Source organism: Homalodisca vitripennis, chromosome 3 (assembly GCF_021130785.1).
Source record: "Homalodisca vitripennis isolate AUS2020 chromosome 3, UT_GWSS_2.1, whole genome shotgun sequence".
Classification (NCBI taxonomy): Eukaryota; Metazoa; Arthropoda; class Insecta; order Hemiptera; family Cicadellidae; genus Homalodisca; species Homalodisca vitripennis.
In genome coordinates, this window is record NC_060209.1 from 142394222 (window position 1) to 142538400 (window position 144179).

The window sequence follows — 144179 nt, forward strand, 5'->3', positions numbered from 1 at the left end:
GAAACTAGTAGTTTGAAGAAAGTATTATTATCATAATTAATTGTCCAAGGTCGCACGGTCTAAGACGTCAGTATTTGCATCTATCAGAGACAGCGTAAGTTCGAATCCTGTCTGTGACCGTTAAATTTTTTATTAGTACCATCGAACTTGTACTGTATAAAATCTCCTTATTCTTGATCAGATTTGCGCACATTACAGTGGCCCACGAGGACAGAGAGTTTGGAGCTTAAAATATGATCGGCTTCTCCTTTTTTCCTTTTTTTAGGCAGACAATTAGTTAGAAATTTTTTTACACTTGCCTTCACGATCACGAGGGTCAGATAATGTAATTTATTGTTCCTGACTAAAACGCAATCTCAACTAGAGAATAGTTTCGAGGAGATTAAGCCAGCAAAACAAACTATATGTGGAAAGAATTTCAAAATTATTCAGTTAGTTATATGTTTATAAATGTTTCAATACTTTTATGGCAATTGTAACGAGCCCTGATAGACCAAAGTCGATCAATAGAGAAGTTGTCGATATGGGAAAATAGGCGCAGGCTAATGGATTCATCATCGTAACCTAATTTTGAGCGTTAGGTCTTGGATAGGCGAGAAACCACAGCTATGACTATGCGGTGTATGAACTGAAAGCCAGAGGAAATTGTCTCTGTGACCCTAAAAAGACGTACCAATTTAAAATGTTTCTTTTATAAACGTATCTGGGAGCTTCCTTGTCAATCCTTTTGAAGTCTCTTCCATGTAAAATATTATGTTCGCTACTCAGTGAGGGATATTTCAAACTAATAGCTCTTTTGGAATATTGATCACTCTTAACAAAGTATTCGTTTGTATGTTTAACAATAAAAATAATGTTTGTTTTGATTACTTCATAAATATTTGAAATTATTTTGTTTCATTGGCTATTGCTGTTGCAAATACATTTAACATTGAATGTTTTAAGTAATATTCTAAACCTTTCACGTGTACGGAAGATGAATAGTCTTAATTTGAAAATATGTAACTACTTGGTTTTGCAAACTAAACACGTATATTTTACCAAGCAACAAATCGTTCTGCCTCGCAACAAGAAATGAAATAGAAATTTTTGTTTGTACATAAGTACATATGCTCTATATAGATGTTTTGGATAAGATTTTATACACGTAAAATGCAATGAAAGACGTATCGTGCACATTTTCTAGCGGTTTAGTTCTAATTATTGGATTAGCCCTTAGGTTTTATTTGGTACAATAAATAATAAATATTTGCTGACTATTTTAATAAGCAATAATATTCTTGATCTGTTAACTTTGTTGAATATACCTTTAGCAAACATTCCGTAAACGAATGTAGTTTATTGTTCTGTTTTAGTTTGAGAATAAGGTTAAAAATATCTAAATACGACATGAAAGAAGAATATTCCTCCATATTCTGAAATAAATCGCTTGTGTACGAATCGTGTAGTGATTTGATGAAACCTCAAATCCGCTTTGCGTCCTTTGTATACACAAAGCAGCTTCATATTTCCTACCCTTCAACACATCTTTACGTGTCTCTATAGTAACGTAGTGTCCACTAACAAGAGGGAACATAAAGCTCTAAGACGATTTCAATGTTAGTGGGGGAAAAAACCGAAATCCGCAAAGACACACGTGGTCGTTCCCCAGTGTAGTTATTTTACACAAGTGAAGATTAACTGAACTGATGTATATAAATGGTGTACTTATTCACTTAAAGACTATCAGTAAAGAATGTCATTCTACCTTGTAAGTGCCAATAAACAGAATAGTTTAACAAAACATGGTCGATATTATGCGTTCCACTTTCGGTGCGCTTGTAGGTATCTGGGAGACTTCAACTGTGCCATTTGAAGTAAATGAAGAAATTTGTGCGTTTATTTTATACTACTAAGGATAAATACTATGTACATAAATTCAAACATTGTTTTATTAAAAGTTTAACTACTGTAGTAAATAGTATTCTTTAATGTGTGCCTAAATTATTAAGAAATGATGTGAAATATGTACATTTTTACTCCAATTTTGTATATGAATAACACATGAACATTTTATTATTTGAGACTGTAAGCAGGGCGGATGAGTCTATTTTCTTAAATATGCCAGTGCAAATATTTCCATTATTACAGTAGGCTTCTTTTCAATACAAAATACAATTTTTCATCCGTTTCTCACTATATTCGTTGACTTTAAACACCTCATGTAAAATCTTTTGTAAATGCTTTTTGTCATTGAAAATTAATTATGTCTGTTGGAAAGTTGTGCACCCAAAAACTTATTATCTTAAAGTATTTAAAAGCAGTTTGTTGTGTGGTAATAAAACGAAATAGTTTCCTTAATTTGATGCTGTTGGACTTTTATACTCAGTCATGAATACACGTTTACATATTTATCACTAATTTACCATTTCAGAATATAAACATACTATACTATTATATAAAACTCTAATGGTGTTCTTGTGTGTGTTCCTCGATAACATAAATATTACTGGACCGATTGTATTTACGTTTTACAGTGGCATTCTTAGTGTCTCTGATTAACATATAGACCTATTCGTATTTCGAAATTCCCTCCGGCCTACCCCACACTGGTCTCTAAAATTCATTACAGCAAACAAATATTAGCTGAATGACCCTATTGAATATAATAAATTGTTCATTGTTTTATGACAGCACAGCCATATGTTTAATTAATTTAACAACAACTTTAATTTTTTTACATATATAGTCTTGAATGTGAGCTTGATAGAAACAACACTTCTTATTCCAACCTTTTCTGTAACCGCTGATGAGCACAGAGTAAGAAAATAACCGGATAAGGAAATTCAAATTTATATTAAAATATACTTATAACTGTACATTTGAGCAAACATTAAATATGCAGTGCTTGGTCAGTGCATTAATGCAGATATCAAAGAAAAATTCGCTATCCTACTTTTACTATAAATTTTAAGACTTATATAAAACCCATATTAGTTACCTTTTGACATAAGTAGGCTTCTCTGATCTGTGCATGTACATATTCTTTTGATTAATGACACAAGGCAAAAATATCAATATTTCACAAAAAATACTAAGACTAAAATAAATTTCAAATGCATCATAGGCGTCGAAAATATACTGGTTTATTAAAAGTTAGAAACAAAAATAAATTACAACAAAATATTCGTATATTTTTATTTGGAAGCTATTATATATTTTCTAGTTAAAACGCTGGAAGTTTATGTGCAGTTTGCTATCAGGTGTTTGATAGTGGCAGTAAAAACAAACGCGTGTTCCGGTAAAATTTATATAAACGTTCCTTTGATAGCTTTGAACAATACATTCGTTTTAGCACATTGGTATTGTAATTTACGAGACAATGCTGTGATGCCAACAGATATCTCGTGCACGTTGATTATTCAATGTTAGTTGTATAACGGAGCTTGATAAATAGGAACATATTTACTATCTATCAAAAAGGGTTGATTAATAGCATATGGTTAGACTTTACCTTAGCATCTCAAGTTCAGCGAGAATTTTAAGTTTTCCATAACCCAATTGGTCGTAATATGAGGTGTATTATTGGGCAAATGGAAAACGTTTGACGAATAGAATTCAAAAATGTTTTGCGACATAACTCGAAGGAGAAGATTCAAAAATAATGTTTTTAAATTAAAGAATGTATTCCCATTAAAAAAGTGTATCATAACGCGCGCGCGCGCGCGCGCGCACACACACACGCACATACACACACACACACACACACACACACACACACACACACACACACACACACACACACACACATACACGCAGACATTCTTCTAACTAATCTAATTTAAAATTACCACCTTCAGTTTACAATAGATAGTTATGTTTCTTTTTATTAATAACGTAATTTTATCAGAAGTAATAATAACAATACATATATAATGGTTGAACATACTTTTAAAATTATTGTTTTACTATTTAGTAAACGTAGTGAGGAGAGACTAATTATGAACTCAAGTGAAGAATAACGCATGGTAAAAATATTTAAAAAAAAACATACGCACAATTATGTATACAATTTTTTTAAATAGAATGGTTTCGTTCCATTTGTTTAGTTAATGTCACTAGAGTTTTCACGAAACAAGCAACGTTTCATTTTTCATAATAGTGGTTAAAATAAGCAATACATCCTTCCTCCTTTCCCTTAAGTTTAAGGCCACTGCATGTAGAACCAAGGAGTGTGATGTATCACACAAGGTGGGACAGGTCGTAGAACCCAGAAAAGGTTCAGACTCACCTGGGGCTCCTATGCATCGCTAAAAATAGCTCTTTGACGTGACGTAACCCATCTGGTTATACTTTGTAAATATCGCTTATGATTTCCGACGTCACGATATTCCGGGAATAGCCAGTCAAAGCTGAGCGTACTTCGGCGTGGATCTGCAACTCACAATCAACAATTACTCAATGAACGTGGCAAACGAGAAAATAATGAACGAAAACTAAAGTGGAAAAGGCCTTATAACCGTTAGGGATTACTCCATTTCACGGAAAAATACTAAAGACACAAGTAGACACCACTATATCTCAAAATGGACATGATGGTAGTTTTAATTTCTTCAGAGCTGTCAGAAGAGAAAAAAATAATGTATTATTTTAAGCGATGCCAGGATTTTTCCTCAAGCTCACAAAAAATGTAACAAAAAAGTATTATTAAAACTTATGAAGTAGAGATAAGGGTTTAATATTTTGACCATACCTCATTTTTATTGTTGTAACTTTTTTAGAACTGAAGATCTGACTTGAGATTTACATATCTTCCTTTCTTTCTTCATCTTTTTGTGATTATTCCCTTACAATTTTACACATTGATTGGACTTAATGTGTTCAGAATTCCTTCAGAAGGAATTTCGCAACTATTAAGTATGGAACCAAAGAGTGACACTATAGTTAATTTTTGGAATGTAATAAGGACACACTTAAACATGTTGTCGGTTTGTATTAAGTTGGATGCAGTATTGCGTGTGGCAGTACAATGTATCATAGTTCCACGACCGCTTAGCCAGACAGCCTGTCGTGTCACTCACCGTGGTAGTGTGTACATGGCCACTGCATGCTGAGGACGACACAAGTCGGGATAAAAAGTAAACTAGACCTGGAGATGTAAAAACTGAACAGGTTCTTCATATTAGTTGTTCTTCGACAACTCTAGACGTGTGCAAAAATGCACCCTCCTTGTGTGTTCCACATCTGTAACAAACAAGCGTGTAAAAACACATGTTCCACATTTAAAACAGTTTTAACCTGGATAACTGAGGGCGTTGAACTTGTATTCATCTTTCTAGTCATACAACATGTTGTGGATTATATGTTTTGTAATTTACACGATGTGGAGGGGAACGTAATGTAAACAAGTAGCCGACAACTTTAGTGCAAAACAGCATAACACTAAATTTAAGTCAATGAATTAGAAACATGAATGTTCGTAGTAAAGCTGAGAGAGTATGTATTTGGTCTGAAGCATTTGGAAAGCATCCAGTTTTCGTAAAAAATAGTCTCATGAAAAACTTTATTTGGTGTTTATCTAAAAGAATGACATCGTTGTTGACATAACTAAAGCCGCAGAATCGTGTGAGTAAACAAAAAACAACGATATCTTGTTTCGTGTATTTTCTTGAATATTTGTGACCTGGATATTTGACAGTATAACAAATAACGACTAGTCCTCTCTAACATTTCAGTAAGCTGTATGTGTTGTTTTATTTAAGAATATCTCTTACAGTTCATTCAACTGTTTTTTTTTTATATCAGGGATATTTCATTTCAAGACACGACAATATGTAATTAACATCAAAGGTAATTAATATCAACTGTAACCTGTTTTGACAATCAGCTGATGATAATTAACTTCATGTCACATAGAATGTGGCTTGAAACTTGTTGGCTATATATTGGTTTCAACAATGGTGGAAATTGTATGAAAATTCATGAAAAATAAAAAAGCCGTGTTAAAATTTTGTTAATGTTAGTGATTTAAAAAATTAGTTCACCTACGGTGATATCTTTCCGCCTTTAAGCCTTTATTTAACCAGAGTATTTCAACTTTACAATTGCTTTTCAAATCAACTGCCGCACAATCAAACTTAATCTAAAAGATAAAGCCATTTTTACTGTATTATAATGGGGAAAACTAATTAAAAATTACATAATCATTACCTAAGACGTGCAATTTCTTGTGAGTACATATGTCAATTTACGTTTAAGGTTTTTAGACGAAACTACACTTTTGACTTGAAAGTGGAGGTATTGAATAATTTTGGGTCGAAGTACGAAAAACCCTTAATTCAGATCTGAAGTTTCACTTTGGGTAAATAGACCTTACTGTTCTGTTGGGTAAAGTGTTCGGAGGCCTTCTAAAGATTCCTCCTAAGTACATTTAAATGGTATCTGAATGTTGTAGATTTTATTTCCACGCAAGTTGGTTAACCAGTATCATAATATATGTATCAATGTACAGCCAAATTCCTTTTTAGCAGCTTTCTACTTATGTCTATTTGTAGGAGTGATTAAAAATTAAAAATAGATTTTTGAAAAACAAAATTTCAGAAATACTTTTTACTGAGTCAGGTCATTGGAGATAATGGAATAATTATTCCACAGAATGTACATACCAATGTTCGTACAGTCTATAAACATTAAAAAATTAATTCAAGTGTTCAAAACGTATTCTAAGTTGTCATTATTTCTGCTTTTGTAGTAGGAACTTATTTGATTTAGGACAAATACAACATTATTCTGTAGTAAAGTTCCAAAGTATTTGAGAAAATAGTAGATATTATCCATGCTTAATTCTTCCTGAAGTTGTTATTGAGACTTTACGAAGTCCGGAACCGACCTTTATAAAATTTACTTATTACAACAAGCAAGTCTTAAATGTAGTAGAGTTGTGTTGAAGAATGGTTTACAGAACATGCTTTTATTTCACGGTATCTGTATAGTTTGTTTTATATTGCGAAGGTCTGAAAATATTTTCTGTCTGAGCTTGAAAAAATGTGAATATTTAATTTAATTTTAATTTCACGAAGAATGGACTCCAGTCACTTTAAAATCTCTCGGATACGTTTGTGGAAATGTTTAAGAAATTCCGGAAGACTGGAACGACTTGAACAATCTGTTTCACTTCTTTAATTTAATTATACGAAAAAAGAAAATAAACAGAATAATTACATCAAGTAAATATTGGAGACTCTGAGTATCTCAATTCCACATAAACATAGTGTGATCCTTTAACAATAGACTTGTTTGATATCAAATTAGGTTAGTGATAAGTTATCACGAGTTATTTCAGTTACACCATGCGATGCGCAACGCGTCATCGATAATGATATCATTGTTTACGACAAAAAACTTGTCTTCATAAATCATGTACCGAGAGATGATACAACATATTGGATCAAATGAATTTGGTTCATAATAAAGAATACAGTATTTTGAATCATTTAAACTAGAGATTGTATAGCCATCACTACACTACTTACTCTACTACTCTACTTTACCTCTCTTTACTCTCTGCGATACTTTATCTAATAATAGGTTACACAATTAAACACTAAATGACTTGTTAAAACGAACTGAAAAGTACGAAAAAATTGACAGTAAAATAATGGCTTTAAATATTTTTTTACCCCTGATTAAGTTTCAGAAAAGAAATAATTTCCTACTTGAGAATGTTTACTATCGTTCTTAGCCTGTGGTAAGTCGGGTCACATTACAGAATGCAGTATCTTTAAATTAATAACCTGCTAGAACTCAATTGGTCATTTTATGTTTATGGTTATCATTTTAAATTCTCCAATTATTAAAATTGTATATTCGCCAAGATTTTTTTTTTTTTAAAAGGATACTTTTGCACATAATCATTTTGAGTTTTGAACTCGCAACCTTAAGTTCTAAGTATTATTTTTCATTTAAAAAAGACCAAAATTATGTTTAACCAATCACTAACGAATATTTGATGGATTAAAAGATATTTTCAAGTTTTTCTGTCAACTAATTTCCGCCTGTAATGAAGTTTAGTCAGCTTACGTGATACATTCTACACATGAATTATCACGCACAGGCCACATGTCTAATGGAACGAACACAATATGAATATGCGCTCGGCGACACGCGACACTGAGTGTGACATAACAGTGACCTCCAACCACAGCTAATTGTTTCACTATCGGAGTAGTCATAAATCAGTCTCAGTTCTCGTATACTACGGTTTTAAGTAGTCACAGTCTGATAACACGGCGTGATAATTGTTGATAATATAATCAGTTATGGAGCTGGGGGTATCACTTCCGCAGTCGACCTGTTATCGACTGGGGAATTGGAAGTATGCGGGTATGTAGAATTACAATAACCGGTGAATGCTAGAATTTTATTTGTTATTGCTATCCTTACGCATTCAATCATTAAAATCTTATGGAATTCTGGCTATTTTTTCCATCATGCCGGTATTTAGCCTTCTTTTGAAACCTGTTCTCTTTTGAATAGTCAGACAAATTGTAAGAACTGTAAATTATGAAGTAATTGTCAATTTCTTACGTTTACTATCAGTGTTTATTTTCTTTGAGTTGTGGAAATGACGAGACGAGACGGACAGTTTAGATAGTGTTTTAGATGATAATGCTTTACTTTTCAAATCTTTATAATTAGGAAAATGTTTAGAAAGAATAATAGGATTTTGGACATTTGCCATCGTTATTGGTTGGTAAAGGTATAACAACGTTTCGAGGATTAGAATCTATCCTCTTCCGCCAGGTGGGGGAGGTATTAATACATACAAAAGAACAGAAATAAGTAAAAAAGGGAAAGAAAAGATTCAAACATACCCAAAAGCTGATAGGAGTTCAGTCCAGGTGTTGTCACTGCACAGGATGCAAGTTCCAAGCACAAATCACAAGTACGAGGATCTCAATCACACTCATGCTGGTAAAAATGTTTTTTAGATTATGTAAATTGTTTGGTAAATGAGACCGTTCAGTGGAGGTATCATCATTCCTCTTCCCAAAACAATACCAACTCTTTTCTTATTTAAATTATATTCTTTTTTTGCATATGGGTTGGTGAATATTTATAAAGGACTGGTTTGTAAAATATAATATTGAATCTCGTTTACCCAAAAAACTGAAGTTGTTGTCAACTTCTTTCCACAAAGATAATTTAAGCTACAAACATTAGCAATAATTGTAAAGTACAATTAAACTCCTTTTAACTGACAAACTCACGCTACTTACAATTACGATTAAACAAATATTATATTTTAATCTGTGTTTTTTACGCTCTCGCGTAAAAAACTCTTTCTCTGAATAGCGAGTTTAAATTCAAACCAGAATATCATCCCAATGTCTAAAAAAACTATTGGCTTATTGACAACGAGTACAGAGATAACCAATAAATATTTAAACGTACATATTTACTTAGTGAATGCTCTCTTCAACTGTACAGAAAAGGGACAAGAAGATTGCCCTTTTGTTGTTGACGATTGATTCGATCTTACAAGCTTTTTAAGTTCTGGCTCTGTTCCAAAACTTTCTTATTTCTTTTTTTTATAGTGTTCTCTTGCTCATATTTACATTCATCACTGGAGATTTGAGAAAATATCCTTGCAAAACGAAAAATGGTAATTTTAATTTTAAGACTTCTATTTAACAACGTTTAAGCCAGAACCTTCAAATAGACTCCAGCTAGAAGTCGTACATCAATAGAAATTTTACATTTTCAATTGGCCAATACTGATAAAGCCGGTAAATTAATTAAATTCATATTATAGTTGTTTATCATTAAATTACATATTGTATTGTGTTTATACTGGACAATAATTTATTTAAAACCTCAAAAATTATATTTAAATATTATTATATATAATAATGTAGAGTAACCTACCTGCAGGTTTTAGTGTACATTTTAAAGGAAAGTTTTTGATAATATTTAATGTCATTTATTCTAAAACTATTTAATTTAATCTTCAAAATGAGCCAGGACAAATTATTCAATTTGCAAACGTTAAAGTGTATTATATTAGTTTGTATTTATCGAAATAAACATTATATAGCCAATAAAGTTTTATTAATACAAAGTATACAATATACAAGTAAAAGTAATGAGCAACGCAGCAAAGTGTCATTCAAAGGTGATAGCTGCACACGTGTCTCCATTGTTACTTTTCAATCGCTGTATAGCCTGATTCCAACAATCTGCAGCAGTTAAAGGAAATGACTCTGTCTCAAACCCAATTAGAATTTTTACTGACAACGCTTACTTTTAATATTCTCTCTGAATTACTCAAATATCAACGTCATCTAATTGTAGCACCAATTTTAGAATATACTTTTAATGATTGAACCTTTTTATGTGATATCTTAAAAGTTGGATTCTCTGCTTTTACTGTGACAGGAATAATTGCTATCCTTATAAGGAATAGGTTATGTCACTAAAAGTCATGTTAGGGTCAGTAAAAAGTATTGTCACTATTGTCATTGGAAGATAAAGAATTTTAACCAATGTTTTATGACCAGTAATTATTTTGAGTTTTAAATGGTTTGCATTCATCTCAAAACCAATATTCGATTTAAAAATACCATTCTAATGCTATTTCTTCTATAAGCATTACCACTACTTCAGTTTCTTATTATTGTAGTTGATATGGCGGCATTCTTGATGACTCACAAAATCAAATATTTCACCATAATGTCCATCTTTTTACTAGGATCTTGTGATATTTTCAATAATTTAATCCCAACTCTCGTACAAAAAGCTCAATATTACTGTATTAGGATCAGTCACACTGTTCGGATACTTCACTCATTTAAGGAATATCCAAGACATGCCTTCAGAAATAATGCAGATTCCGTGAGTATCAATGTACATTAATTATTTTTTTCTTCACAATGTCCCATTGCCCGTTTGAAGAAACTAATCTTTAAATTATCCAGTCTCATTTACATGCATATTACGCCTAAGCGAAGGAGTGCTGGGTGTTTCGAAAGCCTGTATTATCGAATATAAGTTTAAGTTAATTGTACTTTGTCAGACCAAGGCATAACCAGCAAAACCTGTCTGAAGTCTTCTTCAAAGAGGACCGCTTTCCCTGCCATGAGTATTTCTATGCAAATTTGACACACTTCACTAAATCTTTTTGCAGGCGAATCACACAGTGAACAGTTACAGCTGGCACAATTAAATAAATAGTCTTCAATTAAGATAACTGGTACTTTCAAAGCCTTGACGACTCGATACTGACGACGGTCCTGGGTTCTAGAAGCCCTAATTTAGTTCCTCCGTCTAGAAGAACTGCCATTAGTCAAGTCCACGAAGGTTCCTACTTAAGCAATCTAGTCAAGTCCTCTAATGATGTGTGGAATAGATGAATGTATGGACGTCTCACCAATACTAATGTCCTTCCGGGGCCTCCCGTACGAAGAGTGTTCTGCCACCTATAACTACTTGTAAGTGCATCACAAAAAATACATTTGTATTAGGAAACATGTTTTTATTGCAGTTTAGATACAGTTTAAAGCCTAATGAATCTGGGGTTTTCACTGTATTCGGTAGTCCAGCTTTTGGTGACACTTTTGGACTGCAAGTACCATAATTTACTATGTTTGTTATGAAATAATCTGGATACGATGCAATAATGCCATTTTACCCCATGAGGCTTCACCTCTGGCTGTTTCATAACTTCACTATAACTTACACTGGTTACAGCACAAACCAAGGTATGACTTACATCTGGTTAACCATCTGAATGTTCAGGAGTGGGACATAATCGCAAATGTGGAGATATCGAAAAAGGTGGATCAATAGGTCTAGTTTACTGCGAAGGACGATTGTTGGAGAGGGTAGAACTTTGTTAGTGATAAAAGCTACTTCAAATGTGACAATACAGTTTACTATTCGCTTTGGCTGGAAGAAGATGGAACAGAGCTAGCCCTTCATTCTTATAAGGTGACATGACTGATATATAGTACCTACTATCCCTTCTCGCAGAATCTTGACACCCCCACCGATCTTACCCATCCTAAATATCCTGTCACTCAGGACAGTCCGTTTTACAACTAAGTGCAACATTAACAAAAACAGTCATTTCTGTTTCGTGTTCATCCATTTCGTAAGTTTCGCCTGGCTAGTTTATCTTCAAAATAAATTTATAGAGTTAGGATTGATGTTGGTTTAGCGTAGCTTTCACGAATATATAATGAAAAGAAATTTAAACATGTTATTAGAGTGAATTCTCTTCTAAGCAACAAGTAATTCACGTGGTACAGCAGCGAAGTTCTCAACCAGTTAATTCACTTCAAAAATATTTTATTTTACAATATTAAAAAATTTCATAAGATATATAATAATTTTTCAATGATAAAGCACCTAAACATGAAGTAATAATCTGAAGTAAATATAGGTTCATTTGTACTTCAATATTTCACCTTATACTCTAAACATGAGAATACAGTCCTCTACCCGCTTTGGCTGGAAGAAGATGGAAAAGAGCTAGCCTTCCATTCCTCTAAGGTGATATGACTTCATTCCTTTAAAGTAATATATAGTACCTATTATCCCTTCTTATAGAATCTTGACACCCCTCAACCAATCTTACCGATCCTAAATATCCTGTCACTCAGGACGCAAGCGCAACGATTCTTTTGGGACTGCAAAGTTTTAAAAAATCTATTTCTGTTTCATATTCATCCATTTTGAAAGTTTCACCTGGCTAGTTTATATTCAAACTGCATTTATAAAGTATAAACGAATACAACAATTTCCAATATAATTTTTATTTTGTGCAAGGCCTTTCTGAATCAAAGATTCCATCATCAGGCACTTCACAAATTATCAAATTAATTTGTGAAGTGCCTGATGATGGAATCTTTGATTCAGAAAGGCTTTGTACAAAATAAAAATTATATTGGAAAATGTTGTATTCGTTAATACTAGTGATAGTACAATAAACCTTTTTTCCAATGCTCCAAGATTCTACATGCATTTATAAAGCTAGGAGTGATGTTGCTTTAGCGTAGCGGTCACGAACTTCTAATGAAAAGAAAATTAAACATGTTATTAGAAGGAAATATAGCTTCATTTGTACTTCAATATTTCACCTTACAATTCCTAGAAATAATGCCGGGGTAAAACAGCAGTGTTTCTTTCTTTTTAAGAGATAAAATTATCTGTAATCAATTTGGGATACATGTCATGTCAATCAAACGTCTTACTCAAATTCTTCCTCCGTACATAACATTATGATACAGTTAAATCATGTTCCGTGTACTAGCTTCATTTTTACATAAACACATACACGTTTACTTTTACCTGCAGTGTAAATTTAGTTAGGTCAGTACATCCACTGACTTATTGTCTTACAAAGTTTAATATTTATCTTTCAATTGCATTATATACAGTGTGAATAAATTGATGAAAGGAGATTTGAGAACTATTACGGAATCCCTAATCGATGACAAGATACAATATTGTTAGTTTATCGCGCATGTTTTGTCTTGTGCATGATTTTGTGTCCCATCCAAATTTGCCATGTGGAAATGAAGGAGGATCAATCACAGAATCAAGATAGATTGAAACTGGTAAACGTTGGTTTCACCTAGTCTGTGATCAATCATGAAGTTTCGGTTTTATAGCGGACCTTCTTTATCTGAATTACAGCTATTTCACCTGCGCTTATAGCGGTTTTTGTAGATACAGGTAAATATAGTCAAATCTATTGCAAATAGTCCAATATAACGGACTCCTAAACTTTAAATTAATTTTGTCATCCTACTACTAATGACAATCAATTCTAAGATTAAGAAAAGGTTCGTAATAGTAAACTGATCAACATATCGTGTTTGAACTGTTTGCTTTCATTTTCTGCTTTGTACCCTTTATTTTTAATGCAAAAGACATTTCTAATACTTCCACATATATATTGTATATTAAAAATATTAATTAAAAAAAATTACAAATCATATTGCAGAAGTATTAGAAATGTCTTTTACCTTAAAACTACTTGTCTTTTCCCGCTATAGTCTTAGTAGATTTGCAACTGGCACGTCGATACAGTATAACTGGCCAAATGAGGATACTTAATCCATTTAATCATAGTAAATTAAATGCGAAACTATACACTCGCTCATGTATCTTTTTGATGATAAGCCGAAAGTTTATTCTGCCCATTCTAATGTGACACTGGTCTCAGCGATATTATACACACACACACACACACACACACACACACACACACACGTTATTTTCTTAAAATTTCTCTTTAATAGCTTCGGTTAGAGGGGTTAAAAATAAACTGCATGCTAAAAATGTTTATTTCAGAATAAAGTTTTATTTGAATTTAATTTAAACAGAGTAAAGGGTCGATGGTACTGATACAAAAAGTACGGTCACAGACAGGACCTGATCCTGCTCTATCTCTAACTCAGATTCAAAGTCTGACTTCTCACACCGCTCGGCTCTCAGCAGTAAAGTCTATTTTATGGAAATCTGTATGCACGGCAAAAATGTTATTGTACTGTTATATTATGTTTTAATAGTCTTAACATTTTAATCACGCAATAAATAATTAATTCTTATGGTGTCTTATTGAATTTTAGCCAAGGCATAGTCATTAGTTTATTGCCAAAGTTAAAATGACTCTTTGGGCCCTCCTCTGCAATTATAACGCGCCTTAGATCCTATAATATGGGTCGCTAAATGAAGAGGCTTGCAGAGAGTAAACGCGGTGTACCGAGCAGGCGGGCTAAATGTCGGTATCGCGTGTCGTTCAGGACTATGTTCCAACATTTTGCAGTAATTACAGCTACTGCTGTAACTATTAGGTACAGATTGTGGGTTAAGGTTTATATTATTTTTGTTACGGGTTCAAGGTGTTGATTGTAACATATAAATCCGGGTGCTAATATATAATAGTCTAGCAGCCGATAGACGGAACGCACTCTATAAAGCACGAAATCCATTTTTTTCAAATTTGGTAGAAGAATATTTCTTTCGTCCTTCGTCAAACGCGCTAGATAAAGAAACTGAGTCGCCATTTTAAGGGTGTGTAATGTGTATATGGGTAGCTGAAGTCGATTTAGACTTTAATTATGTGTCTGCCGGTAGTTTTAAGTGTTGCCAAGTAAAAAACATGAATTGTGAAAATTATCATTTTATGTTTCTAGCTGGCCTCCACAAAAACTAGCGCGGCTGACGATCGAGCTCATTCTTATTGTAAATTTCTCTTTCGATTGAAAACCCAGGATGTGCGCTTATATAACGCAAATTGGCTCTCGAATACTTATACTCTAAAATAGAATATGAAATCATAGTTCAGATAGATATATTTGCCATACAAAATTTAAGACATTACTTGCGAATGTTGAGTTTAGCTCAAGTTACCTCTGTTTCTTAGTGCAGCGTCTGAACTCCTGGAATCAGGAGTCATTTTCGTCTGAAGAGATAAAAAACATCAAGTCTGTACAGGATCAGACTTCAGAAGCTGCACTAAGAGGAAGGTGAACTGAAGCTAAACAACATTCACAATGATTCAACCCTTTCCCACTATAGCTACGTTATGTGAAGGAAATTGCCTATTTTATGATATACAAGATTTAATCGAACCAAAGAAGAGATTAGATGTTACAGATCTGGAAAGGAATTCCCCAAATAGTAATTGCAGATGGAGATAACTTTTATTGAAACTTTCTAACTAGAAACAGAAAACTATGTGAGGAAATCTTAACAAAAAGTGTAATGACAGTGATGTCTGCGAAGGCGACAAAACATGAGTGATGGATTAGTAGCTGATTACTTTGTAAGTGAACTTAAAAGTTCAGCGATCAATCAACCAAATTTTGAAAAATATTTGATTTCAACCAATTAACCTGCAGTAGTGAAGGGTTATGTAACTTGTTAGTTTATTAGGTTTTATGGTGAAAATTAAATAAGTATTTTGTGTTAGGCATCTAAAATTATACATATTTATATCAAATGAGAGCTCTTACACTCTGGATGTGATTTTTTTGAGCACCCGACTACACAGCTCAGCCTCACGGGCTTCCAAAGTTCCAAAGTTAATCTAATGAGAGTATTTTTGTTTATTTTAAAACTGCTGATAACAAATACACATTGTTGCTTAATCAATTATTCAGCCAACTGAACAACTTAACACCATCTGATTGGTTATAACATCCACTAATCAACTTTATAACAGCTTATTGCTTTGTTATGGTTTACATACATATTGCAAACATAGTTATACAAACTTATTTTCAAATTGCCTTATTTTCACATTTTTCTGTATAACTAATAAAATGGTGTCAAAAAAATGAAAATAAACGGAAAGTTCTGGTGTAATGTTTTGCTTGTAGTATAACCACATAACTCACCGCTACTTTAGTCAATGTTCGATTGCGTTCGTCCTCGTCGCCGTATTACTTTCACAGTGCGATGTAATTGTTTGTCTAGTAATGCAATTTTACATACAAACATATGCCCAGTTCTTACCTCCAACGGAAGCTGCAGCATAGCAAAATATCCTAAAAGTGTACTTTCAGGGGTTCAAAATGGTTTTGTGCCCATACCAACTCTTGTGCTACCAGCACCAGACGCATTTATGAGACTTATTGCCTGCGAATGGAAGAATATGTGACAGATGAACTTAAGCTGTAAAAAATAAAAACAGCTGTACCAGCATCCAACCAACCAACTGCGAGTACCTGTAACAACCAACGAACTATACTACTGGAACGCGCACTGCCCATAAGCCACATGTTGTGTTTTCCGGTCGCACACAGCTGTGCGTTACTGGTGTATCCATGGATTTGCAGGCGCTTAAAGTGGGCAAGAACTCACCGAGTTCTGTACTCCATGCCAATGATGCTGATCTTAGAACACATTAACTGTTTATTGATTTTAAATCTAAGGGTAAATTAAGTAGATCAAGTGATGATGTACGGCATTGAAAATTGTAAAATATTGTTATTTGCTCTAGTTATCTCAAACAAATGCGACCACTTCTAAATTGACGAATTTACTGGAAGCCACGAGTTATTTTTAATTAAAACTGGGACTAAACTATTTTTTTAAATAATATCTCGTTACATCGAAAAAACAGAAAACTTTTGACATTATAAAAAAATCCAACTTAGAAATAAGGCAAAAATTGGTCAAAATAATTTTATTTTCTAACACATAGATTAAGTATGTCATGCTTGTAAATTTTATGTAGTTTAATTTGAAATAAAATACTGTCAATAAAAAGTTGTTTTTTTCACCTGGGAAATATTTTAATGCCTGTAATCTTTGTTTCCGACTTTGAAAGAAAAATAAAAGTCAAAATCTCAGTTATTTTGATATTGTACAAAAATCAGTTTTTTTAACTAAAAATAAAAATCCACGGTAAAAAGCAGCTACTAACATTTGTAATAATAAATAAATTTTAGTATTTAACAATTGTATTAAGTCTAGAAGGCGTTTTAAAATGATGTAAGATCATTACTATAATGCCTGCCATATGGACGGAGTTAGTTCTTGCCCATTTCCAGCGCCTGCAGGCTCGGAACGCAGCCCAGGATTTCGGCTCAGTTTCTCCGGCCCAGAGCGCGTTCCATTATTATAATTCGTTGGTAACAACACGCCATCTAAAGACATGGAAGATATTGTGTTGTCTTGGAATTTCCTAAAGTAAATACAATTCAAGGTACCTTCTTTCCTGAAGATAACATTAAATAAATTTACGACTCTACATAAAAAATACAAGGATCTTTTATCCTGACATTAAATTAATTATAACAAACAGGTTTAACAAAATGTATTACGAACAATATATTGACATATGAGTTATTTGTTTAGAAACTTTTCAAAAAGTCTACTCTATAAAAACCAATTCGTGTGTATACATTTTTAGATTAGATCTTTATAAAATGAGGCGTGCTTTACAAAATTATGGCGTTTTTTAGGTGTCATGTTATACGAACCTGAAGGCACCCCTGATACAATCATAGGATCGTTGGCTAAGAATACACGGAGAAATTGAAAAGTGGAACTGTAAATGTAAGTCAATTTTATGTATTCCACACGTATTTTTACTGTGGGTTTTAAGGTTTTTTATATTTATCAATTGAGAAAAATTTTTGTAACTTATACAACAGTTCACATCATAACTTTAAGGAAAAGTCACAATAGAGAACAATAATTTTACTTTATCTCGAGATGAATTTTGACGATTGAAAACCTCTTTGTTGCAAAAATTCACAAAAACATAAATTTTATGTTTTCATTTAGGTATATACTCATATTTGGAATTAACTGCTTATTATCAAACTTGTGAATCTAAAACTAAAAATCACATTTTTTGGCGTATTAAAAACCCAATTTCGTACGTAGTGTATCAAAAATATTTGTTTAAGCCAATACTTAAACATAATCTTTGTTGGAAAATATCAGTTTTGTTTTCAGTAACCTCGAAAAAAACTATTACATCAGAATTTTCCACTGAAACACACCATATGATACCTTTTAAAAAGCAACAACAAATAAAAACAAAAAAATTATGTCTTACAAGTATTCTTTACTAGTAAATTTGCAAAGTATCGAAAAGTCACCTTCTATCAGAATAATTATAATAAATTCAATACATTAAATGCTGTTTACAATAATGCCTTAAACACATAACATTAATCCAACAACAAACTAATATACATTCACACACCAAAGAAGAAAGTTTATTTAATTATGGTTTTAGTAAGTATAAAATTCGAAAAAACCCAATGTTCGTAGTGTATATGAATACATTAACTTTATACCCCATTTGAGTATATTAGATTTATTAACGATGACAAGTTTTAAATTTCCCAATTTTCTGTCTAGCACCTTTGATGTGTCATATATTTGAGTGAGGAAGTTTATACTTATAAAATTTGCTTCTGTACGTCTAGAGATAAGTTGAAATCCCCTTTTGCTGCGCACGTTTATCCTATATAAATAGTAGTTCTATTGATAACAGTGCTTTCAAACAAAACGTACTTGTGTAATATTACATTGTTGGTGTGTTTTGTTCTCAAGCTGAATGTAAAGTTCTATGACCCTCCACAGAGGTTGGCAAGCAGATGCAGTGACCGTGTGACTCATGAAGGTTAACAGTATTTAAGATGTGCTTAGTATTCTGTGCTGATGCGCTTTAGCGAGTTGTTTCACGAGTTTCGTGTAGTCACCATATGACTGGATTTTTAATTCTATAGAACAGTATGTTAAAACCCCCTTTTTGAAATTCCACAATTTTTAATATTCTAAATACCCCTGAATTGAAAGAGTATTTAGTGATTAATCTTAATTTCTATTGTTTTATATTTATGTTCGTGATCTATTACTTTATTTTAATATTTTAAGTTGGCAGCATGAAATTAGTTATTTAAGGGAAATGTTCGTGAGCCATAATTAAAAATACAATTATAATATATATTTTGACATTATTTGCTTGAGTAGTAACGCAGTAAGTTACAATTCAAAGAGAGTGTAATCATGCCCAGCGTAGTCAGCGAATACTAATTTAAAACAGACCTTATATGACATTTTACTTTTATCTATATACAAGCTGTTACCCGCGGCTTCGCACGCAATCTTTAGAACCGAAGTGCTTATATTACTTAGTTAAAAGCAATTATGGTGTAATATGATGGGAGTCCTATACAAATTTTAAAACGTAAATAGGCATACATCAGGTAGATATTATTTAAGTTCATGGTAAATAGTATCAGAGTTTTACTTAATTATTATATCATGTTTGGCACGTGTAGGGGCAGTTCCGGTTCTAATTAATTATATACATAACGTCATAGCTGAATCTGCCTTGTCATCCCGATCAAGAAAACACAAATCTGGGATCACACAGGTCTTAGAAACTTACTTCTGTCAAAAAGCGTATATTTCCAATCCTTGTCATATATTTCAGGTCTAAGATATTTCCAGCACCATAGTAGAGTTTGCCTTGTTGTTCTGACGAAGAAAAAATATATACTTACGTAGGACCGAGATGCCTACTTCGGTTAAAAAGTGCCTACTTAAGACCGTTTTAAATTCACTTACCTACTATGTCACAGTTTAGCTTGCCATATTGCCTCGATCAAAATACTATATACGTTCGATTATCTAGTTCTCGGAAATCTATTTTGGTCAAAATCGTGTTGACATAGTTGAGTTTGCCTTGTTCTGATGAAGAAAATACACACATAAGTAGGACTGAAAAGCCTATTACGACCTAGGGGGAAGTCCTACCTACTTCTTATGTACTTTCGGTATAAGAGGAATATTCTTAATAAAGTTATGCAACATTCCGAAATAATCGTTATTAAAGTTTTCCGTTACACTTGTTTTTTTGGACTGTAGCTAGGGAAAGAATGAATCGTTCAGGCATGCATGTTAGTACTCATTTCTCTGTTTTCCCATAAGCCACTGTTAAAATGCCATATCACAATGTAAAGGAAGCCCACCTGTTTAAAGTAAATTATGTGAAAACATTCATAACTTTGTTCATTAAGGTTTGTAACATAACATTGTTTAAATAGTATTTAAAATGCATTAGATTATTTAAATCCGTCACTGGCGCAATCTGGAGTAAAAATTTATATATTATTTTTTATTTACTATCTGCATTACACTATATTGATCAAGCACTGTTTACTTAATAATTAATCAATTTTAAATGTAAACAGATGTTCCAGCCAATTTGTCGAACTGTAGCTGAAGGTCAACAGCTGTTTAGTGCCAGTTTAATTTGAATTACAAAACGTAAAAACTACAATTTTTCTGAATTCCAAAATATTCCAGGAAACTTTTCTTTATCTTTTTTTCATAACAACCTTCCTTGGATTTCAATGGACATTTTACAAAAAGAATTAACCAAATTGGTCCAGCCGTTATCGAGATTAGCGCTTACCAACACATTTCGACATTCATTTTTATTTATAAGATTTGAATAGTTTATACTTAGTGTCACCGATTAACATTAAATACTTAGATCTTAAGGACAACTCTGCGTATGAATTAATATACGTATATTAATTATATATATATATATATATATATATATATATATATATATATATATATATATAGGAAGGTTTTGGACACCGCTTGTTAATTCTTTAATCTTTATACTTAGAAATGAATATTTGCATAAACAGAAGCTGCAAAATAAACCGTGGTATTTTACTCTGAGTTTTCTTAAGGAGGGAACTAGTGTATAAGAGGTAGTGGAAATGTTGAATGTAATCATAACGCAAGTTGCAATGACAAGAATAATAATAATAAAACATTAAATACGGACTACCCAGCATAAAATATTTCGCATATAAATGTTCTTTAACACCGCAAAATAAATAATCATTACATGAGGTATATCAAAAAGCTAACTCAAAATTGATGTTGGGATAGAAAAAGTTTATAAAAGTGTGAGTCAAAAATCGAGTTTCCTTAACTAAAGAAAGCATGTTATTATATTATTGAGACGGGAAATTCCATGTATACCTTGTTATACCCACTACTCAAAAATGAATTTTGACTTCGCTTTTTGATAAATCTTCTGTAGCAAAATGAATAAGCTGTATAATTTGGAATGTTTTTATTTTTTTATAACTTTTTATAATTGACAATAGTTTTGTTCTTTGTTTAAAATTTACATTGTTATTTTTATCATTTATCTTAAAGGCATTGACATGTCTTATTGAAGCTTATTTTATTCATAGAGTTCAAGATTTTCATCGACTTCTTATGGTTGTTCCCATAAATATGTCTTTACTTATAGTCTATGTGGATAATAAAAGGTTCTAGAGAACAGTTTTAAATTTACTTGGAAGTTCACATATGTTTTATGTTAATGGTATAACGAGTTTGAAAGTGAACCGTTAAAGGTAATCAGTGAGTAACAGCAGAGTTCGAGAGACAACTACCGCCACAGTAGGACGATGAGAATGAATGGTTTACGCTCACGGTATCAATAATGTGTATAGTACCTCCCCCCACTCCACCTCCGACATCGATGACGTAATATTGTGGCGTCGCGACAAGACTGTAGTTGACTGTCTGCTCACCGCGGTAGTGCAGCGCTGCCAGTTTCCGATGAACGCCGGATACGGATGGTTAGTCCCTCCTGAGTTTGGCACGAGTTTTTATTACCGGGAGTAAGCTTATAATGTAGTAATTTGGCTGCGACTTGTTCCGGAACTGTGTCTAGTGGTTTGTGTCAGCATATCAGTGTTGTGTTTGGATAATCATAAAAATTCAGGAATAACGAATAGTTTAATATATATTTTAGGAATGTATCTGATAAGAATGATATTTTGTGTCTATAAATAGTACACATTTATTAGATGTACGTAAATAACAGTTACGAATTTTTTTAACCGAGTAATATTAAATTATTACATTATTAACTAAATTACTGAATTGGTAGGTATTTTTATTTTAAACCTGAAAAAACAGGTGTTGCTTCCCTCTCAATATATAGTTTCAATACTATTATTGGAGAAAGCATGTATTTAATTTAATTTTTATAACTAATTTTTTATAAACTTAACTGCCGGACGTATTTGTTTTGTAGTATTTAACACAGCACAAATAAACTAAATTTGAAAACGTACCGACAATTATTATATTAGTATTATTAAAAATGTATTATTCTCTGTGTACACCATTCGGCTCTAATCTCCAGGGTAGACTGCTGAGTTAAGCCATGTGATCGTTTTCATTGAGGGCATCAACGATTCATGAATCCTCTTATCGTATATTTACATAGCGAGTCTGCAACTCGCTCGCGTCGAGTTAGTATATAGTGTGAAGATTTATAGGCAGATAATAGAGACAATAGACACCTTAGACCGCCGAAGTGGGCGTGTAAACTTAAATCACCATCTTAAATTTATTATGTGAAACAACAATCTGGTAGCGTACTCACATTTAAGGTGAATATTCAATGAATAACAAGTTTGTGGTGAGTGAATAAATAGTTCAGATTTGATACTACATAGCGAGGACTATTTATATATCACAAGTGTTTATTGCATATCATAAGTCCGAAACTAAAGACATTCCGTTAAATGCTTACAATATTGAAACCCGTTTTAATTCCAAAATTCTACCGTTTCACTAGGCATAAACCTCCCTTAGGAAGGAAGGATATAATGACAAAGGTCGCGTCATCAAAGTGGTAAAGGGAACACTCTTATCAAAAGCGTAAATGAGTTTTTGTTTCAATGTTATCCACGGATGAGCCGACGTTTTAATTTCGCGTCTGCAAATATGAGGATTACCGGTAATTATTTTCTGAGGTCCCGAACATTATTTAAAAATTACTATGTAAAATATACGGTAACAACTACTTCAGCGTTTCTTTGCCAACAAAAAAATGCACTATTGTACAAATAACATTTCCTTATAATTATTTATTTTATCCTTTTAAGTATATATATATAACCCAGAAACCCAGAATGAAATGCGGGTAGTACAACAATATGTGAAAAACTAGTTTAGGCGAATTCTATCAGCAGAGATCATACGACAGGGTGTTTTCGACATCAGTGGCTAGGTCAGGCGAATGTCAGGCGAAACAGGCAAAACAATTCCGGCTCGCTCTGATTTCAAACCATCTTCAAAATCCGAGACCGCGCCATCTGTCACCGCGATATCAGTAACGGACAGCAGCTGTCAAGGACACCCGGACTTGGTCTGTTCCCGCTAGTATTGACCCGGACGTGTCAAAACCACTAAGCAAGATAACAGCACATAGTAAACAAACAAAGTATGAAATCATTTCCAAACAATTGGACGACTTACTATTTTTTTTACTTAAAATAAATCGTATAAGGTGATGAAGCAGGATTAAGTTGTCGCTGGCAACTTATTGAGGGGTTAATGGGGGCAGACCTTGGACATATATTGTCTCTGTGACGTCACGGTCTCGCCGATCGTCTCCCGCTCCACCCTCCAACGAGTACCATTTTACCAGTTAGGCGCCTCCAGCTCCACCACCCCCAAGACCCCACTTCTCCAAGCCTTATCTGTAGTTCTGCCTCCCTAGCGCTCCATTGTTACACTCGTCATTCGGACACGGAGACATCTCAGTGTTAGTTGACAGTCCAGTCTGAAACTAGCGTTCACGCATGACAGGGCCCCTCCACTGGCTATCCGGTATTCGAATGACTGTTAACAAGTTTAATTACGGTAATTGTTGTTAGTGGTTGATACAGATTTTGCATTGATGTGTGGTATTTTATAATATGACTTTTAGTTATGATTATTTTAACATTATGATAGTTTATCATTATGATTTTACTACAACTCGCGTGGGCTACTTATATAGATGATAAACAATTTTTCGGTTGTTGTTTTTAGACATTGGTATTAATTAACGAAAAATTAATAATATATTTTCATTTATATAATATTCTAGTGGATTATTTTAGTAATTGCAAACAGTTTGGCCATTGTTAGTGATTTTAAACTCATGTAATATTTGTATAGATTATTTAATAATACAACATTTTAATTCTGTATTTGTAGTTACTGGTTAAAACGGATTAATACATTGTTGTGAATTCGTTTGATTAGTATTGTTGAGGTAATTGTTCTTTGTAATTTATATAGATTTTACACTGATGATCATTCACGTGATCTATCATTTAAAATTGTAAATTATAACTTAATCTTGAAAAAGTCATTTGACACTCTGTGATCGAGTATGGATATGAAAATAATTTTAGGCTATACAACAATAATTCTACAGTGTAAACATATGTAAATTTATCTGCGAACGTTTCATTAGCTATAATCCTATTTAGAACAAATTTCATTGACTAATTGACTAAGCAAGTCGGCTAGAACGGAAGATATGAACTAAACTGTCAATTTATTATGTTTTATTGAAAATTGTCTAACCAAATATTAAAATAAAACTCACGAAGAAAATACAAATATATTTAAAAAATATGAAGATGACATGAATTACTAAGATAGATTTAGAAGTTACAATAGATAACTAATTTGGCGGGAAATAAAATGTACAGTGCGGAACTATTTGGCTTACCTGTATGTTAATAACGTAATGGTTCAGAATTTCATTTCGTTTAGCGTGTCTATGTGATTACACGCTAATTCCGTTAAGGTTACGACGAAAGTTGTATTGATAATTGTGAATAAACTTATCATTATATGATTTATATTTTTAGTGCCACTATATAAAAAATACAATATAATATAACATTTTACAAACTATTTAAATATATAATTAAAAATGTAAAAAGACCATCTTTTTGATATCACATAAAATATGATTTATTGCTTTTAGCTGTGGAAAGACAGCTATACATAGTGTAACATAGTAATACGTAGACGAAATTACTATGTTTAGATTCAGAATGAATGATTATGTTTAGCCAGTTTATAAATTAATTATTCTCTAGTTTGAGCAAATCACACAATAGGACCTACGAAATAAATGAAAAAATTGGAATGAAAAATGCCTTTATATATGGAAAGGGTTTAGAAATAGTGGTGATTTTTTAGTTTAAATAGTGTGTTGAACCAAAAAAGATGTCAATCCGACGATCCAAAACAACTCCATAACTAATATATTATGGTTTACTAATTCTCTTTGTATAGTGAAATTCAGCAATAATCAGAAATAAACACGGTAAAGCAATAATTTGTGCACTGTAATTAAAGTTAAACTCTTTTTATTATGTTGTAAACCATCCTATTTACAATGTGAGTGAAAATATTTTTATACTTAGCTTTGTGTAATGCAATTTATTCTGACAAAAAATTTATTAAAAACAAATATTAGTAACAGCGTTAATTACAGTAAACTTGTTTTTTCAAATATATGGAACTTATTTATATAATGGAGATATACAAATAAATCTATTTGTTTGGAATATTTTACTATATGCCATAAAATTGCATATTAAAATATCATTGTTGGTGACAACATACCTGAAGATATATTTTCCATTTTAATACGTTGTTTTTCAATGTATTAAAATGTATTGTTCGTAGCCCAAAATATAGTTAAAAATTCCATGTCACTGTTTTTTTTTTTCATTAAAACGTAATTGTGTTTAAAAACGAGCAACTTATACAACTAGCAACGGAATATTCTTTTACATTATTAAGTAATTGAGATATAGAAGTAGACATCTATCCGGTAACTTTATTGTGTGCGCCCGGAGTGCAAAGTTAGCGCAAAGTTGTGTAGTTATACTCGTCAGAAATGGAATGAAAGTAGGTCATACTCATATAGACTTGTCTTTTCACAACAAGAGTATAATGTTGCTTTAACCCTTTATTTCAACTATTTTAATTTTTGTTTGAAATTAAGATTTTAAATACTTTGTTTCTTACGGGAAATAAACATTAATATAGTTATATGTACATGTTTGAACAAAACGCTCTCCCGAAATAAAAAATCAACCTTGAAGATTTTGTGTGGTGTGTTGGCTGAAGGGGGCTTGGAAAGTTTCAATTCTATCTATTGTTTTGTATTTTCGCACGATATATTGAAAACGAATAGACCTATACACTTGAAATTTTGCATAAAGCTTTATTTCTATATAACCAACACTCAATTCGATGATGATGCATGTCATTCACGGAATTTTGCTAAGCAAAATATTTGCAAATATCTTTACAGTGGCTCATAGGTAACCATGATAGCAACCAGAAAATGAGCAAATAAATAAATTTGCAAAGAATCTGAGTATAATCATATGAGATTTTAACATGCAAAGTATTAGCATATGTAGCTTAATTATAAAATTAAATGATAATAGGTGAAAATTGAGTTAAAAAATTTGGTGTCAAGATTTGATTTCAGAGCACTCTATTCTATTACTTTAATTACCTGACCGGAACTTTTATTATTTAAACACTGCTATGAAACCTAACTCAACGAACACAAGTGAATATATCATGTGACACGATATCTCGTGAAAGATCATCTGTAGATTTCAATTTTTTTTATTAAATTCAATTTCTAACGATGACATTTGACAGAGTTATTACAATCTGCTACGTGGTAGGCTGATACAATTTCGCCTTGAGTGATGTAAAATGTTATTTTCTGTACGATGTATGCCTTTTTATCTGTCCGTAGGACATTTGAAAATGCCATGAGCAACAGAGCTAAAAGTTTGCATGCATCCTGTGGAGTGGAGTGGCGTACTCCCAGTTTGTAAATATCGGGAGATTATTCTTGTATTTTATGTTCCTCTCGCTAGCATCGTAGTACACAATGACCTTTGTTAACCTTCATTCAGACCGTATCAATGTGCTTTTTGCAGCAGTTTAAATGTTGTTGTTCTGGTCGTCAGAGGGTCATGAAAAATTGCATGTAAATTGACCCGTAAGAAATGCAGAATAAGCATTTATTGGTTATAACTTGCAAGATACCTTTTCAGTGTTAAGCATGCACTTGTCAAATCATTATTCATAGTAATCGTTCCGGTGTGTATATTCTCTCTTAATAATTATTTACGTTCCGGCTTTAATGGTGCCCATCTTGATTTTAGTTGTACTGTAACTCCCAAAATTTTGCGCTTTTATGCTTGGGCTTTATTAAGACACACATTTTGTGGGTAAAATTCTGTGGGAAAAAACCCTAATTGCTCTGAGATAAATGTAGATTACAACTTTAAACAAAAGATTCACTATAGTAGCACGATCTACGCTTTACGGATAAGAATTAGCTGTATAAAAATTAGCTTCACCGAACAAACTTTCTGCCACCCAACTCCCTATGGATTCAAGGTCTATTCTCTAGAGAGTCAACGGTGTGGTGGACGCGAAACTAATTAAATCAATTTTAAAAAAGCTAAATAAGTTTATAATCGATTGTTTATCCTTCATTAGGTGTTGTATAACGATTAAATGCAATAACAAATTAAATGTTCTGCAAGTGAACAACTGCCTACCTAATAATTTACTATGCAAATATTTTAAATGGTGTTTGATAAAGCGCGTTTTTTGTGTAAATAGGTGTAAAAGGGTGAAAGAAAATTACCTTTCATTTTTAATTCGAGTTGCGGGAAAGATGAAAAATCATGTATATTTCATTCAAGTTCTAAGAAAATACCGAACACGGAATAAGTTATTTTATCTTGGACAAAAACGAGTTTTAGACTTACAGCGGATTACTGTTTTAAACAATCATGAAATTCTAAAACCGATTTAAAGATGAGGTGTCTTTGAGGGATGGGGAAGAGAAGTGTGAATGAATAAATATTGAATTGGAATAGGGCCAGCTGCAAAGTTTTGCACAAGGCACGTTCAATTAGTTATGACCGGGCGTGCAGGATGAATCAGCCTTTTTGGCGTCTGTCATCTGCTTTTAGAACACAAGACCAGTAGAGCGGACAAGACACCTCATTCTGGAATAGCCTGCATAACACGCTGCACATTGTAATCCACTGAGCTGTGTTAATGTATAGAGAACGTGCCTGTTTAGCTAAATATAAAAGATCCTTAGTCAACGTGCTGATTTAATGATGCATTTATTTGCATCGCATACAGAGACTTTAAGAGTCAGCGGTAGTAGAACAACCGTGAGTGTTTCCCCATAAGAACAATGTTAAACCTAATGCAATGTTACGTCTTTATTTTTGATCGTAGGGTTGTTGGAGATGTCTTATTTTAAAGATACACATTCAAACAATACTTTTATTTATGTTTTGTAAGTGCATAATTTTTTATTTAAATTATGAAGTGTTGCAATGTTTGAGAATTTTCTCTGAATAACCTTTAATTATGAGGAAAAAACTTAAAAACGTTCGGATGTGTATTCATTTCATCTTTAAAATGAGACACCTCCATGATTCTACGACCAAAGAGAGTAAAACTGGATGAGATTTAACATTGTTCCGTAGGGGGAAAATCTCAAGATTATTACACTGCAGCCGACTTGCGGCTTAACTGTCCTCGTCGTGTACATTATTTCCACGGAGTTTCTTCCCAGTTTAATTTTATTTTTGATCATATAGGAGCAAATATCTTTCGAGGTCAGGAATTTTCTTCCTTCAACAAGTAGGAGTTAATTCTAGTTGAAAAATTAGGTTAAACTAGTAAATCAATACAAAATCAGTTTTATAAGATACAGTTAAGGACCCAAAAAACCAAGTGAGACCACAACAAAATCCATGGAAACTTAACCTAGTTAGCTTTAGCCGGTGAATGTTTCCATGGTGTTTGTTTATATTGGCACTCAGCTTGTTTATATTTCCTGACTGGGCGTGTCACAGTGCTTTGTTAGAATTTAATTACTTACCAAGTTAGTGTTTTTGTGTGATACTTTTTTGGTTATTCACTCACCAGAGGTTGAGACATATTTCAAATTTGAAAACTTAATAGTTGTTATGTAGCTCTTACCAAAAGCAAATATTCCTAAAACCCTTTATCGCAAACTTCCTTTATTTCTCCTTGTGTCCCAAATAAATTTAAACTGTTGATGAAAATATGATTATATTGTAATGAAGAATGTGCACTTAGCAGAAATATATTTCTTATATTAAAAAATACAAAAAGTTAACAGTTTTTATTGATGTTTATAAATATTTATAAATGTTGATGTTTGGACATTTATAAATTTATAAATGTCCAAAAGATATACTCTCCATTTGAACTTTTAAATAGTATATGACTTTTAAATCTCCTCCTTTGAAAATTTATAAAATATCATTTGATTGCTACCAAATTTCCATACACGGAGCAATTTGAAAATTTGAATTGGGATGATCAATTAAGTAATACTTCATATTAAAGGTCTTGATAAGGCGAAACAAACAATAAAAAAACACACACACATTTTCTGACAGCTCTGTCCAAAATTGGTACCGTTTGAACAAATATAGTCTATAATTTTGACTAAATACGGTTTGGGAAGAGGAATGTGATTATTTATGTATTTAAAATGCATTCAGATTATGTAATTGCACATCCAAAAAGGAGTTTTGAAATTCTCAAGCTTTTATTTGAGATGGTAGAGATCTTATGGTCACCCGGTATGCAATTGTAACGAAACTAAATTTGTCATGTGTACAATATTTCGTTGTTTTAGAAGGTTTCAAAATACACAAAGAAAAGAAACACTGCATATAAATAAATTATGTACAAAGCACCGTTAAGTGACGTGTCATTTAAAACTCTGTGGTGTATTCGAGTATCATTAGGAGAGGTGAGTTGAATTTATCGACTGCAAACCTTAAGTTCTTGCCAAATGCCACTGTTTCGTTCTGTTCACTGATTGCCAACGACAAGTCTATAAACTCCTATTACACGCATTCTTGTGCAACCCACCTAACTTACGGCGCGATAATTTCCCGTTCTCCTTTGTTCCGTAGCGAATGTAAGCTTAAGCTCCTGTAAAGTCACCGCTGCTTAGTTCTGTTCGCTGATTACCAACGACAAACCCATATCAATCCTATATTTACAGGTATTCTTGTGCAACCCACCTTACTTGCAGCGCGAGAATGTCCCGTTCTCCGTTGTTTTGCAGTGAAGGGAAGCTCTTTTCTCTCTTACTCAAGTACCGTAACGATACCAGTACAGTGGCGAATTTACATATTATTTTGTGTCTCCCTGTTTTACCTAGATTACATTTTCAAAAAAAAAAAAAAAAAAAAAAAAAAAAAAAAAAAAAAAAAAAAAAACTGTTTTATATAGCCTTCTCTCTCTGATGGTTATTTTTGATAATGCAAAGTTTGTTATGTTATAATATTTCTTATTGACTGTTTATGTTTCATTAATTTAACAACAACTGTTATTTAAGATGTATATTGCCTTGATGTTCAAGTGCTACTGGATAAATCGACTAATTAAAGTCTGTAAAAATATAATGCCGAGTTTTTATTAACGGACTAATTATATTTTAAATTAACATATAAACAAGGAACACTAGAAATGTAAAGTTTAAAAACATAGTATTCATTCATTAATTAATTAATTAAATTCATACTCAAAACAGTACGGATATATTTTAAAAACAAATTCTGTGATTAATTACATCGACGATCATTACAAGCTTTTACAAGAAAAATAATAAATAAATAAACAAATATAGTAGGTAATAGTTAAACAGTTTAGTTGAAAGTTCTCAGACGTTCTTCTTATCTAGGTGTTAATTTAAAATATTCATGGTATATAAATGATGGTATATACATTTTAAATATACATTATGTACAAAATTAATCAAATATCAACGAACCAAAACTTTTTAACATTTCACATGTACAATAGCTTCATTATTGACTTTGAGCCTGCCAATAATGCAATGACGTTATTAAATGTATGACATTTGTACATTGCAGAAGTCAATTTGGGTGGTCAAAACTGCCACATTCATCACGTAGGGGACTCAATCATTGTAGGTCGTGAGTATTTTTTATGTTTTCAAGATAGAAAAGTGCCTTTCCCGTGAATGGATTGAAGCAGGGACAATTCAATTAAAACATTTTAAAAATAATTTTGATACATCTTTCATTATCTTCAAACTCGTATGTTTCAGGATGTATTTTGCCCGCACTTAAAAAACCATTAGTTTGCTTTAAATATAATATAAATAATTCAAATATCACTTTATTGTACATAATGATATGATAATAATATACCACTAATATATTCACAATCAGCAAAATTAGCGTACTAATGAATGGATCATTAATTCATTGAACTCGTTAAAACGGAAATAGGTGAATGCGGAAACACATTTGTTATGTAGGCAAGCACGTGTTCGCGGATTCCCGCCAACCGGGCAAAAGTGGGTCACTGGCTCTTGCTGTCAGCTGCTGCTAAGTATTCCACGGGAGCATGGCGGCTCAAGGTGAACCTCTAGTCTTTGTCCACTGTGTACTACCGAACAAAGAACCGCCGAACTCTTCCTCCTCTCAAATATAAAACTGCCATCACTACAATACCGGGTCTGACCTTGTTTTTGCGTAATACACAGGGCCGTATCTAGCATTTAACTCAGGGGGGGGGAGGGTTTCAGGTTTTTTAACTTACGTTTTACCATTCTATAATGCTATAACAGTTACGATTTTTGTATTGGACACAAACATGAAAATGTAAAAATTTCTATATTTTGGTGTTGTATTGTCGGTTTCGTGTATAATTGGCTTACAAAAGAATTTGGAAAATAAACAAAAAACTTGCAATTTTTAACGACTGTTCACTTAACCATTGATTGTTTTCTATGTGTGTTTGTTTGTGTTGACAATCTTTCCCCAAGGGTACTGTCTAAGACTTTTCTACTTATGTAACCTCAATGCCAAGCTCTCAGAGTCCGTTAATGCCAGTGTTTATGTTCGGTTATTATACTTTAGATCATAAATCTTCCCAGTTTACGATTTCCTTGACTGCAATTCTCTCTATAGGAAGTTCTCAGCTCTGTCGATTCCTTTTGCAGAAAACCCTTATGTTGATATATAATTATAGGTCAAAGGCTTCTTGATCCTCGTCTGTCCGCAGTCGAAATATGCATCCTTGGCAATAAACTTCCCTTAACTCTTGTCCTGAGTTCACAGAAGCTATGCCATATCTGATTAGGTGTCTAAAGCCTTCCGTTTTAATCTTCTTTACACTACAATGATGCTGTTATCGTCCTTTAATCAGAACAATTACATTATCTAAAAAGAGTTACCATTGGGTGTGTTACAGGGTTTATTCGGTTTGAACTTTATCAAAAGCTACTTTAGCTACTAGGGTCGTGTTCCTGCTTGTCTTCAATCTTTGCATCATTGTATAGTTTCTGCGTCGATGATTTATGGCAAAGAGTTTCCTGATTTATTTTTAGCGCTTTATACTCCACGTATAAAGTTTAAAAGAGTATAGTAAGTAAAAAAATGTTAAGTAAAATATACTTGATTTGAAATATGAACATTTTCCCCCTATTTAGCCCTCTCTACCACTCCACCTCACACCCCAACCTCACCTGATTTGCTGAGTGCTAACAATTTACTTAGGGCCTGAAATATTTAATCTGTCTGTCTATATGTCTGCCCACGTGATTGTCTCGAGAACGAAATCTAACGAAGGACTCAAGAACGAACTGAAAAAAAAAACGACTTGAAATTTTTCTGTATTAAAGTCAACCGAATTTGAGTTTGTCCCTGGCTGAGCGCTAGCGAACATTTTTACATTGGTCTCATGGTTAACCATAATTACAACAAGAAAATCTCTCATTAAATTAAATACAATCCATATAACAGATTATTTTTAATAGATGTATCCTAATGAAATGAGCAATATAACGAAGCCTACCTTGTATGGTAGTAGTAGGAGACACGTGGTGTGCTGTACCACTACCATTTTTATATGAACGTCAATCGCTGTAAGTTCTTTTGTTTTGATTTATTTATAAAACGAAAGTATTGTTTTATAATTTTATTTATAAAACATACATAGTTTGATGTGTTATAATTAGAAAACTCGTTTCAATTGATATTTACTATTAAATGAACAATTTTGCTGGATACATTTTTAAGGGTGTTATAATCCAGTTACCTTATGTGATGTATTTTTTACGGTTTGAAGTTTTGAGGTTAATATATAAATATGATAAATTAATAAATACATTCTGAGACAATCGGCGAACCTCCATTAACAATAAGTTAATTTTATTAAATAAAAAAAAAATAGTACCTCATATTTTTCTGTTAGGAATATCCAAAGTAACATTATGTAACAAATTCAGATTAGAACCAATGAGATTACATTGGCCAGCGGTCTCTAGCAGCATCGAACCGGAGTTAGAGAACCGTACTGGGGCTGGTAGTGGCATAACCTGCTGGCCGTGCTATCGTGATCGTGGTTCGGCATCTAACGGGATGTACTCACCTGGTTAGAGCCAAGGCAAAGAGTAAATCCTTCGCTTTATAATACTTACTGCACCTTCCGTAAACATATAATTTTGATGTAGACTCTCGTAATTTTGGTTTCTATACAGTTGTATACGTTTTTGGAATAATCGACTTTTCGATTACTGTAATGTTATGAGTAATAAATAAAATGTAGAAAAAAAACAACCATACCTCAAGTTCTAATACGTAATTCATTCCAATTCAAACTATACAAAAATTATATGAAGTAAAATATATAAAATACCCATCGTCTTTGCAGTGTATTGCATAACATTGTCATTTTACTTTCTGAAATAAAACCTATTTTTCGAGTATCATTTAGTAATGTAATTATAAAATAACTTGTAACGCGAATCAAACTTAGGAGGAAATCAGTGTAATATTTTAACATTACTCAGTTTACAATGGGATATTGTAAACAAGATTCTCGGACAATAACCGCCAGCTAGTATTTCGAAACAACTGTTCATACAAATAGAGTTGATCTTTTTTTTAAGAAATCACAGTATTTTAACTATTAAAAAATTTTAATTTGAACAAAAACTAGGAAAGATTTTTAACCATTTGAAGATTTTGCTCTCGCAAACTGAATACGGTATTTCTTATAATTTATACAATAAATCTATCGAAAAAAGAAACAAAAAGTTAATTTAGGGTAAAGGAAGGTAAAAACGGATAGTTTTTTTAAACATGGAGTTTTTTAAAACATAAATTACTTTTGACTTTCAAAACCTCCCTCGTTATAAAGCGTGTAAACTTTTTATTTTGGGGGCTTCCCATTTGTGATTCCTTATTTTTAAGTCACAAACAGTAAAATAAAGTAAGTTTTTATTCTTTTTAGATCAAATTTGACAAATTACTAGTTGTAACTCGCGGCTTCGCACGCAATTTGTAGAGATTTGCCTTCCTAGTGAAAACATCTATGATGTAGTACGATGAAGCCCTATAATAGTTTTCAAACACAAGTAGGCATATATCTGGTACTTGTTATCGGAGTTATTATATACTAAAACATGTGGATATATTAAAAAAAGGATTAGCCGGATTAGTCCAACCGTTCTCGAGATTAGCGCTTATTAACACATTTAGCGAATTATTATTTATGACTATTTCGCAATATTTAACTACTTAGAAAGAGCTAATTTTTTAGCTTATCAAACATAATCGTATTACATTTTTATGATTTGTTTTGTACGTATTATTAAGATATTTGAAGTGATGTGAACATTGGTGTGCACTAACATTATGCCTCAAAGAGTAATTCGTTAGGCCATATATTGATGTTACATTGTCAATACGGTTCGGGACATCTGAACAACTCTGTATAATAAACCCGTAACTAATAACCCGAGCTGAGGAATACAGTCTGTCCCAAATATTGATTACCAGAACTGGACATACCCTTCAGGAGGTCAAAGAGGTAACAAACCAGTCACTTTCAACGTATTGACAATGTTATATACTATCTTTAATGTAGGCAATTGACTTATTTTACCTCAAATTTAAAGAGTGCTAAAAACGCACAACTTGAATCTGTCATAGACTGCTTAGCTAAGCTAATAACTTTCCTCCAAAATAAAAATGATTTAATATATAACCGTTCCTGGCATACTTCGGTTACATTTAGGTCAAATATACAAATCAACTCACTTAACTAACTCAAATATTAATTTTATTCCATATGTTGGTAGTAAAATAATATTTTTAGAATTATAATACTTAATCTCAAGGCCTTATATGAGAGGGTTTTGTATCTAAAAGTGCCATTCTGAATAAATGCCCCGATGTGTACTTTTTTCATTCTTTATATAATTGACAATACAATATATTTGTTTGTATACTCGGAATCAAAAGTGTTTGTGCATATAGTTTATACAAATACAGTACACAGAAGGAAAGATAATTTTGAAAAAGGCGTTGCATAGATTATAATGTAATCTTGAGCACTGTTAAAAATGTCCAGAACTCGATATATCGGAATATAACTCATGATGAATAAACATGCGAGGCTCGATTCCATCTGGAATGTTATAATCCAGCAAACATGGCATAACAAATCTTGGGGGTTAATATTCTAACAGTATTCAGAGGCTCAAAAATCCATAAAAAAGAGAAAACCAATTATTTTATTACGTAAATTCTAAGAGGTAGTTAGAGGAAAATTCATAGTTTTTATGGCGTGGACTATGGAAGAACCCAGAGAAAGAATCTAATGGTATGTATGGACTTAGGAGAATCGGTAGCTGAGTAATCAAATACGCATAGGAGGTCATAGTGCAGGAGAAGGGACAGGTTTAAAGGGGGGGGGGAGGTTACAGAATGAAGGGTAGAAGGACGGTGGGTTCATTATCCATTCTGGCAGTAAAACAGAATATACGATATATATATATATATATATATATATATATATATATATATGTATTCTTCAAATTAAAACTGGTAGGAATATTACTATAAAACACTACAAATATATTTCCGTATTTAGAATGAAACATTGTCAACGATGCACTAAAATAAAATTTAACTGGTGGATTTCAAGGTTATTATAGACCGATTAGTAATGTTCCAAGACCGCCAGCCACAGTCTAGCTCAAGTTACAACAGTCAATACAGGCAGCAAGCGTTCATGCTTGAGCGACGAACGATGGAATAGCATCACAACCGTGACGAAGTAGATTAATACAGTTCTGACTCCGCATTCTGAGAGCAATGCCTGCAGCTAAATATAGACTTACATTCCTCCACTGGGGAAAACACTGTAGTGAATTCAAATATTACGCCACTTTGTATGATATTTTATTAAATCTTTAACTTTGATCCCCGCATAAATATATAGACTTACATTCCTCCACTGGGGATAACACTGTAGTGAATTCAAATATTACATACACCACTTTGTATGATATTTTATGAAATCTTTTACTTTAATCCCCACATCAATGGAATCATGTGTCTTTCAGGAAATTATTTCTCATCTTATATGATCGTAGACTGTACAATGTAATGCTAAATTATGAAACTGTAATTTTTACAATCTAGTTACAACAAAAACCTCTTAAACTGTATACAACTAATGAAATTACATGATAAGAAAAACAATATTTTATAATAGTTTGTTAAAACTATTAATCTACTTGGTTTATCATACTTTTTATCTTTGGTAACAGCAATTTTATGTAAAGTTAATTGCTTGAAATGTATTAAAATCAGGGAGGATATAATTCTAAATTCTGGCTAAATTCTGTTATAGAATGCCTCCAGACGGATCCAATATTTATGAAGATTGAAGTGATTTGTTTTTAACCTGTTTCGGATACATATAAAAAGCATTACATTACACAATTAGACATATAGTTAAACAATATATTATTATCCTACAAACAAAAATTAACATTAATACAGCCAATTCCCAAAACGAGACAAATTACGAACTGTCATAATCTAATTTTTCAATTACTCTAAAGTTTCTTTTTGAGAATTGAACATACTGTGTAATGTATATGCACAACAATTTCGTAATATACCTCCTTAATAATTATTCTGTTATGGAATCTTCTCTTCCCTCACAAAGAGTAATGTTGCGTTATAATTGTTTATAGCTTTAGATTTAGAAAGTTTGTTGCATATAAGTTATGGGAGGATATATTCCATACAATTTTATATTTGAAACATGATTAATAAAAAATATAAATTCTTAAGTGAGGCAATCCTTTGGAATAATTTAAACTATGTGGTCTTCATAATATTGATTGTTCCATGATATACTATTGCTTATGTTTACAAGAAAACATTTTACATAGTTATCTTCGTTGATAAGATTGGTATGTAGTGTTATAGAGGAGTGTGCAATAGATCGGGATTTGACGCAACTACGTTGTAAATTCAACTGTTTACATATTTCATGTACTATTTGGTTATTATGTGAGCCATTAATTTCTAATGAGATTAAATTTAAAAATCAAATAAAAGGGAATAGGTATAGAATGAAACTGTTTTGGCTGTTACCACATCGCGGACTGAGAAGTGCGTTACAACTAGAAGCTGTATTTCATTCCGACAGTGGTCTTAAAATACGCAGCAGACTGGTTATTTCTATTTGCGGTTTAGACTAAAGAGACGTTTATTTTAGCGATTGAGTAAATTACAATACCCAGTTCAATGTGTAGGAATATTCAAATAACCACTCCAAGCGCGTGTTTACTGAATATCCGAAACATCCTCAAGACGTATACAAGATTACGAGCACACGTAAATACACACGTATTTGTACGCAGATACAAACAAGCATACCTACACGCACGCGTATTTCAGTACCCACCCAGTAGAACAAGCTTGTAAATCAACGCTGACAATACTCACAAGACACCCACTCCATATTAAGAGTCAACTGTAGGGAAACGGCCTTGAGCATACCGCATAGAACACTGTTAATAATAAAGAGTAAACACTTTACTGTCTTATTTTTACCCGTATTTTTGTTGTAAATGTTTTATTTTACAGTTATGATCAATACGTATAGTTGTAGATTAGTGTTTTTATTTTAGTTTTTTTATAGGTTTTTCAGAAAAATAACGAAGATTTTCATATTTAATAATTTTAATATTAAAAAAGTATATATTTTTACTAAAGACTTCTATAAAGAATTTGCACTATATCTTTGGAATGAGGCAAAAATAAGGGCGTAAAAGTGCAAGAGGTTTCACATTCTTCTTATAGGGACATCTTTTAAGATAATTTTACTACTTTCGCCTCTTAATATTTAATAATAATAAATTAATGTTAGATTTGATTATTTATAAATAGGACAAGCTTATATTCTCTGAGAATATTAATTTTTAGTTACAAAAAGAGTTATTATTATCTTCAATATTTAATTTATTGTAGGACTTAAAATGTTTGGATGATTTATTTAAATGACTTTACAACTACAACTTTAAAATCCTTCTTTGGATGACGCCAGTGCTTCTTTACCTGTAATGCAAGCAATTTCAAGGACACTACCTGTTTTAAGGAACTTATTCGAAGCTGGTTTATAACTGATTTATAGTTTAAGTCTAGTCAAATTTCATGTCTGGATACTCATGATAAAACTAAATCTTTGTCTACAGTTTCCATATGGCAACTAAAATATTCTTTGAAGCGAGGCGCCCATGAGCCTTGAGCAACATCTGTATGGTTACAAAGGCACTATCATCCACATGCGTTGGTCGTAGCATTTCTACGAATCATTTGTATAATTTTTTTCGGTTTGTCATTCATTTCAATAATACATTTGACGCTCTGGTTCAATATAGTTTGTTCACACAGTGAATGTGATAGTATTTCTAAAAGTATATGATTGAAATTTGGGTTCATTCTGGATAAAAAATCTTCATAACATTCGATTGATATTTTTCCATATTCTTAGTCAGTGTTACAGGTCTGGCACGCTTCAGACACTATTTTTGTCTTCTGTCATTTCTGTGCCCTGATTAATAAAGCATTTGCTAATCAATGATAGATTTTCGTCAATCTCCTCGTACATGGATATTTCTGTTTTAAGATGACCAGGTACGTTTGGGCTAATAAATGCATTTTCCTGATAGAAACTGATACTTTCGTGCTACTGAACAAATCACACACTGAATAGTCGTACATCATACACGCTACCAGAATGTCACACACATCTTCATTTCCTTTTTCGACATATCCCCGACTCTGTGAATTACGACATTTCCCCCAAACATCAATTCAATTCCATTTCATTCTCCGGGCAAAAATAAAAGAAACATATTATAATTCAAAACAAATGTATTTTTACTTTTTCATTACTAGCCATTTTATACTTGATATTTGAACTTTTGTACAAATGAGTACTCATTATTGCAAAACCCTATTACATTATCACTAACAATGCTCCTTTATGATTAAAGAGTAAGGCACAAATATAATTAATTTTATGTCACACTATTTGTGCCGTTTTAGTTATCATATGACTTATAACATGATGAATAATTATAGTACTAGATGAGAGTTAATTCTGTATTTAATCAAATTTAGTTTAGAAATAATCGTCAACAATCATATATCAGGGCACATGAATTATTTTAACGCCAACTAAAACTAACAGATCTATCCAGAATCCTGAAGTGCCTGATGAAGAAAAGTTTATTGTAAATTCAGTTAAATAATACTGAACTAAATGTCATTGCTGATCTTATAAAATCGTCTATTGAAGTTCAATGTCAAGTCATGAACAGTCCTAATTAATGAATTCATGAAACATCATTTCTAGGTTATTTCTCAAATGTAAACTGTTATCCAAAAAATCTAAAATAGTGACCTTTTACCTAATCGTTTTATCTATATTAAGACCTTCTGTAATAGAACAACTATATAGTGTTAAAAACTGAATTTTTTAACCGCTTGTGTATTTAAAACAATTTAAATCATACGGTTTCATGGCGGCAGAGCTTCTTGAGTTTTCAATGTGATATATTGACATGCCACCTATTAAGGAGCCACCATCCTCCGTAATAGGTGATATAATAATAACCCCTTATACCGCACAGTTTGAGTATATATTGTTTGTTTGTTTGTGAAGCTTTGTAAAAGTAAACCTTCAAAATAACGGTCGTACATACAAATCAACCTTCTTCTTACTGAAACGGATAGGAATACAAAACTAATTCCATACATATATGGTGATTGAATTAAATGACGTGTTTTCATAAAATATTTCATAAAATGTGATGGAAGGCTGATCAAGGGTGATTTTGTAGAGGAGTACGAGATGGAAATCGTAAATACGAGATGGAGTTGTACGGGATGGAATTGCCCTGTTGACGGTGTACAATACTTCGACGGTTACCTCTTAGATAATTAAAACACTAATAGTTAAACCTTATCGTTTGCACAAGGTTTGTTTTAAAATCTTAAATTTATTATTTTAAGTTGACTTACAGGGCTTACATTTGTTTTAAACTACCTAATTAAAACATCCGTCGTTAGGAGTCACTCTCCGAGTCACGAAGATGTCATCGAAGCCCTCGCCGCTGATCCAAAATCCGAGGTGTGTTTGACTTTGTTGACTATCAAATACACTAAGCAATGCTCGGAATGACAATGGAAAATGCATCTTGATAGACCATTGTCTTACCTAAATAGACTATGCGTCAGATTGGGTCTATCAACGGAATGTACAAAACTGTAAATCACGATTTAGAGCCATTCCCAAAATTCTGTGACAAAGATATCCTCCTAATATTCCATTTCAAGTCACCAATGTCAATTATCTTGTGACACCCAAAGCATGTAGCACGTTTATCGTCCCTCTTTCGGCCGCCCCTCACTTGTCTCTCATGCCAATTACATTTTTTTGTTACAGCCTTCCATCAACGCCAGTACAAACAATTTATTAGATGTTCAGTTTTTCTGTATCTTGATCCGCCATCTTAAATTTCTCAGTAATGAATCACTAAGTATGCCCACCAGCAGAGGCGTGGTGGCCCACGTGTACTATATTGGATTTTATACGCTCATTCTTACGCTTTCTCTGTTGAACACGGGGTCTAAAAATCACCCCAAATTTATTAATTCTCCTGGTTAATAATACCCAGTCAAAAAATTGGCGCGCCCGTTGCTGTCTAGCTTGGCTTAATTATCGCAGGTTAAAGTAAAATATTTTGTAAAGTAATTGTTACTGTATAATTTCATATCGTATCGGTAACATATTGAAAATTGCCATATGGTAGTACTATGTATACTCTATTTATTTATTTGTTTATTCCACGTTTTTCTTGTTAATAGTGGTTGTATATCAATATTGTCAGACCACAGACTCATTTAACCGATCTTGTGAGAGGTGTCCATTATTAAAAGAGGAAGGTACAAAAACATGTTGACTACCATCAAGACCTTGGAAGAGGAAATCAAAACATTAAAAAATGAAAAGTTGTTGTCTTTTGAAAAATCAATAGTATTCAAACCCCAAAATAATATTATAATTAGCAACAGCTACGAGATCCTATCTAAAATACAGGAAGAGGACGACACATACACGGCAGTTGCTACAAAAAAGAGGAAACGAAAAATCAAACAAAAAAGAAACAAACAAATCATTCTATTGAAAAGTGCAAAACGAAAAAAGAGTACATGTTTGCTGAAAACAAGAAAGAAAAAACTGCCATTTAAGACTGTCTCTATTGTAGGCGACAGCCATGCCCGACATCTTGCCAGTATGATGAGGGCGGGAGTGGACGGTGTTACTAATGTATGTGGAACCTGTAAACCCGGAGCCGGCCTCCTCAACACAATCCCAGACGCCGCCCCTCCTCCAGACAACTGTTTCGTCTTGATCTCCGGGAACAACGATGTAGCTGCAGGGAGACAGAACATAATCTTCAACAACCTTGAAGAAATAATTAAAAACTGCAGGACGTCTAAAGTCCTGATAACGCCTTTATTTCCAAGGCACGATCTGCCCCCCGATAGCCCGATACAGGAGACCATCAGAGTAGCAAATGCCTACATCAGCGAGCTCTGTGTTCGGAGTGAGGGAGTGGAGATGCTCGACATTAGCCGCATCGGGCGACAGTTATTCACCTCTCACGGCCAGCATCTTCGCGAGAGTGGGAAGCGACTACTGACGTGCCTCATGATTGCGCACCTGGCCACCATGGCACCAGAACCTTCGCCGCCACAAACCTCCGCTTGTCGCTGCACCTAGCCACTCACTGCCCACTGCTATGTCGAGAACCGAAGGAGGACCGGAACCCGATCTTCAGGAGACGCCAAAGCAGCCAAGAGTGTTGCTTTTTGAATCATTCGCTGACGCCGTTAAGAGCACAGGACACCAGCAGCATGGCAATATATTAGAAAAACAAAATTTTTTAGGGAACCCACTACTAGTCCACCAAAACAAATTGACTGACCTCAAATCGAAATTTAAAAAAACAAATTCGAAAAACAAATTTTCAGATAGCTTGACATTTTTGCATCAAAATGCACAAATGGCTACAAACAAGAGAATGGAACTTTCCCTCTTGTGCGAAGAGCTTCTTCCCGACGTGCTAGTCATATCCGAACACGGATTTTAACAGCAGCAACATTGAACACTTCAACATTCAAAAATTACCAATTGGCTAACAAATGCTGTCGCTCCCTCAGCCAAAGGTGGGGGTGTTGCGGTTTTTGCTCGGAACAATCTTTCGTTTACCCCTGTTTCTGTCGAAAGCACAACTGACAAAGACTTAGAAGTCACAGGGGTAAACATTCACAGAAACAACAGCACAATCCAAGTAATTGGAGTATACAGGTCCCCAAACGGAGATGAAAAACAATTCTTTTCCAAATTTGAAAAACTTCTGACTGACATGACAAGGAGGGATCGAAAATTTATCGTCATGGGAGATTTTAACATTGATGTCCTAGATATCGATAGTCCCTTGACGAAACATTTCGCTGACTTGTTGGGGTCCTTCGGTCTTGTCTGTTCAATAGACACACCAACAAGGATTACCGGCACTTCAGCGACTGCGATAGATAACATCATATCAAACTTGACTGACCTCCGGGTGTCTGTGATCAACACAGCCATCTCAGACCACTATGGCCAACAGGCCATTGTCAGTGGTCTCAAACCAGCACGGGACCCAATCATACAAAACAACAATCAGAAACACAAAGCCCTCAAACATTGCTCTTCTAAACTCTTTTCTTTCGAGAGAGAGTTGGAACTGCCTAAATTTTAGAGATCCCGTTGAATTACAATTCAAAAAACTTTGAAGACACTTTTATTTTCCATCTGAACGTGAGCTGTCCCCTAAAAACAATCCATCAAAAGGCTACAATACAAAATGTGAATGGATTACAAGAGGCATTTTGGTTTCAAGGGAGAAATTACGATTTTACTCTGAAATCAACAAGCACTCGAGTGACGAGGCTTTCAAATTTTTTTTTACAAATTACAAGCGGATTTATAAAAAGGTGATCAGAGCTGCAAAAGCATATGACGTCACCAAAAAATTGCTCAACGTCAAACAATTTTTCAAAAACGGCATGGGCTATCATTAAAAATAAAAAGTCCACCAACTGAAAGACAAATTGAGCTTCAGATTGGAAAACGATCAAGTCAGCGATGCAGCCAAAGTCGCGGACGCTTTCAATAATTTTTTTGCCTCGGTTGGTGCTGACCAAGGATTCAGTCCAAAGCAGCATCAGCCACATTCCACTTTGGTACGGAGCCCAGCAGCTTCTATGGCTCTGGCTCCTACTACAGAAGAGGAAATTGCCAGAGTGATGAGAGATCTTCCTTCAAAAAAATCAAACGATTTTAAATCATGTTTCAATGTGGCTTCTTAAGCAATGTGCACAGCACCTGTTCAGGCCGCTTGAAACATTTGATAAATCTCTCTCTCCGCTCAGGAATATTTCCATCCTCTCTGAAAAAAGCCAAAATCACCCCGATATTCAAAAAAGGTGACCCCAAATTAGTTCAAAATTATCGTCCCATCTCAATTTTACCAGTTTTCAGTAAAGTTTTTGAAAAGATCTTCCTCAGTCGACTCTTGAATTTTTTGGAAAAACACAACTTACTATCATCAAACCAGTTCGGTTTCCGAAGTGGGGAAGTCGACAATAGACGCAGTCGTTGGGCTGGTCGAGATGATAGTAGAAGGAATTGAAAGTCATAGAGACACACTTAGTGTGTTTCTTGACTTATCTAAAGCATTTGACTGCGTTGATCACATACACCCTAATTCACAGACTGGAGTATTACGGGATACGAGGAGTGCCACTCTTGTGGCTTGAATCGTATCTCAGTAATAGAACACAATTCGTAAAAATTTCTGACGTACGGTCGGAGGGGGGTGAGCTGGGTTGTGGTGTTCCTCAGGGCTCCATTCTCAGTCCGCTACTCTTCCTATTGTATGTCAACGATGCTGGCTCATCTTTGCACCAAGGACGAATAGTCCAGTATGCCGATGACACGACTCTCTGTTTCAAAGAAAAATCAAACACACAAACTTGAAATGACAACATTCACTGAGCTCAACAACTTAATTCAACATTTCAATGAGCTCAATCTTAAAACAAACCCGTCAAAATCGGTGTGTTTGTTCAATTTCGTTTGCGGCCGACCGTCTCTGATCAAAGTCCTATAGTGATGTTGGAGGAGACTGAGATCGAAGAAGTCTACTCGACTAAATTCCTTGGAATACACCTTGATCGAGGGTTGACATGGGATAGTCATGTAGACAACGTTTGTTCAAAATTGTCCTCAGGCATTTATGTTTTGAGGCAGCTATCCAAATACTGCCCAACTCAGGTACTGATGACGGCGTACTATGGATTGATATACCCCCACCTGTCATACGGAGTGGTCTTGTGGGGAGGCTGTGCAAATACACATTTCTCTAGAGTGTTTACACTCCAAAAAAAAAAGCCGTTCGAAACAATTGCAAAACTACAATGGAGGAGAGTCGTGCAGACCAGCATTCAGAAAACTGAAAACTGTTGACATTACCCTGCCTCTACATTCTAGAGACGTCTATGTTTTTCAAGTCAAAATGCAATCTCATCAGAGGTAGTGATATACACTCATATGAGACTAGAGGCAGGGACAACTACCGAACTGGGAGACACAGGACGGTAGTACATGAGCGCTTGCCTTCTCAGGCAGGAGCTCAGTTTGTCAACAAACTGCCAAATTTCATAAAAAGTGCCGCAATGCCTAAGGCATTTAAAACTCGTCTGAAAAAGTGCATTGCTCTCAGAAGCTTTTTACAATACAGACGAGTTCATGGCACATGTTTGGGTGACCACATAATTGGCTGACTGACGCTGGTGCTAGAGTGGGAAATTCGAATAAATGAGCAGTAGGATGGATGGAATAAATTGTATGTACGAAAGTAACACCTAGATGTAATGTATGAATCCAAAATTTTAGCTTATTTTCTTCTTTGACAATTGCTATAACATGTACATGTTTCTAAAGCAATAAAATTATTATTATTATTATTATTATTATTATTATTATATAAACCAAAAGTCAAAGCTATACAATTTATCTTTATCAAAATATTAAAATAAGCGTTTCCATAGATTTATATTACTCTCATCTATATCTGAGATCCAAGAATATTTATTCTAAACGTTTGGGCAAAATACTTACGGTAGAAATCGAGGTAGTCTTCGCAAAAATAGCTTAATTACTCATGTTTCAATATCTGTTATAGGAATTTCACTATATTTACATCGACTCGTTCTACTCGTGTTGGTAACTATGCTTGATATATTTTTACTATTACGACGTTCAAGTGTCGCTACTTAGTTATTTTATAATCGGATAAATATATCTACTTGCTTGGAAAAAATATAACAGAACCTTACGAAGATTTTGATAGGACTTTGGCAAGGTTGTATGGCTTGTTGCACCTAACATTTCCACTACGTCATAATAATGTTCATATTTTGCCTTAGAGTTGTTTTCTGTTTATAATTTTATAAAATTTTTAATTTATTTTATAAAAGTAGAAATTTTATAAGATAAAGTATATTTATTTTATACTGGATAAAATAAATATACTGGACCCGCCACTAATGCAAGCAATGTGTGGCAAACCCTAATCTCTAGCTAAAATTACTATAAACATAATAAACTAATATATTTTGAAATTTCAAACTGGTTTCAAAATAAGGCAGCGGCGGTTCATTAAGATCGTTGCTATCTTTAAACTGTCTCCTCAATATTCAAACAGACAGAGTCCATTCAACTGATGTGCTGATGATCTAATACACTATTTATTTAATAGTTTACAAGTGATGTCTTAGTTACGTCATCAAAACAGCACAGTAAAAGTTTCAAGCCTAAAATAGAGTTTAAAAGTATATAATTTTGTATTTCTTTTCAATTTACAAAACTGTTTAGTGTGATCCAAGTGAACAAATCTTTAATATAGTTCACCTATACTTCCGCAAATTCGAAAATGATAAACGCTAGGCGTTATACTTCTTTCTAAAACTTGTTATTTGTTTCATAACTTAATTCACTATTAATGCCTATAATTAATTGAAATACTTAGTTTTAAACCTAACTCTTTATCCGATGAGACCGCCTTAACCTATTAGGTTTCGTTAAATTAATTGAGTGATAGCCTTTTAATGGGCTTTCAACCAGCGCACTGTTGGAACAAGTCTGAAACAGGTATGAGGTTCCTTACTTGAAATATATAGTTTTCGTTGTTGTGTTCTGTTTCAATTTCTAAAATATATTTTTCCGGCTTAGATATTCATCAAACAATAATTTGCCTCATTGAATTAGTTTATATATCGGAAAATTTGGTACAATAAATAAAACAAGTTTGTTAAAAAGCTTCATGGAAGCTACTGTATGTTTTTAAAATAGTCGTGAGAATAACTGCTGCTTGAGTGATAAGTCGTGTGTGCTCTGCGCAAGACTAGGGGAACAAGTGGTGTGGATTACTGAATAGACCCATCAATTAGGACACGAGGCTTGACATGATACACAAGTCATTCATAACAAGCCATTTCTGTGTTTGAGCTCTGCTTTTGAAATTGTTTGCTTTGACAACGCCAATTTCATTTTCAAGATGATTGATGTTCATTACCGATGATAAAATACTGTAGCAGGAGGTAAAAAATGGTTAAACAATAATTTTTTTTTGTATTCATATGGATTCCTCACTGAACTGGCAGCTTCACATTGATAGTCTTTGTTCTAAAGTGGAAACTTGCAATTTTTCTTTGAGATATCTTTCATCCTTTTTGGAATCACACGTTCTAAAATCCGCGCACCAGGGTTACTTTGTACCTTTGATGTCGTACGGTATGTTGTTCTGGGGAACGGCGTCGGTTGGAAACAAACTGAGAGTTTTTAAACTACAGAAAAAACTGTGAGATCGATATTTGGATTGAGATACAGAGACAGTTGTCGGGAGGTGTTTCACAGAGAACACCTTTTAACTTCTCCATCACTGTTTATCTACTTTGTATGCGTGTATACCTTCAAAAACTTCCATAATTATCCAGTTCATCAACATCAGTATCCAACCAGACATAAGGATCTTCTCATCATACAAAGTCATAACACTAAAATGATTAATGTAGCCTGCAACTAAAGAAAATAATATAATGGAAAGTCAATGTAAAGAATGCATGAAAAGATTTGATTTTAGCGCGCTCTTGCATTGAAGTACCCTCCCTCACAGGAACTTTTATTTTAAAACACTGCCATGAAACCTAGCTTAATGAACAAACAATGTGAATGTATCATATGGTAAGATGCACCGAGAAAAGTTTCTTCTTTAGACTTACCATTTTGCATACAACCTTACCGAATACTATTATGCGACACGTGGTGTAGTGTACTCATGCTTTGTTGTGAATAACAATGGAGTATGAAAATTAATATCCATTCAGAAGTTAGGTTTTAGAAATGAAAGTGGTGGATAATTTGAGAAAGCAGGCATTACATTATAGCACTAGTAGATTATATTACTATGTAATGTTAAAGTTTGAAAACTGACATAACAATGTATACGGTTCCGCGAAGTCTGTTTAGTTTCTAAATCAACAGTTACTCTCCTATCAGCAAATGTTTCTCTACAGTTTTCGTCTAATCTAGTGATATCCTACAAGGAACACAAATAACTTAGGTTTTTTAGCAAGTGTTTTAGTTTCATCAAGATTTCTGAGTCTCATTGACATGTTAGTGGCTTGAAAAATAAGTTCCACTATTAGTTTTTGAGCAAGATTATTTTGACTCATGATATATATTAAGCTCAGCTGAGATATAGTTCTTTCTCGCAAGAACTCACAATTCTCTGTTTAATATAAACTCCCCATGAAAATGTTTGACTTGGAAGTCCTGCTCCGTGATCTATAAGGATATTTCTATTTCCTCAGCCAGCGACGGGAGAGGTTCTACAGCGATGATAACTCTGTTCATCGCCCTTTTGTCAGCGTGGAGAGTCAGCAGTCGCATCTGCCCCAGCGTGGACATCCGGAACTCAGTAGAGAAGCTGGAGTTGTTGAGAGGATGTCGGGTGGTGGAGGGGCATGTCCACATCGTGCTGATGGAGCGGCCCGAGGAGGCGGACTTCCGGAACGTCTCTCTTCCGGAACTCCGGGAGATCACCGATTATCTCATGTTCTACCGGGTGATGGGTATACAGAGCGTCGGCCAGCTCTTCCCTAACCTGACTCTCATACGCGGCCACACGCTGTTCGCGGACTACGCTCTAGTGCTGTACGAAGTGTTTGATCTCAGTGAAGTGGCGTTGACGTCTCTCGCCCGAGTCACCAGGGGAGCTGTACGCATCGAGAAGAACCCCAGTAAGTATACAACAGGGTGTGGTCTATGTATACCTGCTGGCGACACACATGTTTGGTGTTTTGTTTTGGTGTTTATAATAAGTGTTCCTTCCTGAAAAAATCGAAAGTGATAAATTGACGGATTTATAAAACAATTTCATTGTACGAAGAAATACATATTACGATATGCAGCAACGTGATTATTACGGCATGCCATGAATTGAAACATCTCATTTATGTGAACAGTGTTGATATTGATTTAATTAATGCAGTCTCAAGGACTTCACTCTGCTAGTTACAATGTGTACCTATGTTTATTGTTGTACGATGTTTGCGTTTAAAGTGCATTTACAATTTAAGTTTTGGTTTTATTGTTAACAGCGGTTTTAGGTAATCACATAATTACTTGAAGGTTGAGGAATTAAAGATAAATGATTGTGTGTTTACAATTTTGACAATTTAGCGACATATTATAATATTACTAGGGACCTGTAAGTGTCCAATAGAGGTCTTCAGAGAATTCGTCCACCCTTATAAAATGATGGATAATTGTACAAGCTCATCATAGCAAGGTATGAGAAATTTCAAATTACAGGATGTTCCTATCTAACTGTGTTTATATAGTTAGGATATAACTATCTACTGTTACTGAAGGGTTTTCAACACCATCGCAGTGTCTTTAGCACTCGCAATGTTAAAACTGAGGATACGAGGTTTCTTGAACGCTAGTTTAGAAATTGAATGTATACATGTATAAATATTAATCCACATAAAACTGTTATTTTGAAGAATATTTTTATAATTAACGGAAAATAGAATACCAATATCTTCCAAACCTGCAATCTTGGATACATAACAAACTGGTTAAATTAGACCTGAAAGTTTTGTGAAATAGCTTAAGTGAATATATAAACAATTTGTTAAAACAAATACTGAGTACAAAACACCACTTGAATCGTAAAACGCTTCCTTAAGGAAACCAGTATCATGCTAAATTACAAGCCTCTTGCTAATGTTACTAGGGTAAAGTGTTTATTACACACTCACATGATTATTAACTATTCAGTATTGATTTGTCTCAGTTTACAAATTTATTTATTCTACGATTTTCTCGTCATTATGCTTCCCCTAAGACAAATGTAAAAATGTTCGCTATCGCTCAACTACACGTCATGGAGTGATAATGCATAATCATCGAACGCGATGTTGCTTATATAAAAATGAAGATTCATGCGCAGTTTCAGTTCAGTTCGTTTTTGAGATTATCGTGCGGATACATAGACAGACAGAAAAGAAGTTTTTTTCAACCAATCGAGTGTTAGGTTAGACTAAGATAGATATTGGTCAAAACTATTTTTCTGTAAGTGTTTGGGTTTGTATAAGCAGTGAACCTTTTTATATTCACGTTTTTATCGATTTCTCTTTTTATTTTAAAACTACTGCACTGCTCATTCTCTCTCATCCAATTTCGGGTTACTGTAAGTCTGAATGAAATATGAAATTTAGCATCTTTCTGTTGTAGGAGCTTAAAATAATGAAATGAAACGGTAGGACTAGCAAGTTCTTTCTGCCACTTAACGTCTCATAATAATATTAGACCTTGAATCAATGGATGACACAGTACAGTATTAGTGTATGGTGTTTAAGTGTTCCACAAAAAAAAAGAAAAAAAAAGATTAAGAGTGAACCCGCGGCATATTATATTATACAAGTATTTTGTCATTCATTTCTTCATGAATGTATTTTATCATTTACAAAAAGGTTTATGTCGCTCAACATCTCTTCTGTTCCAAATTGTTCCTTTATTTACTCCTGTAATCTGGAAACTATTTACGCACATAAAACAACACATTATTCGTTATTAAATTAATACGAATTAACTTATTAAATACGAATTTTCTGTACTTAGGAAATTGTTTTTCGTGTATGGTTAGTTAAGAAAGAACTTTAAAAGTGCCTAGACTCGGAGGACAACTTAAATTTGTCGTTTAATCAATTGCTACTTTCAACTTTTCAAAGATTTCGGCCTTGTGTAATAAGTTCCCTAAATTTAAAATTAATTTTCTAAAATATCTATACTCCTATATAACCGATATAATGTTTTTTGAGATAATGCAGTAGCACTATAACAATAACTACATTGTCTTTGAAAGTTTAAGTTAATTCTGAACATTTCATTATTTACTGTACAATTAGCAGAAGTTTTTTTGTCGATTTCTCAAAATTAACTTAATACGTGTCATAACAGAATATTAAAAGAATTATTTATGTGACTTACAGATTTGGTTTGGAATATTGTTATGGTTAAGTTACAGAACTTAATAAAACAGACAAGACTTCAATAATTAACGTAAACACAGCACTGATAGGTCTCTTTGACGCCTTCTTTAATTTAAAGTTCAGTCACGCGCCTCCAGAGATGTTATCTCCGCGGCATTTAAATTAATGTAGTCTCAAAGACATCAAACATTAATTTTAATAAGGCTTATCAAAACATCATTGCAGTATTTATAATCCTATTTTCATACGCAAGAGGAATACACTTAATTTGGCTGAAACAACTTTAATCAAAACAAATTTATGTTAATCAGGTGTGGTTTTTACAACTCCCTGAGATAACATCACATATTTTAAATAATTTAGATTTTATCTTTTTTATGCTAAAAGGTGTTAATTACATGAAAGTGTATCAGAACTAATATGAAATGAGGTACTCAACCGTACATACTCTGCTCGTTGAAACAGAAGAATGTTGTGAATTATTCAGAAGACACTAGTTAATGGTAATAAATCTAGACATAACAGTGAATGACCGAAGACACGATGTGGATGCCGACTCAGTTCGCTGCGCTCGTACTTCTGCTGCTCACACAGATGGGCTCAGCAAAGATATGTTCGAGTGTAAATGTGCGCAATACCGAGGCCAATCTCTCCCAGCTGCTGGGCTGCACGGTGGTCGAGGGCTATGTTCAAATTCTGCTCATGGAGAAGACCAACGAGTCCAGTTTCGAGCCCTGGTCGTTCCCCGAGCTGCGAGAGATCACCCAGTATCTACTCTTCTTCAGGGTGAAGGGGCTCCGCAGGATCGGTCAGCTGTTCCCCAACCTCGTGCGCATCGGCGGGGCGAAACTCTTCATCGATTACAGCCTCGTCGTCCACGAGATGTACAACCTGCAGGAGATCGGCCTCTCCAATCTTACTGAGATCTCCAGGGGCTCCGTCATCATCACCAAAAATCCAAGTAAGTAATTACAACCTTTCTCGTTTATATACTGGTAGTATGATACTGCATAATAGGATGTGGTCAACAAAAAACTTAATACTTTTGAAAATGATTACAATCGTAAAAAAAACAAAAACAAAAAAAACAAAAAAAACAACCACTAAGGTATGTTTATACTGAAGACGTATTATAGGCATTTAGTGAAAACATCCCAGATTGAAGAAGCGTGCTATACATATTCCTAGGTGAACTTGTTGGGTATATTTTGCCACCATTAAGGCGCCATATCAATATGGTGACCGAAAGGATTTTATCACATTTTCAGGATATCGGTGTTGATTATTTTTAAGTTTTTCGAGTCATAGGTACATTCATACATACATTATTATATGTTTCTAAACTGGTGTCCGAAAATCAACAACAAAAACTACTTTTATGCTGTAATAAAACCTACTTTTTACTAACATGTGTATAGAATATCTGTATAATTATCTTTATATGTTTACTTAAAGCATTGTTTGGTTGAAACATTTGGAATCTAAAAAATATCTCCTAAAGTTTTGGAAAAGTGAAGAACTTTTTACAATTATAAAATGTTAAAGGAAATACGAGTTTTATACTAATACAACAAAGATATAACTCTCATAACCACTTAAGAAAATGCTATATTTCTTTAGTTTACTACATTGAGGGTATGATAGTTATTTTATGAGCAACGTTATATAACCGTTATCTGACCTTTAAAGTTTAAAGATTACCAGGATATTACCCTAGTCACTTTTTATCGGTGTCGCAATATTTTCCACATTGTGTAACGTAATACTTTAATCATTGTTGAGGACGTATATGTACATACCTTTATATATTCCTAAACGAGGTTTAAATAGCACAGAATATTTTCATTACTTCTAATAAATAATATGATAAAACAAATATAATTATTATGCCTGACAATATGACAACGTATCATACCGAGAGTATTACGTTTAAAGTACGTTCAAGCTATTCATCTGTACATCATCCCAAATATATTAAAAATATAAAAGATTTAATAAATGGCACGATTCTCATTATTTTGTTTTAAATTAAAATGTTTACTGAGATATAAAGGTAGTGAGACATTAAGGTGGTTTTATTGATTGTATGATTTTGTATTTATTTACGAGCACAAGCTCGTCATACTTACCTAAAAAAATTTTTCACGCAGGCTATTATTTGACTGATACCCAATGCAGGTAGTAATAAAAATATTTAAATTGTAAAATCTTCTAAAACTGAAACATTAAGGTATATTAATAACAATTACATAGATGCACATGATTTCTCGTAGTTTGGAAGCAAAGTTTTGTTATATCTTAACGCGTTGTGATTTTTTAGGTTTCTGGATATTTAGAGAAAGTTTTAAACCTCAGATCACTGGTTATTATAATAATTACTGTGTAATGCAAACCACATTTCATAACTCAACGGCCCTACCAAGGAATATTGTACGATAAACTTCAGTTTATCTAATCTTATCAACACAGTAATGAATTTGGGGTCTAATTAGACAAACCTATATGTCAGGAAAGAGCTATAACACCCACAAACACAGCTTGAAGTAGAATTTTACAGATATATGTTTAATCACCTTTTCTAGGAGAACATTGTTTTGTTGTACGTTAAAGGCGGGAAGTGTTGAATCTGACACCTCAGAGTACCATAAAATTGCCGCTGTACATGGAATCTATATTGCTTTCGGGGACAGGAATCGGAAGCATGTGGCAAATCTAGAGGAAATTAAATAGATATATTTAAAATAATATACTAAAATCATATTCTCGGCTGAGAATAAGGCACTGAGAGAAGAGTTGGAGAGACTGCGAGACTTCACTGGACTACTCGACAGAGTCGGACCAATGGCTTCTCCAGTACTCCGACAACGTTTTTTGTCACCTCCATCCTTGACCGTACCGCGACCTGATTGAACTGCTTGCATTTCTCCGGTCGAGAGCACCATCCAATGTAATTCATATACCGTTTGTAGGCATCAGCGCTGCGTCGTGGATAGGAAACTCAACAGCCTTACAATAAGTATTGAGCTCCTTGGAAGCGAAGGTCCAAAGTCTAAAGGGAGAAATAAAAGCCGGGAGCATAAGGGAGCGGGGCGAAGGAGCTTGATAGTGTATACAAATAAAAAAATTGGTCTTTTTAAATAAAGAACAGATTTGAAGCGTTGGCCTCAAGACAAAATGAGTCAGGGACAAGAGATTGTGCTTCAATAGCCGAAAAAATTAAAACTCCTACAATCGGTCTGAAAAGGCATCTCACAGAGGGGAACAGTCACTCTCCTGACTTGGACGAGCTAGTGGGGGATGGACCGATGTGTGCGGTGTCTGTCTTGTAGGCCTGCGGCGGGCTTGTTGAACGCCACGGCCGACTTCCCACCAGTAATGGGAAGGGTCTTCTGTCATTGTCGTCGGCATCAATGATTGCCCATTTCCGCCAGCTAGCAGTGCAATCTATACTAACACCTGAAGGGGTTCATCACTTGTAAGCTAAGCACCGCCAAGGTTGTAGTCTCGACCCTGCCCCACCAACATATATCCCATGAATCTGTAGACAACACTGGAAAATGCTTACATGCGGTGTTCTGCGCAAGGTATCGTTGAGGCAACTTAACCACATTGGAGAGGAGCTTTTTTATTGCGCATATGATGCACCTCATGTCGAAGGGAAGAGGCTGCTGGTCGAATCGTTCCTGGAGTGCTTGCAGCGCCTGGATAACCCAGTAACGCCTACTATTCCATCCGCTGCCACATGCGAGTTACCTCTAGAGGAAAAAGTCACCCCACGCACTTTATTACCATATGTCACGAAACCTATTTAGACGCTGTGGGCAACGGCCTTGTGTCTAGTGCAAAACACGAACTGACTATCTCTGCAAAACAGTTTTTTAGGGACTCCACATGTCAAAGCCAGACTAAATGTCAAACAGACGCCTTACAACAACAACGAACTAAGCTACATAATTTATCAATCGAAGATCGTTTAGACTGCTCCACCAAAATGCCTAATCCGCTAATACAAAATACGTATTACTACTAATTTCGGAAGAACACAAGACATAATCGTTGTTACCGAAAATGGATTCAACGACAAAAACATTTATTTCTGCAAAATAAAACTTTTAAATCAGGTTAATTCTTATTGTAGACAACTGCCCAAAAGATGCGGGATCTTCATTTTTGTAAAAAAACTATATCAAATTCGCCTGCTCTCCAATCAAGGATACAAGTGCAAAAGGTTTCAAAGCTGTTAGGATCAAAGTCCATATCAACAAGTCACAAACAGTAATCTTTGGTATATCAAAGTCTCCCAACGGAAATGTAAATTTTTCACAATTATTGGTGTCTTTACTTAGTGGCTTTACCAACCGTCAGTGGAAATTCGTACCGGTGCGGTGGGAGAATTTAACATGATACATTGAACAACTCTGATCTATCAACCAAACGTTTTGTCGACGTGCTGCAATCGTTTGGCCTTAGTCTGTTATCAATCTCCGACGAGAGTGAACATTAACTACACAGCCAGTTATCGACAAATTCATCTCCCAATGTCGCAGTGTCCGTGGTTAATACAGCAATATCGGACCACTATGTCCAAGAGGCTATAATTCCTGGAAGACAAATTGAGAGAGAGATCCCAAAATTACAAAACCATAAGGGATTTGAGGGCTGAAAACATAGACCTCCTCAATATTTCTCTTGCTAAGGAACAATGATATTTTCAATATAGTCCAACCAATAGAACGGCAATTTTTAGATTTTAATAATGATTTAATTTTAATTTGAAAGGAAGAGTTAACCAAATTATTCACCAGCTCCCAGGTAAAATTCAATATATCTTATTCTATTTGTCCATGTGGCTCATAAAAAAGACGTACACGGGTATGAGACAGAGACAGCTACCAAACTGGGAAACACAGGATCGTGTATAAGTATACTTGCCTTCGCTGGCAGGTATCCACTTTATCAACCAGTTGCCAGATTTCATTAAAAATACATCAATGCGTAAGGCGTTAACGACTCGTTTCAAGCGATTTTTTCAGCGTCTATGGCATCCTAACACGTCGGTGAGTATTTACATATAATTGAGAGACCACCCAAGTGGAATTTGACACTAGCGTTCACAGTGGAGAAAATTGGCGGATATATAAATGGAAAATGCATGTGTGCAAAATCATTGTCTAATAAATGTCGAAATTCTAATATCAATAATTACTTTAGCCGTATGATTTATATTGTTCATGGCAATAAAAGATTTGAATGAGGTATTGGGAGTTGTATTATATTTAGTTTACTATTAACTTAGTACTATACAAGTCATACTAAAATTTAAGTTTACCCGGAATAAGATGCAGCTCATAAAAAACTCTGTCAGTTTAGGACAGCTAGCTAATTCACATACCTGGGTGGGTCGTGATCGGGTTCTGCGCCGAGAGCCATAAAACATTATTTAAAATGATGGATCGCAGCAAATTGTTAATGTCTCATTTACACTGGCGAACATTGCTTTTCTAACGAAAGCTGTAACTATTACCTTTATTGAATGGCTCTTGAAAATAATAATAAAGCCAGTTTGCAAGAACGAAACGAAATAAAGATTGGATTACAAAAAGATTACTTTGAATAAATGAACAAAAAGTTGGATAAATTCAAAGAAATTGTCTCGTATGGAAATATGAAGTTAAAAAATTGTTCATAAAACAGGAATTTGCATTTTAAAGCGGCAATAGCAACTAAAACTTTTCCGATACAGTAATTATATCAGATAAGTGCACAGACGCATGCAAATTAATTATAAGCAATACGTTTAATACAAAATCGTCATATAAAATCTCTTGAAACTGAAGTAAAAGTAGTAATTACAATTTCTTACGTATTTACTACTTTCAGACAATGCACTTTCAACAATAGGACATAAACGTTATCATTCACAGTTTAATAGGGCACCTACGCACACTTTAGCCAATGGGAGCTGTTGCTGTTTTATCTTTGACAATATGATAAGGTCGGCTGGGGCTATAAACATTGAACAATCAAGGAATGAAATATTTAGTAGTTTGTAGAGTATTTTTATTTAAGACGTAAAACCTGTCACGAATTACAGTGGTACGTTGAAAGATTTGTAGAGATAGCCTATTTATTCAAAGGTTAGTTTTCAATTTTTAAAAATCGAAATAACGCCAGTACTTAATAAGGTGATAGAATTTCTGTTGGTGTACTAAAAAAGATTCTGGTTTTAATAAGTTAATCAGTATAGTAATTTTATAAAGTTTATTAATGATTGAATACAATTTGTTAAATGATTGACATTTAGTAAGGGCAAGGCAAGCTGGTTGCGTGATTTTTAGAAACTATAATAAATTTTTTGTAAAATGTACAATTATGAGTATTTGAACGGTGAAGTACACAAAATACTTATTTTATGAACATTATTTAAAAGTATTGAAAGAATTAGAAATATCAAAGCATGCGTTTGGATGCTTACTACTTGTGTGTTTAAAATGTACGTCTCCTATAATTGTACGGTTGTGCATGAGGTTGTATTGTTACATTGTTGTAAAGGGCCTAAAATTAAGATAAAATTTCGAGGTTTCAATAAATATTCCACACAACTAACTTGGTCTTCTCCGAGATGTTTTTTTTCTCAAGAAGGCTTAGCGGATTAACAGGATCTAAGACTTGGGGAGGAGTGGAATCCTGAGCAACATATTTCAAAGTATAGTATTGATAGCTAATCTAATCCGATAGTAGTAGAATATACGGCGGAAAACTGAATATATTTTATGGGCCATTACTTTTTAATTTAAATAAAAATATCGTAAAATATTATATACGGTGGATTTGGGGATTATCTACTTTTACAGTAGATAACTCTGCACAGCGTACCGGCTAACTACCTCGCAATAACGACTGGTATTATTTTTGTAGTTACCACACTAAATTAAAAGTACACAGTATCGTCCATTAGTTATAAATATACCGTAGAGATTACATATGTTATTCCGTCGGGATCTTTAAAAATAAGTATAATAAACATTAAAAAATGAGCGTGCCCTTTCTTTAGTTTAATGTGTGTATTATTTTAAAATAAATTATTACTCTTTGTAATTTATTAATTTTAAACTATTATAGTTTACACTGAACAACGTTGCTATTGTACAAAGAGAAATGTGTTCAATGTATTTTACGTCAATATTGAATAAAAGTATTCAACTGAATGTTGAAAATAACGATACGAATGGTCTACAAATAAATTATAAATTGAGGTTTGTTCTAGACTCAAATCTAACCCAAGGAAACGAAACACACGGAACAAAACTGCTTTTTTACAATAATCTTGGACATTCATGAGTTCATGGATATAACCTAAAATGACATTTAATGAAATAAATATTATTGTACGGTTGATTTTGGCGGCTTTGAAGTTTAGACTGAAGGTCTCAAGTCCAATATATTTGTCCTCCTCGGATATATCGCAAAGTAATGGTTTAAAAAATTATATTTTGCAGAAATAACACATTAACTTATTTTATTTTTAGATCCTAAAATAAAATCCTGAGTGTCAAATACATTCGCCACCCAAGTAATCTCCGGGTCCATGGTGTTCAACTGAAAACGGCATGGGTATTCATGGAATAAGGCACAACATATAACGTATTGTATGCTTTTAAAGCCAAGAAGATTGAGCGCCATGTCAAAAATCTTTTTATACAACGACCCTGCAAGTTTTAGAATATAGTTTAATGGATGTAAAAACATTAATAGTGATGTTCTGTGGGAAAATGCTAATCGATTAGACAGGTGTAAACAATGGAGGTAAGTAAACAAAGGTTCAGGAAATCCATTTTCTTACAATTTACTTGCTTTTACGCCTTTTGAGTCAAGGCGATCAAGGTTCAAAACTATTTTACACTAAAATATTATGAAAATATGTGTGGAATTCAAGAATTTTAACTCATTTCCTACCAAGAACGAATTTATTTTGAGCCATGATGGTTGTAATTACAAGAACATAAGCTTGTGTGACCTACACGTCTTAGGAATTCGTGGATTTAGATTTTCATCTAAATCTGCGCATCCATTGGCATGAAAAATTTTAACTTAGGAAATGTCATAACACTTTATTAGCCCTGAATTCTCAGTAGTTGGAAAGACAAGCAAACAAGTCGGTTAACCATGTCGCAGACGTAACAACAACATGATGTTACGATCAAATCGAATTTATATGGATAGAAACACTTGGCTCTTGATAGTCGAGGTTTCGATATTGCCTAACAGAATCAGCAAGTTGGCATATTTTTGGATTCGGTTACTTAACGTTTCTCAGATCTCAAGCCCTTGAATAACGAACCTTTGGTATTGTGATTATGGTAGAATACATGAGTAAAACGAGTTCAAAATATTAATTGCATAAATAGCTGTAGCCTTAAAATTATACAACCTTAGCATTAAACTATGTCTTTATTCCAAATTATATCTTGTATTTTTACCGCCGTCCACAGCACTCAAGCTTTGATGAATCTTGTAAAGGCATCATATTTTATTCACAGCTCGGAAACTTTCCTGGGAACCGATCCGCTTACGGAACTAATATACATAAATTAACTTTTACCCCGACACCGTGAAAGGGCTATCTATTATTATAGCGACAAATGATTTAATAATGGAGACCCAAATAATAGTAACAAAGATAATGTTAATGTAGATCTTTATTCCTCTCATCTGTATTTTTATAGGTCCTTATTTCTCTTTTATTTATTTATTTATATACGGCATACACCATTTTACAACAAATGTTAAATCCGATTCAACAAGAAATAAATTATCTTATAATATAGTATAACAAGCAATAATACATTTAAAGATAACAAGCAATAAATAAATAACACCAAATATATGAACAATTAGAAAATATGGCAATAATCATAGCAACGATTTATGTATGTGTGTGGAGAGGGTGCGTGCGAAGGGGGCCTGAGGTGTGTGTGCGTATATATGTATGTGTGTATAATTAAATCTAACTTGCAATAGAATATGAAGTTTCAACAAGCAATAAAGTATCTTATAATATATTATAACAAGCAATAAATACATTTATAATATGTAACAAGCAATAAACAATAGATAACAAGCAATTATAAAACTTCTGATTACAGTACAATCACGATGCCAGAATGTGTAGAGAAGAATCCCTCATGTACTAAATTTTGTCATCACACTGACATGTGACCCTCTAAAGGCGTCACCAATCACTCATCACCAACCCCATCATTTGCAGTAAGAAGGCGCACGGCTTGGCTACGAAATCGAGCCACACCAGGAGAGAAAAAGTCCACAGATCCACCCATCTCATTGCCGAGTTGCAAAAGGCGTGGGAGCGTACTGCGTTGCTGGTATAACGTAGAGTACTGAAGCCTCTCAAACAAGTCCTGGGATCTTGTATGACCAGGAATGTGAAAAGGAAGATCCAGTAACAGCTCAGGGCAGCCCACAACACCATTGATCAACTTCATGAGGAGAACTGAATCTTGAATCCTTCTGCGAATGTCTAAGTCATGAAGACGGAAGTGAGACTTCAGCAGTGGTACAGGACTTCAAGGTAGTTGTATCCCATTCGGCAGCCAACAACTCTAATGAACCGAACCTGGACTCAATATCCGATATGAGCGTAGATTGATACGGAGCCCACACAGAAGAGTTGTACTCCAGGAGCGGACGCACTAGTGTCTTATACAATTTCACTAGAGAGTCAACATACAGCCCCCCAGAGAAACGAAAGACGAAGCCAAGCGTGGAGTTGGCTCTCCTGCAAATGAACCGCACATGCTCATCGGAATGGAGAGTTGAAGTAGTTACGACACCAAGGTCCTTCATCTTCCAGACTCTGTGGAGAAGTTCGCTGCCAAGGTAATAGTCATGAAAAAGTGGATTCCGAGATCTGGAAAAGGTCATAACTGAACATCTTGATATGTTCAGGTCCATAGAGTTTTTAAAGCACCAGTGCTCCACTGCCCTTAATGACGACCTGAGACGGTCCACATCATGGCCCGAGGAAGATTCCAGAAAAAGCTTAACATCATCAGCAAATAGAAGATGTTTGGCGGTCAGGGCATCACCAATGTCGTTGATGAACAGGTTGAAAAGGAAAGGTCCCAGATGTGACCCTTGAGGAACTCCTGACTCAGCACTAACGGGGTGAGAAATAGCAGTACCACACCTGACCCTCAGCGTTCGACCCTGAAGATAGGATTGGAAAAATTGCAGGAGAGAAATGGAGAATCCTAGAGAGTCCAAATAGGCCATTAGGTGCTTGTGACTAACCCGGTCGAAGGCTTTGGCGAAATCCAGATAAATGCAGTCCACCTGCCGACCTCTTGCAAATGCTGAGGTAATGTAGTGTTGAAAAATGATGAGGTTAGTGGTTGTGGATCTCCCGGAGCGAAAGCCATGCTGCTGCGGCATTACTAGGTGTTTAAGCTCAAATTCAAGTCCATCTAACACCAGACTCTCAAAAACTTTGGACAATGTGTTTAAAATAACAATCGGTCTGTAATTCGATGCAAGGGTACTATTGCCAGATTTGAATATTGGAACTATTTATCCTGTCTTTAAGCAGTCTGGAAAAATACCTCTGGAGAAGAATATGTTGAAATAAATATATAAATGAGGAGAAATCACCACACTGCAATATTTAAGCACCGATGGAGGAATGGAATCGGGACCTGCCCCTTTGTTTGGATCTGGCTGGCTAAGCTTACGCTCGATGGCCTCAACTGAAAGGCACAAGGTTGTTAAGACTTAAAAATATAAAAGTAATAGCCTTTTCTTATCTTTCATAAACAATATGAAAGATATGTTTACCTCCTAAATTAAACAAATTATCACGAGAACTGTGATGTCTATCTGTTTAGTAAGAGTTAAAAGTATATTACACTAATAATATTTATTTTATAAGTACATTATGAGTTTTTATCCATGAAGTAGAGTATTATCTGATTATTATATTTTATCTTATTATTAGTGTACTTTGTATCCTATTTATACACAACCTAAATGCATTGCGGTTTAAATATTAATATTGTTTGTCAGAATAAATCATTCCAGATAAACATCGAGAAGGCCATACGTGGTATGAAGTAGGCTATTACTTTTATATTCTTGACATAATGCATGGTTGCAAATTTGAAATTACGAGGACCACTCCATGGTCTTGATCTTATCACGTTTATAAGACGGTTATTTTGTTTGAATAGCATTACCATGCAAAACCAGGTAAAGTGAGCCTTCACAAACTTCTACAGTGCCCTATAAGACTTCAGTTACATTGTTTCAATGTTGACTAAGGTTTGCAGACGCGGTCGAAGCATACACATTGTGTTTTATCTTTACATGGCACTGATAAGTTGCCAGACACAGACGTTACCTCTTGTTTTATGCAACGCTGTGTTTGCCTATGAATGAGAGAAATTTTCTCTTGAATTTCTGTGATTTTGAACACCTGATAGGCTAATTTAAATCTCGTTGTGGTTTCGATATTGATTTTTACCAGCCATTTTTTCCAAGTGTTAGAATTTGACGAGGTACTTCGGACCTAAGAACTAACGCTTTAAAGGATTAAAACCTTCTAACAGTAAAGATAAGGATATTGTTTCTTCCCAGGATGTTATAAATAACACAAGGGCGGTCGCAATAACACTATGTTATAAGTATACATTATTGAAACAATAAAAATACAAATACATGTTTTATATATTATTCACAACTTAAACATCCAGTTGTAAAAGGAGATCCTTCTTTGCAAATATCATGATATAATATACTAAAAATTCCAAGATAAAACACTTCTTAATTTAATATAGTTTGAAAAAATATATAGTTTTTAAGAGTTATTTCATGAATAAACGGCATATTAAAAAAATGTAAACTATACAATATACTTAGTATTCGATACTCAATCGAAACACATACATGTTCCAAATTTACCTAACACATTCTCTAAATAGTTCAGCATTTTATAAAATGTACTACAATTTAAATCCAATGATGCTTTACAAATAGTATAAACTGAGTTCATGGCTACCAACATGAAAGCACCATTTAAATATGTCCCTACGAGTCTTCAGCCAAAATGTTCCTAATAGTAAGTTTATAAATTAAGAACTCAATATAAATAAACATATAAATTTAATAATTTATGGAAACAAAATATACGTCCAGAATTATGGATTTGTTTTAAATTTTATATTTTATGCTTTGTTAAGCTATACATGTTTATCCAGGCAGACACAGTGCGTAAAACTGATAACTATATGGTTGAAGTATTTTGCTGGTGGATATATTTTAATTTGTATCATTAGGAATGTAGGAATGTGTATTAAATGGATTCATAATAATTAAGCCTGTCCTAACTTTGCTATTTAAGTGTTGTTGGTCTGGAACTACTGTAAATTTTTAAAAATTGGACTTTATTATTGTGATGCAGCATAAAATTTTGGTGTACTTGGTTGCCTTTACAGCAAATGTATATTAGTATTTCATTAAGAAATCTAATTATTTATTTGAATAATTGAAATTAGGAATGTGTAAGTGGAAAGGCGCGAGCACGTACAGTAAAGGATTAATACCACCGACTCTGAGCACTGCAACGTGGGTGGTCTTATCTTTAGTTGCCTTCATTACTTGATCGAAGTTTAAAGCTGCACGTACCTTTATACGTGTTTAGTCTTCCGGGGGTTCATCTAAGACAATCCTGGTTTTACTCTCTATATCATAAACATAAAACTGTTTTCATTATTAACAAATTATTTATAAGAATAATATAAGAAGTATACTCTTTCTTAAAGTTTTTAGTAATGAAATAAAATAAAACTCTTCAAAAGTGTTCACTAGACATTCTGAATTTTGTATTTAAGTATCTATGCCCCCTTTCCTAAAATAGTGGGGAGAAGGTGTAACTCTAAATTTTCAAACTCCCATCTTCCTAACCTATCAAATAAAAGACATAATCCACCTACAGTTCAAGAACACCTTTCATTTCATCTCTGTAGAAAATTGAAAGAGGTTACATGGGTAAATGTTTTAATTTAGTACTATCGATTTGAAAATGATGCCCCTTAAGTACGATTACATTTTCCATATATACCTTTCTACAAATGGAAAATGTAATCGTACTTAAGGGGGGTAATATATATATATATATATATATATATATATATATATATATATATATATATATATATATATATATATATATATACCTCCATGGGCCGTCAGGTCTCGGTTTAAAATACATATACGATTGTACAGGTTTATGTGTGTGTGTATATATATATATATACACACACACATACATATACTAAAAAACTATATAAACCTGTACAATATTTGTATTTACTGTTTGACATGACACTAAAAAGATAGACGTGATGAATTTGGATTTTAGGTCTGAAATGGTGATACTCATAGATCGTATCTGTATTTTAAACCAAGACCTGACGGTCCATGCAATATTATTCTGCGTCTTGGCAAACATTGACATAAGGAACCAAATTGTTCTACTCTGAATCGAATTTCGCTACAAAACGCATAACAATTCATATATAAGCTAATGTATATATAACATATATTTTTCCATAAGCGGGTTTTGGACAAATTTTTACGCGAAGATTAAATTCTAAATACATTTCAAATTTTTTTTAATGAATATAATCACACATACTGTCTAATATATTCTAATTATTTAATAAAGTTCAAGCATAAAAAAATTAGGTTAATGATTTCCTGTCCAATTAAGAAATTAATGAATAGATTATGTTATCGTTGATACGATAATCGTCATACAATACATACAACTCAAGGTCAAATTCAGAAAATGCAATAACGGAAACACAACAAATTGAGTATAGAAAATAAATTTAAACATAAGGTTTTGAGAGATTCATCAGACTGGGCGTGTTAAAATTGTTGTCATGTCTGGTATTTTACCACCGCCCTTGGCACGTAAGCTTTAAACTCAACCTCATAAAGCTGTCTCATTATCTTCGTCGACAAGACATTTATTGCCGACTGATACGCATACAAAATAAAGTATACAGAAGATTGTCACCGGTCGGTGCCATGTTGGCCGCGAAATGGGTAAGAAATATTGTATACAAATAATACTAAAATAAATTATTGTCTTAACTGTAATGGATTATTTCTCCTTATACTAATAACTCACTATGTATCTGGGGAAATAAAGTGATATATTCCAAAATATAACTATCAATTTAGTTATTCAACAAAGTTACTGTAAATGGATAAACGCAATTGCGCAGTAGGCAAGATTTTTCTGATTTGGCTGAAATCATCTAATACTGAATTAGTCCTTCCGGTGCAATCAAGTATAATTAATTAATTCTCTTGGGATTTATATGTACTCAGTATCTCAAAAACATTTCGAGATACAAAATACTATTATAAAAAAGTTGAGGCAATATTATAAGCATTCTAGAATAGTTTTAGTTTTTCCCTATGTTCATAAATAACATAGTAGTGAATTTTTTAAAGTTTAAACGGCTGCGAAATTGGAAATGAATGACGCACCAAGGTTGCCAACTGACTAGGCCGAGACATTTAAAAAGTAAATGTATTACCAAGTTTCAAAATTTGAAGGGGGTTGATGGTTTTGGGCTCTGGGTAGTCGTGTTCGGGGAAGGTGAAGTCAATAGGCTGATTCGGTAAATAAAGTCTTAAAAAAAATGCTTTTTAATAATTTTTAACGCGTCTACATTTTCTTGCGGTAACTTTGTTTAGTCAATAGGAGATAAGAGATATTGTAAAATTTGAAAGTATGTCTTAACATGTTAAATGTTTTATTGTATATTTGCCAACTAATTAATAGAGGCAAAAGAGGTTAAAACTTATGAAATTGAGTAATGTATCAATTTTTATCCGTGACAAGATGCAAATGATTAGGAAAATATTTTAGTTAAACATCAAAATATGATCCGGTAAAAAGTTACTCTACGAATGGTTTTAAAAAGAATGTCTGTTTACGTCTTTGCTTATATCAATATTATGGATACATTAACTGACACATGAAACTCATCGACGGTTATGAGGATAGTTCTTGTAATAACTCTATGACCAAATTTATAAACATCAAAATGCAAATGGATAAAAAAGTCCAAATTTATGTGGATGCTAAGTTCACATTGTCAACTGGAATCTGATTGCGAAGTGTTTTACGTGCACTTGAAGAATTATGTGATCAAGATCAAGTATGGTCTGGACTGTTCGGGCAGGTAATGCATCTGTTCTGAAAGAGATTAGAATAGTCCTTACATTAATTCAATGACCTAATGTTTCAGGCTACATCTTTAAAGTAGATTGGAATCGGATTGTCAGTTGAGCTCATGTGAAGAACTTTGTGTCGGTGAACAAAGTCGCTGCTGACTGCCAGGGCTACTAGAGCAACTTCCTGAAAGTTATGAGATAGTCCTTGGAGTAACTCAGTTATGGAATGTTTTAGGTCTGTGCTACGTCAATACTGTGAATTGGGATCTGATTGCCAAGTGGGATACCTTGAAGAATTATGTGGCCAAGAACAAGGATGCCACAGACTGCCCGGGTTGTCAAAGCAACTGTCCTGAAGGCCTCTGTTGGAGCGGATCGGAATGCCAGGTATGTTTGGTTTCCGGTTGATTTTGAGCCAGACTTAAGCTAGTAAATACAAATCCTTATTGTAATCGTGAAGTTGATAATAATCAGAAATTGCAGAAATACAAATACCTGCAAATGAATTACATTTATTTTGGAGTTTGCAAATATAGCTTTATTACTTCTATTCAATATTTATACAAGTAAAATAATAGAATGTCTTAGTAATCAACTATACAATAGCTTTACAACATGCATTACCTTTAAGGTAAAATATTTCTAACAATGGTTTTAAAATATTATGTACATGTGTGAAAACGATTATAAAATTACGATTAATCGGATTGAATAATAGTATTTTGAAATATTAATTACACTGGCTAAGAACGTCGACCCTTGACCGTCTGGCACACCTTGAAGTAATGCCAGATGCATCGTGTATGAAGCCAAAAGTATTTTTGGGCCCACATTGGCACATAAGACACCAATTGAAAACGTAATTACCACTCTAGGTTTTCAGAATTATCTCATCCCCCATTCACATATACGATAACTCAATCAATACATTCAGGTTGTTCAAAAAAGTTAGGGAATAATTTGGATACGATTAAATAGATACAAATAAACAAAAAATCTATTTAGGTCTATTTAGTTTTGTTCAGCGTATGTTTGTCTATCTGTATTTTTTATAATAGTTTAAACTCAGAAGTGGTTTCACTTACGGTGTTGTACTTTTGTATGTCTTATAGGATGTAAATTTCTGCTGAAAGAAAAATATATCTTTAATAGCTTTGAAATGATGGTATTTTATAAAGCTTAAAGCAAAATTTGACGAAAACCGTCCAGAAGAGAAAAGATCGTCAATGCTCGTATAAAGACAAACAATGTTATACCTAATTTGTTATAAACTGATTGATTGAATTAGAACAAGGTTGAGTGCCATATTGGAGATTGGTGACAGTGTTAGAAAGTTTAGAATATTTTTAATAGTTATAATAGACATGTACTTATATTTTCTGACATGTACTTTTTGATATGTGTTTTAATAAACACAATCCAAATTATGTACAAGAGCCACAGGTTGCAACTTATGTGTTTCACTGGGGAGGATGGATGTTAGAGTGGGCGAAACTCCACATTCTAAAATTATTAATGTTAGGCTTTATGTTATGAGAGTTTGGCTTTCGAATGCCTAGCCCTGTGGGAGGCACACAACCCTTGCCCACTTCGATTGCAAAATTCTGTAATAATGCTAGTTTCCCCTTTTTTTCCGAGATGTAAATGGGCCTAGGCATGTAAAATACCCAGGTATCGAAAGTCCAGGGTGAATAACCAGGGTGAATACTTATGTAAATATAATATCCTGGTATTTTGAATTATAATTCAAACTCGCGTCTTGAAGAAAGTTCAATCTTGTAAAATTAAGTTAGAGTTTTACAGCACCAGAAAGTTATTAAAATTAACAGAAATTAGAATTAGGACTTAGAACGTTAAAATATTAGGAGATAGAATGAAATAGGTCTACAGCTCCCTCTAACCTGAAAAGTTCAGGATACACTCTATAAAAATTATGAATGCAGTTTTAATATTTCAAATCTTGATTAACATAATTTAAAAATCTTCGACACGTATTTAAATTGTTGTTATTAGACCTATTCTTACTATAGAAATAGATAGCATCCTTTTTGTTGTTATTTTCTAGTATTGAAGTTAAAGCTTTTGTTAAAGTATTTGAAAGATTTTGTTATAAATAAATACTGTCTCATTAAAAATAAGCTGAATTAATTTATTTGTCTGAGCGTTAGCTAAACCACCCGAGTGTTTGAAACCGTTTCATTTCTGTGTCCACATGAATCTTGATAACGAATTTCATCATTTGTCTTGAAATTGTGCAAGAAGCTTCATCTATTTATATACAACATCGAGTTTGATAATAGAGCATGTCACTCCAAAGAATTTCGCTGAGTGAAAAAAGAAATGTTTATTGATATTTTAGGTATCCATGATGGGAACTAAAACATTTATAAACAAACCGATTACAGTCAATTGACCTTTTAACGTGTGACATAGTAATACATGTAATGAGGTTACTTTGTTGGATTGTTTCTTAAGTCTTTTGTTATCGCTCTATTGGGTCCTTTGATTCTCAGTTTTGTCAGTTTATTCTTCATCATTTCGCGTCAAAAGTGCCTTTATATCACTTTAGTACACATACAAGTACAATTAAAAGACAAATATTTGTATACAAGTATAAAAACACAACATTTAGAATAAAAAATATAAATCAGATGGTAAGATATAAACCAGAGACATTGTTCCAGTGTAAAAAATGTAAACCATTAAAACATTTAAAGAAATAATAAATAAAATATCAGTAAAATAATTATAAATAACCAAAAATGCCCAAAAGAACATTTTAGTTTTCTTGTAGATTCTAAGTATAGGCTAATTAATATTACTAATTTAAAATGTCTGTGTAAGAATTCTTGTTTATTTAAATCTTCATCAAAACAACAAAATGTGATGTATAAAGATAGAAAAACTGAAAAATAACCTTTTACGTTACTTAAAAGACCATTGCGTAAATATAATTTTTATTCACTTTCATACTAGGTATTTACCCGGCCCACATTACTGGCAATGGTTGATGACGGAATTTTCCCTAAACCCCTTCTTTTTCATCAGGGTTATTGGCAGAAGGGACCAATAACACTTCTCCGGGTAGACATATCCGACTAGATATCTTGTTACTAGGGAACACAAAAGACCTTTTAGTTTATATCACGGATATTTTCATTCTTGAACAACATCTTGGTATTACTGATGTAATATACTGTGAATCAAGCAGTAACATTTGTCACTGTTAGTTAGTTAGCGGGTGGGACATTTTAGTAGGTAATGTTTCAAAACGAAACCTTGTCTATGTTTTTTTAAATGATGTGATTTAACTTTAAAATATTATTAAGAATATATAGATATTTTCCCACGATTATACGTTTTAATAGGTTAAGTTTGTAAATCGATCACAAACACTCATGGTTTACTAAAAATTAAATATTGAATGGAAGTTTTTTAAATTTAGAAATGCAAAATTAATAGGATCACAATTATACAGAAATATGAAAATATTTCACGATGATATTCGTTATATACTATTTACGTTTATAGCAAAAAAAGAAATAAATTTTCAGTAGAAAGTGGTGGCTCTGCTGAACATACGCCTGAACACCTTATTCCTTCATTAATTTCTTTAGCCACATCATGTCAATAGTTCAAAGTTCATGTAAATGTTCAGTTTAGAATCTCACATACATAAATATATAATTGTAAGAGACCCATAAAGTAAAAGTCGCATATGTTTTAGATCCAGCCGGAATCACACTGCCACCCACTTTGTCTGGGAGGATGCTCTGGCCCAGGACCACGAGACTGCAATTCTTGCCAAAGACTCGTCACTGTAGACAACGAGTGCGTCGAACACTGTCCTCTAGGAACGTAAGTCGTATGTCGGTAGTACAACATTACACCTTGCAAGGTCTTAAAAACTGATTAGAAGTTGTAAAGAGGAAAAAAAATTCAGTACTTATGTTAAATTGAAAATATTTATTCTACAGATATCAGCACCTGAACCGGAGGTGTATCACACGTGAAGAATGCACATCTATCGACCTGCCGAGTGGAGCATCCAGAGGATTGAGGTATCATTCGTCTTCAGGCCGTGCCGCCAAGAAATATATAATATTCAACGGAACCTGCATTGACAGTTGTCCACCCGGTTACGAGATCGACGCTGCTGGCACGGGTTGCACGCTGTGCGCTGGCGGCAAGTGCCAGAAGTGGTGTGCCGGTCAGAACATCGAGAACATCGCCGCTGCGCAGATACTCAGAGGGTGCACACACATAGAAGGCTCTCTAGAAATCAGTATTAAAACAGGGAAACCAAAAATTATTTTTGAAGAGCTGGAAGAAAATCTCGGTTCTATAGAGGAAATAGAATTTTACTTGAAGATAGTCCGATCAATCCCTATCGTAAGTTTAAAGTTTTTGAGAAATTTAACGACGATTCGTGGAATCCATCCACTACCAGTAGGCTACACGGGAGGAGGAGATAATTACACTTTGATCGTGATAGAAAACCAAAACATTCAAGAACTTTGGGATTTGGATTCGAAACCCAATTTTAAAATCCTCAATGGTAAAGTATTTTTTCATCATAATCCTAAATTGTGTCTACAGCATATACATAAGTTTCTATCAGTAATTCACTACGATAAGAACGTCACCAATTTAGAAGTCGGAACAGATTCCAATGGTGATAAGTTCCCTTGTAATGCTACTGAAATAGATGTCACTGTTACTTACAAGTCACCTCATATAATTCAAATTAATATTCCTTTCCTTAAGATAAGCTACGATACGTCAGATCTCCGCTATGTGATTTACTATACTCCTGATCCCAACGGCAACATGACCATGTTCGATGACTTCGATCAGTGTTCGGAGCATCATTGGACTACCAAAGACGTTTCAGTTGATCCAAGTGACAACGACTTCATCAAGAGAGGTCTGCAGGTAAACCTGACTCATCTTGAGCCCAACACGCAGTACGCACTCTACGTGACTACCTATACTATAGATCGCTTTGGTGCAAAAAGTGCAATGCTCTATGAAACAACACTGCCGTCTGTTCCATCTGAATTGACTCAATTGGTAGGGTTTTCCAATGAGAACTCAGATATAGTTTTGAAATGGGAAGGCCCAAAGAAGGTGAATGGAAAAATGAAGGAATATATAGTTACGTGGTCTTTATTAAGATATGACGAATCTCGGATAAGGCTTCGAAACTATTGCGATCATCCAATATCTTACATCAGCAAAAATGAGGCAACTGAACCAATTATTCCACAGGTAGCAGGAATAGAGAATGAATGTTGTGCTGAGTCCAATAAGCGTCCCCAAATCACTAAAGATGGATTCGAAGGACTCTGCTCCGATTATAACCATTATCAGTTTCCGACAGGATGTTATAATTCACCGTTAGCTTGCGAGTCTTGTTTCTATTCGTACGTTTATAGCCAACCTTTTGAACCCATTTACCACGGAATGGAAAGAGAACGTCTAAACAAAACGAAGATCATGTTGGCTACGAATAAACATAGTGATATTGGTGATGAAAGACCAAGAGCTATGAGGGTTCATGTACCAGGGAATTCGTCTGGTTATACAATAACAAACGTATTACACTATCAGGACTATCTGGTTACAGTGAGAGCATGCAGGGAGGCCCACCCAGACGAGTTAAATCGGTCAGAGGACAGTCGCTGCAGCAGGACCGATATAGTGACTGTGAGAACTCGTAAAAGAGAACTAGCTGACACAATAAGTTCAGTAAGCTACAAGGTCGTTAACAACACTGTATTGTTGGCATGGGAGGTGCCTTCCAAACCTAATGGTATGATAGTTGGATTTGAAACTGAATATCACCATGCGGATACGGATAATATAAATTCGATTACAAACTGTTTTACATTTTCAGAATACCAGTCGGACAACGGAATTTTGCTCGTGGGTTTAGTACCTGGAGGCTATGAGTTTAGAGTCAGAGCAATCTCCTTGGCCGGTAGAGGCCCGTATACAAATTATATATATTTTGAGATTGCCAATAGGTCATTTTCTGTATTCACTATTTTATTGGTTTTCGCTACTTTAAGCATAGCCATAATTATTGTAACTGTATCGTGTACAATTTATCAGAAGAAGAAACACAGGCCAATTGAAAAACTGTTTACATCCGCCAATCCCGATTACCAATATGTACAGGATCACTGGGAAATACCACGAGAGGATGTGGAAATCATCCGGGAGCTGGGGACAGGATCGTTTGGGAAGGTTTACGAGGGAATTTTGAAATCAAAAAATATCCCTTGTGCTATTAAGACTGTACATGAAGATGCCTCAGCTTATGACACAAATATATTCCTAAGCGAAGCATCGGTAATGAAATCAGTATCAGCAGCATATCATATAGTCCACCTACTAGGCGTAGTGTCCACGGCTAGGCCTCCTTTAGTGTTGATGGAACTGATGAGTTTGGGTGACCTGAAGACCTATCTAAGGTCAACAAGAGAAACAAGATCTCCTTCAACTGCGTCAATGATAAGAATGTCACTTCAGATCGGAGACGGAATGACATTTATGGAAACGATGAAATTTGTACACCGCGATTTAGCAGCAAGGAATTGCATGGTGAATCAAGATGGCATTGTGAAGGTCGGTGATTTCGGGATGACGCGTGATGTCTACGAAACAGACTATTACAGGAAGAACAACACCGGTCTTTTGCCTATCAGGTGGATGGCCCCGGAAAGTTTGAAGGACGGTGTATTCACCAGTCAGTCGGACGTGTGGAGTTTTGGAGTTGTTTTATGGGAAATCGTCACTCTTGCCGAACAACCTTATCAAGGCTCCAGCAACGACCAAGTGTTGCACGATGTGATCGCCGGTAGAAAACTTAATATTCCTAAACACAGCCCTGAGGTACTGAAAAATATCATGATATCCTGTTGGAGAAGAAAACCTTCACAACGAATGACTTTTATGCAGATCCTTCATTCCCTGGAGTACTATCACGACGAAGACTTCAAAAAGATATCATACTATTACTCTCAAGAAGCTATGGGTCTCAGAAAGGCGTCCAATGATTACGTTGAGATGAGATCAGTAGAAGATCCGTTGCTCGGACTCGCTCAACGTTCTGCAGACTACCAGAAGCCGGGTGGTGTGTCTTTACTGCTGTCTAAAGTCAGATCACTGGGAAAGACAGAGCGATTGAGCAAAATTGACGAATCAGGGCCATCCTTCGATTGCTAGGATCATTGAAAATATAATCCAAATTCATCCCATAGACGGTTAGTAAGGTATATGTTTAGAACAACTCCAGATTATATATTTTTGGGATTACAACAGTTCTGACAAATGGATGTGCTCTTATCTGCTCATTAAATACGGAAGACTGAATTCACTTCCAATGTTGATTGTTCCTCTTTATAATAATGTTTAATACACTAGTCTTAATTGTGTGTTAATTTAGTTAGAATAGTCATATTTTTAAGAAATGGTTGTAAATTGTATCTATAAATTCAAAACCGCTATGAGCTATATTCTTTGAAATTTTCCATTTATTAATTCCGTAATGTAGTTTAACTGGAAAGATCGTATAGGTTAAAATATGTTTTACTATCCTTAATGTTAAATTTGACCTGCACTTGTATAACAATATTCTTTTAAACTAGTGTAAATATTGCACCTGACTGATGAAATATTCATTATCAATTTGTATAGGTCTAATCCTTGTTGGATTTATGTAGAAGCATCTTAGTGTGTACTTTGTAATTTAAAGTTCGTACAAAGTACGAACACACTACTATTACTATGCTTTCCCCTTAAAAGATAAAACTTATATGAAATGTTGATAAGCTCAATCTGTGATGTAGAATATTATTATTTCTAACTTACCAAATAGTGGTAAATAATTATCCCATGCCCTTTTTCATAGCATTAGAATATTTACATGTCAGTCATAATTGATAAGGTCTTTTGTAAACGTGATTTATATGTGAGCTTTTTGGTATTACATGTGCCTTAAATGTGCTGTTCATTTGATGGTTATGAATGGTTATCATATATACTTACAGATAATTAAATGTCGCATATAACTAATTTGGATGCCGTGTTGTTTACTATGTGTTCAGGTTAAAACATCTTTTTAATACATCTTTATCTTCAATTATGCAGCAAAATAATATACCTCAGGGATTTCAGAAACACATTTTGAAGCCATGAAATAAGTATTCGGTGTTCATTTTATGTTAGTATAAGGCTACTAGTCATTATTTCAGTATATTGTATTTTCTAAGATGTGACTTTGTATATCACTTTTAACGATCAATAGGCCTATTAGGAAATCTAACTGGAAGCATGTATTTTGAAAATGTACGAACAAAGCATACAAAAGAAAGTAGGGAATTACAACAAGAACATTGTTCAGCAACTCTCATATATGCTTCGATACAATAACACAGCTTTTGGTGCAATAGTTATAGTGTGATTAGTTTTAAACAGTTCAACAATAAGTTTATATAAATATATGTTTACATTTTTTGTATTGATTTCTAATCTAGCAGACCGTTAATGTAATCAGAAATGTAAGCTATAGTTGATTTATGGTGGATACTACAGTGATATATTGGATTATATATTTTGAAAATAACTCAATTTACAGATGTAATTGCGAAATTTAATATTGAAAACTGATAACTACCAGATAATTGTATTCTTTTTAGTACTTATGAGTATGAAATAGTAATCCCATACTTATAAATAATATCACAATGACTTGTTTTTAAAGAAAACTATTGTATTTGTGAGTTTGATTCTTATATACTTATTGTTGAAATAAATATGTATAAATTTAATATCAGAAGTAATTATTAAGGTTAATTTACTTTATGTAATTAAACAATAGCATTATTCTTAAATAGATAAATAGTTTCAGCTCCAGTACGAAGTTTAATGTTTGGTACTTCATATTTTAAATTTGTACATATTTTAAGCTTTGCACGAGGAATGTAACTATATTGTGTACGTACTTTTCAAACATTTTAAGTGAGTGGTGTTTTCACAATTTACTCCTATAGATGATTTTTATAACTCGATGAAATTGACATTGAGAGCCAAATTTAAAAAAGTACGAAAAATTACACTCAATATAAAACAATAGTATTGCAAAGTGTGAAAATGAACAAAAATACTTTTTAGACTAATTAAAAGTTTAACTTAATTATTATATATCACATATATTAATTTGATGCTTTTAAACGAACAAAATATTTTTCATAAAAGAAATGTTTTATAAGGAATTTTGGATTTTTAGTACATCTGCATTTAAACGCTGTAAAAATAAAAAGGAAGTTTTGTATATATGTTACCAGTATTTTTTATATTATCGTTCCTCTGTTATAGTTAGGTGCGTCCGACCTGTATAACGTGTTACATGTTGTATTTTTGTATGTTTGAATATTAAAAAGTTGTACAGTATATGAATTGATTTCTTACCTACTTAGACAAAAATATTTTTCTCAAACCTTTATATTGGTATTATGAAAGTATGCTTTTATTTTGAGCGAAAACTTTGGTTTTGATGAACAAAACATTCTATCTGTTACTGAGTGTTCCTCCATGTACACATTTAAAGTATACAATGATTTATATTTAACGACAGACAGGCATAATTAAACACGTCCATCCTTTATTAGAAAATATTGTATCCGTTCTACACATCAAATTTTCAGCCTTAGAACAGATATAACTGATTTCAGTTAGATTTCATAACTTCTGTGAGTTATAAGTTGCATATTTGTATAGATTTATATTAATAGGTTAACAATGTGTAAGGTAGAATATTGTTCTGAACTGTAAAATATCCGAATAATCGGACTATGATTTTATCCGACAAAGAATACAGCACTTTTGTCAAGTATCTGGGAAACTTTGCGGGGCGCTGCAAGCAACGTTTATGTTCAAGATGTGTACTTGTTATCAGGCCGATGTTATTTTTCCATCGGGACAAGAGATCTCTTTTATTACAACTAACACTTTTTGCTCCGTTCGTATTCTTTTTAGTACTTCAATAATGAAAAGATGAATTTACTACCTATATCATCATATTAAAGAGAAATTAAAGAACGATAATTTATGAAGAACCGAGAATTGGTACTATTGATCCTGACAGCTTTTATTTATTTCGTCTGTACACAGGTATATCCTGCAACAAAGGGTCCATATTCTTTCTCCATATCACATTATGTTCTTGGTGTGATTCTTATAGTTTGTTTTCACATTTTAACATTCCTAATAAGAATAACAATCAACCTGGCGACTGTAGACAAGGGACAAGGGACGCAGAGTAATGTACTTCCGGCTATAGTAATCTACTTCCGGTATTAGATATCTATAGTGACATAAGTTGGGTTTGCCATTTTGTATTGATAAAAAAAATACATATATAGTTACCCGCGGTTTAGCACCCAATTTTATAGACTTTGCACATGTATGAGTACTTGTGGTTCGATTTTGTGGTTGATTTTGTTTTTAATTAAGAAAATAGATAGACATCCATAGGTCTGAAAAGCCTACTTTTGTCAAAAGGCAACTAAGATGGGTCTTTAAATTTATAGTAAGGAAGTTTGTTTTTGGCGATGGAAGGATTGTAAATTTAAAAAGATTTTTTCCTCGACATTTGCCTTCGTTCAGTAATGCAATACAATCAGTCACACTACGTTTTGAGATCTGCAATCTGATCCCTCCTTCAGGTAAATGACTAAACTAATGCTTGAATAAAATTTAGGTCTATAGTGCAGATCTCGAAACGTAATTTTATTGATTGTATTGTGTCACTGAACGATGGCAAATGTTCAATAAACCTTGTTTCTTAATTCTTTTCATTTACAAGAAATTATTATTCCTATATTTAAAATTATTCATTGTCAGTACCATTTCAATTAAAGTAATAATACAATTGGTATAAAAAGACCGATTGTAACATAAAGTGCCTCTGGTGGCAACGGTTGTGTAATTTATTTAAGTTTAAGATAAAATTATTTGTATCTTCGAGTAATGCTGGTAACTGCTTTGTTGTTACTCCTATAGGTCGCCTGGGGTGGGTAGCCAGATAGGTTTATGTATTTTAGGGAGTGTATAGAAGTCTAGTGTTTTTGTTGATTTTTTAGTGAGGATAGCAACCTAGCATCTAAAGATAAACCTTGTCCATTTTTTATAGTATGTCTTGCATTTCATTGTTAAAGTTTTGTGTAGGATCTTTGAGGAGCTGATATTTACAAGTATCACTCAGATGTTTTTCACATTCTGCTATGTAATCTACACGATTTAATAAATTAGTATTATTTGATCTATCAGATGGCAACATTACTAAATTTCGAATGTCCTTAAGTGAAAGATGCAATTATTTTAAATTTAGATACATTTTTGGTTTTAGGTAAGTTGTCAGAACATTTAGTACTTGTAGTTGAAGTTCAGTTGATCTTGTAAATACGTAAGTTCGTTGCCCAGCTTGGTACACCACTTCGTTTCAATATGGCAGCCATTCAACTTAAAAATGTCACAACTACTTTAATTATAAACCTATAGAAATTTTTAAAAGTTTATAGGATGCTTATACAATTTTTAAAATAGTTTGAATTAATAGTGTTTTGTATCTGAAGCGATTTTTAGTGAAGCATGAAGCTAGAACTTTTGTTCGCCAAAAGTTGGTGATAGAAAAGTAACAACATCAAACTTGTTACAAAAATTTACTTTATAAACATCTCAAATAAGTTTATTTGTCATCTAAGTTTTTCTTTTTGTTCCATTATGGCAGCCATTCAAACTAAAAAAATCACCTCTGTCATTTTTTGAAACTAAAGGATAAATAAGTGTTCTGGAATAATTATACCATTTCCTACACATTTTTGACATTTTGTCTTATTTTTTTACATCGAATGGTTTTCAAGATATTGAGTAAATATAATTCCACAATATTTCAGTTGTCATAACTTCTACTTGCTTATTTCCGACTAATCTCGAAGGAAATTTAAAGGGGTTTGACAAAATGTTGATCACCACAAATACTGCGGTTATCTGCTACAGCTAATCATAATCCTGCAGGTTCATACAGAGATCAGCTAAATTTACTTTTCTTATAAAATCCAGATGATCAACCTCAAAATTGCAAAGTATACGGGTGTTCACAATATTCTGTAACAATACTATTCCTCCATGTATAGCTGGTCAAAAATCACAACTCGCTGAAAGGTAATAAGAGGTGAATTAAAACTGGGATGTAAATTAGATGTAATGTTTTATATTTGTACGCGTTCTTTTAGTCATGTACACTTCCATATTCACAAAATTCATTGTGAAGAAAAGTAGAAATGTTGTTCGCCTTGTTTCCACCGCCAAGGATTTTTACTGTTACGTCTTCTAATATTTTGGCACGAGCTAATGCCAACCTTGTCCGTAGTTAAAAAAAGGTTCTGAAAAGCACGTAAAAGTTTTGCTAGTTTTGACTTCAGGATTTGGTAGTCATTTGAGTAATTTCAAAGGCCAATTTTATCTTTGCCCTAATACAAAAGGAAGATGAGTATTACTTGCTTCTACAGATAAAGAGATTTGCAATTCCAGTTGAATTTATTGGAAGTGTAGTGCCTCTATTGTCTTTCAAATGGTGTAGAAGAGTCTCGTAAAGTCTTTTCTTGCCACGTGGCCATACAAACAGTCCCAGTTCTCATGAAATCTATTACTATATATAAGTATGATTTATCTTATCGCCTTGTGTTTGCCATTCATTTAAAGATGCAATCATACTGTTGTGTTGATTTCTTATGGAGCATCAAACAACATGACTGAACTTTGTGATATCGCGTGATATGTATTTGCTAAGCCTAGGTAAGTACTTATTTAGACATTGGCCCTGAGAATTTTCCCAACACCTCTAAACGTAAAGTTGGTGCAGTGTGGACATGCATTCCTATGACCTTTATAACGAGAAGCCTGGTGTTGCTTGTACTTATCAAAACCTCTGGAATAATTTGTGAAACTGCACGTAGAGCACGAGCTCAGGTATTCAGATACTGCATACAGTTCCGTGACTTGTCTCAGGATGTTTCATTGATCGCTTTGTACAAACTCTAAACCATTTGATCAAAGTCTAGTAGCATTTGATCAAATGCCACATCAATATATCCTATACAATTATTGATACTAATGAAACTTCCTATTTTATCGCTATATACCATTGTCATATGTGTTTATCGTTGTGAAATAGTAACGTAATATTATCGTATTTTTTATTTGATTTTAGAATTAAGCCATCTGGAGTACTTAAAAAATAAAACGCTTAGCTCGACCAGCAGCAACTAAAATTAATTGTGCTGTTTTTAACTTCAATAAGTATAGGCGTAACACACGCCCAGTCTCTCGCACAGCTGAGATAAAAACCTTTAACGACTTCTGATGCCTTGCCATTGACAGGCGATGTGTTTGATTACAAAACTGGATAAAATTTTCTATGTTTAGTCCATCATAAACTGTCACTAACCGTATGTGTTAAAGCTTGTGGTCAATAACCATATTGGATGCTAGGAAACTATACTACTACAGAGAAAGCAGGAGCTTGTAAGCGGTCCTATCCTTTTTTTACAGGAGCCGGATTCCTTGATGTTGCATCGCTACACGAAAACGACAAAAACCCCACCGTTCATAGAGCAAGCATCAGATCTCTATCAGCTACGACATCGCTAAAGCCTCTAGGACTTGAACAGTCGAGTCAATCTTCTTGTGAAGAATGGGTTCTGCAGGAGAGCGACTTGGGTTGACTTATATGTAAGGGATCAGAGACAAATGTTGCGTATTATTTCACAGTCATCAAATTTAGTTTGCTAACAGGTCACTTCAGTCCCGGCACACCAATCTCTATTCTAAACAATAGAAGAATTTCTACACAAAAGTCAATGAAATCGCGTAATTAAACCCATAACCCCTCCGCATCTATAGATTGGCCAAGGGATCCATGCGCGCGGGCCGAACGGCCGCCTAATGAGAAGAAGGTCGTCTTTTCCAAGAACATAGGGTTTTCCACTGTGACCCATAGGTTCAAGCCCATTCATCGAAATTCTTGTGACCCAAGAGGCAATAACTTGAATATTTACTGACGTTTTCAGCTCTCCCTTGGTTATATTCAAATAACATATGTTCCGATAGTCCAGTTCTATAAAATCAATCACAGAATAATACCGCGTAGGTGAAATAAATGTGGATATCCTTTGGTCCTTCTTTGCTGAAGGAAACAGGATTTTCCGGACGTTTTCCATCGTTCAGTGATGCAAAACAATCAGTAACACTACGTCCCTACTACGTTTCTAAATCTGCAATCTCATCTCTTCTTCAGGTAAATAACTAATCTAACACATAATTAAAAACTATGGTGAAAGAAACAAATCATAACAGAGCGTTGTGACACGTTTCACAACCACCATGTTGTGTGCCAACTAACTCTAAACATGCATCAAATTGCATATCTGAAAACGTAGTGTTACTGATTATTGTTTTACTAAATGATGGTAAATGTCCGGAAAAATCCTGTTTCCTTCAACAATCCTTCCACCGTCAAAAAATTCTTTCCATGGATGAACTTCTCCGTATAGAAGAGCAATAAATATTTGAATAATTAATTCTAATTAAATATCCAATAATTAAAAGTTACTATTTAATTTCACAAAGTGATTTACCATCAATAATTGTACCTGGCATATACTTTAACTTTTACATGATAACACGTTACAACAGTTGAAAGTGCGTAAATATCTACATATAAGAGTATAATAAATTATAGTCCCACGGATTAAAACAATATTTCTATTTCGTTACAACCTGAACTTGTTCAAAGTGTCTACCGAATTCTTATACTATACACGGATCATCGGAAGAGGTCACCACGATCTGCAACTTCCCACGAGAAAGGTCTCGTTCATCTCAGAGATACGGAAGCAGTTGCAAGAAAGCACAGGTATGAGGAAGATAGGCACTTAGTACAAGTGTACCGAGCTCAAGTAAAATAAAATTGACAAAAGAAAAGAACTATATTTATATAAATGGACTCGAGTAAATATAAGTAGCTTAAAAATTACTGTAAAAAGACTAGAATAATAAATCGATGATTTGTTAATCCAAATCTCACAATATTATAAATTGGAAAGTGACTTTGTTCGTGCGTAGACTATTCAATCGATTGTACTGAAATTTTATATGGAAATTCTTAGGGCTCCTGGTATGAATATAGGCCTATTTTTGTTTTGGAAATCCCTCCGGTTCACGCCCCACTGGTCTCTAATGTATGGAAAACTCCCATATTACTCTCTAAATTTGCTGAATATTAGTTGAAAAGGCCCTTTTTGTAATCAATCGTATTCCGTGTAAACACTGTTCTGTGATAGCATAAACACACGTTTAATTAATTAATCCACTATTATAAATTTTTTCCATTTACAGTACGAAAACATACAGTAAGCTTGTTAGTAACATTACTACTTATTTAAACCTTATCTGTAACCGTTATTGAGCACATAGTAAGAAAATACCCATGTAAGAAAAAAAAATTTTTGAGTCAAATTGTACTTTTAACTGTACAATTGATACTTGATCAGTAATGAGCTGCAGATCAAGTTACTTTCTAACCCTTACTATAAATTTAAAAACTGTTATTAAACGCATCTTAGTTGTCTTTTGACATAAGCAGGCATACATATTGAGCAAGAACAAGGCAAAATCAACTTTGGCGTCATAAATATAATTCACTCTAACCAGAAGTGCTCTTACACGTACAAAGCAATATATTTTCTTTATCGGTACTACAAGGCAAACTCAGAGTATGTCATTGTAGATAAGTGAGACCGGATGTAGATTACTAGAGCCGCAAGTATAAACCTTTTGGCCGAAGTAGGATTAGAAAGCCCAATATAAAATATAAGTGTATATATAAAGAGTGTTCACAAAAGGGTGTCACAGACCCTTGTGGCTGATAGTACTCAACATTTTAAATAATAAATTTCCTACAAACATAGGTCGAGAAATGTCTCGACCGTCTTTAGCTTTTTGCCGCCATTTTGTATGTTTCATAAAAAATATTATCACTAAAACTAGCTAAGCTAAATATACCAAATTTGGAACATAGGTTTAAATACATAGGAGAAAAAAATATTATATTATTTTCTTTAATATTGACAAAAGGCCGTCAGTTGAAATAATGTAAAGTCAAATAACTAAACTGTTTTGTTAACCAGTATAGTTATAAAATGTATTAGACACCAACTATTTGAAAACAAATGTACTAAAAATCCAAGGGTACTTGTTTGAACGAAATTCGTCAATTTATAAGCAAGCACGATCACTTTAAAGATACGCTTGCATAAGCCGGAAGTAGCAAGCATTGTCTTTTCATATGCATCAGCATCTGTTTTACATAGACTATAAAAACTTTACAAGTTATCAAATATTTTGCATTTTTTATAAAAAATCCAACGGTAATTTTGCCAAAAAATCCATCAACGCATAAGTGAGCAAAACTACTTTAAAGATACGCTTGCACAAGCCAAGAGCCACAAACAGTTAATACCTCTCCACTGTGACGTCTGGCGCTTTTTTATTGATTCGAAGCAGAAATATTTAGTGAGCAAAAAAAAAAATGAAAATAGCATTATAAAATTAGCAGTAGTTACAGTTGTTATTATTAATTAGGAAAAATAAATACTTAAGGTAAAAAATGATAACCAACATAGATTGTTGGTAAATACGAAGACTTATAATGGGATATTACTAATGACCATGATTATGAATCCCTCTGAGAAAGCCTAATGAAGAGTGGGGGGGAGGGGCCTTATTACCTGGCTGAAACCGACAAGATTCTCACTATAAGAAGCTAAGATATATTTAAATATGTTGAGGAACTTATCAAGGTAATAATAGTGTCATTACAAACTGCTATGATTGGTTCGTAATAAAATCTAACTTCTGAGGTTTCGTCTCCCTTAAATACTCAATATCATCTAGTAATTGAAGACAGATAATAGTTCTCTTGTCAAGGTCAGTGTACTCACCTTTTAGAGGTCACCGCCGCGCCGCATTGCGCTGGCTGCTCAAGGCCGAGGATATATCTCGTAAATTCTCTGAAAAGCGCAACACCGCTACAGGCCTCCTCCATCTGTACTACAAAGCCTTTCCGTATTGGGATTTACTTCAATATGTTTATATATGAAGAACATCTGTTTAGTATAAATATTAGTACGAAGTCAAAGTGGAGCAAATCTAAACATCAAATTTGAAAAATATTCAATATTATAACCATATGATGGCATGATTATATTATTAAATATTAATTTAATTTGTATTAGAAAATCTGAGATTAAACAATTTAATACCTATACATTGATTCCACTTATATACAGATGATTACATGTATTCTAATGTTAACCTTTTAAATCGTTACATCGGATTTAAAGTCTTATATCGGCTGGATTACTTAAATCTTTTGGGATTGACTAACCGAATGGATACCAGTTCTGTTCCATCACTATGGTAATGGTTACTTAGCTAATGGTTTCTATTGTAATCTCTTGTTATACATTGTATCTTTCATAAATATTTAAGTCAATACAACATAATGTACAATAAAGCTTTTAAAATAAGTAGTACAATAGTATAAAAATAATACGTATTTTTATAATATATTTTAAAGTGATGCTTTTTGTATGAGTAGAAAAATATATTTGTTTTTAAATAGTTAGTAAGGCAAAACGTTTTGTCCTTTTTTTAAAAACTTATTTAACTTTACACATTTACTGAACGCTTTTATTATTAATTTAACAAAATAGCCTTAGAAAGAACCTTGAAATAAATATTGATGACAACTTTAAACCATATCGTGTATGAGAATAATTTTCGTCCAGTGGATATTTTGTGAGGCAGTAGCATTATCGTCGGTTCGTATGAACGTTCTAAACCATGTTAAGGAATCTCAGTCATCAAAGAGAATAGGAGCGAGTACCAAACACTTGGGAAGACCGCCCTAAAAGTTCCTGAAACAACTGGCTTTAATTTTAGTTTACGTCCTGTGATTTACATTAGTATTTAACACATTATTTGAGAATTCATAATAAGTAATAAAGAGAAGCATGAGCGTCAGATAAGCATATAAGGTTACTTTTAGTTATTTGTTTCTTGTTGTTTTTGTAATGACTAAAGTAACATCTTGGAGATGCAAGTGAATGTATAATTTGAAGGTGAGAGTTTGCGTATTGAGATTATAGTTATTTACTTTATTAAAATGTAGTTAAGGGAATAGTAAGAAACTAGAGCCTCACATATGAAAACAAAGTACAATATGGACTTGCTTTGGATTTCATAACCAATGTATGTTAATAAATAGTTTATATTTTTTATCTGGAAGTTTTTTACATTACACATTATTATTAATGTACTTATGACTAATTTCCTTTAATTACGTAGTTACTTGTTAATTACGATATTTCAGTTGAAAAATTACAGTTTGTTATTTAGAAAATATTGAAAATACGTTAATTTTTAATATTTTCTTAAAACAAACACTTTTTGGATAGTGATTGGTAATCGGGTCACAAGTTATAATAATGACTACTACCACAAAAGTAAAATATTGATGAAAATAATTGAGTAAGTTAATTTATTCCTAAAAAACAAGATATACCAAGTTAAACATAAAGCTATTACCCTAGTCAATGATAGTTAGTTACCTAATAAGCCGTTATACTATCTTAATACACAATTAACCTTATCTTAATCGATCGTTATTTCTGATTGGGTCCAAATGAGCTAAAGTGGGATAACGTACAGCTGATGACAGCCATCATTAAATTGATACTTGAATAGGTGGTATGCATCTAAAACATACCGATGACCTCACTACAAAACATGCAGTCAACATTAAATTTCATAAAATTTCATTTCATTAATATTTCTTCAATTTATGAAAAATGTAATTACAAACCACATATCTGGTTTATAAATATGGTAATATGACGATAAACCTATTTAAGGCGAGTTCATGTTGAACATGAATACATACAGACAGAGCATTAACAGTTAATAGTTACTGAAGAATTTTACAGTTGAATGGATGTAATCAAAATATTAACTTGTTAATTATTTTATTGAGTAATTAAAAAATAAGGTAAATTTGCGCCACACCACATGTCGAGTAATAGGCTCCGGTGAGGTTCATACAAAACTTTCTGTCTTTAGCCCAATCCGTGTTTAATAACTTCGCTAATGTTCAAATAAACCCCATGGAGGGATATGCATCATCAAACTAAATGTTTCCTATATTAAAATAAAGTATCATACGAATTTCTAGTCTGTAGCTCAATTAGTTTTCAAGATATTGACTGGAGAGACAGATAAACAGACAGGGGCAGAAATGAAAAATGTCCAGCAGCCCCCTACTCCCCCAAGAAATAGACTTCGCTGATGCTCAGCCAATGATTAATTAGTCACTGTGATGATAAATCAATAATCATAAGGTGTGGTTTACTTTGCAGCGGGAAAGTGACCTGAGAGGATAATACCGCAAAGAAGCAATAGAGTACTTCCCCTCATTAGTAAACCTGAAGGACTTAGCGCAAAGCGCCTTAAAGGATAAAATATACCGCTTCAGGATTCAAGCAATTATTCAGGATAGTCCATTATTAGATAGACCTTATTGGGAAATGTCTCGTATGCTGCTAATATTGCTTTTGAGATGATATTCATGTATTCCACAGATTGGCTAGGAAATATTATTTAAACTCAATATGTCCTTACTAAAAATATAATAATCAATTTACTATGGGACCATTTTATGACCCCCATGAATGGGAGATTAAATATCGTTAGGTTTTAATAAAATTAATTATACATCTACGGGGTTCGCAATATTATAAACAATAATTTCTTGTTTTAAAGGCAAGTTTGGTAATAAAAAAGACCCTGAAATTCTAAAACACGTCGTAGACTAGGACTTTAGAGATTAAACAATGTATATTATATCATCGTTACAAAGACTGCAATAAAAATTAATCCAATAAACTAATGAGCTATTCCATTAGTAATGAAAAAATAAATTATGTACTTGTATTATATTACCAAAACAAGATGGTGTAGTACAGTTTAAGAATAGTAGACAAATTATTCCAAATATGGCCATAAACCATATAATATCTAGTGAAAAATGCAGGAAAAGAGTTAGCTGTTAGACTTAAAGTAATAAAACAAAAATGAACTTATTTTAATTTAAAGTTCAGAGGGACTTATTTATCAACCGTTTATATACCCAGATAATATAGCTATATTACTTTAATAGATTTGTTCAATGTTTGTAGTGGTGTATACTGGTTACACAATCACACAGTGGGCAAATGACATCCTTTATGGCCATAATTATGTATTCGCGCTATGTTGTTAGTTAACAACATTTTACTCAAAAATGTCTTCCTTATGATTTACCTGAAAAATATCATATTTGGCGCTTCAAACTTAGGTATACGCGCAAAAAATTAATACATAATTGAATTAGCTAGACATGTACAACAATATAAAATAATAATATGTAACTACAGGGTAAATCTTAAGATCAGCGACTACCGCTCCGATCGCCGTAATTTTTTGGATACTAACACAGGTTAACGTAATTTCACCGAAACAAAAAATAGTCCCGGATTAAAGGACTATTTTTACAGCAGTTTACAGTTTACAGCTGCTACAGTTTACAGCAGTTTTCAGATAAAACGTAAAAAGACTGTTATTAATATTATAATAGTATGTTTTAGTCTTCAGAATCTTCATTAGAACTTTAAAAAAATCCTGACATCAAAGTTTTCAACAACTTTTGGAATTGTAGATTCTTCTCAAAATGTGCCGAAAATGTATCTTTTTTCAGAGAGGTTTAGCCTTTTTTTGGAAGTGTTCTTGAAGAGGAAATTACAGGATATGAAGATATTATTAATTATAGATATTATAGTTATAGCTTATTAAGGAGTTAAAAGCTACGGTCATGGTTTTTTTCTCTTGACAATTTTCTTAAGAAGCATTCTCTGTACTTCTTTATATGTTAATTTTTCGCCCATTTTGCCTCTTCACTGTGCTGTCCAATAGACAGTAGTGCTTGGAAAACGATTACCGGTCCGTGTATTAAAACTTTGTGGACTGTTGTAAGCATGTTGTGCCACGGAGAAAGGCTCATGTGAAGGTGAGCAGTTTTAACGCAATTCTTTCTAACGTTAATTTTATAGCCAGATGATTATATTTCCAAAATTATTTTAAATTGATGTATTATTTGCTAGTCTATTCCAATGATAATAGCTGACAGGATTCTTACAAAATTTCCGCGCGGCATTTCCATCCGGTGCGATAAACCGGTTAAGGTTTATCTACTATCAAGCCCATCTCATTTCTGAATGATTTGTGCAAGTTTCTTTCCTTTCTTGCACACTCTTTTTTTCTTCTACACTTCGAGCTTGCCATTTTCTTTTAAGTTTGAGCTTGTAAAATAAATGGATTAAACATGAAAAAACCCTAAACCACGCGTGAGGGGTGATAATCCGACTTGCAATGTATCGGAGTTGACAGGTCTTATCAGCACTTTTACTAAATCGTTAAAATTGCTCTAAGTGGCTCCACAGATGTAATATTTCATCGCTGATAAGGTTTCTGTAACAGCATTACATCCCTTTGCCATCAGTCATTGTGAATAAATGTGTGTGAGATACCTCAGTCAGTTGGTCGTTAAATGATACGTGGTGCAGGTAATAGTTTCAATTTCTCTTGCAATATTTTTAATTTCACAGAGAGTAATTTCTTTTGTTTCGTGAACTCACTTTAAGTGTGTAGGGCGACAAATCCGAGGTGAGGATGGCCGAGGGTTGCTCCAAACTATAACGATAGAATCTGGCGATCCAATATTTGAGAGGGTACTGAAAGTAAAAAACGTATAAGTATCTTCACTCTCTTCTCTCACAAACTTCTTCTTGTACTCACTATGCCCAGCGCTACCCCATTTACAAATTAGTGTCATATCACGGCATTGTTCAGGATTTAAAGTTAAGAGAACATGCGTTTGCATGAACAGAATTATTTTTGTAGTATGATCTAATAATTTTTGTAAAGGCACCTTGGCAGAGTCTGCAGTGACAGAAATGCAATTGGGGTAGCAATCTTTTCTCGCTTCTTGTGTAATTTTATAGGAAGAATACGTATATTTTGCAAGGAATTCTTATCATTTCATATTGCTTACTTGTCAACTTAGCTTCAACAAATATTGATAAAGCTTTTTCAGGTGTCAAAATATTTTATTCATGTTATTTTCTACCTTCTAATAATATTTTACTTTGTCTGGAGGCGATCTTACTATTTAAGAACAGAGGCAACATTTGATTTGCCAGTAGCATCTGTGCGGCATAAACGAGTTATTCAACAGGAACTTGAGAACGCAGAGAAAAAGTTTTACGACGCTATGTCCGATCACTACTGTCTTTAAAATTCAGCACGGGTCTTACTATTTTACTTATCGATTGTAAGTTACCGGAAAGGCTACAGGCTTATTTAACCTTACTGAATGATAAATGATATCCTGTCCATCCTATCTGCAAATCTTTTCACCTTGCCCACCTTATTAAGAACTGGTGCTTGAAATTAGATAAAATCTTAATAGTTTTTTCCTGATCCTCCGTGCAGGTTAAGGCTTCTTTAACGTGTTTTAACTGATTATATTTCTCATCGTATGTCCTGCCATCAGAATTTATAAAAATGTTCATTAATTCCTTATTAGTGAAGAGAAAATGTTCATCAGTTGATCCTAAAAAACCAAATTGTCTTATAAATCTATATAAGTTTTCTTTTTTAAGTAACTTGTTAAGCAATTTGAAAACTCAACCAAAATCAGATTAGCAAATTTTAACAAACTATTTTTATGAATACACTTTCCATATCTGAATTTGTATACTTGGCATCAAATATTTAAAATGATAACGTCAAACTTAAGTTAAACTTTTGCTTTTCGACCACATTCTACAAAGCTACACGCAACATTGAACTTGTAGAAGTATGGTCGTTACGAATCTACCGATAACCGTTCTGAATGTTTTATCTCTTAGTGTAACTATACCTTTCTGTGAATCGATACTGAAAACCATCAGTGGTGAAAGTTGGGAAAATCATTTTTGGCCCGGTTCATCTATCTTCTTCCCCTACTGTGAAACGTAATAGTACAGTTTTTAAAATAAAACCCGACTTTAAATACATAACACAATTTGGTATCCACTAAAAGAACAAGCATTGAAAAATAAACATGTAAAATTATGTAGTAAATTAAAAACACCCTTGTGAGGGAGTTTAAGGGAAGGGGTATTGTTCCTGTCTATAACCAACCCTCAACCATAGATTACACAAGACCAACAGATGTAGCATAGGTAAACGTGACGTGAAGTCAAGAAATCGCGCGCCTACAACGAGATGATGGCCGGAAATGACTCATCCTAGTGGCGAGCGTCAGGCCTCCCTCTCTCTCAGCAGATTCACATCTCTCACTCATACATCACGTGTAGTCTATGTGCATACTCTACGGATAACTTTTTACTAATGATCGATCGCACTCGGTCATGTAGTTATATTTTACCTGAATACTTGTTTGTATAGTTTTTGTATAGTTTATTATATTTACTCCCTTAATAGTTAAATTCACGAGGTTAAATTACGAATGAATTAGTTTACAATTTTATTTTAATTACCTACATGCTAATATTATTCCAGCGAACGAAATAAACTTGTTCAATGAATCTTCACAAATAACAATACAAACTAGGTCAATGGACTGAGTATACACTACAGGGTGTTTTAAACCACTTGAAGAGTATGCATAGCAATCAAATAAACTGAGATTCTTAATTATTTAAACTGGAGTAACATATTTGGACCCTTAAAGCATTTAATTTAGTATTATTTTATTTAATCCCCAAAAATGCATCTAATTAGAACATCTTAGGACAACTTTTGAAACATTTTTATTCAACAACCCTTACTTTAGGCTAAGACATTTTATTTAGAAATATTGAAGAAAAAAACTTAATGTATCTACCCAGAATGGCACAGTATTAATTATAAGAACGTAGTACGAAATTTGTCTTATTATGTATCATATGCATTCAAAGTATCTTACATGTGTATTGTGTTAAGTGTGCCAATGGTAACCCTCATCTCTTAGTACTTGCCACTTTGCAAACTAAGCCAAGATCACACTGGAAGACTTATTGGATACATGCTGGCTCGTAGGGTCTGTAAGAGAATCCACCATCTAGAGAATATGCAGATTCCAGAAAAGAATTCTACTCCACAGAGAACTCGAAGAGTCAAATACTGGAAATGTTCTTTAGTTCTTAAGAAGACCTACATTCTATGCTTGAACAATACAAAAGTGAAGAAATAGAGATTCCTTGACCCTGGAGTGAAAATCACTGTTTAGATACGAAGAGATACGAGAATGAAAATGAAAAAGGCGAAGTTTTCCTTAGAATACTTAAACAATTTTGAATCCAAACGTCGTCAAATAAGTAAAGAGTTCTTCTCGGTAAAATCATTGAAAAGTAAATGGTGTGCAACAGTTGCGTAGGTCTATATGCTTCACCCTGTTTCAACGTGTTCCTAATGTCTTTAATGGTTGAAACAGTGGTAAAGTATCTCATACAGAAGGATGGCATTACCACTGTCAATAATATGATGGATGTCAGTATTGAGGAAGGGTGTCGGTGTTAATATATTTTCAGGCAACAATTGTTTGAAGCAGAAACCAGAACAGAACCACATCATTATTCTAATGAAATCTAAGTGTATAAAATATTTCAAATTAAGACTGCACCACTCCAATACAGTAATGAAACCTTCCAGAAAACAATGTTAAGGAATCATCAAAACTATAACATTCATGGGCCAGTGAAAGTTTGTGTATCGTTTAATGGGAGAAACAGTTGTATATTATTTTCACAAATCAAACTCAAAAAAATTAATTATATATAAGTTTTGACATTAAATTGTATTTTCGAATTATTTTGTAGTTAAAACTACGTTAATTAAAACAGAATTTTTAATAGTGAATTCTATATAATCATACGTTTTACCATAAAATTGTATTTATTGCGTATGCAATTAGTTTGAAATTATTTTCGTTGCCTTCCAGTTTCCTTCATGAGTATAAAGTCAACTAGGCCTATGTCACGATCGCACTAAGCTAATAAAGTTAGACTCTAACCGTTATGTTGAAATGTTCTGCATTCCTAATCAGCAGATTCCAAATAGTAAACGTTATCACACATTCATCAAAGGGTGCTTACAAACAAGCTCTGAGTGACATACCTTATTAGTTAAGTGAAAACAGTTAAAAAGTGTTTACACATGTTTATCAAACACAACAGTGTTATTATACTAAAAGGTTTTTGTATAAAACTATAGTTAAATGAGTTTTTATCTGACAAAGTTTAGATAGCTTAGTTAATTTTCCATATACCCTAGACAGTGTTGATCTTAATATCACTTAGCTTATTACAGTATAAATTTGGATTAATATCTTACTTAGATTTGAAATAATAATAGCTATACCGTCAAAGCCTACTATGTGAGTCTCTCAAGAGAACTGTAGCGTACCGATATAATTCCCTATATTATAGGGAAGCGCCCGTTTCGTGGGTTAACACTCTCTTGTAAAACTGAAATATTAACCAAATTACGGCAGCTATATATATATATATATATATATACTTTAAATACGACTGAGACAGTTGAACTATTTTAACAGAAATTCTAAACTTAAGTGTCCAAAAATAAAAGAAATAGCAGCGGACTAACTTTTCCATGTCACCTTTAAATACTTATAAAAGTTTTGAAATTATTTTCAATATAAAATAGAATATTTAGCTTTTGGATGGTACCATTAGTGTCCTTGACTTATCGGGTTTATGCATAAACAGTTTCAAAACGTTATCTTTGTTCTAAGTAGGCTAGATCATAATTTATTTGAAAAAGGATCATTGAAATTTTGCACCATTCTAAGTGTAGTTTTGAGTTTCTAGTCTACGTCAAGATAGCGGACATGGCTTTAGCTGCTGTAATGCCAGTTATATAGGCATAGTCCATCTATTGGTCTTATGCAGTCTATGCCCTCAACTCGTACAATACAGGGACGGGTGCTTTATTTCCATCTGTTCTAGTTGGCTGAGCGTTACTGGAGGCTATCTATCGCTCGAGAGACTGAAAAATATAATTTCTCTCTGTTTATCTGTCTATCCGAACGATATTTCGAGAACCTAACTGAACTATAAACTTAAAATCTTGCATGAATCTAAATTTATATAAAAGTAATATCAAATTTGATGAAAGAGTATGTCAACCTCCATGGTATATGCTCTTCTGAGCATCAGAGAACATTTTAATATTGGTCTTATGGGTGACCACGATTGCAACGAAAAATATCAGCATCAATAAAATTGCGAAAGAACTGAGTACGATATATGACATTTAGCATTGTTGTAACCTAACGAAATAAGCTCTATACATGGCATAGAACTTCAGCGAAGTTTGTTGGCATAGCGCACTCCTTGTCATTAAATAAGTTGATGGAACTTGTTAAACTATTATAAAGTTCAATTCGGCCCCAGCGATGTTAAATTGATCCAGGATGACAATAGTAGCCCGCTTCTTCCTGGCATTTAATGTGAATATTGCTACTTTTCACCCGAATATTACAAAAAATAAACATTGCCTTTGATTCAGGGCAAAATGAACAAATTGTAATCATATTGCTATATTCACAAAATACTAAAAAGTTTAAAAAGTGTTTATCGTGTATATTTAACTTAAGATAACATAGGCAACATTTTAAACTATGCGTAAACTATGCATACGTAATAGCAGTTGAACACATCAGCCTGCAGGAAACGTGGTGGTATACCCGTTATCTCTAATCAATTCTATTAGCTCTAACAGCTGGCTACTACTTCCCCGCCTCTAACGGTTCCCCTTACCACGCAAACGGATGTTCGCACCTGCAAATGCTTTATCCAAAACACGTGTTTCAGCTACTTCTTTTGATATTCAAATGCAAGTCAACAATGTTTGCTAAAATGGCCCTGTATTAAAAACTCCGAGGAAAATCATACTTGCACAATGAGTTTAAAAATCTAAACCGACAGTTAGATTAACTGGAAACGTCATATAAGCTGGACTAAAGGAAAAAAACATCAACACGCTAAGATACTTTTATTTTCTAAGAGAACTAGCAAACCAACACTTCATGTGCAGAACTAAATTTAATATGGGGTTGTTATAAGGGCTAATGGTTTTAAAACTTGTTTAAATCACTATTTATGCAGTAAAATAACCTTTTGCGACTAATAATAAAGAAGACAATATGTCGCATCGTTTACTCATTATTTGATAAATTAAATTTTTCTCTGTATAATATCTATTTGCTTTTAAAATTATCAAGATATTTGTTTGAATATCATGGAAAATTTCATAAATTATTAATAATACTCATTTTACGCTGACACAACATTTATCTTTTCATATACTTTGAAAGTTAACAACATTTTTTAATCATTTTTTAAACTTTTTTAACAAAAATGGTTGTAAAAACAGAAGATATAAGCAGTTATTTAAAACATAACACTAAATGTTTTTATTATTGTTTTAAGTATCTTGTTGTTGTATATAAAACCAAACAAAAATCTTTAAATCTTTGCTGTAAATTTTGTGAAAAATATATATTTTTATTCTAGTTATTTACCTCAATTATTTACCTCCACAGCTCTACCTTTTGTCCAATAGAACAACCTTTTGTCTACCTTTACTTCCTTTCTTAAAGAACATACTTTCTGATTTATGTCCATTCCATGTTTTACGGTAAAGTTGTTGGTCATAAATCACTAACTGGCTTGACAGCACCTCTATATCCTCTGCAAATAGCAGCATTCACTGCAAACTCTGGCGGCAAAATACATCCGTCTTCAAAACATGCCACGTACATCGTTTGCAGAGGTGTAAACAGAACTGATCTCAGCGAGCACGCCTGTCTTAATCAGTTTCTAGACCATCTCTGAACCAAACTACTTCCTCTGTTCTATACAATATGTGTTTAATATCCCAAACCTTTTAATTTTATTTAAGATAGATGAAACGTTGAATTTATATTTCTTTGGCTTAAGCCTTATACTTAAAAATAGACATATTAATACAGTTAACATAGCATTCATTATCCTTCTTTAAGTCTGCCTGGAACGAAGGATTCATAACATATTATGTTAATAATCGAGGGTATTCTGCAATAATGTATAATAATCGGCAACCCAATTTTTAAGCATTTTAGAAATTGTCCTAAAACCTGCAGACATTGATTCAATCCAAATCCATATAATTTGTTGCTGTGTAGTTATGCATACTTTACATTTTTTCATTGTGTAATATTTTTTAATTTCTCATATATGTTTGTCATTTCTCCACTATCAAATCCAGAAGTCTACAAAATATACAACTACTACTAAACTAAACTATAAACAACTAAACATTTGCTATAAAGCTTTCTTTGTAAATTCTTTTAACTTCCTTAATATTATTACGGTAAATATTCTTATAAATGAGATTTGGCTTACCTTGAATCCATTTAGGGAGCTAACAACGTTGTGAAGTCTCTGTTAGAATGTATATTGTTATTAGAATGTTGGAATGAAAGCTGTAAATTTAAAATGTGACGTTTTGGGGAATTCTTTCACAATATTTAAAATGGTATTTCTTTAGAACTGCATTGAGTTCGTATTTATAAATTCTGACAAACATTATATTTTACACTCAAAGTATTGAACTCTCTGTGTAATGTAAGTAATATAAAACGCCGATTCCAATCAAATATGTTTTTATTCATATACTCCGCACAAAACCAAAGCCTCTTTACCACAATCTCCCTCCTTCTTGCCGTCAATGGCATGTTGCCTTTGCTCGCTTAAGGTTGTGTTCTTATCAACAACGTACCTATAGCCTTTCCATTACTATGTTCTAATTTTATTTGACACTATATATTATGAGTTAGGCAATAAAACGTGGCACACTTTCCTCCCTGTATTCGATAATCTGAGCCAACGTATTCCCTTGATTACAATTCTTAAAGCGAACACTAACACAGGACTGGACATTCTTAAGAGTCAAAACATATTAAAGTAGTTTCACACATAGGAGATCCGGGGCTCGTTTACTCAATTAATTGGAAATACCCAAATACTCCAATTTTTGTACTCAAATCATAGCAAACAATTACTTTCCTCCAGAGGATTTACCCAACAAACATATGGAACATATGGGGGGGGGAGGTGAGAGTTTGTGCAACTATTATAATTTATTGAAAAATGGCCTAGTCTCAAAATATTACTCACACTAATATTTATTGCTTTAATAGTTTTGTTTGCAGGTCATATTCCTTCTCATTAGTCCAACAAATTGTAATAAGTTATACATAATTATGTAAGGAGTTTGTGTGATAATTCAACAACTTACTAATGTACTTGCAAAGGTAGCAAAAGATATAAAAAATATATTTACACGATAACTTTCCACCTCAGATACATACTATACATTGAAAATTCTACAAGCAGAAACAATGCAGACGTTCCGAAACTGGTGAAAACTAATGTTTGCGTTTAAAAATGTGTATGTATTAAATTAGACAATTATTCAGAGGGTGTTAAGTAGAATTATATACCTTCTCTAACGTTATATCTTCATTGCCGCGTTAGTCCAACTACTCGACTCCTGATAAAAAAAACTCATTTTTAATTAGAAACTATAACCACGTTCATAAAACGAACTACAAAATTGGTATACACCAGGAAAATTGTTATCCAGAAAAAAACATGGTTATCCAGAAACAATTCAAAATTAATTTACAGCTGTAAACAGTTGTGTAGCAATGCAACATGTAAACACTAAACAAGATTTTTTAATGTTACTTTTGTCTAAGAGATGTGTTGTGTTTTCCAAGATAAATATGCAGACCAATGTCATATATGTTTTAGTATGGCGTGTACTACAGGAGTGTAAGAATAGCTGGAGAGGAGTGTAAACTAGGGCGATCGTGTTCTCTTTATAAACGTGCCGTTGTGGGCTATGACTGTGCATGTGAATATTTATGTTGCATGATTCGTGAGCTATTAATCTTGATGTAACCAGTGGAGTGAAGACGTTTACACAACCAAAGAACGGGGATTTTTATTAAAAATTTCAATTTGTGGTGGGAATCTAGAACATTTTGATTTGGGGTTTAACATATATTAGGGGAAATAATGTTCTGTCAAATACCACTATAAGGAAAATACAATTCAGATTATTTGATCCGAACAATATAAACATACGTATTCATTTATAGGATGTCATAGACCACCCGCCCACTATTTATATAAGAAAACCTGCACGAGCTATAACTACGAAATGAATTGTAAAATCCCACTAAAAAGCAATCGCCCATTACAATTTTCACCTACGTGAACATTAAACCTTTTTGAGATTGGAACACATGATCCTCTATTGCAGGAAAACTCTATACACCAGATCAATATCACTAATTTGAGCAGTGAGCCAATAGCTTATTTAGTAAGGTTACAATTTATATTCGTTATTGTAACTCGTATATTTTTCCTTATATAAATAGTGGACTGGGATACCTTGTATAATATACATAACACATGACTAGCACAAGTTGATTCTGTTTCTGTTCGTTAATATTAAGTTGTAGTGGTTTTAAGCTATGAATAGAGTACAACATATTAGTATTACAATTTGATACAAAAATGCTGTATTGTTATTAAAATTATGTCATATAGAATGGAAAAGCATGGAAGATATACATTTTATAAACAATCATAACAACAATAGCAATATAAACCATCTTGTTAAAAAAATTATTTTATATACCTAAAGTTTGGTTCTTGCTATAACAAATCATGAAAACATATTCGTGTGTTTCCATTTCCATTCCTTATGTGAAAGAGGAATGAAGGAGGATGTGTGGTGTTTACCTCTGAACTTTCACTCCCAAGCCTGCGAGTGTTTTGTTTGGACAAAGAATACAGTGCTGTAGATGGAGCTTATATTGGTCACTGTTAAATTACATTAAAAACATAAAACTTTTATGATGTGTCTGAAGAAGATATCTTGGATATCGAAAGGCCTCACAAAACAATAAAATGTATTAAATATTGGTTTTATGTTTTTAATGTACGAGTAATTTAAAGAATACAGTGTGCATGATTTAAAGTTTTAGTTTTGTTGATTTAATTAAACTTTAAAACCAGTTGAAAATTACCTTTAAAATGTAATTACTCGTATAATTATGAACATTTAGTTTCTAATTATTACACTTCAATAATTGATATTCCTAAACATTTGATCTTAAAAGTTAATAAACGAATTATTCTGACATATATTAACTATGTAAAAGGAAAATATGATGGAAAGAAATCTATACCTTGTCTGATTGGTGATTAGTACGCCTGATCCCTGTAATTAATTAAGGCGAACGTGGCCAAAGAAAATACAAGGAAGAATATGAATGACTTAAAATACTATTTATTGGGAGTATTCTTCCCATACTAAAATAACAATTAAAACCGTAATTGTAGCCAACTTCAAAATAAATAGCCGTTGAATTTATTTCTTCTACTAGCATTACATTAATGAAGTTATATTACAGTTTTTGGTTTTATACCTAATCGTTTTCAAAAATACTTGATATTTTAATCAAATTCTACAAGAGGCCTAAGTAACGTATTAAACTAAATTAAATTACACCTAACCAGCTAGAAAATATTTTGTAATTTAATATTTTTTATGAACTTGTCTTCCTACTTGATTGTGAAATATCATGCAAGTGTGTTTACTTTGAAAAGAGTACAAGTTTTTTTTTAGTTTCAAAATAAAATATCCCTGCGGCTAATATGACGACCAAAATGGACGAAATGTACCCAAATCATTTGATGAACTGGTGGCTCTTCGAAAATGCTATCAGTCATTAAACTGTTTTTATTACAGTCTCCCTCCCTAAGATACAAAATTAGGAAATTCACCATTATTCAACAATCCTCATACTGAATTTGTTCAAAAGAGTTATTATTACGTTAAAATGTTAATATTGTTTTCACATACATGTAGATTAAATATATATATTGGTCAGTGTCTTGTTTTAGTAACAATACAGTAGAAAAATATAGACTGTTCATTTATCACCTTATCAAACGCACATAAATAAGTAAAAATAAATTGATAATAAACCTTTGATCCTAAAAAAGTTTTTGTTGCTGAAACATTGCATCGATGAGCGACAGAGAGCCTGCGAGTTTTAATCCGAGGTTGATGAACAATCAATCTTTTAAGCTTTCCCAAGTAGACAATTGATTTAAATCCTGCATTATAAACATTTTTTGCAAACTTGAGTTGGTTTCTCCTGCTTAATTTATTTCAGAACTGATTGGAAGCCTCAGTTCAACTCAGAAAACATGATAAGACAATTAGCAAAAGTCAAAGTGTTAGTTGGATACTATCATATTAGGTTTCGAACAGGGACAGCGTGTTCCTTAAAACCTGAAAGTAATCTATAAAAAAAAAGAAAAAGACAACAACGGTTCTCGTGTCTTAAAATACAGCCAATGGTCATTAACCTAAAAACTCTTGTCTGCCAATGAGAATGGTTAGATGAATGAATAATTGAACATACATATGGGAGTCAGATACAATAAGAATGGAAAGGTTAAAGGTAAAGGTAGAGTCATATTTTCCACGGAAGTTTAAGGCTAAGAAGCCCTCTATAACATTTAATCCGAGGACCAGTGGCTTAAAAGTGACTCGTGAACCCACCACTAATGGCCAAGCAGGATGGTTGGCGAGTAGGTAGGCGGGCTCCACCCAAGGGCAGACACGCTCTAAGTTGCCTGACTCGGTTTTCCTACGATAACCGCCGTACCCGCCATTGGATAATGTATAGTTCAATACGTCCATAAATTTAATGTTGACAGTGTGGGTCCATATAAGTAAATTTTATTATGGTTTTGTTTGTAAGGACAAATGGATGCTTGCAGAGTAATATCTTTCACAATAACGATGATTTTGTATAATGATATATATATATATATATATATATATATATATATATATATATATATATATATATATATATATATATAATTTATATATATATATACAGGGTGTTCTGAAAAAAGGTGCCCATAAGTCAGGGCGTGATTCCTCACATCAAAATAAGAAAAAAAGGTCTAATTAACATAGGTCCGAAAATGCTTAGTTACCAAGTTATACAGGGTGAAAGATTTCGTCTGAATTTCAGTTCCCCTGCTGCAACGAAGCCCTACGGGTATTTGTTGGCTGTTAATTAAGATGTAAAATTTAGCGTACTTTATGTAAAATGAACTGAAAAATTGAATAAAACCGTTTCCAGACCTGTAGCTACAGTAATTTTTAAGATATGTGACGAAATACGCGAAACTTGGTCCCGAAAAAACAAGTTACATTTAGGTTTGAAGCAGATTTACTATGTTAAATGTACAATAAACACAAAATATTTTTTCACGGTACTTGTAGAAAATTTAATTTCGAAGAGAAAGATGTAAAATAAGTCTATAATAGACAAACGCAAACTTTAAAAAATAATCCTTAATCACATACAAAACGCATGAAAAATAGACAAAATCTGTTAAGCTCTCTACAAATGTAATATTGAAATTAAAACAGCTGTTTTATTAAAACAAATTAATGAGTTACCATTATTTTTTATCAAGTAAATATTTTTAACAATCATACATTATCATACATAAAAAAGTTATCTGAATTATCATTCAACAAAAAAGTTACACTTGTCCTAAAAAACTAACCACGTCACAGTAGATGTTCAAAATGTTTCCCCTCATTCAAAATACAAGCATCCAGCTGTCTTCTCATAGACTGCAGAACTCTTTCGAAGATCCCAGGTGTCTCACGTATCCTTTGAATCCCGTTAACAATCCTTATTCGCAACTCTTCTATGGTATCCACAGGCGAGTCGTAGACAAGCGTCTTTAAATGTCCCCATAAGAAAAAGTCTAGAGGATTGAGGTCAGGTGACCTTGCAGGCCATGCTACTGGGGCTCCTCGACCAATCCATCTGTTTGGATATGCTTCATTTAAAAATTCTCTTACTTGTAATGTGTAATGAGCTGGAGCTCCATCCTGCATGAACCACATGTTGTTGCGTGTGTATAGTGGCACATCTTCGAGTAACTCATTCAGATTAGTCGTCAAGAAATGTAAATAATTTTCACCATTGAGCGTATCAGGTAAAAAACTAATAAAAATTTTATCACCCAGAATAGCAGCCCATACGTTTATAGAAAACTGATATTGGTGACGGTTCTCTGAAATAGCACGTGGATTTTCAATTGCCCACATGTGAGTATTGTGGGTGTTAAGAATAGCCATTCTTGAAAATTTTGCTTCATCAGTAAAGATAATGTAATTTAAAAAATGTGGATTTCTGCACCTTTGGATAAGCCATTGGCATAGCTGAACACGAGGAAAGTAATCTCGAGGCAAAAGAGCCTGGACCCTTTGATAGTGATAAGAATGCAACTGCTGCTCGTGTAAAATCTTCCAGACAATTGAATTACTAACACCGAAATCCAAGGCTATTTCTCTAGTACTTCTTCCAGGATGATTCTCTATTTCGTCCAACACGCCCTCCTCCAATTCAGCTGTACACGTTGTACGTGGCCGTCCTGATCTACCAACTTTTCCAGATTTAAAGGTTCCCGTCTCGCTTAGCCTTCTATGAATGGAAGAAAACATTTTATGAGTCGGTAACTGTCTATGAGGAAAATGTTCCTGATAGAGTCGTCTAGCCTGACGACTGTTGCAATGTGCAAGACCGTACATTAAATGCATGTCTGCCATTTCACCATTAGTGTACATAATATTCATATTACCTGCCATGATGAATAAGATATTATTAGCTATCAAAAATTAACTTCAACGGCACTCGCACTAACTTGTATTAAAGTACAGATCAACACACGCACTTAATGAGCAATGGAAAAATAGCTGCTTGTAATGTTTATTTAAATTATTATAAACAATGTTACATTGTTAAAACATATGTTTTAAATAGAAATTATTTTGTTTCTCAAATCAAATATTTTAATAAAACAGCTGTTTTAATTTCAATATTACATTTGTAGAGAGCTTAACAGATTTTGTCTATTTTTCATGCGTTTTGTATGTAATTAAGGATTATTTTTTAAAGTTTGCGTTTGTCTATTATAGACTTATTTTACATCTTTCTCTTCGAAATTAAATTTTCTACAAGTACCGTGAAAAAATATTTTGTGATTATTGTACATTTAACATAGTAAATCTGCTTCAAACCTAAATGTAACTTGTTTTTCGGGACCAAGTTTCGCGTATTTCGTCACATATCTTAAAAATTACTGTAGCTACAGGTCTGGAAACGGTTTTATTCAATTTTTCAGTTCATTTTACATAAAGTACGCTAAATGTTACATCTTAATTAACAGCCAACAAATACCCGTAGGGCTTCGTTGCAGCAGGGGAACTGAAATTCAGACGAAATCTTTCACCCTGTATAACTTGGTAACTAAGCATTTTCGGACCTATGTTAATTAGACCTTTTTTTCTTATTTTGATGTGAGGAATCACGCCCTGACTTATGGGCACCTTTTTTCAGAACACCCTGTATATATATACAGATATATATAATTTATATATATATATATATATATAAATTTATTTATGATAAATCCTATAAAAGGATGAATTGCTTGCATATCGTTCACAGTAAAGAAATCATAGTTATACGTATGCTATTTATAAATATAGTTGTTAAGATAAAACAAGAATTAGTTTGACAATTTGCAATGTGTATTACATTCCATACTTGTATTGTTTCATTTGAAGTTACAAAGCGTACATGGTGTGGAGATTAAAACATTTTTACCAAATGCACAATGATTGATGGCAGAGTAATTACTTCTGCGAGTAATCTGCTTGTCACCAAACAAACCTGCTGTGATAAATCCGTATATTGAGAACAGATATTGCTGATAGAGTAAATAACTCGGTTTGATGACTGAGTACATAGTAAGTGTGTAATTAAATGGTTTTGAGTAAATAATTTAGATTACGTTTACTGGAACCTCAAAGACCGTGAACCAATAAGATTCAGTTAAGCTTTTCCAATCTGTAGGCCGTTAACGGATTGGTTTTATATAGCTTAAGTTTTAATTTGGCGTCGATTTCGTATTTACGAGTTATATACGGGTAAGGATTATCCTACATGCTCTTATTGTATGTACATTTTCCAACTTTTTTCAAAGGCTCGCCAGTTTTATTGGTTTGTCCTATCATAAAAAGGAATTAACTGGTAAAAGTTAGCAATAAGCTATAATCGTACCTCAAATAATTTTCTTTCGTTGCGATATTTCCAAAAGGATAGTGAAGATTGCAATGGTCAGAAATATTAGGTTTAGAACAGAATACTGCAAATAAACAGTATGCTATGATTTTGAAAACACAGAAACCTTGTCCCATTATTTCATTCCCGCCACCATCGAGTTGTAGGATGGTTACTAAGGACTCCAGAACGTCTTGTCCAAACCTACCTCAGGTACTGAACAATGTTTAGTTCCCCATACTTTAGTTCCCTAGGATTTTTCTGAAATGAAAATATATGATTTAATACATTGATTTTTTTATCGGCCTAAGATAGAAGACATACAGTATATCGTGAGGGTTTGAATATTTCTCAAATTCATTTAATGTAATTGGTAATAATTCTATTACTTTGCACAGATTAATATTAATATTGAGATTATGTCAAATTTATATTTGCAAGACGAAATCTAAGATAAATAATATTTTAAAATACCTTACACAAAAATAAAACCTTTGATAAAGGCCAAAAGGAATATATTAAATTGAACACAAATAAACAAGTTAACAATTAACATTAGTAATGGTTGTTATTAAACTTATACAGGGTGTCCATAAGTTACTCTATAAAACTTTACCATATGATTTCACACAGGTAGACAGACGAGAAAATGTCCAGCTGCCTGTGTAATACGTTTAACTAATTCTCATCCAACCAGTTCGTTAATGGGATATGCCCATGATAAGTTGGATTCACTAATCTTCAACTAATTCCAACAAATACCCATGCAGTATGCACCATCATTTACTTCGATCCTGGGTATAAATAAATTAAATTACATGCAATATTTAAAGTTTACGGCGCAATTAATTTTCGAGCTATCCTACGGATAGACAGACAGAAGAGACATTTTGCCAGTCTCCTGAGTTATAGGCTCAGCGATAGCGAAGTAGAATATAGAGACATAGTTTACAAACTGGAGCACTCGTGGGAGTAGCTTAGTTGTGCGTGACATGGATACATACATCACGTGACCTGGGGCTAGCGGTGTAAACATATTTAAACATGCAAGAATAGTACACTGGTAAATTTATACACGGTGTGTCTAAAGTCATATTAAAACTCTGTGGTTCGTACCTTATAGGAAAACCAAGACCTTTTCTTCTTATAAGCATTGGATTCACAGGACTTTGTTTTCTGAGCTCCATACGTCCAAAATCAGTAAACCGTAACATTATTCTGTTTCTTGACGTAGCGGAAATCCACCGGGAAGGAGCTTACAAATCTTGGCACAAGCTTTCTCCTGAAAACATTAATTGTAATAACATAGTTTACAAACTGGAGCACTCGTGGGAGTATTGCTTAGTTGAGCGTGACATGAACACATGCATCACGTGACTCGGGGCTATAGTGGTGTAAACATGTTTAAACATGCAAGCATAGTACACACTGGTAAGTTTATACACGGTGTGTCTAAAGCTATTTCAAACCGCTGGGTTTCGTACCTTATAGGAAAACAAACCTTTATTCTATTACCACTGGATTCGCAGGTATTTGTTTTCAGAGATCCACACGTCAAAAATTAACAAGAAATAACATTGTTTTGTTTCTTGGCATATTGGAATTCCACAGGGAGGACGTTTTTAAATTATGGGACAATTTTACTCCTGAAAACCTTAATTATAACCTCCAGATCCAATCCGGAATGAGAATGCTTATGTTTCAAAGTTTCGTAATTTGTCTACTAATAACTGGTCTACCAATTGTAATTATCAACCAATATTTCTATAGGAGGTAAATGTGGCAGGAAAACTCTTTTGTTTAGTTCTAAAGATCGCCACCGCGAGATTTGGATAGTTTCAGGAACATCCTATGTATATATGATTAAAGTTATTGAGGTAATAAGGGTAAATTATTGCTATCCTAAAAAAGATTACATATTATAAAGTTTTGAGGTAATGTATGAAATTACTGTTTGAATACAGTAGCTGTGGACTGGACTGTATTTTGGTTATAATAAGGATTTCATTTCCAATCGATACATTTAACAGTTTCAATATTAATAATGATTACACGAGTTACCTTTTCTGTGTTTTTATCTATGGAACATTTCAGACAATAGTAAAACATATATTGGTAAAAAAAGAAATTATAACAGTAAACAATATAATATGAAAATCACAGATTACGGTCTTTTATTAGACATCGTTGTCATATTCCATAATTAACTGAAAAGGTTATACGCGTGATGAAAATTGACGTTTATAGTAAACGACAGGAAGATAATTTAAAACTGTCAGAAACATTGACATTGTTTGACAGCATTTATCTGTAACATCACTTTCGTTACAGATAGCTTTCACATTTCTCTTAATTGGAAGGAAAAATGTATGTACTTAACAACCAGTTACAATAAGTAATATAATTATTAAGAAAAAAGGCTAAATACAATTGTTTGCACAAGTTTGATCGATGTTAGGAAGGTTTTAATTTTCTAGCTCAGTTTGCGAATCTAAAGTGTTTACAGGAAAGGTTATTAAAGTGTAAACTTAAATTTGTGTATTTATAAATTATATTAATAAATAATTAATTCTTTTAACTCATCAATCTTTAATTAAACTAATAAGTAATGAGTATTTTTGGCATTGTTCCCTTCGTCTGGACTCTAGTAAAATTATCTACATAAAATAGGAGACCTCAGAACATTCTCATAGTTTCACTTGTACATGATACTTGATAAATATACCAATGTTTGACTTAAATTGTATATCAGTGTTAATTTTATTATACTTCCGCTTATAAATAACCCAAATAATGTTAAATACCGCTAATCTTAAATAACAAAAGAATATACTACACAATTTTCTAATTCTTACACATCTAATAATTTCTAATAATAACAACATTCAAATTTTTATTTGGTTGAAAAAGGCTTATTTTGGTAGGTTAAATTTCAATAAAATATAAAATAAATAATCATTAGACTATCTTTATTTTTCTTTCCTTTTGTTTAGTTCATTATTTTCTGGGACAATAGTGATAATCGTACCTTATTATATGCATTTGCATGTATACCCAGAGTTTACAAATTCATGTGAACTTAAAAAGATATCATCATATTATTCCCGAGACCATAAAGCCAACAATAGGAATTGTTATATAAGCATATAATTTCTAGGAATCAGTTGAGGAATTTTCCTAAAATATAGATCATTAGCCGCGGGTTCAAAATGGAATGGTAAAGGGTAAATGATATCAAACGATACACACACAGATGATATATTTTGTATCTTCACGCACTTTAAACCAATAGTGAAGCTCGTAAATATCTGTTAAATCAGCGCCAGTCAACGAGATGAAGAGTAATCTAACCTTGAAATGGCAACCTGTCTTGTTAGGTGACTGACGTTGATACATCTATTGATAAGTTGTCTGACGGCTCCTTGCAAGAGTGAAATTGTAAAAATATACGATGTATGAGAGATTAATTAATAGAAAAGAGAAAGGTTAACTTACTGAATACGCCGCCAAAACAAAGTTCAGGACATTATTTCTCATAAGTTTCTCATAAATATAATTAATGATGTTTTGTCATAACTCGTCTATCAGTTTGGGCATATAAAAAATTCTAATTTGTTTTTTAAACCTTTCTATTTATAATATATAATATTATAAATAAAATAAGGCTATTGCCATTTATTCAATGTAATGTAAATAAAAGTTGTTTGACAGGTATTTGGTCTTCCGATCATATGTTAGTTTGCTCATTTAAACGCATATATGACAGATACGGCCAAATACAAAATAATTGAATCGGAAAAAGTAAGCGCTCTGTGGTGTAATGGTAGCACATTCACCCGGCAAGTGAGAGATCCGGGTTCGAGTCCCGGCGGAGCAAGTACTTTTTGCGATTCAATGTTTATTGAAATTATATATATATATATATATATATATATATATATATATATATGTTTATAAAATAAATATATACACTATAAAGAGCTGAGAACTTTGTTAGGAAGAATTCATCCGACAAAATACTATGTGCTAATAAAATACATATTGGCTCTCAGTTCTGGGACAATTAGAATACACTCGCATATTTACTGTTTAACTCAAAACAGAATGGCGATCTAATCTACATGTACTCTTTAATTACGGCCCCATAATAAAATGTTTTACACTTGGCCCTGTTAGTGAAATGTGGGCCGACCGTTAGGGCAGGAGAGCCGACTGTATTGATTTTACCGCCGAGCCTGCCCTGACCTTGGTGAAACGGTAATAGTAATTCCACTCCGTGCGCTCGACATTTCCAGCTGAGTGGCCATAAACTTTCTCCTTCACACTCAACACAAAAAGCCTTATTACACAATACTATTAATACTCATAATGTATAAATAAACAGTAATACTCAAAATATACACAAATTTTATAGCATTATTGTTTTTCCGTAGATTAAAAATGTAATCGTCCTATCTCAATTTGTAGCCAAAGGGATACACAGACATCCACGATACTCAGAAAAATTAATAGTAAAATACCAACTGGTAAGGAACTCAAAGACTTGTTGGAATATTAATGTGTAAATTACAAAATTGTATTTATACACTAACATGTACTATTAGAATAATAATTAAAAAGTTCTAACTTTCGATTTTTAGGTGATTATGGAAATTAATGTAATTAAACTTCGCTAAAACTACTAACGTTGTTATATTAACCAGAAACCAGCTCTCTAAGAACTGCAAAGTCCCTCCTAATTGCAAAATAATATAAAATTAATTATAAAAAAAGTATTTCTAATTAAAATATTTTACAGAACATTGATATTTAATGTCTACTTCGATTCTATACGTGTGAGTTGAATATGATTAACATTTACAGCGTATTTTATTTTCTTTCACCACTTTATAAAAATTTTAAAATAATATTCTTAAAAAATATGTTGTAATCTATTAATTTATGTACAAACCAACATAAGTTTTTATTTGCATAACAAAAGTTTTGTCAAGTCAAACTTTCTAGAATTCGGTGCGTTTTTGGAAGTTTGGAGGATGAACAGTCAGAACATTTATTTTGTAGAAACTAGCCATAGAATTTGCATGTTATAAACATATTAAAACACAAGTAACTAATTAATGATGTTGAATATATCCTATGCTAACCAATAAATTTTTGGCAAATATATGTTCTTTACAATTAATAAAGCAATTAGCAAGTTAATTGTGTTTACAAATGTATATCTATTTATTAAGTCAAGCTAAATTAATATGTAAATAGTTTGGAAGAAAATTACAACTCAACTTGATTCGAGGGAGAATAATTTCAAATGATACGTACACGATTGGTATATTTTTTATTTTCACACAGTGCTTTATTTGTTTGTCCTCTAAATATTTTCTAATTCCAGGAATCATCAAGTAAATATTCCTATGTTGATGTTAATGTTTGGCTTAACTTTTTGAACTCTATTCGAGCCAAATTTCATGTATAGAATAATTATTAATGTTCCATTATTTTTGTTTTTTTAACTACTGAAACAAAACATGAAATTGTTGACATATTATGTTTATTATTTTTGGAGATAAGCCAACTCAACAAAACTACTTTTCTCCTGGTAAACTCATATTTCAAGATAATGCAGGTGTATAACATAGTATATATACATAGTATAATGTGTCTTAATTCTGCCAACTTTATTCACACATCTGTTGGTGGATTTTATCTTTATTTATAATAAATGTTGTTCTGCGCTTAGGCTAATAAAACTGGTATTTTATTGACTCCATATATGCTAGACTAGACTGTACATCTTTATAGACCTACATCCAACTTTTAAATATAGACAGTTTTATTGCTCCCGTTCATTGACCGGAGGTTACATTGCTATTAACTGTATACAATAATTAATTACGTTTTTGACGTTAAGAGTAAATTAAAAATAGGAAAACAAGCTCAAATCCATGAGACGGATAAATATACTGAAATATAGACTTGAAGAACTACTTATGCGTTATTAGATTTTATGGAGTACATATTCTATAGGCATAGTTTATTTTGTTCAAACATATTTAAAAAAATGTTGTGGTTATTATTAATAATCTTACACACTACCAAGTGGACATTTTTGTTTTATTACAATTTAATGCGCTATGCTAATTAAAATATGCATTGTGCAAAAATAATGGATACTACGGTATGTAGAAAATATTCTTTGAAACCTATGATAACTACAATTGTTAAAACTTATACTCTATTCCTAATCATTTTAAAATCATTATAGAGAATAATATAAGATTAATTAAGTGTGAAAGGATACACCCTAACTCGCTGTGTACGTAAACCGAATAATATAAGATTAATAAAGTGTGAAAGGATACACCCTAACTCGCTGTGTACGTAAACCGAATAATATAAGATTAATAAAGTGTGAAAGGATACACCCTAACTCGCTGTGTACGTAAACCGAATAATATAAGATTAATAAAGTGTGAAAGGATACACCCTAACTCGCTGTGTACGTAAACCGAATAATATAAGATTAATAAAGTGTGAAAGGATACACCCTAACTCGCTGTGTACGTAAACCGAATAATATAAGATTAATAAAGTGTGAAAGGATACACCCTAACTCGCTGTGTACGTAAACCGAATACGAACTGTTAAACTTGTGTTAATTGTTAAATCTAAAAAGTGTTATTATAGTACAAGGTAAGAGAATTCAACACCACTTGCCGTGTAACAGACTTCGCTGATGTATCTACAATTTCAAATCTATAGTTCATTTCATTCTGGAGATATGCGGACAGAAAGACAACAGTCAATCATACGGAAAGAAATGTTTACATTCTCCCGGCAGACAAAAGAATAATTGGATCAGCCTACTGATCCCAATTTAATCATCCAAGTTCTATGGTTGGACTTGCACCTCCATAGAACTCATTCTTGTCTATTAAACATAAGTATCATGCAAAATTTTGCCTTCAAATGAAATCTTTCTCTTGATATCATGCCGCGTGATACTTTCACACATTTTTTACCTCAAGTTAGGTTTATAGCAGTGTTCAAATAATAATATTCCGGTGAGCTATTGAAGGAAATACAAAGCAAGAGTGTGCTGAAATAAAATTCTTTTTTCATTGTCATTCCACTATATTAATTTGTTTCTTTTTACTCTAGGAATGAAATTTCCACATGCTGAAATTTCGTAAAATTTTACTATGGTTGCCTAGAAATTAATTTTTTCTGTTATTTTTCATTGTAATCATGGCCCGGTAACGCCCAGTCAAATCCCATTGAGTGACATGTACCATCATCGAACTCAGTGTTGTATATAAATGGCTTTACTAACGCACGGCCTATAAACCGTTGTACTCAATGAGAAAGAATCATGTTGAAGTTGCCCTTTTAACGTAGTGTGAGTGTAATACAAAGTTATATTTTTTAAATTAAAAATAACATAAACTGTGTAATGTTTTATTAAATAATACACGTGAAGTTATCTTTTGTGTCTAATATATTAGTAGGACCTACCTAAGATTGTTGTTCGTACTCATACTCGTTATCTCTCAATCACTCGTTGAATATTAAAGAAATTGCAATGTTTTTCGAATTGTGGATGGATAATTTCCCTACTAGTTAATAATTAAGTGTAACCGCCCATTTAAGCGTTTTGAACAAAAAATATTCATCAAAATAGGATTTTTATTCCAGTAGTAATACAGCAATGTTATTTGTATTGTCTCAGCTATACCTTTGTTAGACTTTCCTAGTTTAGTTTTATAACATTCAAAAATTGTTCTACATTATATTTCCCATCTGAAGGGATAAAGTGTAAAGTTTTGTAATATATTTAAATAAATTTGCATTCTAGTGTTGTTTTGGTGATTTATTCACAATTACTATATTTTAAAGTATTTCTCAAGTGCTTACACTAAACAAATCTTTATTATCATGCTCTATTTGAAATCACAAAGGACAAAGAGAGAACCCACTTTACTTTAAAGGCTGTTCTTTTAAGAATTCAGTCTCTCTCTTCCCGATTGACTGACTTACAGTCGACAGGGCATAATGGTTTAAGCATTTTACTCTTCAAGAGCAACCGAATATTTTTCTTTGGTTCTTTTGTTGGCTGAGCGTTTGCAAAGCCTAATCACTCTAAGAGCTGGAAAAATTGCATTTCTGTCCGCCTGTCTACATACTCGATATCGCAAAAAACATACCTAAAAACGTGAAATTTTGCGTGAAACTTCGTTTCTACATAGACTACATTGAGTTTGCCAACAACTAGATGGGGTTTGGTTAAGAGTTAGCAAAATCTTTACATTGGTCTTTAAAATATGTTGGTAACCATATGAGTAAATATCGGGATGCAGAATATATCAAACTGTGTACACTTATTACATATTTTAACATGCCACTCATTAATACATGTAACCTAGTAACCCCAATATATAATATAAACATTATCTTTTGTGTGATCTGGTGTGTACACTTTTATTATTTAAAAAATGCCGCAATGAATTCCAAATTAGTAAACTAAATTTTATTATATGTGTGGCAAGATGTCAAGAAATATTTCTTTTATAGATTAGAATTTTGCATGAACCTTTATTTCAACATAGACAATAATTAGATCAGATGATAATGCCCAAACATGGTATTTGGTTGAGCATCATTGAAACCTATCACTCAGTAGGCTGACCAAATTTCTCTTTTGTCTGCCAGAAGGATGTAAATATTCCTTTTCTGTTGCAAAAGATATCGAATTTGGAATGTCATAGATTGGAAATTTTGTATTCAACCTCAGCAAATGTTACGCGACATGTGGTATGGTAATACTCATCTTCTTTTCTATAACAATAACAGGGGATCTTTACCTCCTTGAATGAGGCTTGCTACGTGATCCTATGGTCCAGCTATTTTAAGTTAGGATTTTAAGAATTAGTTGAGGCTAGGAAGTATTGATGTCCAGTTATCTGTGTCAACTTCCGCCCGAAATAACCTGTTCCGGGACACGAAGCCCTCTAAAGGTGTCCTGGTCAATGTACGAGAGGAGGTGAAAGGTGGAATTCACCAATGGAAGCTGGTGCAGTAGCCTACTAACGCAGCTGGAAAGACCGGAATCACCGCTGCTCGGAATCTACATAAGATAATACGGTTCCTTTTGCCTAATAGACTGTTAGGACTGACTTTAGAGCAACACTAGTTTAGCTGTGTGTTAAAGAGTTGATTTAATTAAAGATTATTAATTAAATTTACAATTTAATTATATAAATATGTTATAATTTAGTGTTAAAGTGGGGGATTACATATGTTTATGTCATTAAAGATATTAACGTATGTTTGGTGAATTTATACGTCTTAAAGTTTAGAAGTTTCTACTAATGATCAACAATATTGGTCGAGGCAAACTACTCGAACCAATCAGAGTAGGATTGGAGTATCAATTTGAGTATTTTTCGTCGTGGCGTGCACAAAAAATTCACAGTCAATTGACTGAAAGGTGTTTTGAATAATTACTTATTACATAATAAAATAAATATTCTCCAAATTTAAATTATGCTTTTGAAATTGCATAAAATTTCTTTGGGGTGTATAGTTGTAATGTAGGTTCTTAATAAAGAGTTGTTATTAAATATAATGTTGATAAATGTATTAGATTAAAATTACGATTGTTTTCTGGTCAATTTTCTAGAGTTCAAAATGGAGCTGTAATATTGGTGAGACAAACCTTTTCAACATCAGTTATAAGTCTTTAAACAATTAAATAATTTTGACCACAAGGCAGTTTTGGTGCTTTTAAAAGGATTTGTGTATTTCAGTAAAGTTACTGGAAATATAAAATAGTTCTATCACTTAAATATACAATTTTAAGGGAAATAGGTACGAAATGGTACCCAGTAGGTGGTACCTAATCTTTCTTCTACATTCTGCATGGCGGAGAGATGGACAAGTGTGGTTTCTTCCACCAAGGGGTAGGAAATAGCTTTGAATTAATTATTTTTTTAAATAATATAAAGTTGGCAGTTGCTTGCCGGATCACTTGTTTCTTTCACACAATGCAAATCAATATAATCTGCGAAAAAGTGGTACTAATAGTTAAATTAATATAGATTTTATTACTATTTTGCAAAGAAGTTTCCATAATTGGTGAATTGAGATGTGACACAAGGGATTTTGCTACTAAATTATTGATAAAATATTTTGTTTAAGATTCTTACATATACTGCATTATAATTCATGAGGATTTTATGTATAAATCGAAGGAGGAGAGATAATGGAATAAAAAAATTATAATTGTTATTTAATTGTGGTAATTATTATAATAGGTTTAATTAAACTTGAAATTAATGAAATACTGAAGTTGTTGAATTATAATGAAATCCATTTGCTGTTAGAAGCGCATCGTTAAATTTGCAATTAACAAGACTGCACATAATCAACTCATTAATTGATTATACTTAATTAAGTGTGCTGGTGTCTCATATGGACAATTAAACTTGTTTTAAGTGCATAAGTAAATCATGAATTAATTAAGTTAAGACTATCATATACGTAACCTGCGTAAAAAAATTAACAAATTGTGAATAAACTAATAAAAGCAAATAATATTAGAACACAAATAAACAAAACTTAAACGATAATTATTGCTTTAATAATGTATGAAATACAGCACACACGTATATTTACTAAACCTTAAACTTACAGTAAGTTATTCATAAAAAATAAGACAAATTTTATGTACTAATATTTACTTATAATATATATATATATATATATATATATATATATATATATATATATATATAAAACACTACATGATGTAAACAACAACAATTAAAATAAAAATAGCAAAAGAAAATAAAAATAAATTAAAGAAGAAAAATAAATTATTCATTCACTCACGCCACGGGTCCGACGACCACGGTTGTCCGCTGCAAGAAGTAAATAAAATAAATAATTGGTCATAACAATTGAAGCAAACTGATCTCGGTATCCCATACATATAATGGAACCTGGAAATGAATGCCATTTACTAAAAGCAGTTAAGATACACGATTTGTTAATTACAGTTGATCTTTAGTAAGGTATTTGCAACGTAGATGCACCTTTGTGCGTGTTACTTGCACCTTTTTTTATAGCACTAAATTAAAATTAATTCATTAAATCTGTTTGGAATCCAGTGTTAAAAAAATAAACAGTGTAGTCATTACTTGAAAATATCTCATTTCCAAAAACAAACCTTAATATTGCAAGTTGCACTTAATGAGTTAAGATATGTTATAACACGTTTTAAATGGAACATCAAACGTAAACCATGAACCGATACAGTATCGAAAGACGCAACAGAACGCAATGACAGTCTATATCGAACTGAATGTTACTAAACGGCTAAAGGGCAGCTTCTGTCTTGCGTCACTTTCTGTGAAGAGAATTTCAAAGCAAATTATTATTAGAAATAAAATGATTTGTCATTCATCAGAATTGAATATTTTTGTCCATTAGTTTTAGAATACATTATTACATCTTTACATGTTAACCAATTGATCAACTATTTCTTAGCCAACTCACGCAAAACAAAAGTATTGCCTTTGGCCTTGTAGACCTGGAACAGTGAAATTTGAACAGACACATTGTCTAGATTACGTTTTGAAGTTTTTAAAGACTTTATTACGTAATGTAAACTGTCTGAGTAACCAAATCTCCGCAATTCGGCAATCCCAGATATTTTGTGATATTATCGTAATAATTACATATTTGAAATCACAAAGGATTGTTAAAATTATTTTGGAACACATAAACTATTCAGGCAATTTGATAACCTCATTTACCTTGTATTTTTGGGCTCTGTTCGTAGTCATATTGTCGTTTCTGAATAATTTAAACAATGCTGGAATCTTCGACATTAAAACGCTAAGAGTAGCCTTTCGAGAGATGAAATTAGTGTACAATCTTTGAGAAAATTACCTTGGCCCATTTCCTTATTTAAAAATAGTAAGCTTTAAGCTGTATATCTAATATTGGGGTCGTTATATTGTATTTATAACTTACACTGGAAAATATGTTACATAAAGTGAGGACAAGGTCGCCGTTAAGATAGCGCTTATCACTTTATTACCTCATAAATAGCAGCTATATAACCCTGCTCTAGCTGTTGTCTCTCAGAAGACAATAGATTGCTACCGTGTCTGATGAACTTGCATCTGGAACAATATAAAATAATAACCATACAAACAGAGTGGGTGCTCCAAGTTATGAGCTTCATAATTCCTAATTATTTCAACAAAAAAACTATCAGCTTATCCACCGCGTTGCGCCGTCATGTTAGTCAAAGTATCATGTTGGCCTTGGAGACTTGTACTGATCATCTTCTTCTGTCATTGGTATTGCCATTCTACAAACCGGTTTATTCATAATGACCCTTGAAAAATTTGAGATATGTAGGAGGTATCACAATAAATCTTTCTATTATACTTTTAATAGTAAGTGTAAATACGTATAATATTTTATAAGATCTTAAACAGTTTTTAACAAAATAATTTTCTCTGTGACTGTTTCAGGGACCATATAGTACGGATAAATATAAGTATTAAAAAATTATCCATAGTTTTATAGACATTTTACTGAACATTTCTAATCACTCCAAATTAAATCAGATAAACACACAAAATATTTTTGAAACACGGGAAAAAATTCTCAGCGGGATCGAACTATCTCAATGGGCGTGAGAGACATTACTGACCAACGTTTGGTTATCTAACTCCTACAATTGGGATATGTGTATGTACCAAACAAAGCGCTCTCAGCTCTAGTGGTCATCTTCTTCTAAGACAAAATCATACAGCTCTCTCGGACGGGCCGAGACATAAGACCTCACATGTTTTGTGATTCACAGTTTAAATATGAAAAGATATTAATTTTATAAGGAAAAGTATAAAGCGTGTGTCGAATAATAATAATTCGAACAAAATTAGGAGCTTAAAAGAAAGTATAAACTAATAACATTTTTCGCATAGGGTAAAACTCAGGGTCTGTTCATAGCAGCCATGATTCTAAGGTTTGTAGCAGTAAAGCTTGTACAAGTTATGACCTCCATTGTTATCACTATTCCCCTTTCCGAATTAGCTAAGAAGCAAATCGGAATGGACTCGGTATTTCCTTAAGCGCGGTGTACACTGAAGTGGCTTTGACCACTCCGTAGTGATGGGAGAATCGAATACTTAAATGAATCGAATACGGTGTATTCAATATACCAGTATATTCGAATATGTATTCGAATACTTGCATTCAAATACTTTACCTGCGTTCAGTATTTCTAACAGACAAGTCTAGATTTGTCTTACTTCCTTCCCGCAGTCTATTGTTTCTTGATTATTTGGAATTGTCCATGCCAAAAAAGTGGGAAAAAGTTTTTGCCTTTTTGTGCCTTCTACAAACATGTCACACTCATGATTTATGAACCGTTTTATACTTGTTAATTTTATGACAGTTTGTAATTATTTATTCCAAATTATGAATCTTCCCTTAATTATTTTTTCAGAGTCCAGATTTTATATAATAGAGGATAAATAGAAATACACACCACTCTCAATCTGGCAGTTCATAGCAAACTGTCTGTATTAGTTGTGTATAACAACATATACTAACCGAGTATATAAGTTCATTACCTTATATATATAAAGTTTGAGAAATATGTATATGTTGTCTTTGTGAACAACTAACATAACATAAACTCGGAACACACACACACACATGTATAATTTTAATAACGATTGAATCACAAAACATACTTGCTCCGCCCTTACTTTTTACAATTCAATTATTTAGTATTTGGCAGTATCTGTCACATATGATGCGTTTAAATAACCAAAATAACATATGATCGGAAGACCAAATACGTGTCAAAGGACTTTTATTTATATTATTTAAATTTGTCCAAATGGCAATAGCCCAATTTAATTTCAACAAACATTCAATCACAAAAAGTATCATTTCCGTTTATATATGTATATAGTTATCAATATAATGTTTACCTGGAAAATTGAATATCCAAATTTCAACATAAACAGTGTTATAGTTTCAGTAAATTTTTACACAACATATAACAAAGACACTCAGTTCGCCAGCATATGATCAAATACGTGTATGCGAAGAAAAGTTATAAAATAAGAATGACTATATTTGACATACATCATTTCTAGAAAATAAATAAATTAGAATAGTTACTACAAGTGTAATAGACACATTTATACCGTATCAATTCACCTCAATCCATCATTATGTGCACGACATAACTGTTGGTTGTTGCCCAATGCATGGAAATTAATCGTTTTTAAAAACTTCTTTGAACTGTACGTAATGTTTGTCTACCTCTTACGATAACCCAACATCTTTATTGATTATTACACAAATGGATAGGCATGGGTAATAAGAGGTAAGACTAATGAGTTACTTAGTTGGCAGAGTCTTTTGACTATTCGCACTGACCTATTCACCCAATGTATTCACATTTTTCAAATTTCTAGCTTATCTAAAAAACTTAATAGAATTTTCTAAATATTCAATAGTATTATGGAAATGATGTATTATATTTATTTATTCATAGTAACAATAGAAAATATTAAGAAATCACTCCAAATGAATAATTGTGAATAATGTTTGATGTACATGATATACCAATGCTCATAACAATAAAATTTTAAATACTACATTAAGGATTGAATGTAATTATGTGTCTTAACTGCAGTAGAATATGTTATAAAGGTTCCCGCTGATAAGGATTGTACTTAGCGGGGCTTCAGTAATGTATTATTTCTTGAATAAATGCAATTCAATTCAATACATATAATTGTAGTATGTATATTTACACAAATTTAAAACCTTCCAATGAATTATTTAATACGAATACAGATCTTGGATATCTTATTTGAATATTATTAGACAGAATGACCAAACTCTGCAGCTTTGAATCCAATTCTTCCAGGGAAATTGTATTCATGTCAAAAGTATTCGAATCCATTTTTACGAATTCGAATATGTGAATTGCCCATATGTGTATTCAAATACTACTCGATTTTCCCATCACTTCCATTACGGCGTTTTACCGCCCACTTCGACCAATTTCGAACCAACCCAGCCCGGTTCGACCTTTCGGGTTTGTCTCCGCGCAATGCCAGATGTACCCGCCCACTGCGACCGGCCCGACCCGGCCAGTCCTTGCGACGTAATCACCATCCATTTCAATGGATAATATAAGGTAAAATAAGTTCAGGATCTATCACAAGACTAGTTTAGCAGAATATTTGAATTCTCTGAAACAAAATTGAGTCTTATGATAAGGAGTATGCAGGTACCAAATTTTCTTAGCACATGTATTCTGAGACAACCAAAACTGCCAACAGTCAAGCGCTAACTGTTTGTCAAATATCTCCTGATATGTTATGAAATATTGTTATTAGTTTTACCATAGGATGGGATACTGGGACTCTCTTCTCGTGAGTCATCCCCTGATGTGATATAACATTTTGCTGTAATATAACGTTTATAAATGGTACCTTTTTGATATAAAGAATATTATTGATTTTTGTTTGGATGGTTCCGAAGGAAAGGGGACACTGTTTCTTGGCCCAATTGCAACACTGGCTCTTGATCTTATCCTGAGATATGGATGACATTTAAGATTTTATAGTATGTTCTAGAATTGTTTATATGTACTCATAAATTCATGTTTATACGTATACTGGTGCTCCATCAAACTGACAGTACATGGGGCTAGTCAGTACTTGCTTAAAATGTTGCATAAAAATCACAAATGAGTGTAAACCATCATAAAGAAATGAGGTGATAAATTGGTTTGTAAATGTTCTAATCTATCAGCTGACACTAAATTGGCTTGTATATTTAAAATACCTGTCTGAGTAACACGTGTGTTTTGTAATTAGCAGTTTTATATCAAATTCTCATGAGTTTAACAATTGACATTTGGAAACCGGCGGAGCAAATCCCTATGGTCTAATGTATTTCAAATCCACAAAAGAAACATCTAGAGTGTAAAAGCTTTCGATTGATACCTAATATATGAATATATAAAAAAATAGTTTAAGATACCTAAAGCGTCCGTACTTTAATCAAGAAATTATTTTAATAATATATCTTATTAAAAAAATAATAATACAGTCAGACACGTTTAATCTTAGTTTTCACAGTCAAGCATTTAGCAAAGTAAGTTTTGTACTAGAGCCACAGGTGGGCTGCAGTGGGCGGGTGTCCATTTAACTGCATGTGTTCCGACTTAAAAAAAGGCCGGGCCGGGCTAATCCGGGTCAGTACAAGTGGGCGGGTCCATTCGATTAGGTGTATCTTGACATCCTAAAAAATCCGGGCTTAGCCGAGTTGGAATACAGCGTGTAGATAGCCTGCGGCATTACTTAATGCTCGTTGAACTATAGGTGATAGATCAGTAGTTTCTGGACTTTGGATACTAAGAAAGGACCCATAAGATATAGTCTGTAATATAATAAGCAGTGTGTGTTACAGACACTTTGTTGGATTAATGAAGTTCCAGTATTGAGGAATTCATAAGCTGCAAAAGATTTATTGAAAAGATAACTCATAATTGAGATTAGTTCTCTCTCAGAAGCCATTAAAAAGATTTCTGTCTCAGAGACCACAATTGAGGTTACTTTTTTCTCAGAAACCATAATTGGAATTTAATATGTGTAAGAAGCCATAATTGAGTTTGGTTCTGCCTCAGAAGCCAAAATGGGGATTTTTATATTTAAGAAGTTGTAATTGAGGTTACTTTCGTCTCAGAAGCCGTAATTGATTTTGATTCTGTTTCAGAAGAACATTGATGAGGCCAATAAAAACGACATTATGTAAAAAACGATTGATACTTATGAACTTGTAAATGAGTCACATATATCCTAAAATCTTACGACTAAAATTAAGATCGTAAAACTGCATTAAGTTTTACATTTATTTTATAGGACTAACACTAAGATAGCTAGTACAAGATAGGACATTATGAGACTACGATGGTGTGATAAGTGCAATAGGTAGATGATTGTTACTTCGAAAAGTTGCCAATAACACAAAGCTCCTAAGGAAATCTTATAATTTATGTACATTCTGAAACACTGGAATTCTGGCCATTCCGGCTGGGTAAGTAGGCTACTGCAATTGCAAAATTCCAACCTTTCATCTCCTCTCCCCTTTGTCCGGGACATCTTTAGAAGATATCATGTCATGGAACGGAATACTTTGGGCGGCAGTTGACAGAAAACTCGATATCAATATTTCCCAAATTAAACTCATCCTTATACCCATCCTTAAAATCCGACCTTCAACTAGCTGGATTACAGTGTCACTTTCTAGTCAAGAATGTCAAAAGCCTTTTTTGACTTTATAAATTTAAAAAATATGAGGTAGTAGCTCGTGAAGCGGAAAATAACTGACTCTTATTTTATTCCGACTGTAACTCAGTCAACCGGTAAGATAGAGACTGGGTTCTAAATAAGAACAACTTTCAAAGTAAAGTTACTGACGCTTTGCCCTTTGTGATTGCGAATAGAGTGTAAGAAATATATTACTTGAATGTAATAGCTTTTGAGAAATATGTATGTGTTATCTTTGTGAACAGTTCAACAGCACAACATAAAGTTGAAATTCACTGTAAAATAGCTATATAATGGTTATATAACAGTTATATAAGTGTAACTTAAATTTGATCTATACCTCCTTCAGATGCAAAAATAAATTTTACTAAAACTTCTAGTATTATTTCCCTACATTTATTTTACTTAATAAAAGAAGAGTGTGAATAATGTATAATCTACAATCATAAGAGGTTTTACTTATTTTTAAGTACAAAGGACACCTTTGCGTGTTTTATTTGTTGAAACACACACCCCTTGGTATTACCAGCATTTTCTGTTATTCAGTCAATTTTATTTACCAAGAAAATTTTAAAATAATACTTATACAGAGTTTAAAAACTAAAAGGAACTCCAGAGGGGTTATTTATCATGAAAATGGAACTTTTTAATAGTGTAATATATATATATATATATATATATATATATATATATATATATATATTACATATTATATATATCCCGGCGGAGCAAGTACTTTTTGTGATTCAATGTTTATTGAAATTAAATAAGGCTATTGCCATTTATACAATTTAATGTATATATATATATTTGGAAATTCTTTTTCAAATTCATGGTCTTGAATGATGAGTGTATATATATATATATATATATATATATGTATATATATATATATATATATATACACTCATCATTCAATACCATGAATTTGAATAAAATTGTCCAAATTTAATATTTTGATATAAATTAGACTTTCACGTAAAGAGAATTAGAGAATATGCTTGATGATTTCATTAATGTTATTTCAATGCACTTTGAAACTATATTTCGGGTTAGAATACATTTTAAATTAATACTATTAAGGTTAATGATATCCAGAAATTGTAGCACGTAAACGCAGGTAAAGTGTTTGGAAATACAAATTTTTTATAGAAATACAGTCAATATAGCCACCATTGCAATAGGCTCTTAAAAAACATGATATTGGTTATATGTAGTGAAGATAGTGAAAAAAGAAGATACTTATAACATATGATGTTCCACTACAAACCCACTGCAAACGTTAGGGTAAACTGGCGTCTAATTGACTGTGAGTATTAATTTTTTGTACAAAATTCGTATACTGTGAAATTGGAACAATATTGTGAAAATCAATCAAAAGTATGTGCTATGTTAGAGAGAAATAGTACTAAATCCAGTGATGTAATTTTTTATTCGTGTAGAGCAGTTGTTTTAGAGAGAAAGTTGTTTACATCATGTACTCTATTTGTCCTTGCCTATGAAGCGTAGTGCAATTTGAATTTGAGTTGGAAAATATTTTTTATATTAAATTCGTAGCCCTTTTAAGATAATTTCATTAATTATATTTAATTGCAAATACAATGTTGTAAGCTTATAGATAAATAAAAACATGTCCCTCCATGAAGTTATAACTAACGTGATTATACAGTTTAGGGAAGTCACGACGGCTCTAAGGCTTCATTTTTGTACTTGTATACCATGCGAAAACGTAGAAAAATTACTATAAACAGCTGTATGAAATCAGAATTTGAGCCATACCACTTGTGTGCGGGAGGTTTGTGAAATAGAGCTACCATTTACTAAGTTATATGACGTTAACCCTTTTTGTATTCCTTCCTGGATCGTGCTCCTCTATCTTTCTCTTGGGGGTTTCTTAAAAAGCGTTGGGATACTAAATAATTAATAATAATATTTAGATATTTTATAATTAATGTACTGAATTTAATGCATTCGTGCAACTTTATAAATTATGTATGTGTTTTAGAAACTTTAAAAATACAGCCTAATTTATGTCACTACGGGTGTTAATTATATCTCAGAGTAACAGTTATCCTGTTATCGCAAACTCAGATACATCAAGCAACACAAACAGAATAACACATTATTGTTATACACCCAACACTTTATTATCATCATAAAGATGATCAAACCGGCACTATTAACTCCTTTCTATAAGTTTGGTTACTTGTGGGAGGATTGAAGGACGTGAGTGGATCACAAATTTATAGGTTGAGCTGATTACCATCTCAAACAGCAGTTTGATGTGTGTCGTTTGTGGCGGGGGGGGATGCAGTGCTGGCGTCTACAGCTGGATCCATCTGCATTGTATAACATTTGTATTATTTTAAAATACAGAATCTTTGACGTGTATAGTTGTTACCATAACATTTAGATTGTCCTAAACTTTTTAATTTTTTTTTAACATACAGTAATATTTCTGCTAGCCGTGATGGTCTTTACGTCAAAATTATTATGCTTCCATTGGGCTTACCATTAGAGATTCCTTCTTTGCGAACAAATATTTCACCTAATTCAGAGTTAAACTAGTATACTAATTGTTAATGCGTGATGCAACATAAATATGTTGTACATTACATAACATATGTAAAAAAGGTGAACATAACACGAAGATTGTGTTATTACTTATTATTATTATTTATTATTAGAAGATTTATCTCATGAGAATCACTCTTTTATGTGAAATTCTTTTGCACAATTTTGTCCCTAACTACTGACCATGTTATCGTAAAATTGCTAGGTGACTGAAAATTAGTTCTTTAAATTATTATTAGCAACATTAAAAAGCAACATATAAATTCAAAATGTATTGAAGTTTTTGTAACACACTATTTTACATATAATGCTGAAGGTAGGTATTGTTTTAATAATTATACCTAGTTTCAGTCGAGGTAATGCAATTCTAGACTCTGTAATTTAATTGATGACGAGCAATAATATCATCACAACAGAGTTGCAATTTTGTGATTAGGGAATGTTCTTACCAAAGATGCATTTTAATGCAGGAAACACTGAATGCCAAGTATCTAATTATCATATATATTTGAATAGCTTAAATTCATCTACATACTGTGCTCGCATATGATTTAAATATATATAAGTAGCAACAATTTATATGAGTAGGCTGTAGTAAGATAATATGTACAACGTGATAAGATAACACTTCATCTCTCAAGTAAAGCCTAGTACTAGGTCATGGTTATTGATAACGTTATTTACACTTTACACGCTTACAAACAGAATCAAATAAGTCTTTTTAGAGTGCTATGAATGTATAAACGACTTTTTTAGTACCTTGACTATGTTGGTCTTCTAGTTCGCTTATCTCTGTGCAACAGAGATCATCACTAACTATTAGAGCGATATGGGGAATAATTATGTGAAGGCTTAGGAAAAATGGGTAATTTCTTCTGATTAATAGGGCAATTTTCACTGCTCGAAATAACGACTCTGTTCAGTGAGCTGACTTTCGAGCTATCAGCAAGAAGTTAATGGTCAATCATCTCCCATAAGATCTTGTCTCAGCAATTTCGAAAAGCTTGCGTCAGCTTTACTTTGACGAAGTCACATGAAATTGTCGCAGACTTCAATGCTATCTTTTCACAAGTTCAATTTAATTTAATGTTATCTACTTTGGCACTGGTGATCTTTAGGTGAAGTTGCCGCATGCATATCAAAAGTATGCGGCGAGGATTTCTGAACGGAGTTCCTCGATTTTTGAAGTGGCAGGTGGTTGAGAGTTTATCTTGTATCACATGTTTATGAAATAAACCGTGGTTCGAACCATTTTTACATCTCGGAAACATAATTCGGCCATAAAGTGTCCACTACCGTTCAATAAATTTCAAATGCCTAAGAAACGTTTGCCTTGTGTTTTAGATGAAGAAAATATGTATATACACTGTCAAAAAGCATATACTTCCGTTATAAGAGATAAATCCTTACAATGTTCACGCAACATTAAAAATAATCGTTTATGAGGTTTTACGTTATAGAAGTCCTGTTATTTTTCAGACTGTAGTCTGGGAAATAATGGCTCGTTGAAGTATGTCATTGTACAGTCATTACATTATTTTTCCTTACGCCACTATAAAAATTTGAATGTGACAGCCAACTAATTTTGAATATCTTATGTGAATACGTTGACAGCTTTGTTCGGAATCTGATCAAGTGGCGCAATTTGGAGTAACATTTTGATACTAAATTTTTATTTGCTGACTTCATTACACTACTGATCAAGCAGTGTTAAGTGTAAACAAATGTTTTAGTCTCTGACGAACTTCATCTTAAAGTGTCAACAGGAGTTTGAGGTCAGTTAAGTGTGGATGATAAAAAACATTAATATTACCATTTTTGCAGAATTATAAAATATTAAATTCTCGCTGTGAAAAAAATGTACATATATACGCAGGACTGAGAAGCCTATTATGGTCTAGGGGGAAATTCTACCTATTTCCTATCTACTTCTAGTATGATGGGAAATCCCTATTAAGTTCATGTAACTTTCCAAAATAATTGGAAATAAGGTTTTGCGTTGTAAAGTCTTGTTGTTTGTCGGACTGTAGTGTGGGGAAAGAATGGATCGTTCAGGTATGTTAGGGTTCATATCTCTAATTTCCCTAAAGCTACTGTAAAAATGGTATATCAATGTCAAGAAAGCCAACCAGTTTGGAATACCGTATGCAGAAGCATTCACAGCTTTGTTCATTATGTTTGTTTTTATAACTGGTTTAAATAATATTTTCAAAGCATTAGATGTTTTAAATTAGTCACTGGTGCAACCAGGAGTAAAAGTTAGGTATTAACCTTGTATTTACTATCTGCAATACCCTACTAATCGAGCACTGCACAATTAATATTTTATACAAGTTTAATGTAAACAAATATATATATACTTATCTGTGAAGCTTCAGCTGAAAGTGTCAACTGATGTTTAGTGTCAGTTAAATTTGGACTATAAAACATAAATATCAAAATATTTTCAGAATTGACGGTAACTTTTGTAAGCTTTTTTTAGCCTATGGTCCAGCCATTTTCGAGATTTTCGCTTAGTAACACATTTTGCTATCGTTTTAGCTATCAGATTTTATTTACCACAAAAAACAATTTGTAGGTAGCCTATTAAATATAGGAATAAGTATTGTCATTATTTCTTAAAATGTAAAGCAGTAATGTTTGCAAAATGCTAATTGTGCTAATTAATTAAATATTACAGTTTCATAATATAATTTTCTTTTGTACATGGAGTAATTTCAACCACTAGTATTTCGAATAGATTTAATCAAGAATCCATTTCCTTTGGAGTTAAATGGCAATCCTTTTTTCTAGAGGTTTATTGCTATGTGGGGTGAAGAGGAGACATTCAATTACTTACTTCCTTTTGTTCGTGCTTCAAGGATGTTTGGGTTGCTCTGTTTAACTCCACTAACCACTTCTTCTGGAGCAAATTTGGAACTGACTCTTAACCACTTCATTATTCAACAGTTAAATCGGGGTAGTTTCTACTTTTTATATTTCAAATTTATTGTGTCAATTATATGTAAATTTTGCATGTCAGTATACCTACCTGACAGTATTTTTACACAGAGAGTGTTAATAAAATATTATTTGAGAGTTTCCAGTTACGTCTGTGCTGTAGTACAATGTTCTATGAGATATAATCCAGGATGATTACATATACAAAGAAAATTATAGTTCCTATTATAAATTTACTCAAGTTAAGTGTTATTATTATTTAAAATATGAAACATTTTGAGTGTGATGGTGTGATTCTTTAATCACTACCAGTTACCAGTAAATAATTCGTTAATGTAAAAATCTGTTATACACGTTTTCTTTTATATGTTTTTTTCACATACGAATATTTTGTCGCACGATATCTCGAAAACGAACTGACGAAACGAACGACTACGAAATTTTGAATGAAGTAGTCCGATGATGGAGCATTTTACTCTGTGGTATTTGGCTGAGCGTTAGTGAATATGTTTACATTGTTCTTATAGGTAACCATGATGGCAAGGACAAATTTGCAGACTAACGATATTTTCCAAACAAACTTAGTACAATTGAATGTGGTTTTAATATGTTACACATTAACACATGAAGCCTAATTACCTGAACACATGTAACATCCTATTTTGGTGACCTGATGTATATACTTCTATAATATGAAACTCTACTTAACGGTCGAAAATATAAATGTATCATGTGCAAGATATCTTGAGAAAGATTTCATGTGTAGACTTCAAACTTTGCATGAGACTTCATTTCTACATAGACAAGAATGAGTTCTATGATAGTGTACGTCCAACCATTTGAGTTGGCTGAGCGTCATAGAAGCCTATCACTCAGTAGGCTGACAAAATATTAAGGGAAATGTAAACGATTCTTTTCTATACGATTGTCTGCATGTATGACTGTCCTAAGGACACCTCGAGAATAAAATGAGCTACAGACTTCAAATTTTGTATGCACCAATTATCGCACCGTGTTCCTACCGTATATTTACTAAATTACTGGAACTGTTAGTTAAGTATGAAAAACTGCAAATATTCGAAGCCTAGTCCAGTATAAACATGATCAAAACAAGAAAATAACCCAAATGAATTATCTTTACATTTACAAGGCAAGCAAAAGTTAGCATTTCCAATGAAGAGACATAGTTCATACGAGTATCTTAATTTTATAGATTATATGGCCGAGACAGTGCACGTGGTTTGGCGTACTGCTACCTGGTCTATGTGTAGTATTGCAATATTTTAGATGAATCTAGTGTTATTAATATGCTCATTGTTTTGGCTATTAAGTTCAGTGAGGTGTCCCTTAAAGAAAATAGGATTACAAAATATGACTTTAAAAGTTAAGATTAGTTTTTTGCAACATTTATTATAGTTTAATTGAAGGGGAAAAGACCGCATTAACAAAACCATGAAACAAAAATCTAATACTCTAATTTTTAATACAAATGTTATTCTCACTATAACTTTAGAAATATACTTTTATCTTAATTCAAAGGGCATTTGCATTACATTATCATGTCTAGCAGTTTGATAGGTACTATATATTATATAAAATATATATATATCACTTTAATTGTTTATTAGTTTACAAAATACTAATCTCGGAAACCTCCAAAGAATGGCGTACCCTAGTTTTAACACGGTTATAGTTATAACCTAAGTAAAGCAAATGTGTTATTACAATATAGAACTGACAATCTCGGCATGTTGCAATCAAAATAATTTAAAAATATTACAAAGAGAACCGGACCACCACGGATCCTTTAGGCACACCTGTAATTATTTTCGTGGGTTTAAACAAACAATTATTAATTTCCACCACGTGAGTTATATTACTTAAATTGCCAATAATCAAGTCTTAGGCAGTAACACTGTAGTATTTCAAATGTAACCCATAATAGTTGATTTATTAAAATAAATAATAGGATTTCTGACATTTGGTGTCGCTGTGTCTTTCAAAATTTTAACACATATTTGTGTTGTTCATTTTGTGACATATAACGATAGCACAACATATATCGTTTAAAACCATCCACTGTAAATAAAAAACTTTAAACAAAGAGTAAAGTTACAAACCAATTACCGATTATCGGTTAGATAGTTACTACCGATTATTAATTTATTTTCAAAACTCTTCAATATAAAATTAACTATTTTCCCTATTGCTAATTTTGTACTGAGTTGTGGTCTAAAACGAAATTTATAAACATAAACTGTGTTTTCTTTGTAAAATATTTATACAACTTATTCCAAATAAATTTCCCAACTAGTGTACTAATTATGATAACTATCATGACATGCCTAGAATATTCGGGCAATTTTCTGTTACACTTCTTCAAGATTGGAGTCACAATAAATTTTTCCTACTTAGGAAAAATCACTATATTTGAAGTTAAATTTATTAATATAGTGTTATTGTTAGTAAAATAGTATTATTTACATATCTAATAAATAAATAAATAAATGTATTTATTTTCTCTTTCTGCCACAAAAACATACATAAAATATATGAAGAACTTACATGATTAAAAATCATAAACAATATAGTTATACTTGCCAAGACTGATTATATGTACTAAATGAACATGTTTTTAGATTTAAAAAATAACATAACGTAACTTAAAAAAATAACTTAACATAAATTTTTTCAGTCTCCTTACATATAATATTGTTATAAAAAAAAACTTGTAAATATACTGGATTATATAAATATCAGAAGAGAAAATTTAGGGCCTCCAAGGCACGTGGCCTGTTCGGAGGTTCCAAATATTAAACATTATACTTGTTTTACAGCGTCCAGATTGTGAAAGAATGAATATTTTATTTAAACTTTTTCGGCCAATTTTCTTTTTACTATCAGTGCTTCTTTTCTTTGTTGCATGATAAATTATTGAAAGAAAAATAATAGAAAATATGTCGTATAGAAATTATATTTTTTTTAGTTTACTGCATGTAAAAGAGCATCTAAGCGAAAAAGATGGAAAATATTTATGGTATACAAACATAAATGTTATTGCTGAATTTGAATCAGAAAGTCAATGTGTTCCAAAGTTAGCAGCCACTCTCTAAGTCTTTTCAAAAATGTGTCATTATTCGATAATTCTTTAATATTGCTTGGTAATTTGTTAAAAATTCTTGGTGCTATAAAATTTAATGTTCTTGTAAAAAATGTAGAATTTGGTTTAGGAACTGTAAATTGATTCCCGGATCTTAATTTTTGCTTATATTCTATATTTTTTTGTGGCATATTACCACTCTTGCAAAAGAAAATCTTCAGAACTTTATAAACAAACATATATTTCAATGGTAAAATTTTCAAATCCAAAAAAAGGGGACGCGAATGGACTGTCTTTCCTTTATTTAATATTAACCTAACTGCATGTTTTTGTTGAACATATATTGCATTCAGATAAGTATCGTATGTACTGCCCCAAAAGATAATTCCATAATCAATTCTGCTCTGTATCAATGAAAAATATATCATACGCATAACTCTTTCATTACATAACTTCCTAAGAAAATAAAAATACCTTAAAATATTATTAATTTTGTTTTTCAAATGATTTATGTGAATTTTCCAATTAACCTCGCTATCAACAAAAATTCCTAAATACTTTATATGCGTTACTCTATCAACTACAGCACAACTATTCCCAATACATACAGTTTGAACACCTAGACACTTAGCACATTTGTAATAAACTTGATTTTCGAAGTTAATATCTTTTTTGAGGCTGAAATTTATATATTTAGTTCTTTCTACACTCAGCAGCATGTGATTCATAGTAAACCACCACTGAAGTGCTTCCAAATCATTTTCCATACTGGACCTTATACTGTTCCAACTAGATTCTGAATAGCAGAGAGCTGTGTCGTCAGCAAAAGAAGTTATTTTTCCTTGTAAACTACCATTGCATAAGTCATTTATGTAGACAATGAATAATATTGCTCCCAGGACAGATCCTTGGGGTACACCTTGCTTTATTATTCCAGAGTCACTTAATACAGAATTAACTCTTACACATTGCTTCCTATCTTCCAAGTAACTCTGAAACCATTTGTATGCAATTCCACGCACTCCACATTGATGTAATTTATCCAATAAAATTTTATGATTCACTGTGTCAAAAGCTTTTGTTATATCGAGGAAAAGACCACTAATACATTTACCCTCATTCAAAACATCATTCACATCTGTCATGAAATGCAACAGTGCATTCTCTGTATTCATACCAGATCTAGATCCAAATTGATTATTACTAAAAAATCTGTCATTTCAAAAAATTTTAACAATTTTTGTTTCATTAGTTTTTCAAAAATTTTTGAGAAGCATGAAAGCAAAGATATAGGACGATAATTACTGCTGTTCAAATCAGAACCTTTTTTAAATATTGGTATTACTACTGCATTTTTTAACTGCGTTGGAAAGACTCCACTGTTGAAACTCAAATTAATTATGTACAACAAGACATCCATGATTTTGGGTTAGATATTCTTAATCGTGAAGGAACTAATTCCATCCAGACCCGGTGAAGTATTATTTTTAAGTGATTTAATAACGCTCACCAGCTCATGTGGTAGAACTGAATCAATAAAAATTGAATTTACTTGGTATACTTTTGTAAAGGAATTTTTATAATGCAGTAGAGGAAAATTTTTTAATTGAGGATCGTTTAAGTTTAGTTTACTCACTATGTTTAAAAAGTAATCATTAAAATAGTTTGCAACAGAAAATGGATCAGAAATCAATGTGTGAGTTATGTCTAGTGTTATAGTCTTTTTGATTTGTTTAGCTTGACCAGTCACTTCTTTCAAAACTTTCCAAGTGCCCTTGGAATTTCTATTGCAATTTTCAAACTTTCGTTTATAAAAAATTATTTTTTTGTTCTTTTATGTATGTATGAAGACTATTTCTAAATTTTAAGTAATATAGTTTCAATTTGGTATTGTTTGGGTGGTTCTTAACCAGTTTAAAAATATGGTTCCTTCTCTTAATTTTTGAACAAATAAAATTAGTAATCCACGGTTTCTTTAATTTATATTGATTTATCTGTCGTAATTCCACTCTGCTTTGTATTAAGAAACTTTGTAAAGTTCCCACAAACTCATCAAACGCCAAAGACGCATTTGCCTTATTATAAACAAGAGACCAGTCTGCGCTATCCAACAGCTGATCCAGCCGAGCGTAATCAGTGCGGTAGCGGGGCGAGGAGAGCACAGGCTCGCCACCCTCTCCCCGCGCACCGCACACCTGCACGCTCACACAGACCATGGAGTGGTCTGTGATGTCCGCGTGTATCACAGACGCGTCTACAATAATCCTGTTCTTACTGGATACTCTCATATAAGCATGATCGATGCAACTTTCAGACTGTTCTGTAATTCGTGTTGGCTCCCGTATTAAACTCTCAAACCCGTTTATAGCCATCAGAGTTTTATAAGTATCTACAGACGCACAGAAATTGTCCAATATATTTATATTAATGTCTCCAATAAGTAAAAAGTTTGCCATATTTTTAAAATTACAATTTGACTTATTAAATTGGTTCCTCAACTCATCGATGAAAATATCAGCTGAATTAAACACAAACCTATATACAGCAAGTAAATAAAATGTTTCTTTACAAAAAACAAAAGATATCAATAACGCATCTGCCGATTGTCAAATCTGCCGATCTGACAGGCCCGTGAAGAAATAAAGTTACAACATATCGTACAGCATTATTCAAGTCAACATTAAAAAAGAAACTATTTATAACTGAATGTTCAGTTACAAACCACTAATTGTAACCTGAGTATTAATACAAGTCTGGAAAGATATAACAATAGGTGCACTATCATAGTAACCATTGAGCATGTCTAGTGATAGTTCCACAAATGTTAGACTTAATTTTATTGTTTATTAAATACCAAGCCATTTTGAATTTATTTTCAGCCTAGTGATTAATATCACATTTGCTCCTGTCTTGTTTCTTTCTTTACTATACAATAATTTCTTAGTTTATCTTTAAATTAGTTTTATATATTTTATCATCACAAGTCCATTTCTCGTAGAATACTAGTCGCTGGTCTCTCATGGCTATGAAATCTTCCAAACCCGAAAGGAGAATTGAGCAGAATTGATTTCTGGTCAAAGGGCTCTATACTCCGAATATTTTTCAAAGCTTGTCTGTCACCTGAGGTGTGATAGATAATAGTAAAGTTTGAGACATTATGTTTCCTATTCTCAAGTTTGGTGTACTCTTTATTTAAAAACCCAACATGTACACGTTTTTAATCCTCCTGCACAGTATTCTTCTTCCTCATCTTCAATCTTTCTGTTAATGAGCGTTCTAAAATTTCTTTTTTATTTGGATTCTGGCCCTCCATTTCAGCTTCCTTGACTCTTTGCACATCACATTCTGCTAGGCCGCCGCCCATCACGCATTTTCCTGCATCCGTAACACGTCGTTCCAATACATTTCATTTTTTGTTCCATAATTTGAAACATATCACAGCATATATGACTCAATTTATTTCTTTAGAATTTTTTTCCAAAAAGTAATGTTTAAACTTTTGTTAGACTTTTGAGTATTACCGTGTGCACGTAGTTCCATCAATTCTTTTCTGGATGATTTCTTAAAAAATAGGCTTTTGGCTTCTATAACAAGTGCAGCAATGGCATTGTCATTCTTGTACTAAATTTAAAATTTCGTTTTAGTCTTATTGTATTTGTACCAAGTCTCAGGTCTGGGTGAAGGTTGATCATGCAATCCCAGGTAAAAAATAACGCAGAGCTAACTTTAAAATAATGTATTAACAAAATGTGTTTTTTGATATAAAAGGTTACACGAGCATATAATCTTAAGCACAATTAATTTATATTTTAAGAATTAAATGATATTTTTCTGTAAAAAACATAGTATCCATATTTTTATCCAAAATGGTACTCTCTCCTTTCATAGGCGTTTAATAATATACAATGAACAACTTTATACATGTATATAATGTATCATGTATAAACTACTGTAAGAAAATATAAAATATACTATGGTATTGGGAACTTTGCCCTATACGTTAACAACTAGAGAGAATTAACACGTTTCATTTTGAGCAGATAAGGCTATGGTATTATTTTCCGTAAAGAATATTTTTACTTGTAAGAATTAAAAACCGGAAATACCAGATATCCTATGTAAGTTAAAGGTTAATTGTAACGTACAGCTTAATAATTCGAGGGTTCTGTAACACTGCCAGTTTTAGCAGGACTTTTCTCCTTATAAAAAAGAGTTCAGAAACGCAACTGTTCTCTGCGACCACTGACCAGCTGTAGAAATTGTTTGATTCAAGTAGTACTGAAATTGTTCCTTTAGAATCTGAAGCTACTCAGCCTACTCCACAGCAGTTTAAAGACACACCGTTTAATCTCATTCTCAATGGAAGTACCACTAGACAGCTGTAGAGAGCGGTTTGAATCAAGATAGACTGAAATTGTTCCTTTAGAATCCGAAGCTAATCACCCTACTCCATAGCAACTTAATAACACACCGTTTAATCTCATCTTCAATGAAGTACCACTAGACAGCTGTAGAGAGCGGTTTGAATCAAGAAGGACTGAAATTATTCCTTTAGAATCAGAAGCTAATCAGCCTACTCCATAGCAACTTAATAACACACCGTTTAATCTCATCTTCAATGAAGTACCACTAGACAGCTATAGAGAGCGGTTTGAATCAAGAAGGACTGAAATTGTTCCTTTAGAATCCGAAGCTACTCAGCCTACTCTGCAGCAACTTAATAACACACAGTTTTCTCACATCTTCAATGGAAATACTTTTTATGTTGTAGGTCAAAATTATCTATTTTCCCTATGACCAAGATTATTATTTTCTTACTAATATAAAGAGCGTCTTGATTTTTGATATATACATGTATTTTTTCTATAAAAAAGGGTTCTGCAACTATCGGAAACAAATAAGTATTTACTATCAGAAAACTTATTTTTCTTTTTAGAATATTTTTGAGTCAATTGTACTTGTTTCAAAAAGTGATTTCAATACTAATTTTATCTCTACGTTTTAAATATTATAATCTTTCTTCTTATTGAGGTTACCAATAACTTAACCCTTGGGGTTAAACAGGCACAAATCACTGTCTGACAAAGTAATTGTTAATTTACAATGTTTTAATTTTACAATTTAGATTAATTACAACTGTTAAAAGTTTATACATACATTATTTACTGACCTATTTTTATTATCTAGATGTCAAATGTTTATAATTATATTTAGCAATTCTTGTTATCCTTTAAAATTGCCATAACGATTTTAGTTGTTGCAGTATTAAGGTTCTAAAACTTAAACTGTCCGATATCTTGAAACGTAGTATAATGAGATAATATTAATTTTTCTAATGATTTTAGATTGGAAGAATAATAATTGTAAAAAATTTGAGTTTTATTTCTTCACTGATTAAAACAAGATGGCAACTAAAAAAACACATACAGACAGACAGACAATAAACAGACAGAAAAGAGATAGAGCATTGGTTGCATTTAGTTTTTAGCTCACCTTGGCCTATGGAACAGTATCATTTAGCTTGTGTAGAGATTTTTGTTCCACCCTGTATATCACAATGACTCGCTAAAGGCAACAAGGTTCATAACAGTGAGAAGGGGTACAAACCATATGATTGCAGAACACAGGCAAACTACACAAGCCATACTGTACACACTAGAATAGGAGAGAATGAGGAAACTATATCGCCGGGGCACTTCTGATCAATAAACCAGGCGGTAGATGGAAGTGGTATGTTTAATATATAATTAAGGTATATGTCAGAAATCCTGTTATCCTATAAACATGTTCATGGTCAGAAATACATTTTACGTAATAATTTTAAATAAATAATACGAGTTGATTTGTTCATAAGACTATCGTTACAACAGTATTTTGTGTTTTAGCATGTCTAAACTTATCAAGATTGTTTATAATACATATGAAAGAATTTCAGCAACAACACTTTTTTTACTCATGTAGGGCAGCAAAATTATAAACAACTAAAGTGACCCAGTCCAGATGATTGAATAATTATATACGCAAGGCCTGGCCTCTTCGCACGAACGACATTACAATGACATTGATTAGTCACCAGAATAGCTTATATGGGCTATCATTATACACAGTCTCCAAGGAACAACAGCCCACGCGAACACAACAGTGCTGGCATCCAATATACCTCTTTCGAGGGCCAAAATGTATTTAGAACGTACCGTCTGTTTGCTATATAAAGTTTTTTCAGTAAGTCTAAATATATATGTTTTGGTTTCCTACGTCAACTTGAATATTTCAAAAATATTACAAATTATTTTTTTTAAATATACAAATAGGTATTTAGGATCTTCAATAATAGACAAGAACACATATACTAAACTTATATAAAAAATAACGTTGCATTGTCGATTATCATAGTTTTAAGTAGATAAATATATCGAATATATATATTCATACACACCTGCTCTTAGTAATATGTAACACCAATAACTTTGCCAGGACCCGACCGGATCTTCTTAAAATCGTGCCATTGATCAAAGGGCAGTTCGTATGTCTGTATGTCCACTAGTGACACCTTTTCATAGAAAGGTCCTAGAAACTTGAAAATTGGTATATAACTTTCTCTTGATCCAAGGAGGAAGTCTATAGATTTGGAGTCAAACGGTCAAAGTATAGTCCGTCCACAGGTATGTCTGTCTATGCGATACCTCTAGATGTTTCACAAACATGAAACTTTGGTTTATCTTGGTCCAAAGAAGCATCCTATCTATTTATTGATCAAAAGATCAAAGGACAGTTCATCTGTCTGTATGTCCGCTTGTCACAACTTTTCATAGAAAGGTTCTAGAAACTTGAAACTTGGTACATAGGTTTCTTTTGATGGAAGGAAAATTTGGATTGATCCTGGGGTAAAAAGTGAAAGAGTGATGATCATAATTCTGTTGTTACGCCTGTCGGGACTTACAATACCCCACTGAATTGGTTTTTATCATGTTTAAATCTTTTTCTACCCTAAAATTTCAACTCCGCCAAATTAGTACAACTAGTACAAACATAAGAAAGAAAATCAGTTTCTTTCTTATGAGATATTCCTCTATCGATTTCTCAAAAATAATGGTGTTTTTATATTGTAAGTTAGCTCTCGGTTCCTGATTGATTATAATCGTATAAAAAGACCAAGTAGTTAACAGATATTACACCATTCAGGGCAACGATAGATCGACTACTATAACTATCCCTTGTTTTGGAAACAAAATATATATTTTGGGTTTGTACCACAAGATAGTTTAAATTTTGACTAGTGACGTTTGAGAAGTCAATTACAATAATATAATTAATAATGTAATTAAGATTAATATATTGTGAGTAGTATATTAGAGTGGAACAAAATCAGTTACTTACATTTTTGTCGATTTTTTTATTCCACTTTTTATCAAATTCGCACTATAACTTTGATTCCTCAAGATTGAAAAGCGGTTTAATGACACATTAAGAAAACTAAAAAAAATACAATAAAATATAGAATTAAAGAAAAAATATTAAAAGGACAACAAGCTCCTCGCCCATACTTGTACAAGAAAGTATTTTTGGTGTGATATGGAAATTCCAAAACTGAACTGAACGGAACACACACGCGCGCGCGCTCGCTTATATATCACACAATCTCAAATTACACATTGAATACGCCAAACGAGTTGTTGCTATAGTTAAGTACACTGTTTTCATTCTTGTAGTAACCTTGAGGTATATTGCATAGCAAATTATTCGCCATCGAGATGCTATAAATATTCATTGGCACTTGGAGTTTGAAGACCTGGTTTAACCGGTGGCTCGTATACGAATAATGTACGCCTTTGATGAGATGAGGAACGGCGGTCAGGTTGGCAAGACGCCAGTTATTATGTCAAGTTCAATGCACCACTGAAGCTGGTCCAGGAGAGAAATCCCAATGTCACGACTCTTTTCTATCCATATGTCATTATCTATTTACTGATTTCACACCCATTTTCGTTGATATTATGCATTTGGTTTTGGTTGGATTAATTAAGAGTTAATTTTCCATTAAAGTCGTAACTCTTTTAGATAAAGTTTCTGTAAACAAGAAACATAAAAAATATATAATCACCCCGCCAGGAATTAAATAGAGTTAAAGTAGTCGGTTTGTGTAGTTTTGTATCCAGGCCCAAGGGACAATGGCAAACGTTAAGGGAAAGAAATTTTACGGGATATAGGAAAATAATGCCTTAAAGAACATAGCGCTTTTAAAAATTAATTAGGAATAAAGAAACTGACATATTTCAATGAAATATCACTTAAGACAACTAATAATATTTTTAAACACGAATGATAAAAAAATTGTTTGTAAAAATAAACAGACTTGTTAACGCTAAAATAAAATCAATGAACTAAAAAGTAGCAAAACCATTCGGCACTTAATTCCCTGACAATGTAAATGTCTGAGACTTGAGATCATTTGAGAAATCGTAATCTCAGCACTTCTTACTGTCCTTTTGCTAAATGAAATATATTCTACATGTATGGCAACTAAGGTGCTACCTGAAAATAATGTGTATGTAAACAGTGTTATTCGCCCTGTATAAGGACTTGATCCTTTCTCGCTAGTCTAGACTGGATCCAAATTTGGCTCAAGCTCACACAACACAGCATACCAACTGACACTGAAAACCAGCCCAGGTCAAATATTTGTTGACATCCGAGGTAAATGATGGTAACAGTTAGAGAAATCACCTTGACAACACATTCCATCTCGTTGCTCCTTGCCATGTTTCAAATGGGTCCTGGAATAATCGTGATAAAATATCTTAAGTATCTGTGGGGTAAGGTCTATTTAGTTTTCCAGAATTATTTTCTGACCTCTCTCCTGTTTTAGTTATTTATGACCCATTTTATTAGAATAAACAAAGTTATATTCCCTAGGGTTTGTGATTTAAGACAAACAAACTTTTTCTTAACCCGTAGGACACTATGAAACACCCCACAGTAATTCTCAGGTAGGCTATAGTGATTTGTAAAATTCCAATCTACGCAATTAATTTTGCGCTGTTGCTCCAATACGGATTTCGTATGTTGCCTTCATTAAGGACTTTACTTGGGTCATCATCTTGAACAGAGATATAAGTTTATTAACATCTGTAACGTAATCCCAAATCGTGGTTCAAAGGACTCCTACAGGAGCGATTTCTGGAACCCTGTTGTAAACTAGGAAATTCCCACATCAACTTTATGGCATTTTATAGCTATTTGTAAAATTAGAACTCCAGCACTCAATCTTGTCCCGTTGCTCTAGAGAAAATGTTTCTTTCCCTCCAATTGGAACGTCTTTACAAAGCAAACTCTAAAAGTAATATTTCCTAGCATTTCTAAGGTAAGTTTTAATACGTATAAGAAAACGGAATCTACACAATTTGGATTTTCTGATTACTCAATCGTTTATATACAAACATCTCCAAAGTAATTGTCTGGTCCAATACCTGTCCAAATCCTTAAAAAGTTTATGAGGAATCATTTTGGGGCAGACCTCTTCCATTTTAGAATAATCGGTTCATTAGTTTCAGACAAAAACGATAGCCATACAAAAGATTAATATAGAAATAAGCCGAATTGTATAACCTCCTTTTTTGAAATCTCTTAAAAGACGTCGCCCTCTTCAGTTATAATAAAAAATCTCATATCCTTCAGCAGTTTATTTGATTAATATGCATAAAGACATCAAATTCTTAGGAAATTTATGAAAAGAAATAGATTTTCCTAACTTCAAAAAAGGCATCTTAATGGCGTATGACTAACAATAATTTGAAATGGAAAGAATTACCCGAACTGAAAACCAATTGCATCAAACAGCCTTCGTGGAAAAATCTACCTATTCTATTTTAAAGTTTTCGCATTTATTGGTAGATGATTTGAAAATTAAATTTATTACGGAGGTTCGTCGCCATAATTATGTGCTAAAAAACATAAAAAACTCGATGTTTCTAACTTATATGACTTCTACAAATTTTTAGTGGGAAATCATAAAATCAAAAACTTGGCGCTGGACATGGCAAAATCAAGTGTTGCAATTGAAAGCATGTAGTCTAACTCACTACCGAAGACAGTCCAAGCCTTAAATCTCACTGAGATAAGTAACTAGGGACATACAACAGAATTCGGCAATAATGCGGAAGGATCCATAAATGCCAGTTGTTAGGCCTGATCGTAGGATGGCCCTGGCTCCAATGACGTGGACCCTCCGAGAGCACAGAGACCAGCCTTACTCGGATTAGGTTTTTATTCAGATATTTGATTGAATAAGTACAATTTTGCAACAGTTTGATATTAAACGGTGCAACAACTAACTTTGGATCATGGTAGGATTTAATTGTTAAAGCCAACTCGGCGCAAATTCCCGCACCTAATGTAATCACAAAGTTTAATCCTCCATCTTGTCTTTTAATGGTAGTGGTTTAAAACTGCAAATTTTGTCGGAATCATGTTTATAAATAAAGCCGCATTTTATTGTTATGGAAAATATTATTAACGTAATATGTCACATTACTAATAATTTACTTATTATGTAGTAATACTCGTAAACACATTATTTATTTATCTTAATTCTATATTTCTGAAGCAAAATTATCATGTAATCCCACCAATTTAAGTATGACGCAATAACTTATTTGAATCTGTTAGCTTAATTAAATGTTAAGACTGATTTAATTAATCATTTCCGGGATAATAGGAAACACAAACTAGATCATTTGCATGGCTGATGAGTTGACACAAAACTTAAATCACACTGTTTAAGTTACATTAAAGCTTTCTACTTCATTACTTAAGAGCTGTCAGCTTTCTACGCATTATCGCTCCCATTCTGTTTCTGATATATCCCTATTAAGTTTATAAACGCCGCCAGGAACGCTGCTGTGATTTTAAAGGAGCAAAATACTGTGTATTTATTAATATTATTGTCGCTATGAAGCTAGACACGTAACAGTGTGCGAACATGTGTTAAGTGTTAGTTCAATATAGACACAGTGGCCAAATTACCGTTATATGAGGGAATGTAAAGCGAGTAATGTATTTGCTAAGTGACGAGCAATACCATTTCATACATTGGAACATGTGTGAAGTGATAATTCGGTATAGACACAGTGGCCAACTTACCGTTATATGAGGGAATGTAAAGCGAGTTATGTATGGGCGATGTAACAAGCAATACCATTTCATACATTGGAACATGTGTGAAGTGATATTTCGGTATAGACACATTGGTCAACTTACCGTTATATGAAGGAATGTAATGCGAGTAATGTATGGGCGATGTAACAAGCAATACCATTTCATACATTGGAACATGTGTGAAGTGATAGTTCGGTATAGACACATTGGTCAACTTACCATTATATGAGGGAATGTAAAGCGAGTTATGTATGGGCGATGTAACAAGCAATACCATTTCATACATTGGAACATGTGTGAAGTGATAGTTCGGTATAGACACAGTGGCCAACTTACCATTATATGAGGGAATGTAAAGCGAGTATAGTATGGGCGATGTGACAAGCGATAGCATTTCAAACATTTAAACATATGTGAAGTGTTTGTTTAGAATAGACACATGAGCCAGGTTATCGTAAACATGGGGAAATGTAAGCGAGTAATGTATGGGCGATGTGACAAGCAATAACGAGCCAGCACGTTGTCACTTCCTGTGTTCGGAGGTGTTTATTGTACAGTCACGTCCGGCACTGTAGACTTGGGCCTTGACGGTTTTCCAACTTAAAACATATAAAATATAATACGCAATAAAATCCGCATACTATTTTAGTTAACAAAAATAGTTTGTATTCCTGTAAAGCATTATTAGTGAACAAATAAACGGTTATAATTAAGTTTAGTCTATTTTAAAAGTTAATATTTTGATGAGTAACAACATTGCTTAACCGTAAACTTAATGGAAAAAATAAACATTTTGTATTATATAATTTAAAGATCAATCTAATTTGTTTTTGTAGGAAATTTGTAGTTCCAGTAGCTCTTATTATGTTGATTTCTCTAATTTCATAATGTACTCTTCCTTAAATATTCAGTCATTATAATATTAATGACTATTTTCAGTGTGACGTAACAGAAAATTAAACACTGGGCTTAGAAAATTGTAATTTTCTTTTTATATAAATAAACATTACTTTAGTTTATATTTCATAACTTTGTTGATGTGTGCAGAACGGCCAGCATAGATCAATCAATGAACAATGACGTGTGTACCGATGTGCGATACACGAGCTTCACACAGGCCATTGTCCCATGATTACGAGCAGAATGAGACTTAAAAGGGGATCAGCCCCTTTTATTAAAAAAAATAACACTGCACAAAACAGGCGCACTGTAATTACTCTTGCTGCACCACAAAAAGGTGTGAGACTTGTATGTATGAAAGCCTGAAGACACTTGAAAAAGAGGATAGATTCAAAACCTCGAAACGTACCTAGTGTTTTGTGTATGTAAAACATAACTATGGCAAATTATCATTTCTCATTCCAAATCATCTGTCGTCAATAACAAATTTTAATGATACTTTACTTATAGTAATTGGTAGTTCGGATTAGGACACAACGTTAATTTTAAAAGTTACATTTTTCCTCTACTCAGCACACTCAGCATATATAAAAATCCGAAGAATTGAACAAGTTATTATTTTTATCACTTACCCACATTTTGTAGCATGCTCCACGTGATAATCTCTACGTATCACACATCTGACACGCAGTAACGCTCCGCGACACGTGACAACTCAAGTATCACAATTAACACCCGCGCCCCCGCACCAGCGCATCGGTGACACAGCATTGCTGAAATATTTAACACTCTTGTATGGGTGACCTATTTCACTATGAGTCACAGGAACATTATGTTTCTATCGATCAACGTTTCTGTTATCACCGGAGCAGTTTGGCAGTTAGGGATTTTATTAAACCGTGTCCAGAGCTCGGTGTTACATCGCTCTGGGACTATCTCCAAAAATATACGGCAACAGCTAAACTGTGTAGTTTGCAATTTTGCTTCTGGGTCAGAGGATTTCTAAGGTGTAGACATTACTTATGTCTGTATGAATTTGGCATTCTCGGATCTATGAATCTCTCGGTTAAACCCCGAGGCTGGAAGAGCTTTCAGTCTAAGACTTACTAACGTCTGAGACTCAATTTTCATTAATTTTAAGAACTGTTTAAATCGCCTGGCCAAGGTCTAAACTGCACTTCCAAGTTAAGTGAGGTTGTAGTAATTCAATAAGATGGCATTAGTGAGAGAAGCAACATGGGCTGATTTTATTTACTAGAATACTTGCTTATTAATGCGCTTCATACGAGTATGCAAATTTGATAGATTGGAACACTTTAGATCCTGACATGCATCGAGCCAGTAACATCAAAAGATATGAGCATTAAGTAGATTTAATTCAAATAGACCTCATGACGGAATTTCCAACAGATTGAATACCTTTTCTCCGATCAATATTCCAATAATTCAAAACTATTATAATTCGAAAATTTTATATATATATATATATACATTACATTTGTATGAATGGCAATAACCTTATTTAATTTCAATAAACATTGAATCGCAAAAAGTACATACTTGTTTTCCGCCGGGACTCGAACCCGAATCTCTCACGGCAAGTTTAAATACGGGGGTTCGAGTCCCGGCGGAGCAAGTACTTTTTGCGATTCAATGTTTATTGAAATTATATATATATATATGTGTGTGTGTGTGTGTGTGTGTGTTTATACAATATTGCCGTAATTTTTAAAATATCCAGACATAGCAGAAAATATGAGTTCGTTACTCAGTTCTTAACCCATAAAAAGTTTCAAGATGGCGACCATTCTCATTCCAGCAAAAATGTTAAGTCGAGTATTCACAATATGAACCCAAAGAAATAAATTTTACCATATATTACGGTAATATATGCTAATAAATATACCATATATCTATTATAAACAACTTCAATTCTTTCCCTTTTATCAAAATCTCTTAGTTTTTCAAAATGGCCATGATTCTAATTTTTTAAAGCAATGGTTTATATATAAGTTATTGTGCATTACAGCGAAAAATAAAAACAGTTTTATAATTCTCAAGTCACTTACAATAATGGTTATTCTTGTGTATTTTTTATACCTTCTGAGATTTCCAATAGCAGGCATATACATTTTAAGTAATAAACAACATGTCGGGAATAATTGTTAACTCAAGTGCCGTAGTACATAATAGCTTAAGACTAAACGTGGCACAGAGGCAATATTTGTATATACCTTGGATGAGTTCGTTAGCCAGTCTTAACCAATAAACCATAACAAGATGGTGGTCAGTCACACCCCAGCGTAATTCCTCTCGAGTATTCATAACATAAATAAAAATTGACTAGCAATTTGAACATGCATAGTTACTTATTTTAAATATCTCTTAAGGTTTAAAGATGATGGCCATTTAAAGTTTTAGGAGTATGCAGAAACATTATAGATCAGAAACATAATTTCGGATTTATTGTAACTAAATGAAGCCGACGTTATTACAAAAAATATAATGTACACGCTTATAAGAATTTTGAGTGTGTAAGGTTTTAAGATTATTGCGTTTGAAAATTTTACGATGATATTAACATGCCAGCATTGAGAGTTATTGTTCTATCAGTCTTGTGCAAATTAAATATCTAAACTAACTGGAAATCTTCATACATGACGGCCCATTGTGAAATCTACCTTTAACGTGACTGAACCGTAAGGGATTTTTTTACTTGAACCGTTTCATCAGTTTAAGTTATATGTAAGCAAAGGACCAGATAAATATTGGTATAAGCTGTTAAATCATTTCATTCATATTTTACAAATGAGTACCTTTGATATTCTGTATTTACGTAGTTTAAACAACGTAAT

At 32.9% G+C, this 144179-nt stretch overlaps 1 protein-coding gene across 4 annotated transcripts; it reads left to right on the forward strand.

The window, feature by feature from the left end:
• Positions 1–17962: 17962 nt before the first annotated feature.
• Positions 17963–76220, forward strand: LOC124357607 (insulin-like receptor). 4 transcript variants are annotated; one of them, XM_046809539.1, is made up of 5 exons: positions 17963–18054; positions 48807–49235; positions 66997–67148; positions 70489–70619; positions 70739–76220. In XM_046809539.1, exons 2-5 carry the CDS (start codon positions 48833–48835, stop codon positions 73992–73994), a joined length of 3942 nt encoding a protein of 1313 aa, XP_046665495.1. In that variant the 5' UTR covers positions 17963–18054; positions 48807–48832; the 3' UTR covers positions 73995–76220. The 4 variants fall into 4 exon arrangements, with proteins under 4 accessions (XP_046665495.1, XP_046665494.1, XP_046665492.1 ...); XM_046809538.1 differs by lacking the exons at positions 17963–18054; positions 48807–49235 and adding exons at positions 22086–22136; positions 51882–52455; XM_046809536.1 differs by lacking the exons at positions 17963–18054; positions 48807–49235 and adding exons at positions 22087–22233; positions 51882–52455.
• Positions 76221–144179: the final 67959 nt, after the last annotated feature.

Bases quoted from the DNA above. Each gene is read 5' to 3' on its own strand.
- LOC124357607 (XM_046809538.1), top strand. From the start codon at position 52,023: ATGACCGAAGACACGATGTGGATGCCGACTCAGTTCGCTGCGCTCGTA. The intron at 67,149-70,488 runs GTATGTTTGGTT...CATATGTTTTAG, and splicing joins GGAGCGGATCGGAATGCCAG to ATCCAGCCGGAATCACACTG. The intron at 70,620-70,738 runs GTAAGTCGTATG...TTTATTCTACAG, and splicing joins GAACACTGTCCTCTAGGAAC to ATATCAGCACCTGAACCGGA.